The sequence below is a fragment of the Ursus americanus genome, chromosome X (genome assembly GCF_024610735.1).
Source record: "Ursus americanus isolate L20-20 chromosome X, mUrsAme1.1.p, whole genome shotgun sequence".
NCBI classification, from domain to species: domain Eukaryota; kingdom Metazoa; phylum Chordata; class Mammalia; order Carnivora; family Ursidae; genus Ursus; species Ursus americanus.
The window spans coordinates 34,952,822-35,097,000 of record NC_142164.1 but is presented as its reverse complement, the minus strand read 5'-3'; the positions used below and the strand labels follow the sequence as shown (position 1 = coordinate 35,097,000).

At 42.9% G+C, this 144,179-nt stretch overlaps 1 protein-coding gene across 4 annotated transcripts; it reads right to left on the bottom strand.

The window, feature by feature from the left end:
* Window positions 1-69,947: 69,947 nt before the first annotated feature.
* Window positions 69,948-131,693, bottom strand: AMOT (angiomotin). 4 transcript variants are annotated; one of them, XM_045776536.2, is made up of 14 exons: window positions 131,284-131,693; window positions 123,298-123,375; window positions 116,782-116,930; window positions 113,906-114,839; window positions 107,131-107,611; window positions 103,238-103,382; window positions 102,280-102,372; window positions 99,628-99,773; window positions 85,214-85,363; window positions 84,076-84,266; window positions 76,755-76,877; window positions 75,776-76,008; window positions 74,018-74,725; window positions 69,948-73,659 (listed from the first exon to the last, which is right to left on the bottom strand). In XM_045776536.2, exons 4-14 carry the CDS (start codon window positions 114,775-114,777, stop codon window positions 73,562-73,564), a joined length of 3,240 nt encoding a protein of 1,079 aa, XP_045632492.2. In that variant the 5' UTR covers window positions 114,778-114,839; window positions 116,782-116,930; window positions 123,298-123,375; window positions 131,284-131,693; the 3' UTR covers window positions 69,948-73,561. The 4 variants fall into 4 exon arrangements, with proteins under 4 accessions (XP_045632492.2, XP_087716102.1, XP_045632493.2 ...); XM_087859976.1 differs by lacking the exon at window positions 131,284-131,693 and adding an exon at window positions 131,202-131,224; XM_045776537.2 differs by lacking the exon at window positions 116,782-116,930.
* Window positions 131,694-144,179: the final 12,486 nt, after the last annotated feature.

Here is a 144,179-nt window from a genome sequence, read left to right as displayed (position 1 = left end):
AAAGAGCAGAGGGAGAGGGACAAACAGGCTTCACGCTGAGCACAGAGCTTGATGCAGGGCTCAATCCTAGGACCCTGAGATCATGACCCAAGGCTCAACCAAGAGTCAGACACTCAACTGAGCCACCCAGGTGTGTCTCTCTGGCTGCTTTTAAAATTCTCTATTTAACACTACTTTATGCTATTTTAATTACTATGTGTCTTGGTGTGGACTTCATTGCATTGATTTTGCTGGGTGATTTCTGTGCCTCCTAGATCTGGATTTCTGTTTCCCTCCCCAGATGCAGGAATTTTTCAGCTATCATTTCTTCAAATAAATTTTCTGCCCCCTTTTCTCTCTCTTCTCCTTCTGTGATCCCTACAATGTAAATTTTATTATACTTGATGGAGTTGTTGAGTTCCCTAAGTCTATTCTCATTTTGTACAATTTTTTTTCTCTCTCACCTGCTCAGCGTTATTACTTTCCATTACTCTGTTGTCCAGGTTGCTGGTTCATTCTTCTGATTCCCCTTTTCTTCTATTTATTCCATCTAGTGTATTTTTAATTTCATTTATTGTGTTCTTCACCTCTGATTGGTTCTTTTTTATCTCTTTCTTCTGGGTCTCACTGATGTCCTGCACTCTTTTCTCAAGTCCAGTGGGTATCTTTATGATCATTATTTCAAATTCTCTATTAGGCACATTACTTATCTCCATTTCACTTAGGTCTCTTGCTATAATTTTGTCCTGTTCTTTCATTTGGGACATATTCTTCTGACTCTTCAGTTTGTCTGACTCTCTGTGTGTTAGGAAAGTCAGTTACATCTCCTAGTCTTGAAAGTAGTGGCTTTATGAAGAAGAAGTCCTGTGGTGCCCTGCAGCACAATGTCCCCTGTTCATCGGGATGTGGCATTTTGTGGGTGTCTCCTATGTGTTTTGAGTGTGCCATGCTCTTGTGGCTGAGCCACTTTTTCCTTCAGCCCAGTCATCTGCAGTGTCTTTCTTTGTCTCTTTGTGGCAGTGTTTCATCCCTGTGGTATTAGTGGGCCAGTCTGGGGTCACCTTGGACTTGATTTAAGTCAGACCTGGCTTTTGCAAGATGCAATAACACCAAACTACAGGGCACTTTCTCTGTGTTGTCCCATGAGAAGCTTTCATTGGTGAGGAAGGCCTACAATTATACCAGCTGTCTGCCCCCAGCCCACTGTTACAGCCACAGTCTGACCGGTGTGTGGTTATCTTTCCCTCTCCCTGGGGCAGGAGTCTCTTTGGAGTGGTGCTGGCCCTTGTCAGGGCTGCTTGCACACTGGCGGGCTTGTGGTGCTGCTTCAGATGGGCTCTGGCCAAGAGCATATTGGAGGGGGTGGATCTGCGACATGCACCGGGGCAGGAGGATGCAGTGTTTGCATGGTTTGTGAACTAGTTCTCTGTGAGAGGCTACCTGCCACAGAAGCAAGGCTGGCCAGGTTGGAGGGTGTGGGCCTGCAAAGTACATAGGGGCAGAAGGTGTGGTGTTGGCAAGGTTTATGCTTGTTCACTCACTGCAAGAGGGGACCTGCAGCAACAGGACTGAGGCAGGACTGGCTGGAGGGGGTCAATCTGCCAAAGCACAGAAGGAGGTGGGTGGAGCAGTGGTGTTAGCATGTCAAGTAGTGAGTGCCAGTGTTGTGCTGGTTCCTGCAGGTGACCATGTGTTTATGCTGGGGGGAGGGGGTGGAGAAGGGAAATGGAGGCTGCCAGGTCTTTTGTTCATGGAGGAGTAGCCCAATGATCTCTGTCCCTCCAGGACATGCTCTGAGATGAGTAAACAATTCTCCCTCCTGTATGCCCCAGGTGTTGTTCAAACTACTGCTTTTATGCTGTATCTCTGCAGGCTGTTTTTTGTGCTATCCCTTTAAGGGCAAGGACTCAGTTTCCTATCATCCTCCCAAGCTCTCCCAGAGCCAAGCCCACAGATTTTTAAAATTCTGGGTTTTAAGTCCTGCTGGTGTAAGGACTCACAAAATTTGGTCCCTCTGGTTTTCAAAGCCAAATGTTATGGGAATTCATTTTCCCCATGCGGGCTTCCTGGTGTGATGGTCTGTTTCTTTCCCCTCTCTATGCCATAGGTCCCTCTCTCAAGGACTGTCTTGCAGGTCCATTTAGCTCCCATCCAGCCACTGCCTTCCTACCCTCTTCAATGTGGCTTTTTCTCTAACTTTAGTTGTGGAGGGTTTTTTGCCAGTGTTTGGGTCATTTTCTGGGTTATTTACACTAATGGGAGTGTTATCTAGTTTTATCCATGGGATGAGGTGAGCTTAGGTCCTCATACTCTGCCATCTTTCACCTTTACCAAAGGAAGAAAATACTGACATATGCTACATCATGAACGAATCTTGAAAACATTATGTTAAGTAAAATAAGCCAGACAAAAATGATCATATATTATATGATTTAATTTATATGAAATGTGCAGAATAGGTAAATTTATAGAGATTAAAAGTAGTTTAGTGATTGCTAGGGGCTCTGGGGAAGGGATGGGGAAGTAAATGCTTAATGGATACAGGGTTTCTTTTAGGGGTAATAAAAATACTCTGAAACTAGATAATGGTGAAGGTTTCACAACTCTGTGGTTATACTAAGAATAATTTGGGGTGCCTGGGTGGCTCAGTCGTTTAGCGTCTGCCTTCGGCTCAGGGCGTGATCCCGGCGTTCTGGGATTGAGCCCCATATCAGGCTCCTCCACTGGGAGCCTGCTTCTTCCTCTCCCACTCCCCCTGCTTGTGTTCCCTCTCTCTCTGGCTGTCTCTCTCTCTCTCTCTCTCTCTCTGTCAAATGAATAAATAAAATCTTTTTTTTAAAAAAGAATAATTTTAAATGGATGAATGAATATTATCTGAGTTATATCTCAATAAAGATATTATCCCAAAAAAGCATGCTAATGTTATCAGAGAATAGTAAGGGAAAGTGATAGAAGGGGCAGAGATGGAAATTGTCTAAGAATACCATCCTCTTAAGGCCCCATGCCAATCTAAGTCTCATAATGCTAAACATATACATGGAGCAGCTTCCTTGACCTCTTTGTGCTAGGCCAATGGCTTTTTCTTTCCTTTCAAAACTTAGCACTCTAAAAGCAAAGACCATAGAACCCTAGGGGAGAAAGACGATATTTGTCTCTGTATTGAGAGCAGAGGTAATCCAATTATTCTCCCTAGTCCTATTCAGGGTGGGAGCTTCCTCTCAACCCCCCACTAAACACTCCAGAGACATCAAATGAATCAAAGGAACAATGGAGAGAGGATATAATAAGCTTGTTCCAAGGACATGAAGGTTTAATGGATCCCTGCATGAGATCACAAGCTCTATCCTCCAAAACTATGGCCCAAGGATCACCTTGGCTAACATTAACTACATTTTATTAAATGATTACTCTGTGCCAGGCATTGTGCTAGGTGAGATTGAATTGGTTATCTCATTTGATCCACACAACAACCCAGTGAGGATTTTTCACATTTGTATCCCCAATTCTACAACTGATGAAAGTGAAGTACCTCTGTGTCAAAACCTTGTCAAAGGGGCGCCTGGGTGGCTCAGCTGGTCAACGGCTGACTCTTGATTTCAGCTAGGTCATGATCTCAGAGCTGTGTGATAGAGCCCCATGTTGGGCTTACACTCAGCATGGAGTCTGCTTGAGATTCTCTCTCTCCTTCTCCCTCTGCCCTACCCCTGCTCATTCTCTCTCTCTCTCTCTCAAATAAGTAAAATCTTAAAAAAAAAAAAAAAGAAAGAAAGAAACCTTGTCTAAGACTTCACAGATAATAGGAAGGCATACCCAAGTTCTGTCAATCTAAACTTCCTCTTAATCTCCACATCATACTATTCTGTCCCCTTGACTCCCATGAATGTTTCTCTTCTGTGGAGTTAAGAGAGGAAGTTCTGAGATCCTTGTAGAAGTTAGGGGTATAGTTTTATTATTATTATTATTATTTATTATTAATGTTATGTTAGTCACCATACAATACATCATTAGCTTTTGATGTAGTGTTCCATGATTCATTATTTGTGTATAACACCCAGTACTTCATGCAATACGTGCCCTCCTTAGTACCCATCACCGGGCTAGCCCATGCCCTCACACCCCTCCCCTCTAAAACCTCCAGTTTATTTCCCGGAGTCCATAGTCTCTCATGGTTCATCTCCCCCTCTGTTTTCCCACCCTTCATTTTTTCCCTTCCTTCTCTTAATGATCTTCCTGCTATTACTTATGTTCCATAAATAAGTGAAATCATATGATAGTCTTTCTCTGCTTGACTTATTTCACTTAGCATAATCTCCTCCAGTTCCATCCATGTTGATGAAAATGTTGGGTAATCCTCCTTTCTGATGGCTGAGTAATATTCCATTGTATATATGGACCACATCTTTATCCATTCGTCTATTGAAGGACATCTCGGCTCCTTCCATAGTTTGGCTATTGTGGACATTGCTGCTATGAACATTGAGGTGCACATGGCCCTTCTTTTCACTACATCTGTATCTTTGGGGTAAATACCCAGTAGTGTAATTGCTGGGTCATGGGGTAGCTCTATTTTTAACTTTTTGAGGAACCTCCACACTGTTTTCCAAAGTGGCTGTGCCAACTTGCATTCTCACCAACAGTGTAAGAGGGTTCTGGGGTATAGTTCTAAACTATATATTCTTCCGTGAATTTAGCGGGCTAAATAGACAAAACTTTGATTAATTAGGGATGTAGCTGGCTACCTTAAAGGAAATAGAGCATCATAAATGTTCTGGCTGTACACCTCCATAATGCTGCTTCTCTGACCCACCTGAGGTCTATGAGAAAAGAGAGGAAGAATGGGTTGGTCGTCAGAGTTCAAGCTTTTGTTTCTCTCATCATATGAAAACCTTTACTCTAGAATTATAGCCGAAAGGTGTCCTTAGCTAGCAATCATAGCTAACAAATACTAAGCACTTACCAAGTAGTAAGCACTGTGGTAAGTGCTTTTACATAGATTATCTCATTTGATCTTGACAACGACTCTGTGTAATAGTTACTATGTTGTCATCTTATTTTTGTAATTGGAAGAACTGAAACATGACTATAACAAACTTGTCCTAAATCTTTTAGCTCATAAAATTACTGAAGGCAATGGTCACTTTCAGTCAGATCTCGGATCCCTTGTTTCTCTAAAACTTTTTTTTCATTGTGGTAAAAAAAAAAAAACACGTAAAATTTAACACCTTAACCTTTTTTAAGTGTATAGTTTAGCAGTATTAATTATATGCAGATTAGTGTACAAAAGATCTCCAGAACTTTTTCATCTTGCAAAACTGAAGTTCTATGTCAATTAAACAAAAACTTCCCTTTCCTTCTCCTCCTAGCCCCTGTTAACCATCACTCTACTTTCTGTTCCTATGAATTTGATTAGTTTATATACCTTGTGTAAGTGGAATCATAGTATTTGTCTTTTTTGTGACTGGCTTATTTCACATGACATAATGTCTTCAAGGTTCATCCATGTTTTAGCATGTGATAGGATTTCCTTTTTCTTGTAGCTGAATAATATTCCACTTGTATGTATGTCTTAGTCTGTTCAGGCTGCTATGACAAAATACTATAGACTGGGTAGGTGAAACAACAGGAATTTATTTCTCATAGTTCTGGAGGCTCGGAAGTCTGAGATCAAAGTGCCTGGTGGTTCAGTCTCTGGTTAGGGCCTTCTTTCTGGTTCACAGACGGCCATCTTCTTGCTGTGTCCTCACACAGCAGAAAGGGCAAGGAAGTTCTTTAAGATCTCCTTTACAAGGGCACAAATCCCATTCATAATGGTTCCACCCTCATGATCTAATTACCTTCTAATGGCTCTACCTCTAAATACCATCACATTGGGAGTTAGTATTTAATATATGAATTTTTTAAAGATTTATTTATTTATTTATTTATTTGAGAGAGAGAGCGAGCAGGGGGATGGGCAGCAGGAGAGGGAGAAAAAGAGAGAATCTCCAGCAGACTTGCCACTCAGGGTGGAGCCTGACAAGGGGCTCAATCTCAAGACCCAGAGATCATAACCTGAGCCAAAATCAAGAGTTGGTTGCTTAACCAACTGAGCCACCCAGGTGCCTCAACATATGAATTGTGAGGGAACAGAAACATTCTGTCTGTAGCAATGTATATACCACATTTGTTTATCCATTTATCTGTCAATACACGTTTGGGTTGCTTACACCTCCTGGCTACAAATTGTGCTGTGAATATGGGTGTGGAAGACCCTGCTTTCAATTCTTTTGGACATATACCTAAAAGTGAGATTGTTAAATCATATGGGAGTTCTATTTTTAATTTTTTGAGGAAACCCCATAATGTTTTCTTAGTGGATTGGACCATTTTACAATCCCAACAGTGAGCAAGGGTTTATATTTCTCCACATCTTCACTAAAAATTGTTATTTTGTGTTTGTTTTTATTTTTATGGTAGTCATGCTAGTAAGTATGAATGTAATATCTCATTATGGTTTTATTTTAATTTCTTTGAAAATTAGATATGTTGAGCATCTTTTTATATGCTTGTTGGCCATTTGTATATCATCATTGGAGGAACATCATTCAGGTCTTTTGCCCATTTTTAATTGGGTTATTTGATTTTTTGTTGTTGAGTTGTAGGAGTTCATTATATATTATGGATATGTTGATTGTGTCCTTTGATGTACAAAAGTTGTTAAGCTTTATGTAGTCCCAATTGTCTATTTTTGTTTTTGTTGTTTGTGCTCTCAGTGCCATATCTGAAATATCACTGCCGTATCCAATGTCATGAAGATTTCCCCCTGTATTTTTTTCTAGGAGTTTTATAGTTTAGGGTCTTGTGTTTAGGTCTTTAATTCATTTTGAATTAATTTTTGTATATAGTGTAAGATAAGGGCCCAACTTCATTCTTTTGTATGTGGATATCCAGTTTTCCTAATACAATTTGTTGAAGAGTCTGTCCTTTCCCCATTGAGTGGTCTTGGCACCCTTCTCAAAAAAAAATTTCACCATACGCATGGTGGTTTATTTCTAGGCTCTTTGTTCTATTCCATTTGTCTATATGCCTGTCTTTATGTCAGTAACACACCGTTGTGATAGCTGTAACTTTGTAATGTTTTGAAATCAGGAAGTGTGAGGCCTCCAACTTTGTTCTTCTTTTTCAAAATTGTTATGGCTATTTGGGATCCCCTGAAATCCCATATGAATTTAGAATAATTTTTAATGCAAAAATAGAAAATTGGGACATCAAACTTAACAACTTTTGTACATCAAAGGACACATCAACATGCTGAAAAGGCAACCTATAGAATGGAAGAAAATATTTGCAAGTCCTATATCTAAGAAAGGGTTAATATCCATAATATATAATGAACTCCATTTTTGTAAAAAAAAAATTCTGTTGGGATTTTGAAAGATATTGCATCAAATCTGTAGGTTGCTTTGGGTAGTATGGACATCTCAACAATATTAAGTTTTCCAATCCATGAACACAGATATATTTCCATTTATTTTTGCCATTTTAAATTTCTTTTAGCAATGTCATGTTTTCAGTATATAGGTCTTTCACCTCTACAGTTAGGTTTATTCTTAAGCATTTTATTCATTTTGATACTAATGCAAATGGAATTGTTTTTTTAAATTTCCTTTTCAGATTGTTTGTTAGCATATAGAAATGCAACATATTTTTGCTTCTTGATTTTGTATCCTGAAACTTTGCTGGATTTGTTTATTAGTTTTGACAGCTTTTATGGAATCTTTATGGTTTTCTACATATAAGATCATTTCATCTGCAAACAGGAATAATTTTACTTCTTCTCTTCTGATTTAGATGTCTTTACTTTTTTATTGCTTAATTGCTGTGGCTAGGATTTTCAGTACTATGTCAGATAGGAGTGGTGAGAGTGGACATCCTTACTTTGTTCTTGATCTTAGAGGAAAAGCTTTCAGTTTTTCACCATTGAATATAACATTGGCAGTAAGCTTTTTGAATATGGATTTTATTATGTTGAGGTAGTTTACTTCTATTCCTAGGTTGTTGAGTGCTTTTATTTTAAAAGGGTGTTGATTTTTGTCAAATGCTTTTTCTTCATCCTTTGTAATGACCATGTGAGTTTTGTCCCTCATAATGCTAATGTGTCCTATTACATTTATTGATTTGTCTATGTTGAACCATCCTTATATTCCAGGAATATATTTCACTTGACTATGGTGTATAATCCTTTTAATATGCTGTTGAATTCAGTTTGCTGTCATTTTATTGAGAATTTTAGCATCAATATTCATCATTTTGTATCAGTGTATTCTGGCCTTATAGAATGAGCTTAGAAATGTTCCCTCCTCTTCAATTCTTTTTGGTGAGTTTCAGGAAGATTAATGTTAATTGGTTTTATTAAGATTTTATTTATTTATTTCAGAGAGAGAGAGAGAGCATGAGCGAGGGAGAGGCAGAGGGAGAGGAAGAAGCAAACTCCCTGTTGAGCAGGGAGCCTGATGCAGGGCTCAATCCCATGACCCTGGGATCATGACCTGAGCCAAAGGCAGATGCTTAACCAACTGAGCCACCCCAGTGCCCCGATATGAATTGTTTTTTAAACTTTTGGTAGAGTTTTGCAGTGAAGCCATCTGGTCCTAGGTTTTTCTTTGATAGGAAAGTTTTCATTAGTTTCCACATCCTTACTTGTTACTGGTATGTTAAAATTTTCTGCTTCATGATTCAGTCTTGATATAGTGTGTGTTTCTAGGAATTTACCCATTTCTTCTAGGTTCACCGATTTTTTGGTACATAATAGTTCAGATTATTCTCTTATAAGCCTTATTATTTCTTTGGCATCACTTATAATGTTCCCTCTTTCATTTCTGATTTTAGTTTTTGAATCTTCTCTGTTTCTTAATCTAGCCAAGGGTTTCCCAATTTTGTTGATATTTTCAAAAACAATCTCTTACTTTGTTGATTTTTTTTGTTATTTTTCTATTTTCTATTTCATTTACCTCTGTTCTAATCTTTATTATTTTCTTCTTTCTACTAGCTTTGGGTTTAATTTGTTCTTCTTTTTCTAATTTCTCGCTGTGTAAAATTATTTTGTTGATTTGAGATCATTTTTTTTTCTTTCTTTCTTTCTTTTTTTTTTACACACACAGGTCTCAAAACTTCCCTGCTTTCATTGCATCACATAAGTTTTGGTGCGTTGTTTCCATTTCATTTATCTCAAGGTATTTTCTAATTTCCCTGTGACTTATTCTTTGAGCCATTGGTTGTTTAAAAATGTGTTGTTTAATTTCTGCATATTTGTGGCTTTTCTAGTTTTCCTTTTGCTATTGATTCCTAGTGTCATTCTATTGTGATCAGAAAAGATACTTTGTATGATTTCAAGCTTCTTGGTTGTTAAGACCTATTTTGTAACCTAACATATGGTCTGCCTTGGAGAATGCTTCATGTGTACTTAAGAAGAATGTGTATTCTGGTATTGTTGGATAAAGTATTCTATATATGTCTATTAGGCCCAAATGGTCCGTGGTGTTGTTCAAGTCATCTATCTCCTTACTCATCTTCTGTCTGATTTTTCTATACATTTTTGAAAGTGGGGTATTGAAATCTCCTACTATTATTGTGTTGCTGCCTATTTCTACCCTAAATGCTGTCAAAGTTTGCTTCATTTGTTTAGGAGCTCTGAGATTGGTGCATAAATACTTATAACTACTTTATCTTCTTGGTGAACTGACCCTTTTTTCAGTATACAATGCCCTTCTTTGTCTCTTGTAACAGTTTTTGACTTAGAGTTTATTTTTTCAAATATTAGTGTAGCTATTCCTGCATCACAGTCCTTACATTTAGCTCTCAACATTGCGTGGCCTCAAGACCTTCAATGCTTCCCTCCTGTGAAGTGAGAGAGGGTGTCTTGAGTTCCTTCTAGAAGTTAGGCATATGCTATTAAGATATTTTATTTTTCCTGTAAATCCAGTGGACTAATGAGCAAGGTCTATGGTCATCCAAGAATGTAGCTGACCCCCTCAGAGAAGGTCTGTAGAATATCAGACACTTTTGCCTGCACATTCATGAGGCCGCTTCTTTAAATCCTCCCATTGCTCCTATGTAACCACCTCTGACCAATGAGTTGATGATTCAACAACTCAAGTCCTTTTCTAAGGGTCTCTGACACTGCTCCAAATGGAATGGAGCTTAAAGAACTCTCAACCTTTTAAACCTCCTTCATCTCGTCTTTTGCCAAGAGTGCTCTGTGACCTTAAAATCCAGACTTGGCTGTGGTTAAGGCTGAAGGAGGCCTTTGAAGTGTTTTCTGTGAAGTCAGAAAAGGGAAAGAATAAAATGAGGATTCATGCTAGATCTGTAATCAACATTTTTGCAAGTCAGGTCCTCTGAACTAACATAACACTCTGCTTTCAGAGTGAACCTTGTTGTCCATATCTGAGTGCTTGGGTTCCAAGGCTGCTCCTGGACCTTTCTATTGAGTGGGACCTTTCAAAGTAATCTCTGAGAGCAGTGCCTGTAGGGAAGACCACTCTCTAGCTGCTGGAGCTATGACTCTACCATTGGCACACATTCCCATTTTCATCTCCCCAAACCACAGCCAGCTTCAATTCTCACTGACTTCCATCCTTTGCAGAACAACATCTTCCTGTAAATGCAAATATTCAGGTTGTCCATAGCTGGCTTTGTGCCTGTGGCTCTTTGATAGAAATAAGGCTAATAATAGAGTTTTGTGTGAAAATAGAGAGCTGAATCACATCAAATAATCATGAGGCATTCTGCTGATTAATGGGCCAATTGTCCTGAAGGTCATATGGTCTGAGCTTGGATAGAAATCATTAAAATGTGGGTTGTTACTCAAAGCAACAGCTGCCTCTTCTGAGCTTCCATTTTGGCCCAGAATAAGAAATGACAATCAAATTTTTGACTCTAAAATGGACTGTACCTTTAACTGAGTTTGCATCAGTTTGTCTTCATGTTTCACAAAAGGGCAGCTAATCCTTGATGCCTATAACCTGATTTTCCCCTTTGTGGGATTCCCAAATGTCCCATGTCCAGGTGCTTTTTCTTACTCCAATTTCTATAAAAATTGGCTTTAAAATATACATCAAAGTATACAAAATGTAGAGTTCATACAACATGTAGGGTTTATTGAACCATTTGTGTATAAGCTCTTGATTTCCCCCCTGGTTTTTCTTACTATCATTTATTTTGTTTTCTTCCTTTGGGCAAGGGTAGGAAAAATGCTTTCCAGTATTTCCCCTACAGAATAAAGGAAGCCCTTAATAAAAACATTCTATCACTGAAAATAAACTATTGGTACACTTGCCACAAGGGACAAACAAAAGACATCATCAGGAAATGAAAACATATTGGTAGGTTTCAATGTGGTACCTTCCACTTTAGTGAGTTTTTACTGTTGTACAGTGAGTTTTTTTCTCAATTACTTTATTTTCCTTTTTTAGTGAGAGGAAGCTATTATTTTATTTTGATAGAGGATGACCACTTTGGCTTTGCTAAAGCAATCATTCAGGACAGATCAGAAAGGTTAAGAGACTTCCTTACCCCTGACTGCCCATTCTGGACCTGCTGCTCACCCTGTCCTTGGGTCTAACCAATGCACCCTCTAATAGGGAGTTGGCCTTACCAGGAGGCCTTCTGTGTCTTGACTTTTGACAATTTCTTGACTAACTTCTTCCATTTACCCCCTACGCCCACCCCCACATACACAGAAGAATCAATACTTCTGAGAGACTCCTCAGGCCTCACCATATAAGACACTCAAGCCATAAAGTTTTCTTTTACAGATCTGGCATCACACAAAGGACTGGAAGCCTTCATGTGTGTTCCCTGAAATCAATGCTTTTTTTTTTTTTTTTTAGTTTTGAAAATGTTTCTTTTCTTTCTTTTTTTTTTTTTTTCAAAAAATATCTCCTTTGTTTCATCGGTCAAGACTAACTCCTGTGGGTCCTAAGAACTTAAAGAGATTTTTACCAGTGTCTCTCTGCTCTTTAATCTTCAAGTAATAGCACACTCTATCCCCTGGGTCAGGCCAAAGGACTCTCCTTGGAGCAGACTTGGCACTCTTGGGCTTTGTAATTTAAAATATGAACAACTGGGAGAGCTCAATGTGGTAGACCTCCCTTTTCTCATTTCTTCCCTTTTTGCCAAAGGAATGGATTTCTTGTCTTTAAAACACAGAATAGTACCATGTAGTTAATTAGAGCAAATGTGTAGCAAGCATTAGAAAGATTTCTTCATGAAGGCCCAGAGATTGCCTCATGGACAACTGCATATTCTGGAGCCCTAAGTGTTTTAATCTGAGCATTCTTCTCCCTCTTGAACTTTTCCTTCATGTGTAGCTGATGGACCCTCAAAACTAGGAGTTTGCCTTTCCAGTAGGTTCTCTGCATTTTGACTTTTTTTTTTAAATTATTGACTGTAGGTCAGAACTTTGGCAGCCCTCTTGCCTTGCACCACCACAAAAGTCAGTATTCTCACTCCATTATCCACTTAAGCCTTAAAGTCTTATTCTAAATGTCCTGACACCACACAAAGGAATGGTGGCCTTCAGGAGTTACCTCACAAAGGTATACTACTAATAGTTACTGTGTTTTTCAAGTTATATAGTTCTTTTAACTTCTGTTTCAACAGCAGGACCTCAGTCATGTGGTTGGTCAAGGTGAAACCCTATTTGTCCTAAAAGTTTCTCCCTTGTCAATGTCTACCTGTTCTGTTACCTTTAAAAAACAGTGCATTGCTACCCCTTGTATCCAGCCTTCTGACTGTTTCTGGACACTACTTCTGTCTGGGCACACATGTGGCTGGAAAAGCAAGTCCTTGGTATTTAGTACGTAAGGAACCTTAAGGAACCATGGTCACAGCTTATCAGTTGAGATGCTGAGAAGAGGCATACCTGAGGCCCAGGCTGCAGGAAGAGTGCTTTGGAGGGCCAAGGCCAGTTTAATGTATCAGAGAGGAGGTAGTTGTGTACTTCAGTGGCAATTTGTACTGGCTTTCCTTCTCCACCAGCCCAAGATCTCAAAGGAAGTCTTAAGCCTGTATCAGAAGATGGAAAATCAGATCCCTTGCCTTGAGCACAGGCTGAGAAGAGCCTGAGAGGGAGGCCTGGAGGTTGCTAGGGCCACACTGATTGGTGAAGAAATCACCACCTCTTTGGCAGGGAAGTGACCAGGTTCCAAGTTGCTGGAAGAATGTGGCATGAGTGTGATCAGTCAGGAGAACTGATTTGGTACTGAGGGAAGGAAAAGACAATGAGGCTCATGACTTTTTCATATTGAGAAAAAAGACAATAAGACAGTCATAAAAGGTATCCTATGGACTTATTGGAGGAAGCACTCCACCCCCACCCCTCACCATTGGCTCCCTTTTCCCCTCTGATTGAGGGAAGCAGATACATAACAATCTTCTTGATTTTACTGATACAAATCAGGCCTAACTGATTTGGCAGAGTCTAACGTGGAATTGTGAGGAGGAATGATAGCTGAAAACAATCATCAGAGGAATGGAGCCCAGGAGGCGATTAAAAGGGGAAGACTACATCATGCTAGGAGATGCCATGTACTCCCCATCAGCCTGGTGTGGGAAATTTGGTTATGTTGACTGACACCCTGTTCCAACGCTTCCTAAATCGCTTGAGCCATAAATGCATGCCCTGGCACCTCACCATACCCAGGTTTGGTGCACTTCATGTATTATCTTTCTCAATGACATCTACTATTTTGTACAGCCTTTAAAAAAAACTTCTAGAGTATATTTTTAGATGCTTTCTTTTTTCTGTCCTTTGTATTTATTTTATATTGATTTCTGTTGTTTGTTTCTTTTCCTCTTTGCAATTTAAGTGGGTGCCCTTTAGGTGCTGTGGTTGCTCAGTGTGGTTCGCTGTGTAAGCTGACCTTATTCTGGGCAGCTTCTTCCTCATGGGTTTGCCTATTGCCAGCACCTTACCCTGAGCTTTGCCCTTTTTGAACAAAAACTAAAAATCAGTTTAGCCTCCAGAAATTATAATAGTCGATGAAAGAATCGATGACTGATAGGGCTGGGTATGGTAGTCTCCCATTTTTCTTGACTTTCATTTTAGTCTTATTTTCCTTTCTTGGTGAGAGGAAATAATTTGTATCTTTTAACGGAGGACAACACCTGGTAGTTAGCCAGAGAAAAAAACATGGGTACTTATTCTGCTCATTTTTTAATCAGAGCCCACTGTTCCCTTGACCTTGGGTCTAGTCAATGGCCCCTTAAGCAGGGAGCTTGCCTTCCCAAAAGGCCCTTTGCATTAGTCTTGGCATGTGTGTGTGCGCGCACGCGCACGCGCACACACACACACACACACACACACACACACACACAGTGTCCTCAAGAAATTTGTAAGTCTTTCACATGCATGTATATGAGGGCTGCATGTGACAGCCCTTAGGGTGTTTTCTCCTCCATGTGCAATGTGTAGCTGGTGGGGGGAGGTTCATTGCGTTTTTCATTGTAAATTCATTTTATTCCTTGTTGCCTTTTTAGAAATGTCCTCACTGGTATCTTCATTTTCTGTAATCTTTAAACAGCAGCACATGCTGTCATCTTCAGTGTGGCAAAACTGACCTTCCTCTATCTCAAGATCTTCCTACTCTTTCTCTTCTCAATACCTGGCTTTTACTGCAAGGTTTCCCCAAAAACATTAAAATAAAGTATCTTCAAAAAAACAAATATTCATTAAGATGCTGGTATAAATGACTGGCAAGTTTGACTGCCATAAATCCCAAACATTTTCCCCCTTGTTATGTTTGTTTTCTTTTAAAATGTGAGATTGCTTTTTTTTTTCCCCTTTAGCTTATTTATTTAAAGATATCCTCTAACAGCAGGGTATGTTGACTCTATGGGTTAAGCAGTGATGTCCCTTCCTTAGGAGGTATAAATGATTGGGATGGTGCCCTATGGTAGCCCTTCAATGGTAAAAGGATGGAATTCTCATCTTGTAAAACAAAAAATTAACTTTTCAGTTAACTAGAGAAAATAGGAAGCATTCGTCTTTCAGATGGCTTCAAATTTTGCATCCTTAAATGTTTTAATCTGAGAACATTGCTTCCCAAAACCATGAGTCAACCAATAGACCCTCTTAACTGGAAACCTATCTTTGCAGAAGGCTGTTAGCGTTTTAGTTTTCTATTCACAAAAAGTGAGCTTTTTGCCTTACTCCTTTCTTTGTCATCCCCACCTGCCTCTAGCTTCCCAAAGCCATTATAAATGACTGGGGGCTGCCTGTGGTATGTTAAAGCATTTTAAAAATTGATCTACTAGATTTGCTTTCCTTGGTAGACTTTCCATTTCTCTAGCATCACTTGACATCATGTGTTCACCCAGAGTAGAGACTCCTTAACCAATGTCTACCTGCGCTGCAATCTTTTAATAACTGCATTTCAGCCTTTGGGTCCAGCTGACTGACCTTCCTCTGGACAACCTCCTCAGTTTTTGGAGGAAGACTGAGGGAGCAAAATCCCAGGGCCTCAAGAGGAGGCCCTTTGGGTGCCTTTTGACCAAGAAGACCCACACCAGGACTGTCTCCAGGTGCCACACACATGCTAACGTTCAAGGCCAAGCCCGCAGCTGCCTCTGAACTGAAACAGACCTGGAGCCCCTCTGAGCCTTTAAGAGAGGTATGGCTGCTTTTGCTTGCATTCCTCAAATACGTAGTAACTCCTCATTAAGGATGAGCACATCAGACCCTTCTTGTGACCAGATCTGAGATGAAAGCCTACACAGGAGGGAGGTATCCTTCAAAAGGCAGCAGGACTTGCGTACCTGTCTTAAAGAAGCCCCATCTGGTTTGGAGAGCCACGTTGAATGTTAGTGGCCCCTGGCTACTAAGACACACATGCCCAAGAGTATGGCAGAGTCTGATACAGAGATAGATATATCAAGAGGACCAGTTCCCACAGGAAAGGCAGCCAAGGCAGTGTTGCTGAGATGTGTCTCTCAGGGACCTGGGAGCCCCACCTCTTTGACTAAGGAGGCCCACCTGTCCCATGGACCCAGGAGAGACAGGTGGGGGAATAGAAGTGAACTGATCCCTAACAGGTGTAGAAAAGGATGGTCCTTGGGGGAAGATGCACCTGGGCCATGAGAAGGGACAAAATAATAACACCTCATGTTAGGAGACCCCATAAGTTCCATGTCTGTGTGGCGGACACAGTTATGCTAGATGTGAAGGAAAACACAAACGCACTGGGGGGACAGGTTGTCTGGAACCAAGGTCTGCTCTGAGCAGGCCAGCGACCTTCATTCCTCCATTCAAAGGCCTGCTTCCCTTGCTCAAATTCTCACTCTCTGGTGCTGGGTCTGAATGAACTCAGCCTTCTTCTTAGGTTTATTTCAATGACAACAGTCTCCTTTTACTGGACAATTATACACTGTTCACCATTATACACTGCCTGCTAGGCACTGGAGTCAGACTGTTCATCCAGTTCCCAGGCAGAAAGTGTGTGGGCCACCAATTCTATACCGAGAAGAGGAAACAGTGAAATCAATTTGCCCCCACAAGTGTCTCTTGTTGTGTCCAAGGTAGAAGGTCCAGCCTTCGCACCTTGGGCTTCCTAATTACAAATACCCTGCTGCAAGAGAAAAAAAATAATCATTACGTCAGAGGAATAAATAAAACGTTCATCACATGAAGGTATAAATGAAGAGGAAGTTTTTCTATGACAGCTTGCCTGTTTTTCCTTCCTTTTATTGTGGCAGGAAGGATTTTCTATCTTTAATGAATAATGTCTTGTAGTTAGTTAAAACATGTATCTGTATGCATTGTCATTTTAGAGATTCCTTCCTACTGGCTGAATATTCTGCACCTTAATTTGTTTAATATGACTAATGATGTGAGTTTGGGCAAGTCACTGTCCCACCTAGTTTCCTCATCAGTGGAGATTCTAGATTGAAGAAGTAGCTTTTAAATTTTGCTGAGTATGACCTACATAAAAGAAATTGATTTTATGAGGAGACCAGATTTTTTGTGTACAGAAATAAACATTTTTTTTTCACTGACTAGTACCTACCACTACTTGTGGGCAAGGGACTCTGATAGTTTTTGTTCTATTTACTGTTTTAAAAAATGTTGCTTGTTGTAACACCTGAAACTGACTCTACAGTCCAGTAAGGATGGTGACTGGTAGTTTAAAGATCATGGAACTGGAGGGTCTTTAAGAATTTGTTTTTCTGTTCTAATGTTCTAAATAAAAATCAAAGCTGTGTATTGGGAACATGGCAAAACAAAATAACATTTATCCACAGTCTTAGTCCCACTGAGTCTTTCCCTTTGACCTTCCCCCACTTGTCAGTAGTTACAAAATAAAAATGAACTTTCTGCATCTCCAGGTATCAAGGTCTCCTAGACTCTGGTCCAGGCTTAATCCCCTAACCTGGACACACGACAGCAGGTAGCCCCAGGTACTTAGCATCTCTAAACCCCAGCACCCTCATCTGTAAAGGGAGGATATAATGCAGACTTTACAAGTTGCGATGAGGATAAATGAGATCCTAGTATGAAGGTGTCCACAAGGGCCATGACCTGTGGTCCCTTGGGCTGAATGTGATCTGCAGGTGTGATTTGTCATGCATTATGCACACCCTCCACTTTGCCACTGTCCCTACCATCTGTATTTGACTTGTGAGAATAACAAAGGATGCATACACAGAAGAAACTTGAAGGACATGCACTTTATTATGAATTAGAATTTTGGTTCTCACCTTCTCCTATAGGGACAAGGGTATATGTTTGCCTGGGCTCCTTTTACCTAAGCAGCCTACAATACAGCATTGATCCCTTAAACTCCACTTATGAAGCAACAGAAAGCCCCAGGTCACCTTGCTTCACTACTCTTATATTAGATAATCCAAGATATTTGAAGAGAACTAAATAGAGGCACTTTAACCTTTTTGACCTTTTTTTCTGTAAACCACCATGTACTCCATAGTTGGGTATTTTATCCTTAAGCATTCCATTTTTTTTTTGCCCTTAGTTCTTATTCATTAAGGGGGCAGCTATAGGAAAATGTTTAGGCCCTGAGACCCCCCCTTTTCTTCCAGGGGTTAGAGAATATAACTGGCATTTGTTCTAAACATTTTGTTTTCTTTCTTGACATCTTAGGGCTCAGTAAACAATCTGATGTTCAAACAGTGGTTTTGCTGTTCTTAACAAGGGAGATCGGTGGATTACCAAAATCCTGTAGGTACTTGGAAGCTACATTTATAGTCCTTGCTTTTGCTATATGTATCTTCCTGGAACCTGGAATATAAATCTCACAAGAACAGAAATGTTTGTCCTTTGTTCACAGATGGATCTCAAGAGGCCTGGCCCATAGTACGTGCTCGATAAATGTGTTGAAAGGATGACCTGGAAAATGAATAATTAAACCCTAGATTTGACTCAATTGGACTTTATTGAATGCATATGTTTCTATTATTTTATTGCCTCTAGAAGCCACAGGAAACGATTTACCTCAAGTCCAAAGTATACACTAGAAGATATCCTTTAATTCTGCTTCCTATTTTAAACATACATAGCTATGTTGTCCAGGCTTATCAGAGTGCTATGTTTAATGCGTGCAAGAAACACACACATTGCCAGTGATGTGCTACTTCAAAATTTAGTTTCTCTGTAAAATGTAAGACTACAAAGTCTACCCCTTTGTCAACTCAATCTTTTGTTTGAAATTTGAAGTTCTAACAAAATTAATCTCCCCAAAGGTGAATCAACTTAATCAAAATGCACAACTAGTTGATGAAAGAAAGTGAATACCTTCTAAAAAATGTATAAAAAAATGTCATCTTCTCCCATTTTCTATTCCATTGTCCCAGAGGGATGAGGGGTAGTAACATGTTGCAGTCTAGGGTAAACTCATGAGCCTTTTAAACCACCTCTGATGTTGAATTACTGTCATGCCAAATCTCTCACAATTCCACTTCAAAAGCTACAGCTAAACATTAGGAGATAGAAATGTTAGTCTATGCCTATACCCACAAAAGACAGAAAACACAATCATAACTAATGTGACCACAGCAATAGCTTAATTTAGGTACCTACTCTCCCACAGAAAACATTTCCCAGGCAAAAGCAATGTCCCCCATATCCAATACATATTTTATAATCTAGGCTTCTGTTACCAACATAGACCATAGAAAATTTTCAGGTGTGAGCTGGAATAAAAGAGAAAATGGTCAGATAGGAACACAAGAGAAGAACAAAGAACAAAGGAAAGGAATGCTCTTCTTATAGAGGAAAGCGGGGAGTTGGAAAGGGGCTGTTGTAAACAAAAAGTCCATTGGGGTAAACTGGGAGCTGGAAATACAGTGGCTTCTCATTGGCCAGGCTGTTGCTGGGGGAGGAAGAAATCTTCCTTTCTCCTGCTTGGATAGTAAAGCAGTATCCAGTTAGAAGGTAAGTCTCTTCCTATTGGTTCTGCTATTGACTGTGAGTGGTATGGCATTGGAGCTCCTTCTCTCAGCCTACCGACTCCATTCTAGTGAGGTTTCCTTTTATTAATTGTCACACAATTCATCTAGACTTTATTGAATATATTGTGAAATCATAGAGAAAAAATACAGTTGATCCAGCTGTCAGCTGTCAGGACCTCTATAGTTAAATGATTCCAACTGAAATTATCTCAGGTTTCTTTTTTATTAAGTTTGGATTTCCACAGGATTACAGCCCATCAATTTCCATTGTTCTGAGTCCAGCATCTGGGAATAAGCACAGTTGAAAAATTCTACCATCAGGGCCTTGGTTTTGTCCTGAGTGCTGTGACTATTATCACATGTGTGGCATCTGGATGTGTGTGGTTTCCCAGCTGAATGGTACCCAAAAGGCTCCCTTGAGACCTTGGGACTTTGCTCCTTCTGCCCTTGCACCAAAAACTGAGGAGGCTGTCCAATGGAGAATCAGTCAGCTGGGCCCAAGACCTACAAGGTACTTTCATTAAAATGCTATCGCACAAGTGGACATTGGTTAGGGAATCTCTGTCCTGGGTGACCACATGACTTCAGGTGGTGCTAGGAAAAAGAAAAGCCTACCCCCCCCAAAAAAAAGAAAGACAAAAGAAAAAAGAATTGTGATGGTCACCATACACTGGAAAAAATACACCTCTGTGAACTCTCTCCTCTCTGAGTGGTATTTCAGACACTCCTGTCTTCTTGCAAAATTTCAAAAATACACAGTATGCCACATAAACACAAACACCCCAGTCACTGGAGCTTGCCCATAAAGTCTGTCCCACACATTTCAAATCTTTTAATTCCCACATTCCCTATGAACTTCGTGCTTCAGAGCACCTGAAAGTTGACCTGAGGATTGTCTCTATCTAGTAACATGGCGCTCTAGTGAGCAAGGTAACCTGCTACTCTCCAAGCAGTCTATTGCCTGTGCTCTTCACAGTGCCAGGTTCCTGCCCCTCTTTACCTATCCTTACCAAGATATTAAAGTGTTTTTATCCCTGAGCTACAGGAGCTTACTTTCTCCCCTGGAATTCTATGCTAACATCTGACTTATTTACACTAACTGGTGACTACGTTCATAAGAGAAACTTAAGCACGTAACCTTGATTTGTCTTGTTAAGTGATAACTAAAATACCCCCTTATTTTACTTTCCTCCTTACCTCTGCCCAGCACTCCCTCGGGAATAGTCCCACAGTGCTATCCATTCTGGATCACATTAAGCATGCCTATATTTCAGGATGCTAGAAAGGGCCCCCTCCAGCCTTGGAAGAGTAGTGTTCCTAAGGCAACAGGTAAGAATTAAAGTACATGCACTTTTGCTATACTTAGGAGGAAGACTGACATTTATTGATGAAGATTTACAGACTTTTAAGCGGGACGTTTTTGTCACAGTTTCAGTTAAAAATCCCAAAGCTGAAGATAGTAAGAGTGAACTACCTCGACACACATACACATTCTTAAAAAAGCATCAAGCAGCTGCTAGACACCCACTCTAAGGCTTTCTAGCATATTTAAACTGCTCCTGTGAACCTCACCCCACCCCATCCCAGCTGAGCTACAGGGTAGAAGTATGTTGAATTAAATTAATTCATAGGGGCAGTGAATAGTGAGGCGATTGGGGGGTTTCCCACAGTCTGGATATTGCTCCGGGTAAGAGACAGTGGAAATGGAAAGAAAGAAGTACACAGGAAAAACAAAGGCTTGTACCCTGATTCTTGGCAGTGTGATAGTGAGGTCTCATGACTCCAGAAGGGAAATGGCTATGGGATGTGTGTCTAAGGACAAAAAGAAGCCTCATAGAATATACCAATGTCCCAAATGTGGAACAGAAGCAATAGAAAAATTACTTCATCCTGAGCAGGCATTGAACAGCAGCTCTCTGCTGGATCCCATGAGTCATCAGACAGGGATAGTAGCAACCAGGCAATGTGGCAACTTGTGTGAATGAATAGACAAGAACCAGATGGCTCCACCTTTCCCTCTTCCTAATGCCTTGATATTGGATAAGGTCTCACTTGAAGAAGCATCCATTACTTAAGCTGAGTATTTTATGAGGGTAGACTCTTAATAAGACAACAAACTTTTTACTGAGGGTAACGGGGTGAGGAAGAATACAGTAGGGCACGTTCTTATTCTTCTTATCAGGAGACTTGGTGGAACTAGGAAGGATATTATACTAGGATCTAAGAATTCTTCTGGGAAAGGATCCTATGGGAAGAACCAAGATGAACAAATTTGATTCAACAGAAATAGACCCGTGTTTGAAGACAGAAGGGAAGTAGACTTTAAGTATAACATGGGTGTAGATCAGAATGTATTTTTGGCCAGGCCTCAGAGACTTAAGTCTGAATCCCTTAGCAAGGAGGCTGCAGTAAACAGAGTAAATCTCCATAGGACATTGAAAGCCAAAGAATCAGCAGCATTGGTGCCAACAGCTTTGGCAGTAATAGAATGTACTATCTTTGAGGCAGTGTTAGTACTCTAAATGCAGGTATCTGCAGCATTGTCACAAGGAGGTATTCAGCATCAGTAATGTTGCCTTGGTCCAACAAAGAGTTTAGGCATTAGTGTTCCTGGTGAAGCCTCACTATCCTGAAGTCATCTGTGGAGAGTAGCGGCAAGAGACATCCTAATTGTAGATAGGGACAGAAATTGGCTGAGATCCTTTAGAAGGAGATTATTGCAAGGGCTGCAAGCTGGGTAAATTAGTCAAGAAGCTTATGTTCAGATCCTATTTGGCTGATGTCAGTGCATTCCAACCCCATTTCACTATCTTAGTCAAAGCTACTGACTGGACAATGGCAAGGAAGGGGGCCAAGAAAGAATGGATTTTGTAGTAACGGGCAGAAGGAGTGAGTGGTTAGAAGAATAAAACTACGAGATTCTCAAAGGTGACTACAGAATTCCTTCAGATTTATGAATGAGATTTGATGTTTATCTAGTTTCTCCCTCCCTCTTTCTCCATTCAAGACAAGACCATGTGGACACAAATATTTTTTCTGGGCTAACGTCAGTACTTGGCTCCTTACGTTGTCCCTGCTTAACAGGAACCTAGGAGAAAGTGGTAAAGGAAACCAACCAATCAATAAGCATCAACGGTGTCTGGTGTGACAAGAGGAACAGTGGGAAATTTAAAGTAGAGTAAAAAGGATTTGACCAACAGGGACATTTACCAATTCAATGAGAAAAAGAGCAATAAAACTATACTTTTTTAACATTACAATTTTGTAATGTTAAAATTTGTATTACCTTAAGCTTAGAGTAAACATAGAAAATACCCAGAAACTGAAGGATTCCCATTTCAGAAAGGAAGTCTGTAAACAAACATCAACTTTGCTCATTTTCTATGTGGGTGGTACCTTCATCTCCACAGGCCTCAATTTTAGCAGAAATCATGTTATTGAGACATCTGAAACCTGCCAACATGACCGGTAAAAAGGAGTTTCCAATTAAAGTGTCTTCACTCCCAGGAAGTTTTAATTGACATTATTACTGCATAACAGAAATCCAAGTGTAACTATTTTTATGGACTGGATGATGGCATACAGATATGTAATATATTTTTTCAAATCAAAAATTGGGGCAAATGGCTTATTACGATTTTCTTTTCTGATTTGGTAATGTATTACAAACATTCTTGCAAGTGAATAAGCATTAAATCACATTTAGGCATACATTTACGACTTCTTTATTTAAATAAAATAGTAAAAAATTGAAACTGTTCCAGAAATACCTGCATGTATTTTTTATTTACTTGTGCAATTAATATGTTGGTAACTATTTCAGCTATATTCAGCAGGCATCCTAAAATCCCTCAATTCCTTACCTTTCCCTGCTCTCTACCCTGTCACCATACCCAAACATCTGTTTTGTTTGTCTCTGCTGAGGTCTGCAATAAAAAGTTGGCTTCACTACAAGTGTATGCCATTTAATCTCCGTTCAGCGTTAATTACTGATTGACAATTCCTTATTCATCCCTATGTTGATGCCCCTCAAGCAGCTGTTCAAAATGATTTCACTTTTCATAGGCTCTCAATCCTCAAAGAAGAAAATCAAAGGAAGGGAACAACAATTTTGAAAAAATGTAATTCACGAAAATGTCCCTGAAATAGGATTTAAAGCTGCATATCAAAAAAAGAAATTGACCTAACCAAAGCAACCAACACAGAGATATATTCTAGTAAACTTACTAGACTTTAAGGGGAAAAATTCAGTAAAAGGACCAAAATCACTCATAAATGAGAGGAAACTAGATTATCATCAGACTATTACAACAAATTATTATGCCATCAGAAAATGGAATAGCATACTTAAAATACTCAAGGAAAGAACATGTGAACGAAAAATTTTATACCCAGGCTGATTTTCACATAAAAAGCCACAAACAAATTTGTCAGCATGTGAGAATTCAGGGACTGTTGTTTCCACAAGTCCCTCCTTATTTTGGAGAATGAGCTTCTAACAACCAAAACACCTGGAGAATTTCATCAGCCTAAAGACTGATAGCATCGATCATTAATAGCAGAAAAAGAGGCAACCAAGCACTACGTGCCTCCAAATAGAGCACACTACCACCTATGAAGCCAAAAGAAAAAAAATAAATAAACACAAATCTGATCCAGCCTGTAGAACAAGTTACTCATCTATAGGAAATTCAGGACAGAGCAACATATTAAATTACAACAGAGGATACCACCGAGCAAAATCAAGACTGTGGGAAACTCTAAGGACAAGGTGCCATTTCTTCAACAAATAAATTACAAAGACAAGCAGGATAGTCTCTAGATTAAAAGAGACATATGGGGAAGGGGAAAGCATAACTAAACTACTGCTTAGGAAGGAACATTTGAGTGATAAATTTATAAAGAAAATTAAAAATTCACTACCATAAAGGTCAGGACTGTGATTACATTTGAGGAGAAAGAAGGCTTTGCAATTAAGACAGATGGAGAACAAAATTCTTTAACCTACCCTGTGGTTATAAAGCTGTTCGCCTCATAAAAACTGATTAATCTATACATTCATTTTAAGAAGTTTCATTTATCTGTTAGATTTTACAATAAAAAAAGCATTTTTGGAAAACACTATATGTTCTTTTGTATAGGTTATCCTTCTATTTTATAACAGTGAGGCTTTAAGATCCAGCCCCCAATACACATAACTTTATATAGCAGGGCAAGCCTAGAATGGTCTAGTTGCTTAGGAAATATAGAACAACTCAGGGCTTATTCAGATTCCTGCAGTGAAAAAGTAGTAGTAATAGTAGTAGTAGTAGTAGTAGTAGTAGTAGAAGAAGAAGAAGAAGAAGAAGAAGAAGAAGAAGAAGAAGAAGAAGAAGAAGAAGAAGAAGAAGGAGAAGGAGAAGAAGAAGAAGAAGAAGAAGAAGAAGAAGAAGAAGAAGAAGAAGAAGAAGAAGAAGAAGAAGAAGATGGGGAGGAGGAGGAGGAAGGGGAGGAGGAGGAGGTGAAAAAGAAAGAAGGAGGGAGAGGGAGGGAGGGAAAGGGAAGGAGGGAGAGAGAAGGAGGGAGGGAGAGGAGAAAAACATCATAAAATACATTCCTCTGCTTTTGTCCATGAGAAGTATCATCACTTCCATTATTTCTATTGTAAGTGGTGTTTCCTCATGCTTTCAACAAAGTAATAGAGAATTGTTTAAAAGAACAGTTATGCGCAAAGACTTAGCCAAATGTTGGCAATTGATAGCATTGCCTACAGAAGACCAAGGCCAACAAAAGCCATACCTAGAAAACTCCTAATATTCTGCTGAAGTTGAAATTTCCCACTTTATAGTCGTACTTATACTGCCAGTTAACACCAGTGTTTATGGAAGATCAAAGCCAACACAATCAACAATGCTTTCTGGACATTTTGTAATATCTTACTAAACTTTAAGTTTGCACTGTAAGGGCTGTACTTTAAAGTTCAATCCAACCATATGAATAATGGAAGGAGAATTTACCTGGGAGCAAGATTCAGGCTAGCCCCAGCTATGCTCTAGATGAAATCACTTAAAACATTGAACCTGTCCCCTCACAGGATGAGCAATACCAAAATTTCCTTGAAACTGATTGATGAAACAGATTGATTTTGAGTAGTGCTATCTTTCTATGGAGTTAGAAAACAATGCTCAAAAGCTCTTCCCAACGAGTTCACTCTAGTTGAAAAATGCTTTAAGAAAAATGAGGTTAGGATATATTAGCACTTTAAGAAATATTTTAAATATAAGTTCTAGCTAAATACACAATCGCTGGTATTCTAAAGAGCGCTATTCCTGAGACTTTTTTTTCTAGCATAATTTTGGAAATACAAAGAGATATTTTTCGCTAAAGAGCTAGAAAAGCGTTGCCTGGCTATATAATGCAATACTCAACTAAGAATTTTGCAGAAATAAAAAAGAAGAAACACTTTAAACCATGATCCTGTTTCAGATAAATTTCCGAGCCAAATTTTTACCCTGATCTTAACCTCTGGAAATGATCATGTTTACACTCAAAATATGGCTAGCATTGCCATTGCTAGAAAAATACTGAATGTGAAAAATGCTTCCTGATGGGAAAAGTAATCTCTGGATTGAAAATGCTTGTTAATCATTAATTGGGATTATTAGTGCTCCAAACTCATCCTCCTACCACCATGAGAAAAGCCTAGAGTATAGCATGACTGAGCACATTCTGAATGCTGTCCTTTAGCACATTGCAACTGCCATGTCATAGGACCATGCTGCTCAGAACAATGACACAACTCCTAATCCCCTCCAAATACTCGCTAAAAGCTTTATAATAAAACTCAGTTTATATTTCTATATCTTACCCATGTAGAGAAAGGCTTCAGTTTTCAATTCCAATTCTGAACCTTCTGTGGCTGCTTTCAACTAGGAGTGGGAGTGGAGGGTTCGACAACTCACTGGCACTTCTCTCAAAAGTCCAGCAGTCCAGTCTCCAAGATCCCTGCTTCTATGTTGCTGACCTAGCAGATCGTGGCTGGCTGGCCACTATCTGCTCACATCTCTATCCACTTGAAGACCTGATCAATGATTCCTAACTACCTGGGATTCTCTGTCCTCTCCTCTTTGTGCCCGTGTTCATTTCCACTCTAAGATTTCTGACTGTTCATCCACAATCGGGATTCCCTGGCTGTGCAATTGCCCACTTTCCTTTCCACTAAGAAAGCAGATTTGCTTTCTATTTTAGTTGGAATTTCCTATCCATTTACAGATTTCTCATCTGCGGCCACTGTAGCCAGAGTTTCCTGCCCATGTTTGCTGTCCACTTTCTTTTCTACCATGACCGAGGACAACATTGCCACTATTCTAGAGTTCCCTGCCCACTCTGAGATAAGACTTCCACCACTTCTGTCTATCATACCTTGCCTCTACCATGTTCTGGTGTTTTCCTCTCACTAGGAGACTCTCTCATGCTCCTACGTATTTTTCTTCACCAAAATTGCACTTTGGGATAAAAACCAATGCCATTTACATCCATATAGTCTTTTCAATAAACAAGTGCATATAATTCAGCTTATCTAACCATGTATTTGGTGGTGACTTTTGTCCCCCTCTTTCTTCAGATAAGATTTACTTATATGCATCAGGCAAAACTAATAACTAATCCAGAAACAAACATCACTGCAATTAATTTGAGATGACACCTTTTCTCCTCCTTCTTCAAATCAGCATTTACTTATATTGATCAGGTCCCACGACTAACTTGCCCAGGATCCTAGATCATTGGAACCCTTTTTGGTATCCCCCTTCTCTTTCACGTAAGCATTTCCTTATAATGATTAGACAACACAAATAACTAGTCTAGAAACAAACATCACTTCATGTAATTTGGGGAGTGACTTTTTTCTTTCTCCCTCTTCAGAGAAGGGGTTACTTACATGGATTAGACCCCATGACTAATTCATCCAGAATCTGGTATCACTTGGATTGATTTTGGTGGTGACAGTTTGGCCCCTTCTCCTTCAAATAAGCATTTACTTCCGTGGACCAGACAACATAGTAGAGAAACAAACATTGCTGGATGTTATTTTGGCAACGACTTCTTTACCCCCTCTTCCTTCTGATAAGCATTTAGATAAATTCTCCAGACCCCACTACTATCTCAGCCAGCCTCAAACATCAGCGGAATTCATTCTAGTGTTCACCTAGAGCCTAAGATTTCCCCTGAGTTTTGTCAGCTTCTTTGCCCAGTCCCAAACTCAAGCCTTGCCCTTTTTCTAGTACCATTCCTTTTCTTTTTACTCTATTTAGCACTGTATGTCACTTTTCTTCCCCATAAGAGTAAAAGATTTTCCAACTTGGCATCTCTTAATTACTTGGCTATCTAGGTTAAGGAGTGTCTGAGGCTGACACACTCAAGCCCTGGAATTGTATATCCAGAGTCCATATTTAAATATATAAAGAGGGAGAAAGGAGGGGCAGAAGGAGATCAAGATAATACAAAGAAGCTGGTCCCATAATGTGACTTATAATCAGAAAGAGCTAAAAAGTGCCCGCTTTGATAAAAGAAAGGAAATCCACATAATAAAAGCAGTTGGTCCACTGTCTATTTAGAATCTTGAGAGTCATGATCATGTATGATGATCCATCTCCCTATCCAAAATAGCCTCTGCTAGGCTCTGTCTTTTATCACATAGCTCTTTCCCAGAAAGTTTTGTCCTCATTATTCCACCTTCAGAGAAACACCCAGGGGAGGGGGCTTAGTGCAGTGGTTCCTCAACCAAACATATCTGACCTCACAACCCACCATTTGCTTCTTCCAGAATGTAGTGTCTTCAGATCTCTGCCCTTGCAGAAATTCCTGGGGAAGGAATCCTACTCAGCTCTCCTTCAACCAATCATGTTCTGAGCCTGCCCATGATATTTTCCTCCACTAGCACTCACAAGCACTCCTGCTCAGTCTTTTCCTTGTTCCATAGTCCAACTTGTCTGGCCTCTCCTTCAGAGCCCTGGGCCCAGACAAGGCCCTGAAGGAAATTCTCTCAGGGGCTGTAGCAATGGCAACAGACAGCTGGTTTGGGGGGAGGGGCCTTGTGGATACTGTCTGCCCTGCTTCCAACATGCAGCCAGCCCTTCCCTCAGAACGCACATGTGGCTAGATATGCAGGTCCTGGGAAGTGGGCCATGGACACACCTCCTCAGGAAGAGCTGCTGAGAGGAGGCATGCCTGAAGCCTGAGCTCTAGTGACTTTCTTCAGCTTTTCCTCACTTCCCCATCAGTGCAGTTCAAGAGCTCTGCCCACTCATCCAGACCATACAATAGCTTCCTAAAACACTACCCTAATGAAATTTATAAATAATGATGAATGGTTTCATCCTCTTCCAGCAAAATAGTCCCATTCCCAATGTATACAGTGATGGTATTTTCATGAAGCAAAAAGTAGGGCATGTTTTATGGCATAAGGACTTAGTGCCAGTCAGAGATTTTGGAATTGAGGTTACCTTGGGCCAATCCAGGGCTTTTGCTTCCTGGGGTGTAGGTATAGACTAGTTTTTTTTGAAGGAACCTGAAGTCCACTTCACTAAACTGAACACAATTCAGTCATCTGGACTTTGTGGTCAATGCTGTGTGCTATCAGATCAGAACTTTTACCATTTCTTTCCTCAAAAGAATGGCAGAGATTGTTCCAGTTCCAAAATATTAGAATGGGCACAAGGTTCTCCTTAAATGTGAACATGTATAATAGCTGGATCTGTAGGGATTCTGATGGTTGAACAGTGTGGACACTAAGTAAACATGCTAAGAGTGATTATTGATAAGATGTAACTGTTCATATACCGCTGACTGACAATCAGTACATATTGCAAATATTTCCAAATAATGCCTTTTACAGGTACATTGGAATTGAGGTTACCTTGGGCCCACCCAGATGGGTGACAAGAGCTTTGAAGCAGTCATCAGAACCCCGGGCATTACCATTCACTATGTTGTTACCTTAAGCCAATATAAGTTGCTTGAAGCAGTTTACCTAAAAATCTTTGCCAACAATGGATCAGAGCCTGGACCTTTTCAGTTTTCAGGATCCAACAGAAACAAGAAAAGTAGCAATTTGGATCAATAAATTCTCGGTTCTATAGGCTTTCTTCAAGTCTAGGTGTACCTGGAAACTAGCAAAGGCATATCAAAGGAGGACTAACTCCTTTTTTTCTCCAGATGAAGAAAGATGTTGTGGTCTACACTGCTGTATTTGCTCAAATAAAAATGACCACTTTACTCAACAGACTCCAGAACAAGGTTCAGGCATTTCTCTCTTTCATCCAGAACCAGACATGTGCTGATAAATATGTAACAACTAGCTCTCTAGGTGGAAAGGGGTCTTGATTTGTAGCATCTACATATTTCTGTGGTATAAAAATCTCCAACTCTGGCCTATATCAAGTCACCAAGGTGATGTCACAATCATTGAATCAGTGAAGGAAGAGTTACACAGAATGAGCTCTGATAAAATGATGTGAGCCGGCTCCAGTTCTGTGACCAAAAATATAATCCATCCAGAAGAGAAGACCGAGTTAAAAGGATAAAGAGCAGAAGCTTCCAGTGGTGAAGGGCTATCAGAAAAAAATGGTGTTTATTCATTCTTTACTTCAATGGTGCACAAAACAAGTGAAACAGTCTATTGCAAGAAGATGAGCAATTGATATAGAACACAGAAATTAGAGCCAATATGGATCCAAATCCTGGTTCTGTCATTACCAACTTGGTCAGTTAATCTTATGAGACTTTAGAATCCTCATCTAGAATAACTCAATACGGTAGTGCATGTAGGGTTCTAAGAACCATATACGGCACACTCAATAAAATATTGGCTCTTATCAACATCATCATCAACACCATTATCTGCAGAGTTGGTATAACAACCAGCCTGCTTTCCTCAAAAAGGTATTACAGGGGCGCCTGTGTGGCTCAGTCGGTTAATCTCTGACTTTTGATTTCTGCTCAGGTCATGATCTCAGGGTCAGGAGATTAAGCCCCACGTCAGGCTCCACGCTGGGCATGAAGCCTGCTTAAGATTCTCCCCCCACTAAAAAATAGGTATTACAAACTGAAACATTGCATGTGAAAATAATTTGTAGTCTACAAACACTATTCCAATCATTCCGTGATGATTTGCTGACCTCAGAGACATAAGTAAACTAAAGGTACTCCTAAGGGAAATGCATGAGTTCTCCAGAAAGCTCTAAAAATAAGAGAGTCTCATTGTCTATGAAGGATCCTGTCATAGTCACAGTCACAGGCAAGTTCCTTAGACTTTGGAGATCATCTGACCCAACACCCTTGTTGTACTGATGTGAAAATAACTGCTGAAAGTTTAGGAAACTTAACTAAGAGGTAGCATCAGAATTAGGATTAGCATACGGGGCTTTTGACTCCATATTCTTACCACCAACGGCACGTCAATATTGGACCCTTTTGAGAAAGAAACTTCTTAAGAAAGGGAGTTGATTTGAGTCATACACTGTGCTAGGTTCTGGAGTGAGAACCCAGGGTGATCTGATTCCAGAGGTCGATTAGACTTGCTGGTTCTGCTGTCTAGAGAGCCAAAGAGGATAATAAATTTTTAAAAAATTAACCAACATCCTGAGATCAGAAACCAGTGGGAGTTTTGATACAGGTTATATGTTTAATTCAGTATCAGGTTTGGGATTTACTCTCATGATATTTTCACACAAGGTGGAAAAATTGAAGGTTTTGGGTTAATCTAAGTTCTCCTTCCAGTTATAGTAGAATTCTGGGGTCACTTTTTACCTATTCTTTTCAGGGGCAAGAAAAAAAAAACCTGGTCCACTGGGATCCAAAGTGTGATATTGTCCCAAAAGTGCTATCAATTCCCTGGGCTTCAATATCTTCAGCTCATTTGATTAGATAATTGTTTTCAGTCTGGAAAACATTTATCGAGTGCCTATAACATGGCAAATGTTGTGCTGGATGCTGGAGATACGATGAGGAAGCAGACAAGCCCCTATCTCTATTGACTTTAAGACTCTAACGGAGGAAACAGAGAGATAAAGTATGCTGCAAGTGTAATTATACTACAATTTGTGTAATAATAGCAATAATATGTATACAGTGCCATGGAAGAGAAAATGACTCATGGTAATAAGGAAGGCTTCAAACAGCAGGTGATATTTAAGCCAGGTCCCAAAGGATGAGGAAGAGCTTAATAGGTGAAGAGCTTAAGGTAGAGCACTCTAAGCAGGAGAAACAGCCTTCACAAAGGTAGAGAAGCATCAAAGTGCCTGGTGGGTTTTGGTAATATCAAGAAATTTGGAATGACCAGAAGTGAGTGTCTAATAATAGTAGCATCTAACATGTATTGACCATATCATATGGACCAGGAGCTGTTCCGGAATCAATATAAAAATACTGAAGATATACTTTGCTTTCTTTTAAATTTGATATGCATTTTATGTCTGCTTACATCTCAGTTCAAACCAGCCACGTCTCAGGTGCTCAGGAGCCACTTGTGACTAGAGACGGGTATATTGGACAGCTCAGCTCTAAGTGGCTCTCTTTGTTGTGTGGTAGTGTGTAGAGGGTTTTTGTTGTCATTGCTTTATTTTTCCTTCTGTTTCAACAATATCACAGTTCATATGGTCATCCAAGGTGATCCCCTGTAGATCCTGAAAACCCAGAGACTCCTTCAACCAACCTGTTCTGTAGTCTTCAAATTTACTACTCCTTGGTTCAGACCAACTCATCTTCCTCTGGACAGCTTTTGTATTGTTGGGCTTGTCCAGTAGCTAAGCGAATATGTATACCTGTACCTCAGCATAGACTAGATTTATAGCAGGAGATATGCATGGTGACTTACTCATCAGCACATAATGGGAGTTGAAACCATGAGAATGAGTGAGGTCAGCCAAGGAAATTATGCATATATGGCAGAATGAGAAGACGAGATGGCTGAGGAGCTCAGGAAATCACCCACACTGAAGAGGAGAGCAAATGATGAGAAATGGTCTAAAAGTTATAGGCAGGGGCGCCTGGGTGGCACAGCGGTTAAGCGTCTGCCTTCGGCTCAGGGCATAATCCTGGCGTTATGGGATTGAGCCCCACATCAGGCTCCTCTGCTATGAGCCTGCTTCTTCCTCTCCCACTCCCCCTGCTTGTGTTCCCTCTCTCGCTGGCTGTCTCTATCTCTGTCGAATAAATAAATAAAATCTTTTTTTAAAAAAATAAAAGTTATAGGCAGAGCCAGGGACAGAATGGTGTTTCAGCAGCAAAGGAAGGAGAACCTTTAAAGAAAGGAGTAAGCAACCGTATCAACCACTGGAGAGAGGTCACCATGATTAAGGAGCCTGTCAGCTCTACCACTATATGATTCCATGATCAGTTAACTAGTAGGTTTTCAAAGATAACAAAGTTCAATATCTAATGAAAAGAAAATAAACATGACAGTGCCTACATTAAATTGCCTTTATTTTCATTTTAGCTAAAAGCTCCCTCTTGTGTCCAGAATGGGGATTTCCTTGACAGCTCACAAAAAGGTTTTAAGAACAGCATCTGTTGGCTTATATTTATTTTCCTAATATTCTTCTATAATATTCACTTTTGCCGATCTATATGTATTAATGTTATAATCAAACAGAAACATTATGATAAAAAGAAAAAACAAGAGTGTTTTTCCTCTAGATTTAAAGCTGCATTGGAAGGAAAGTCATCATGTAAACACAAAAAATTCCATTGAGTGGTATGATTTTCTCAAAGATGTAGAGGTTTCATTGAAATTCAGTAACAGCTGGGCAAGACTGACATGTTTAACAATCAGCTCCGGTGAATCAGATCACTTTGGAGTTTGAAAACTATCTCTCTGGGCCCCAAAACTATCATGTCTCCAATAAAAGGAGAAAAGGAGGGGAAACCTCCCTTTTAGGGACCCAGGAGATCTGTAAGGCTCAAGAATCCAGACACAGGGAATAGAGTAGCAGGGGAAGGTGCCAGAAGCAGAGGTCCTAGCCTGGTTTGTTCCACTGGTGGATGTGCTAGGGAATTGAGGAAAAAGCACTGTCCTAGAAAGCTGGAGTCTCAGGGACTAACATCATGACTCTGCCTCTAAATGGCTCTGTGTGTGTGTGTGTGTGTGTGTGTGTGTGTGTGTGTGTGTGTGTGTGACTTTGAACTGGCCTTTCCTTTCCTGGACTGGACTTCAGATTCTTCTCTGATGGGACCTTTCCATTCCATGATCTAAGAGTCACACCTCGAGGGAGGCCAGATTATAAAGCAGGTGATGTTTCCCATCTTCCTCTCTCACCTGTTTTCAGGGCTGTTACCCCCATGAGAGTCCAAGGCCCGAGGACCCTCTATTTCAACACCTGTGCAAACCAGGAGCACCTTGGACCAACTTCCTCTCCACAGTATAGTTTACCTATTGGACGAGTTAGCAGTAGTTTGGCAGTGGTTACATTTGTAAGATGAACTGAGGGCTGCTGTGCAAGGACTAGAGCTTTTGCTGTATACCTTTTGTTAGGCTTGGATTGTTTACCATGTACACACTGTGTGGGTACAAGTGTGTGTTCTCGTGTGTGCATCAAGCCACACCCTGCTTTGTCTGTTAATTGGAATCTGGGTTCCTCATAGCCAAACACAGGTGAGAATAGTGGATTCCCGGTGAAAGATTACTGGCACCCCACAAGGACAGAAAAAACTATACAGCCCAGGAGTGTTGCACTGCTGCAGGGGGTGCTCCAATAGAAACTTCTTTCTTTTTTTAAGATTTTATTTATTTATTCGACAGAGAGAGACATAGCGAGAGAGGGAGCACAAGCAGGGGGAGTGGGAGAGGGAGAAGCAGGCTCCCAATGGAGCAGGAAGCCTGATGCGGGGCTCTATCCCACGACTCTAGGATCACTCCCTGAGCCGAAGGCAGATGCCTAATGACTGAGCCACCCAGGAGGCCCTCCAATAGAAACTTTTTAAGAAAGGGAGTTGCTATGAGTCAGACACTGTGCTAGGTCCTGGAATGAGAACCCAGGGCTATCTGATTCCAGTGCCTCTCCTCCCTCCATCATATCATATACTTTGCTTGACCCCACAATAGGGACTGGAGAAGCTGTAGCTCAAAGAAATAGTCTTCATTTAATGAGGTCCTGAGCAGAGAAGCGGGGACAGCCACATGAGCTAGGTGCGAAGCCTGAGGATAGTTGTTTAAGGGCTTTGCTCTTTTTCCTTTCCTTTCTTTTCACTCCATTCTCCTCTCTTGTTCTTTCCTTTCTTTACCTTGCCTTGCCTTTTCTTTTTGTACCAAAGTCTGCAAAAACACCTCCCTTCCTCTCATCTCCTGGAGACAGAGGTCAATAGAGTGGCAGCAGCGACAAGGACTTGGTGATGGTGTAGACTGATGTGTTGGGTGTGGTAGCTTTAGCCTGGCAAGGGATTAACAAGCTCACTTCGACTGATCAATGCAAGTCTTGCCTTGGATGAGAGCGTAGCTGATCGTGGAGCAGCAAAGAACAGCAGTTTTGTAGGGGAGGCTGGAAGGAGTAGGCTATTGGAACATTGACGAGAGCTGGTTTTTTTCTAAAACTCAAAACCGTACTAAAAAAAAAAGAAGTATGTAGGAAACAAAGGATTCTATCCTCTTCTCAGGAAAAAATCAAGGGTTACATTTGGATTGGATTGTTACTACTAGTCATTGGGAAGGAAATAGCTTTGTGGGATTTGGGACACATCTGGGTATTAACCGTTACAAGTACAAATCACACACAGAAAAGTAGTGCATGTCAGGGGCAATGCATGTTCTCTCCTCTCTGCTCTGTCTCCCCTTCCCTCCTCCTCCTCTTCCCTTTTTCTTTTTCTTCTTTCTGTTTCTCTCCTCTCTTTGTCTCCCTCTCTGTCTCTCCCCCTTCATCCCTCCCCCTTTTCTCTCTCCCTCTTCTCCTCCCCCTCCCCTTTCCTTTCCTTCACTTCCTTCTTCTTCTTCTCCCTGCCCCCTTTCTCTCCCTTTCTCTCTCTTTCTCTCTCTCTCTCTCTGTAACATAATCAGATCAGGGAGTATCTTCGGAGATTTATTACAATTATGTTGAAAGAAAGCAGACTAGTTTGGTTCTCTCCTATAAAACCCTACACACAGATGGCAACTCAGTACTCACCAGGGAGTTCTCTAACTTCCCTTCTCCCTTAGGAGGGAGAGGATGTAAGCAGCTAGTCAGGCCCGCCTGCTGAATGGAGGCCAAGTGTGGTGGAAATGACTGAGTGCTACTCCTGTGCTGTCGAACGGAGTTTGCCTTGAGAGCCAAACCCACTAAAATGGGGTCTGGAAGCTATCAGAGAAGAAATCTGATACATGTATGTTTTTACCCACAGTCGTCCATCACCAAGGATTTTTGCATTTGAGGCATGTTGCATAGACTCAGGCAAGCTGCTGTATATCAACTGTGATCAATTTTTAACATGCTGTAATAATCTAAAGGGAAACAGTCCTTGGAATCTACGTAACATTTTTTTGTTCTTTTACTAATTTGCCCTTCAGTGCCAAAAAAAATTAAAACTAAAACCTGAAAGGCAAGATTTTTTAAAAGGATTTTATTTATTTATTTTGGAGAGAGATACAGAGATGGAGAGCAGTCGGAGGGAAAGGGAGAGAGAGAATCTCAAGCAGACTCCATGCTGAGCACAGAGCCCAACACAGGGCTTGATCTCAGGACCCTGAGATCATGACCTGAACTGAAACCAAGAGTCGGATGCTTAACCGACTGAGCCACCCAGGTGCCCCTGCAAGGCAAGATTTAAATTGAGCCATCACTATTTCAGAAAGACCTAAATTACTTGCATGTTTGTCTGCAGCTGCAGGATAGAGTGCACAAATTTAGGTAAACAGTGAATTCAGGTAATGCCATTTGAATTGTGTTGGCCACCTACTATGTTCCTAAGCACTGTATTTGGTGCTGAGTCCTTCACATAGGCTAAAACTAAGAGGAGGAAACTCTTAACTGGGTCAAAAGGGATGTGACACTTCAGAGCATTTTAGGTCAATGAAACAAAGAAAATACATCCAATTTTCTGCTTAGAGAGGCTTTCAGGTAAGGAGCTCAGAAAACCTTATTGTGAACATTGTTGCTTTGCAACAATATCCAGGAAAAGGTACTGTATTCGAAGTTGAAAATATGCAGTCCTAAAGTTTGTTAATATCCTCAATTATATAGGCTACAAAACTTTTACAAAGTTCCAAGAAGGAGAGTTTGAGGTTACTATATTGGGGTTTCTTACTCAATCTCACAATCCCTAAAATATACAGTCCAGACAAGCACCAAACTTTCCTGGACCCTCTTCTCTGTCTTCCCCTCAAATAGTGATAGTCTTCCAAGTTTTTACCTTTGGCCCTCCTCTGTTCTCACTGTACATCTTCTCTCTAGGTGATCTCATCCTCTCTGGTGATTTTTACCATCATCCATCTGCCGATGCTTTCCAAATCTAAATCTTCCATCCTGACGTCTCCCTGGAGCTCTAGACTCATATACTGAAAAATGTCCAGTGAACATCTCCACTTGGATGCCTCCAAACCATCTGAAACTCAAGATGACCAAAACTAAACTCATCATTTTCTTCCAGATTCTATTCTCTATTCTTTATCTTGGTTGGTGAAACACAAGTTCACTTATCATTTAGACCATAAATCTGGGAATCCTCCTCAACTCTTTTCCCTTCAACCAGCATATCAAACCAGTCACCAAGTCCTGCCACCTTTATTCCCCCCCTCGTCACTCCCCTCCTCTCTGTCACTGCTGCCTGGCCTTAGTCAAGACCCTCATCATCTCATGTGTGAACTGTTACAGTAGTTTCCCACTAGATTTTCTGCTTCTGTTCTTGCCTCTTCTAATCTCACTGCCTCCTAACCCACCCTCCACTGTCAGTCTAATAGGTACATCAGTACATCTGGTAAACCCCTGGTTAAGTGATTTCAGTGACTCTCCTTCACCTACTAAATGAAGCCATACTCTGTGGCATGGCATAGAAAGTCCCCTAACCTTTGCCTTTGCCTTTATCCCTAGACCCATCTCCTACCACTCTCTTGCCCCTTACCCTCGATGATGCACTTTCTGCTACATCAATACTGAAGTATTTGTGATTCCTCCCACATTCCATGCTGTTGCATATCTCTGCATCTTTGCTTGTGTTATTCCTGCAACTAGAGTGACAACCCTATTCTGACCCTTTCTTTGCTTGGATAACTCTCTTCACCCCTCAAGACTTCATTCCAGAGGCCCTTCTTGTGAGAAGCCTTTCTGGAACCCCCTACCCCCAGAGCAATGTTCTTTCTCTGTGCTTCTCCAACACCCTATGTGTGTGTGTCTCACTGAATGTACCACATTCTATTGTAATTGTTGGTTTGCCTTTGATTTGGGGTCTGTCTTCTGCACTGTATTTTCAGCTCCTTGGGGTGAGAATAGAGGCTGCATTGCAGTTGGACTTATCTCGCCATTGGCATGGCTGCTATGTTAGTGCAAACCCTCACTGTTGCTGGCTTGAACTCTCTCCCTGTATGCAGTCTTTCCATGCCCTTGACGATTCTCTAGAAGGTAAAGTCCAAAATCCTTACTGTGGTCTACACAAACAGGTCTCGGCCAACCTCCAGGTCTATTTCCTGGCAATACGTACCCTGCTTGCATCTGTAGTCCAACTATGCTCAACTACCATGCATTTGCCTTTGCAAACTTTCACCCCTCTTGATGGACCACCCTAGATGTGTCACCCTCTGTGAAGCATTCCCCAGATATCCCTAGGCAGGATCGGACATGTCCATCTTTGTACTCCTATTGAACCTGTTATAGTACCTTCTATGCTCAATTAGAATCATCATTTCAACTTCTCTCAGCCTCAGTTTCCTCATCTGGAAAATGGAAGATTATTATAACTTTTACTTCAGAGAGTAGCTGTAATAAGTAAAGGAGACAGTGCGTGTAAAGCACATAGCAGAGATGCTGGCACATCGTAAGCACTGAATATGTCGTAGCTGACATCGGTTGAGCTCTCACCTGTGCCTGGTATTATACCTATATGAACTCATTTCATCGTCCTCATGAGGTACGTATAATTACCGCCTCCACATTCCAAATGAGGATACAGTGACTAAGAGGGGGAAATGACTTGCCCAAGGTCACATGGCTGGCGGGTTAGCGGGAAATCTAGTTGAATTCATGTGGCCTGGCACCGGGGCCATGCTCTTAACCATTATATATCTGAGTATACTTTTCTCATTCTGATTTCTCAGAGGAGAGGAACCCTTCTAGGAGAGGAACTACTTTCGCCTCCATCCAAAAGTTAGACCCACAATCTCTAACTCTTTGTGCTGTTTTCGCAAGAGGAAATGCAGATGCTGTTGGCCAGCCCTCAACTCTGCTTAGACACCCAGCACTTTGCCTCTGCTCCCTCACCCCCTACACTTCAGCCCCATTGCCCTAAAACATTTCTATGTGTTTTGCATCTCTAGGCCAGTCTCCAGCTGCTGGTTTGCTCCTTCACACTGCCTCAATGCCTTTAATACATTCCAGATCTACCTGAGGAGCCCGAGTGCACTTCAGGTGAATAGAATAGGGTTCTACACTGCATAAGGATTTCAATCAACGTTCATTAACTGTTTTATTGAGTATAGTTTTATACTGATTACAAACAGAACTGCAAATGCACCACACAGGCTGCTATTCTGATGCTATTCGATGGATACGTCCAGGCCACAATCTGGGATCTATATACACCAGCTAAATTCGACAAACATTGCCATCCATTTCAAAGATGTTAGAAGTTGGTATTGCTTAGCAGTCTCGGAAAAGGGAACAGCCTATAAAGTGAATGGCCAGCAGTAGCTCCAGAATTTCTATATGGGCATCTGCCCCCATATGTTTTCTACTGCTTATGTTCACATTCTCTGTTTATGTGAGAAGGGGGTTGGTGAGGCTGGGGAAGAGTAAGGGGTTTGCCTTGAAGGTGCATTTGTAGAGCAAGCAAGCACACTTTTTGCAAGCTTATTTGGAATAACTCGAGGATGACTAATATCCTCTTCCCCAAGCCAAATGACACTGTCACTGAGAATGGCTCGTGGTCACCTAGTGAGTCTTGGGTAAAAGACAGAAGTTTCCACTTCTCTGCTCCAATTGCCGGGTTCCTAAAAACTTAGTTCCACTATCCTTTCCAGACACTTACTAATTTGGGAGAAGATGGAAACCCTTTGCTGGTGAGAAATCCCAATTAGAGAGATAAGAGAGTCAAGCCAGGAAAGGAGGGAGTAGGGGAAAAGTGGGACAGGAGCCAGGAAGAAGGAAATCACACCCACACCAGAGTCAAGGCAAGGTTTGTAGTTCCCACTAAGAAACTGAGAAAGCTCAAAACAGGAAGAAAGAGGTGAGGTGCAATCCAAAAAGCAATCAGCTCACTGACATTTTATTTATTTTTACCTGGGGTAAAGGGGCGTGGGGGAGGGGATTGGGGCCCCCAGGCTGACCCAGCAGCTGCAGCTGCCTTAAAGGAAGAGGGTGTTGGAGGAGGGGGAGAGGGGACCAGAGCCGGGAGGGGGGTGGTGGGCCAAGACAGCCTGTTCCTTGCTCCCAACAGAGGCCCAGAGAATCTGAAGGAAAGAACCTGAGACTGTGTGAAGCCCAAGAGACTGAGGTATTTCCAAGGCCTGCAGAAAAGGAAGCTGCTCTCCAAGGACACGAAATTTATCCCTGTCCAGACCTGGAGACCCAGAGGAGACCTCCCTCCCCCACTGCCTTCAAACCGCTCTGTTCTGTTTGCCTGAACCATTTCAAGTACGGGTGAAGGCGATAGAGGTGCAGAGGGGAGGGAGAGAAACTATGCCAATAAAATACTCAAAATTAACTGAAAACAAGACTTTCCTGGGATTTTTCCCCCTGGTCTTAGAGCATCTGGTTTCATTTCTCTTTCCTGAAGGAAAAAAAAGAAAAGAAAAAGAGAAAACGGGTGGGGGTTGGTGACCATAGCACATGTGTTTTCAATGGAGTCCCTTTTAAACCATACACAGGCAGCTGGGAGCTGGAGCCCCTGAAGTGGAGCTTGTGTTGCTGCCAGAGCCAACAGCACCCCTGCCAGGTGGGGATTCAGGACTCAGTGGTCCTGAGGAAGTCATTTGGCTCTCGGTTCCATCTTCTACCTCACAGAATGGGTAGTGAGACTTCCAAAAGAAGTAACAGAAGAAAACATGGTGAAAAGCACAATAACAATAACACTAACATTTTCTAGAAGCTTCCTTGTGCTTGACCTGCATTTTCTCTTTTAATTCCCACAAAACTCAACGTAATTATTATTCTTATTGTCCCCCTTTATAGGTGAGAAAACTGGATTATACTGGGATCGACTTGTTAAGGTCAAACAGCCATTAATTAGAGGTATTTGAATCCCACTCTGACTGACTTCTAGAGCTTTTAAATACTGGATTATATAAGATAGGATTTGGGGTATTGTCACTAAATTGTCTACTTTAGCATTTCTATATTTTTTCTGGAGGAAATGTACAATTGGAATAGGACGTTCTTAACCAACTCTGAGAAATGAGGACTGGGATACTTCCGTCTGGAGAGTGGGAACTGAGAGAAGGGCATTTGATGCCACGACCCAAATTCTCAAGTTGTAACTGGAGCAAGTGACACCCCCCACCCCATCAGGCATTCTAGACTCAGTAATGTCTGAGCTGGTCAAGGAATACTTTCTTCAAGTACTGAAGTCCCCGACCTCTCTGTAATTGTTTTCTCATCTATAAAATGGGGCAATAATAGTACTTATCACATAAGATTTTGTGAGAATTAAGTGAAAAAAAATGCATGTAAAGCACAGGAAAGCTTCTAGAAAATGTTAGGGCTATTATTGTATATCTCCTGTCACTCAAGTGCACCATCCAGGAGCTACTTCCAACAGCACCCTCCAGATTGCATGGGGGAAGGAGCATATCCACTAGGTATGGAACTGTGGAAAGATCTCTGGAGCTAAGGACAAGATACCTAGGTCCTACCTCTAGCTTTGCTTCTCTCTCACAGTATAACCACGGGCAAGTCACTTGCCTGGCGGTATATGGGAGTTAATCACACTTTGTCCAGTCTGCCTCCCAGAGTTGTAGCCTAAAAGAGAGTGAGTCGTACAAATATAGAGTTCTATTGTTGGTTCCACAGGCCATGTAATGACTATGCCTTGTAATATCAAAGATTGGAAAAGCATTCTGAGAAAGTGAAAGCGGCCTTTTCACCAAGTGGCACTATTATTTTTTATTGGCACGTCACACCATTTTTTCAGGGAAGAGATGAGATTTCATCTTTGTCCACACCGAACGGGAACAGGACCCCCTTCACTTCCTAAATCTTAAACATATACACGGGTCGCTAGGAGAGGATATGCTGATCAGAGGCGGTCAGTGAAGGAGAATGTGACCAGCCAGGAAATCACCCTGGAGAGGAGAAAATACAACTCTCTTTTCTGGCTATGGCTTAGCAAGTAAAGATGAAAAGGGAGTCTGAGAAGTGGGAGACAAAATCCGATAAAGGAACAGAGAGGCAGGAGACAGAGCTGGGAGGCAGAGGGGAGGAAGGCAGGGTGAAGGACAGAGAACTGAAGCAATCCAGATGGGAGTCTTGGGTTTTAACACATCCAGCAGATGCTTGACCCTGGAGCAGACATGGAAGGGTGTATGGATTTTAATTTCCTCTGTGAAAAAAAAAATACAAAAGAAGCCTTTGGCTCACATGAAGATAGCTTGTGATTTCTTGAGTCACCGATGCTTGCCTGAGCACAGACACTAAAGGGTGTTTCTGCTGTGAATGGACTATACTCTTTCTCCAAGTCTTCCCCATTCCCTGAGCTTTCGGCCTCTCAGAAAGTACTGGAAGCATGGAGATGGGAGCAGAGGAGGAGAGAAGGATTCAGAACCGAGGTGAGCAGGATGAGGACGGGCTTCCTGGCCTCTACGATGGTTCCCCGAGTGGCCAAGGATGCCAGTATAGTATAGTCACTAGGGGCGTGGGCCCCAAAGTTAGCCAGAGCCGGGCTTGCATCCTGATTCTGCCACTCAGCAGATGTGTGTCCTTAAACTAGTTGCTTCCATCCTCTGCACCTCTGTTTTCTTACAGGTCGTGTAAATAGAATATACACTCTGTCTTTCGTGTAACCGTGAGGATTAAATGAGTTAGGACAAGTGAAAGGCCTGGCCCAGGGCCCGAAACGCATTTATAGGCACTCAACAAGTGTTTGACATTATTCGAATAATTTGGTACCACAACGGGTGCCACCTGAACCGAATTTTGCAGACATGTCTTGTCTCATTCAGCGTGATTACTAGAACCAGACTAGCCCATACCCGCCCTGCTCTTTCAAAGGCTTTCTCAAAATCCTGAAAAGGTTTTTCTTTTATCAGTCTCTCTCCCGCCTTAGTGCCCTCCCCAGCTCTCTCACGCTCTCTTGTGCTCTCAGCCTCTTTCCCCACACCCCTACTCCCCCGCCATCACCAAAGAAGCCCCCAATGCTCCAAACAGATATAAAGATGCGGCGGTACACAGGCCTCGCTTCATTTGAAGCTTGGTAGACTCGTCCAAAAGGGATGACAATATTGCTTTTGTTTCTCAGATACTAGAATCTCCCACAAATCCTTAAGTGGACATTCCAGCGCCTCTTCAATCCACTCCTAGCTACTTCAGCCCAGGCTCTCAGGAGTCCCAACAGTGCCACCTTTAAGGCCTCACTCACAATTCTGACACCTGCATCCTGGCTCCTATAGAAACGCTTTCCCTCTTCTCAATGTATGTGATGTTGAGAAAACTGCAGGATGAATGGGGAAGGCATAATCATAATGTTAATGGGACTTTAGACATGCAAATGTATGTTCTGAGCATGGGTGAGCTGAACAAAGTCGATGTGAGAGGCAGGAATGGACAAGTGCCATCAGAGCCCCAGATGTGCGATGCTGGGAAGAGAGGACCAAGAGATGATGAAAGGAAACACAGGGGTTATTTAGAAAAATGGGACATTTGAAGGACTCAATGAGAGGTGTGTAAATGGGCGGACAGCATGAGAAAGTAGGAGAAAGAAGTCTGAGTGTCTGCAAGGAGCACAGATCAGAGAATTCTTGAAAGCCAGGGAGCAGGAGAGGAGGAGCCTGGGTGGGAAACTGTCTGCAGCTGGGGGCTTTGTGCTCAAAGAGCTCCAGGACACGAGGCCATGGGAGCCTGTGTGATCACGCTGCCAGGTAGATTGAGAGCTGTTTCCACCTGGGACCCAATGACCCACCTAGAAACGAGGCCAAAAGGACCTTGCTTCCTGCAGATGAGTTAAGCTAGACTGTGACTCTGGACTTCTCTTAGCTCTCTATTTTTTGCACCTTGCATTTCTTCCCACTGCAGTAATGCATTTCAAATAGCTACCCAAAACTCCTGGCCAAGAACACCAGAAGAGGTCGAGAGGACACAGGGAGGGCCTGCTCTTGCATCTAGCTCACATCGGTATCCAAGCCCTGGTAAACTGTTCTTCTCTTAAGTGTTTTTCAGACTGTCCTCTGAGAGAATGCTCTGTCCTATGAAAACCAGACAAGCAAACAAAACAGAGTATTCTGTCACTAAAAATGAAACAAACTGAACTTGAAATGGTGGCCTTTCTCCCCAAATTCTTCAAGGAAAAGCAAAACGTTGATGGATAGAGTGTTCCCATAAATTCTGTGGACATCCTGCTTCCACAGGCCCATACTAGAACATAAAAGTTAGCGTCTGAACTGTCATGGAATTACACAGAAATTTTATGGTTCAAATATGAATATTTCATGATATTGCACAAGGAGTGCTGTGATTTCCAGTGCTGTGTCACTGTAACAGGTTTGAAAACGCCAGAATCAAGGACTGGGTCATAATCTTTATCCCGCATGACGATTTTCTCCCTTTCGTTTTTGCTCTGTTCCAGTTCATTCTCCATGCAGTGTCAAGAATGATCTTTCTCACATATCCACCAGATCATGTTATTTCCTGGCTTTAACCTCTTTCTTGGCTTCTCTTCTGCCTAAGACTAAAACACAGACTCCTGACCGTGGTCCGCAAGTCCTACGTGGGCTGACTCCTGCCCACCTCTCCAACTTCGTCTTGCCCCACTGTCCTCCTCGTTCGCAATATCCCGGCTCTTCTGGCTTTTTCAGTTCCTTAAATATGGCAAGCTGGAGTCCATCTCATTGTACTTGTTCATGCGGTTTCCTCTGCTTGGTTTATCACTGGGCCTACCTTCAGTGTGATCTCACGAGCCCTTACAAGCAAAGAGATGCACAAAAAAGGAAGTCAGAGAGATTGGAAGTGTGAGAAGGACTCGAGTGACCCTTGCTGGCTTGAAGATGGAGGGGGCCATGTGGAAAACACAAAAAGGAGAAGAACTCGGAAGTGGATTCTTTCCCAGAGTCTCCAATGTTTGCTTCCTCTGAGGCGCTTGTCATCGTTTTAGCTGTTTTATGTATTTGACTTTTTTTTAAACATAAGCCCCACAAGAACAAGGACTTCTGTTCATTGCTGTAGTTCCTGGAACACAGAAGAATGAATGGCACAGAGTGAGCATTCAATAAATATTTGTTGAATGAATAAATGAATATTTTTTAAAGATTTATTTATTTATTAGAGAGAGAGAGCACACGAGCTGGGGGAGCAGCAGAGGGAGAAGCAGACTCCCCGCTTAGCAGGAAGCCAGACGTGGGGCTTGATCCCAGGACCCCGGTATCATGACCTGAGCCAAAGGCAGCCGCTTAACTAACTTAGCCACCCAGGCGCCCCTGAATAAGTGACTATTTAGTAAGCACCTACTTTGTGCCAGGCACTATGTTCTGCACTGGATCTACCTTATTTCATTGCAACCTCACAATACCAACTCGAGGTAGGCACTATTATTTTCCCTATTTTAAAGATAGAGGATGCTCAGAGTGGTGACATACACGGTTCAAGATCACACGGCTCTTCAGTGATGTAGCCAGAATTCTAAGTCAGGTCTTTCTGGCTCCAAAGCCTATTCCTTCCATTGTGCCACACTGAGTCCCGAGTATTAACATTAAGGACTACACTCCGGCCCGATTAGAACTTCACAATGGGTAAATTTTTAAAAATGCACACATGCACGGGGGCATGAAACTTTGCATACATTGCAGGGGATTCAGAGACCCCATAAGCCTCAGGTTAATGTATATATTACCTGCATCGAAGAGTGCTCACGCTTTAATAGAGATTAGCTGGGTTGGAGCAGCGGCATCTCAAATGCCCTTCTAGTTTTTAGACGAGTGTTCCTGAAGATGGGGAGAAAAAACTTCAAGCCTCAAAAAATTTAAATGCCAATAGTAAGATGACAGGTATGATGGCAGCCAGTATTTTAGGGACGAGGCTCTCTCTAATATTCTCTACGACTGAAAAACCACCTTAAGTGCCCTATTGGTAAGACCCATGGGACCGTGGCAGTTTCTCTGGTGGAACCTAATATTCCAAGTATTTGTGAAGTCACCAGAAATTTAAGAAAAGTCTAAAGCAAATGGAGTAACAAAAGCTTCCCGCAGAGTTGTGAACTTTGAGGTAGGTCAGGATTCCTAACCACCCAGCTCCTGTGGTTCAGGGTCTGGGAGCTGTAACAGTTTCCCTTTCTTCAAAAGCTTCCACCCAGCCCTAGCTCTGAGGAGCTTTCCAATCCCCCTCTGAGCACTGTTTCATCGAAACCAAGTATTTATGTTCCCTCTCAGCTTTGTGTAACACTTGAAATTCCTTCCAGATAAACAATAGGACTGTGGCCAAGAAGGAGCCAAGAAAGAAGTGAGAGATAAGACCTCGAGGCTTGATTTATGAAGTTGAGTTTCTGAAAGCTGCTCGGATCCCTCAGTGGCCACACAGCAGCTGGCAGACCTGCCTCTTCCACGTGGCCGCTGCCCCGGCTCTGCTGAGGCTCTGCTGGTGCCCACAGCCTTGGAATGCTCCTCTCCCTTCCCCCATTTCTCCCATGCCCTTCCTCACAGTGACTCATTATGACAGCCACAGACTCCCAGGCTGGGCTCCCTGAGTGCAATTGAAACTCCTCCCGGACAGACAGCAAGGGGAGCTTGAGTACAACCAGTTCACAGGCCAGCCTTGCTCATTCTCCACAGATAGGGGCCACCCCCAAACCTGCGTTCTCTTAAGAGTCTGGATGCTTTCCAGCTCCATCCCCTTCACTGTGCTAAATGGCCTCCTCCCTGCTCCTCAGAGGCCCCCCCCCCCCGGCCCCGCCCCACAACCCCTCCCACCCCGGGGTTTCTGCTTCAAATTTGCAAGGGCATCACAGAGTGGTGAAGAGTCCAGGCTCTGGAGTCACACTGTCTAGGTTCCTATCCAGCTCCGCTACTGCTTGCTAGCTGGATTGTGTAGCCTGCAGCCAGGGACCCAACCTCTCTGGGCCTCTTTCCTCCTCTGGAGACTGTAGATAGGAATGACAGCCCTGAACTTGGCTGGGCTCATAGTTAGCACTCAGTGGACATTTTTTTCTTTTTACCTATTCTGGAAGGCAAGGGATTCTCTCATGTATCCATAGCACAAGTGGGTAGCTTACCTGCTGCGTTCAATGACATTATTATGTACCACCTAGAGTGATGTGTGATGGTTTTTAGCTGGGGACCATGCAGGGCCCCACTATGATAATAATAACAGATAGGACATCTTGAGCACTCACTATGTTTCGGAATCTGCCCTGTTAAATGCTTCTTTTTTTTTTAAGATTTTATTTATTTACTTGACAGAGAGAGAGACAGCCAGCGAGAGAGGGAACACAAGCAGGGGGAGTAGGAGAGGAAGAAGCAGGCTCATAGCGGAGGAGTCTGATGTGGGGCTCAATCCCATAACGCCGGAATCACGCCCTGAGCCGACGGCAGACGCTTAACGACTGAGCCACCCAGGCGCCCCATGCCCTGTTAAATGCTTCTAAAGTGCATTTTTTATTTTATACTCACTGGAAACCTAAGAGGTGGTTGCTGTTGTTGTCTTCACCTACCCCATCAAGGCACGGAGAGATTAAATAACTATGTCATGAAAAATCAAAGTAAGCTTTGCCTAAGGAGTAATTATCAGGGGCTGGGGCAAGAAAGAAATGCTCTAGGGAGGAGATAGAACTTTGATTTTGAATTCCATACCAGCATTTGGCTAAGCAGAAGGGAAGAGGAGGGGGAAATGCAAGCAGAGGAAACCATGGAAATGGGAGGTGAAAAGTGAGCCTAGTGTGCGTGGAGTAAAGGGCGTACACTGTCCTGACTGTTCCAGAGGTCAGCGATGGAGAAAGGCACTGATGCGAACTTTGCCCCATGGATGGAACAACTGAACCTTGTTAGTAGAATAGCACCACTCCGCACTCCAATCCCTCAGCAACTTTTGCTCTCCTGCCCTACTCTATCCACTTTAGATCATCGTGCTTTCTAGATCATCCCTCTGGGCTCCCCCCAAAATGGCCACGTGGTACACCCTCAGTTTCCAAGGCCACAAATCCCTCCTTGTTAGCACCCCACAGAGATTTGGCAAGGTGCATGGGCTGGGTCAGGAGTGAGGCTCCTGAGGTCTGAGCTTAAGTTGATCCATTCCCTGCCTTAGGATCCCAAAGCAATTTAAACCCAAGACAGAACCTTGCCACACCCGTAGACCTGTCCTCATTTAAATTTCTTGTTTCACTGCTGACCCTGACCCTTGGGTTTTGCTCCAAGTAGGGAGAGCCCTTTAAGAAAAATAACATTTATTTTTGTTACAAAAGCTTGGGAATCTCTCAGCCATGTCAGACCGTTGGTGGAATCCTATTGCAGCGTATGAAATCAGGAGAGAAGAGTTTAGGAGAGCTGAATTTCCAAAGAAGGACGTAGAGCTAAAACAATTTTTTCCAGGCTAGAAAGGGTTAATGGCAGCACAGTGTTTTATATTGCAAGCAAAATACCAATGGGAAAAAAAAAAGCCTTTCCCCTTCCTCCCTCCCTCCTTTCTTCTCTCCCTCCCTCTCTTCCTCTCCCTAAACCTCCCTCCCTCTCTCCCTTCCTTCCTTCCTTCCACCCTCTCTTCACCTTCAAAAATGAGGACATTGCAAACAGGAAGAAAAAAGTGTCCACCTTCCCATCACCCTCTTCCTACCCCCCCCCCAACTTGACAGTTGGAGGTCCAGGCTCTTTGAGTGATGAATCCCATCTTGACAGGAATGAGAGGCCAGGCAGTATGTGAGAATTCTATCTTCTCCCTGGAGCCTGAAATGCATGCCCAGCTGTTGCCATGGTAACTCACTGGTAATCAGGCTCCAATCCACACAAGCATGATGCTTCTCTAGTGACCACCCAGTTCCATAGCTTTTATGTTTGTTTCCTCTTTTCTGGACATCAATAACATGCTGGAGTCTTAGCAGATCACAGACTAGTCTGGGAAACAATCGTACCACCAGTAAACACAAAAGGAAGAAGAGGAGGCTAAAACTGGTCTGTGAGGTGGAAAATGGTTTTACTTGCGGAGTTGTGCAAGTTAGCAAGATGCTTCACTTCTCCTGATCTCACATTCACTTTCTAGTATATAACAGGGGTGGACTTTCTGATTTCCAAGGGCTCCTCTCTCCCACACATGATTCTGGGCATATCTTCAATGTGCACAGAAATGTCAGTGGTAACTGTTTCTAGAGCATCAACTGGGATCCTGAGAATTTTCAAAAGAGGCTATTTAATGAAAAGTCCGTGATGGGAGCCAGGAAAGGGGAATAAATGGGGGTAAGGGGTGGCTGGGAGCAAGAGACAAGCTGTAACTTCATACCCTCCAGTTTGGTGGGAAAACCCTCAGGGTCAAATATAAGTGGGAAATGGAGCCACCCTTCACTCTTCTGTCGTTTGCATCTTCTGGGGAGGTTGGTAGCCCTCACTTCACTCAGTCTCCCAAGTTCCCAGATTACAGGAGCTCATGCTCACTTTCTGGCCTCTATGTGGACCGCTTTCCCCATCCGAACTCCCTATCAGTTCTACCAACCAAATCCAATGTGTGTGCAGAGTCCAGTGTGAGCCCCTGCACCCTCACGCTAGCTCTCCGTAGCTCTCTTAGGCTACAGGGATCACTCATGCTTCTGAAGGTGTGTGGCTCTTGGGATGTGCACCTTGTAATTCACATCACAGATGACTCTCCCATTTTGGCTATTTTTATAATTGTAAATGCATTTCTTTTCAAAATTTACTTACTTTCATGTTAATCTTCAATATGGAGAGATACAAAGAAGGAAACAAAAATGAGCCATAATCTTCCCCCTCCCAACTCTGTTGGGGTTTTTTACATATTAAAGTCATAATACATGTAAAGGTGATAAAATTCAAACTATGGAAAGGTACCATATGAAAAGCAAAAGCCTTTCCCTGCCATCCCAAGTCCCTTTCTCAAAGATCACTATAAAATATTTCATGTGGTATCATCCAGAAAAGAAAAGAAAATAACATATACTGACATACATATGTGTATCCGTATCCAGGGCATAATTACTTATCCTAAACCCTTCAGGGCAGAAAATATGTTGGAATTCAACGTTTTGAAGATTTTAACATGGTGATGTAGTGCCTTCAGCAGGGTTCGGGACAGCAAAGACATAAATTAGACATGTTCAGTATTAATCAAACACATTAACATTTGTGGAGCAAAGTGAAAATTCACACTACTTGGGATAAATGAAGATTACAAAAAAGAATACAAAAAATACTTCAGTTAATACCAGGTTTTTCCCCAAATGAATATAGACCAAACTGGGGGGGGGGGTGTTCTGTTTTCAGAGCTTTTGGGATTAAAGAAAAGTAGATAAGGGATTGTCTTTATATTGATGTTCCCTTTCTCTCTCTCTCTCTCTCTCTCTCTCTCTCTCTCTCACACACACACACACACACACACACGTGTGTGCACACACAAAGAGGACACAGTACTATACCCGTACTATACACACGGTTCTACCCTTGCTTCCTTTTCCCCTGAAAAACGTATATTAGAGATCTTTTTGTATCAGCCCATACAGTTCTAACTTATTCTTTTCAAGGTTATCCCCCAACATTCCAATGTATGGCTACACCAATATTTACCTATTTACTTATTTATTTCTCGAGTCCCCTACTGGTGAACATTTGGGTAATTTCCAGGTTTTCACTGCGGTTTTCGTTAGTTTGTGTGTGTGGTTTGGCTTGTTTTACTATTACAAAAGTTGCACTGAATATTTCTTCATACTTCCTGGTGAACTTCAGCAAGTCTACCTGTAGGGGAAATTCTTACGAATAGAATTTGGTAACGTTTTATGTGTTTGGGTCTTGCTTTTTGGATAGACAGCAAGCTCCAAGGAACACAGTTTGTATCTTTAAATTCTTTGTACGCACCTGAGTTTTGACATACAGTAAGTGGTAGTAAATGTGAAATGACTAAAAATAATGAGGATTATGAAAAATATGAAGGTAATGAAAACCCTCATGAAGATCTTCATGTAAGTCGTAAAATAGGTAGCACAAATTTTGTCTGTTCTGTAGACAAAAAGATGTAGAAAGAGCTTAAAAATATCATAGCATTTGACCCTGTAGTTCCACTTCTAGCTGTATTTTTCCTGAACAAATAATTTTAAATGTAGAGATTTACAAATAAAAATATCAGTTGGAACAGTGTTCCTAATAGCAAGCCCTTTGAGAATGCCGAAATGCTCAACGCTGCTGGGGTGTAGTGTGCATGCTTGCAAGACTTTTTTATGATATGGAGAAAACTTTAAGATCAAGCGGTGGGGGGAAGCGAGCTAAAAATAATATATATAATTCTCACCTACATAGAGGTGTTTTAAAGGCGCTGGAAGAAAAGTGAACCAAAGCAGGAAGAGTGGCTGCATCTAGGTGGCGAGTAATAAGGAATGCTTTCATCTGCCATTTTACACTTTCCTGTACTACGCTTATTACATTTCCACGCTAGCTTTGTTGTTTTGATAATCGGGACCAAGATTTTTTTTTAAGTTAGCTAGAAGGAAAGTGTCATAGTCTATCTGAGCTGCTCTCACAAAATACCATAGTTTGGGTGGCTTATAAACAACAGAAATCTATTTCTCACAGTTCTGGAGGATGGAAAGTCCAAGATTAAGGCACCAGTAGATGTCAGTGTATGGTGAGGGCCTACTTCCCAGTTCATAGACGGCGCCTTCTCTCTGTGTCCTCACATAATGGAGAGGATGAGGGATCTCTCTGGGGCCTCTTTTATAAGTCATGAGTCCTATACATGAAGGCTCCACCGTCATGACCTAATCACCTCACAAAGGCTTCACCTCCTAATGCCATCATCTTGGGGGTTAGGATTTCAACATGTGAATTTGACATGGCGGGGCAGGGGGTGATACAAACATTCAGTCCATAGGAGAAAAGATTCTTATTTCCGTCTCCACAGAGAGGTAAGGAGACATCTTTTGGTACTTGCTCTACTTTCCCCCACCTGGTATCCTCGTGGATTCTGACAAGTTCCCCAGGATGCATTGCTGGTCATCAGGTGTGTTCTGTCATGTACCCATTTTATAAATTCCAGTCCAGATTGAACTACACTTTCCTCAGAAAGGCTTTTTATCCTCATCCTCGGCTCCAGACACAGCTACCGTTTGGACCCATTCTACTTCAGATCAGTCAGATTGGCTACTTGATCATTTTAACAGCTTTTTCATTCTCGGTACTGTCCCCATAAGAGTTGGCTTGTATATCTTTAAGACGCTTGCCTGTCTGAAGTCCCTTGAGACCTGGGGAATAGTCATACCATATATCAGAAGGACAAAATCCAAAGAGGTTAATGAGAGAGTCTGCCTAATATGGGTCACTATTTGGCACCAGCTCTCTTCCACCTGACTGGTCTCAGATGGGTATTTTTTTCTGAGTTCGTTATTCTTGCCTTGTCTTTGGAACTTGCGTAGAGGGTGGAGGCTGTTTTTAAAGCCAGATCTGAGTAGTATCCTACCTGTATCCAACCAAAGTTGTGTCCTCAAGCCAGTCTTGTCTTTATCTTAACCATAACCATATTTTTCCCAACTTATATGCATGATCATATGTCCTAACTGGGGAAAGGGAGCCTCTGACCTACATGCTACCTACCATGTTAAACAGATGGACTCTCTAGGCCTAGAATTGGCCAACTACAGCCTATCAGTCAAATCTGCTCAAGCAGCCTATTATGGGTGGTCTATGAGCTAAGAATGTTTTTAGTTTTTACATGTTTAAGAAATGAAAAGAATAATATTTCGTGACCATGAAAATGATATGAAATTCCAATTTTGGAGTCCGTATATAAAGTTTTATGCCAAACCCATTAGTTTACAAATATGTCCATGTCTGCTTTCACACTACAGTGCCAGAGTTGAGTAGTTGATACACAGACTGCATGCCCCACAAAGCCTATAGTATTTACTATCCGTGCCTTTACAGAACAAGTCTGCCAACCCCTGCTCTAGCGCATGCTCATCTATCAATTGCTAGTGTTCTCCCAGAGTCCTGGACTTGGAAAGTGCCAGGCTATTGACATAAATGAGTGAGCAGCCCGGATATAAAGCAATAGGGAAGGATGTGGCCAACTAAAGAGCACACGTCTATCTAAAGATGACAGCCATGACTTGTGCCCATTCATGGTGCAGGCTTAGCTTCGCCATATTTTCTTATTTTTCAAGAGAGGACAGAAATCCAGATTTTTATGTGAACTTTCCTGAGTTTTTATGTTGGCAAACACTGCTCAGGTCAAATAAATCATGTCTGCCAACTACCGGCTTACAACTCCTCCTCTGCAGCTTTTAACATGCGAGGAGCCAGCCCAGGTTGTACATCAGAGCCCCGCACTGCACCGTCTTTGCAAACCAAGGGTGCAAGCAAAGGACAGTTAAGCTCATTCTGATTGTCTGCTCTACTGCGGGTGCCACAGTGCTTGGGGGTATGGACTAGAAGTACCAATGAGGAGAGAAGCCCGTCAATTTCTTCTGCTGCCTTATCGATGTGACTTCTCTGGTGACCTTTCACACTAGAGACCACTCTCTTGAAACTCTCCACATTCGGGGATTTTTCTCTCCCCTCCCTAGCTTGTTTTACTCTTTGTTTCTCTGGCTTCTCTTCTGCTCTCATCTGTTTTCTCTCTTTGATAAAACTGGGGTTCTCTCTCTCCTATTGCCACTCTTTCAGGCACCTGGGTAGACACAGGGTCACAGAATTTGCCCTTGGCTCTGTTGTTCTTGCAACTTCCTCCAGATCCACCCAGAAAGTGATAGGCTCTAGAAGGAGATGGAAGCCCTACTTAGGCCTGTGACGTAAGCTATGTACACCAACCCAACTTTCCTAGAGAACCATGCACTGAGTTTTAAGCTTTTCTATTAAGTGATACTCTGTCCCTTATTTGGCTACTGTTCCTTACAAATATTTCCCTAGGGAACCTCATGAGGGCAAAAACCTGACTGGCAGTGAAGGATTTGAACTTGCCCAAGTACTGTGGACAAATGCTACCTAACTACTCATAAAATTTCACCCCAGATCCCAACAGAAATCTTCTCTCTTTGTTCCCTTCTTTCCTCTCTGCTCCATTCCAGGCTCCATTACTAACCACTCTTCTTGTGCCCACCGCTTAAATGCTGCTGTGAGCCAGCGTTCTTTCCCTGCCCCCTTTCTTTTTGCACTCTGTATACCTATCCTACACAATCTCAACTGATCCTTAAATACAACATACAGACTGATGATTCTAAAATCTTTATCTTCAATCTACATCTCTCCCCTGAGCTTCAGACCCATATATTCATCTGTCTACTGGTCATCTCATTTTGGATGTTCCAAAGGCACCTCAAACTCAACATGTCCCAAACTAAATCAACTGTCTCTACTCCTTCCCCTCAACCTTCTTCTCTTCCTGTGTACCCTTAATGCATTGACCCACTATTCCCCAAGACACCCAGGCCAGAAACCTGGGAGTCATCTTAAATTCCTCTCTCTATCCTCCCCTACCACATTCAATCACACACTACGTCCTATAAATGCCACCTCTTAATTATCTCTGACATCCATCCCTCCTCTCCATTCTCATTGCTTCTGGTTGCCCTAGTTCAGGCATTAATTATTACCTATTGAAAAAGGAAGAAAAAAAAAAACTATGGGAAGAAGGTGCCTCAAGTCTGTCCCCTTTCAATCCATCCACTAGTGTGCTGCCAGAGTGATGTTCTTCCAAATGCAAAGCTGGTCACGTCCCTTTCCTGCTTAAAACCTTTTATACCTCTGCAAAGGGTCAAGTCTAAATCCTTGTGCATGGCATGAGAGACTGTATACGATGTGACTTCTGTTTGGACACTCTTCATATACGCGCTGCCCCAGTTGTTTTGAGAACATGGCAGTCCTCAATTTCAAACACACCATGCTATTTCTGACCTTCACACCTTTGCCTGGAATACCCTTCTCCATGCCACCTCTACCCCTTTCAAATCTGATCTCACAGCTTATCAGAGCTTTGCTGGCTGACAAGCTAGCTAACATCTCATAGACACTCATACTGAAATGGCTGGTGGCTATTTCTTGTCAAAATAATGCTAGTTACAGCCAATACTTACATAGTGCTTATCACGTGACAGACGTTCTTCTAAGTATCTTCTTATTATTAATCCATTTAATCCTGATCACAGCTCTATGAGATAGCTACCACTAGCATCCTCATTTTATAAATGAAAGCAATGATTCAGGGTCACAACAGCTTGAAAATTGTAGAGCAAATTTAAACCCAGGCATTCCAGCTCCAGGGTGTATGCTCTTAACTCCAGGTCTCTTTTTGTTATGTTGCTTTAATTGTGTCACCACTTTGTGGAAGGCAGTATAGTATAGCAGTTAAGAATGTGGGCTCTAGGGGCGCCTGGGTGGCTCAGTAGGTTAAGCTCCTGCCTTCAGCTCGGTCATGGTCCTGGGGTCCTGGGATGGAGCCCTGTGTCAGGCTCTCTGCTCAATGGGGAATCTGCTTCTCCCTCTCCCTCTGCCTGCTGCCCCCCCTGCGTATGCTTGTTCTTTCCCTCTCTCTCTCCCTCTCTCTGTCAAATAAATAAATAAAGTCTTTAAAAAAAAAGAATGTGGGGTCTTCAGACAGAACTTATTTCAAATCAAGGCTTTTCCACTTGCTCACCGTGCAACCTTGAGCAACGAACTAACCTCTTTGATTCTCAGCTTCCTCTTTCTGAAATGAAGATAGTTGTTGTAAAGGTTAAGTGATAAAGTCATATATGTTAAATGCTTAGTACAGTACCTCATACATAGTAAGATTTTAATAAATGTTACAATTGTTGACTGTTCCAGTAAATAAAAACAATGATTCTCTGGTGGTGGAGATTTCAGGTATCAAAGGGAAGGGAATATAAGACAGTGGTTAAAAAAATGACTTGACAACTTAGGCAAGTTACTTAATCTCCCTGTGTCTCAGTTTCTTCATCTATAAAATAGGATAATAATAGTACTTATTTCTTAGGATTATTTCTTTTTTTTTTAAAGATTATTTATCTGGCAGAGAGAGAGAGCGAGCACAAGCAGGGGGAACAGGAGAGAGAGAAGCAGGCTCCCCACTGAGCAGGGAGCCCGACTCAGGGCTCGATCCCAGGACCCTGGGACCATGACCCGAGCCAAAGGTAGATGCTTCACTGACTGAGCAACCCAGGTGCCCCTCTTAGGATTATTTTGATGGTGAAATGAATTAATAGATGTAAAACATTTAGAATGGTGCCTGGTACTTAACAAGTACTATATAACTGTTGGGTCATGACAATGAATATATTTCTTTGAGGCTCTTGCCTCTTCCACCCATGTGTATGGTCCATTCTATATGCAATTTTATTTTGGTAACATTTGTGCCAGACAGCTACTGCTTCTTTTTATTTAATTATTAACGTCCTTAAAGGCAGATACTTAACTTCACTATGTCTCCAAAGCCAGCAGAGTATCTGCGACATGGTTCGATGAATGAATGAATAAATGAATGAATGGGTGTCAATCAAAACACAAACAAATACACAAAAGAACGAAAAATTTGGTTGAAGTTCTGGAGCTGTTATAACATCAGCAGGTAGGACCAATTTTTCTGACCAAACAGTAGAACAGAAAATTCTTCCTGCCCACTCTGGGGATTTATTAAATATTTACTAAATGGCACTGAAATAGCAATATGCATATGACATATTCCCATTCCATTTAGCTCAATGTGCCACTTCAGAGTTCTTCATTTGAAAAGAAGCATGGCAGATCATTCATTTGCCTTGAATATCAAGCGTCTGCATGAAAGAACTACCTTTTTTCAAACTATGGTGGCCTGAGGGTCTGGAACTGATCTAGCTGAGGAAAGCTGAGGTTGGCTTTTCTCCAGTTATGTCTCCCTCTTAATTTTGGAGACCCTCTAAAGGCAAGGGTTTTCAATCCTGACTGTGCATCAGAATAGTTTGGGAATTTATTAAATAGGTGGATACCCAGGTCTCATAACCAATCTACCAAACCATGTCCTCTGGGAGCAGATGCCAGGACCCTGGGTTTTGAGAAATCTGCCCCTATGACTCTAAAGCAGTGCCTTACAGATAGTCAAGATTGGCCAGTAGATGTCACTGAATCCTTCCTAGCCTACATCACCCACCTGTCCTGTTGTCCTAAACTTTACACGCTTACTGAGAAAACTGTCTCTAGCAAGTAGCTCTGACCATATATATCTCAGAGTCATCCATAGCTCAGGTCACGCAGACCATGAGAGAGAACCAGGGCCCTGTCATACAGAGCATCTGGAAACCAAATGTTTCCCTGGGCAACTTGGTGAAGTAAACTTGGGGCAGCCTGTACAGGAAGCAGTCCTCAGCCTGTGGGGGTTTTTTGTTCCATCTTGATGCATTGACTGCTAAGGTGATAGAGTCTGAGAGAGAACTGTTGGCTCTGGATGCCTGGAAATAAATAGATCTGTTAAATGGAGCACAGCATCAGAAGCAGTAATAGCAATACTTAAAAAAACAAAACAAAGGAAAAAGAAAAAGAAAAATAGTTTAATTTCTACATGGACTTCAATTTTGAATTTACTTACAGTTTTACAGAAACAGGAAAAAAACCCTAGCAGAAGAAGGTACAGAAATAATCCCATCTGCCACAGAATGCCTCTACAGAACTTGACCACTAAAAAAAGAAACAGACTGTTTCTTGCTTCTGCAACTCGGCTTCTCATGGTTCAGTCGAGCCAGCCTTACTACAGAAGGTTTCAGCAATTTGCTCAGAAATGCGGCTTTAGTTTAAGACACAAATGACCCCCTGCTGGAGAACAGTTGTTGATTCCACAAATCTACCACTGACTTTCAGTGATCCTTGTCTGGGAATATAGGCACCACTCATTCACACACCACATACCACTGCTCCCCATGTTTAGGGACCTCAAATCAGAGTGGAGTTTCTGTTCCTCTTGATTTGTAGTCTTTTCCTCCACTGCTTCTGTGTACAAGTCTGCATGTGCCCGAAGTGTGAGGCAAAGTGTCTTAGTCAGCTCGGGCTGCCATGACAAATGCTGTGAACTGGCTGGCTTAAAGGACAGATATTTATTTTCTCACGTTCTGGAGGTTGGAAAGTCCAAGATCAAGGTCTGGCAGGGTTTGGCTTCTGGTGAGAGCTCTCATCCTGGCTTGCAGACAGCCACCTTTCTCTGTGTGTTCACGTGGCCGTTCCTCGTGGCTTGCTCCTAGAGTGAAAGAGACATCTCTCTCCCTCTTCTTATAAAACCACAAATCCCATCAGGTTAGGACTCCACCCTTATGACTTCATCCTACCACAATTACTTCCTTTTAGCCCCATCTCCAAGTACAGTCACAATGGAAGTGAGGGCTTCACCATATGAATTCTGGGGGGCCACAATTCAGTCAATAACAAGAAGGCAACGTAGGAAGACAGAAAACAAGACACTTAGCCCAGCTTGCAAACAGCTTCTGGAAAGACCAACCCAGGAAAAAGAAGCACGGCACAGACAAAGGAAACAGCTCCCAAAGGGCCAGTTGGTCAGCACCGCGTAACTCCCATCCTCCACCCCCACACCCACCCTGTTTCCATCTCCAATGGTTGGATGTGTATGCTCCGCCAAGGAGCGCCTGCTTTAACCCACATTTCAACAGGTACCTCGGACAGTAGATTTATGCTCCCTACAGCTCAATTTTCCTCCCTCCAAGGACAAGGAGTAAGGGAAGTTGAATAATCAGCAGAATAAGTAATAATAATGAATACTAGCTATGTAGCCCAAGAGCAAAGACATGGAATGCTTGTACAGTGGTGATTACAGTTGCATCTGTAGAGCAGGGCTTGCTTTGACTAAGGGCATTTTAGTCCATTACCCCATTTGGTCCTCAAAGTAAACCAGGAGTTACTGTTCCCGTTTGACAGATGAGGATAGAGATACAAATGAGCTATTGACAGTGCCCAAGATCACAAACCAGGCTACTGGTGGAGTCAATACGGAAGTCTTAAGGAATGTCAGTGGTCATCAATAAAGTAATAGGGACACACTGGCTCCCTGAGCACCAGAGGGGCTGTTACGTAGACAGCACCACACATTTAGTACTGAAGTCCTCTCCTATTATTTCACATACATTTATCCAGTCTCCTTAGATTGCGGGCTTCTCAAAATCAGGGACTTAGGTTTTTATGTCACTGAATTGCCCATAAGGTCTAGCACAGGGCTGGGTCAACAGGATGAACTCACTAAAAATACTTTAATGTTGGTATAGTACTTCACAGCATGCAAAGTGCTTTCACATATGTTATTTTATTCCATTTTTATGGCAACGACCAGAATAGCATTTTAGGAAAGGTCATGTTGTCTCCTCATCCTCGTGATGCTTATTTTCATTCTGTTACAGTGCACTCATTTTATGAAACATTAATTGAGAACATGCCATTATTTTTATCATTAATAACTAACATTGATTGAACACCTACTACGTAGCAGGCATTGAGCCAGGCATCGTGCCAAATGCTGAGAATACAAACATAAATCCTATGTGTCTTTGCCCTGAAGGAGTCTTGTGAATAATTACGCAGTTTGATGAATGCTTGTTAAGTGATCATTTGGCCCCTGGACTGTACTGTTCGAATGATGAGGATCTAATCATCTTCTAAGCAGCTCATTCCATTTTCAGATAGTATTGATAGAAAGCTTTTCCTCACCTTGCATAAATCTTCCTCACTTCTGCTGCCACTCCTCCCTCCTAGACCTAGCCCTTGGGGCACAGAATGTAAATCTTCCTTTTCACTTGACAACCCTTCAAGTATTCAAAGGCAACTATGCTCATCAGCCACCCCCTCTTCAGCTTCCCTGACTCGGCCTCTGCCTGTCCCATCTTCCCACAGCTCGGCCTACTGATCTACCCCAAGAACTGAGCCCAGCCCATTTCCAGAGCAAATGAAGCTTAAGGTAGGAGGTGCTCAAGTGGCTACTCTCAGCCTCCTCCGTTCCAAATTTCAATCACTGCCCACCCCCTCCTCCCGCATTAGGGCACTCTCCTTGTTCTCTTAGTTCCTTTGCCTATGAAGACATGTCTAGCAAAAAGTTGCTGTGGTCAAGGTCAAAGAGATTGCTGCCTGTGTTCTCCTCTAGGATTTTGATGGATTCCTGTCTCACATTTAGTTCTTTCACCTATTTTGAGTCTATTTTTCTGTATGGTGTAAGAAAACCGTCCAGTTTCATTCTTCTGCATGTGGCTGTCCAATTTTCCCAACACCATTTGTTGAAGAGACTGTCTTTTTTCCATTGGATATCTTTCCTGCTTTGTTAAAGATTAGTTGATCACAGAGTTGAGGGTCCGTTTCTGGGTTCTCTATTCTGTTCTATCGATCTATGTGTCTGGTTTTGTGCCAGTACCACGCTGTCTTGGTGATCACAACTTTGTAGTAATAGAGCTTGAAGTCCGGAATCGTGATGCCACCAGCTTTGATTTTATTTTTCAACATTCCTTTGGTTATTCGGGTTCTTTTCTAGCTCCATACAAATTTTAGGATTATTTGTTTCAGCTCTGTGACAAATGTTGATAGTATTTTGATAAGGATTCCATTGAATGTGTGGACTGCTCTGGATAACATACTTACTCTATCTTGGAAACCCAAAAGACTCCACCTTGAAATTGCTAGAACTCATGTAAGAATTGAGCAAAGTGGCAGGATATGAAATTGATGCACAGAAATCAGTTGCATTTCTATACACTGACAATGAGACAGAAGAAAGAGAAATTAAGGAATTGATCCCATTTACAATTGTACCAGAAACCAGAAGATACCTAGGAATAAACCTAACCAAAGAGGAAAAGGATCTGTACTCTGAAAACTATAGAATACTTATGAAAGAAATTGAGAGCGACACAAAGAAATGGGAAAACATTCCATACTCATGGATTAGAAGAACAAACATTGTTAAAATATGTAGAATACTTCTGAAGGGAACAAGAAACTGGCCAAGGGCAAATACAGAAGTTCCCAGCTGAAATTGGAGCCTCTGAATGTGTAGTGGCACCAATTTATTCATCTCTCTCCAGACACCATAATAGCTTAGATACAGGAGTGGTGAATGTAGTTTGCTGGATTGAAAAAAAAGTTAGTGAGCGGTTACTTTTTTTTTTTTTTAAGTAAGCTTCACACTCAACACCGGACGGAGGGCAAGATAGGTTCAGACTCACGACCTTGAGATCAGGAGTCAAATGCCCAACCAACTGAGCCACCGAGGCACCCCAGTGAGCACCTACTTTTTAATCAGGCACTATTCTAGGCTCTAAGGATATAATAATGAGCAAAAATAGGGTCATTTACAATATCAAAATAGTGCATGTAAGCATTTTCCCATTCACTCCCTGGGAAATCATGCAAAAGTAACAAGGAGAACAAAAGAAACCTTACAAGCTTCATCTACTGACTAAGACAGATATATGCAGACTCAAAACTAAAATTGCAGCTTCCAAAAGTATCCAAGATAAGAGAGGAATGGGAAGAAGGGTTGGGAGGTAAAGAACTGAGTGTAGCAAGGGTATAGCAGATCTTAGGAAGCTTCAACAAAAATATACTTCCTGTAAGTGACTGGTACATCCTGAGTTGTAAAAGCTATGTCCCTAGTTTGCAGCAACAGGTTCAGGCACTGGGATGAGTAGAGCAGGCCTAAATGTCTTCTTGAACTAGGTTTGACTCAGAGAGACTGATGACGTGGGCCAAGCCAAAGAACCACACATAGGAGCCACATTTGCAGTTAAAATATCTACCTCTCTGCCTGCAGGGGATAGAGCTTTTGCATAGTGAAGCATGGAAGGCTACTCTGGCCCATTTTCCATAGCTGGAATCTTCTGCAAACAGCCGAGACCTGATAAGTCAAATCATTCAAGGATGGGTAATAAAAAAGGAACTGACACAGTATTGACAAAACGATACTGTGTTTTAGAAAGTGGAAAAGCACAGCAAAAACAAAACACCATAAAAAATTATACCACTGAGTAGACGAAAATTGTATGCAAATGTTCCTCCATAAAGTTAAATAAATAGTGAGGTAGCCAGCTCGCTGACAATACAAAGCAGATATGAAGAAATTGGAAGAGATGGTAATACAACAGAAGGTTAAATTAGCAGAACTCAGTGGGATGATCATATTCTGGGTATATTTTGAAGGTGGAACTGATGAGATTCGCTGATGGATTGGATATGGGATGTGAATTGTATGGGCCATTCCAATTCCGTGGGAGGGTCTCTGCTGTGATTGTTAACTCTGTGTGCCAACCTCACTAGGCTATGGTGCTCAGTTGTTTGGTAAATACCACTGGAGGTGTTGCTATGAAGATATTTTTTAGATGCAGTTACCATTTAAATCAGTAGACTGTACAAAGGAGATTAACCTTCCTGATATGGGTGGGTCCCATCCAATTAGTTGAATGTCTTAACAGCAAAGACTGAGGTTTCCCAGAGTAAAAGCAATTCTGCCTCAATATTTCAGACTTGCCAGTCTCTCTCTCTCTCTCTTTCTCTCTCCATCTCCATATACATATATGTATACTGTTGTCATTTCTCTGGAGAACCCCAATATAACTGCTGTCTCTTTCCACTCTGATTTCCATCCATTACATTCTCTCTCATCTTTGAGATCTAACAAAGGGAAAGTTAAGTTGGAGATAAATTTAGTTTGTGTTCAGTGACATGTATTTATGTGGTTTGCAGTCAGTCCTGTGTATAGATATATCATTGCTAAACCATTCTGGTAAAAGAGTAGCTTCTAGAAATACCCCACCTGCTCATTCTGCTGACTTATCCAGCATGGTAATATGAATGTGTCTTATGGTCCTTGACACTGAAAATATGTGGGTACTGAGGTAAGGTTTGAAATGTATGGATCCAGAATACAATCCATGGAAAATGCCATCTATCATCTGATTTGCAAAACGGGTTTCAAAGTATTCAGTTCTCACTAATGTATAAAGACAGAGGAAGTTTTCTTCTATTAGAAATATTCTCAACAATGTAGTGTCTACAGCTATGCACAGTACTTTTATTCATTCTGTGACGGGAATTGCATACAATATGATTTATCAGAATTCTTATGTTTGTAGAGTACAAATCTGGGTCAGTTCTACAAGCATCAGTTCTACTTCAATTGTGTAAAGTTGCATGCATTAGCTTTCCAAGTATCGATAATAGCAATACATTTTCATCAACCATGCTAGTGCAAAGACTAAATTATCTTCCTATTCTCTTGATAAAAAATGATAATATAGGGGCGCCTGGGTGGCTCAGTCATTAAGCGTCTGCCCTTGGCTCAGGGCCTGATCCCAGGGTCCTGGGATCGAGCTCTGCATCTGGCTCCCTGCTCTGCTGGGAGCCTGCTTCTTCCTCTCCCACTCCCCCTGCTTGTGTTCCCTCTCTCGCTGGCTGTCTCTCTCACTCTGTCAAATGAATGAATAAAATCTTTAAAAAAAAAAAGGAAATGATAATATAAAACCATTATCACATGAAGAAGCAAACAAAAAATATGAGGCCAAAAGTACGGGAAAATAGTACTATGGAGGTGTGTTGGGCAGTTAATAAAAAATAGTGTTGATATCACCTCACGCCTGTCAGATTGGTGAATATCCACAACACAAGAAACAACAGGTATTGGCGATGATGTGGAGAAAGAAGAATCCTCTTGCACTGTTGGTGAGAGTGCAAACTGGCACAGCCACTCTGGAAAACAGTATGGAGTGTCCTCAAAAAGTTAAAACTAGAACTACCCTATGATCTGGCAGTTGCACTACTAAGTATTTAATCAAAGGATACAAAAATACCAATTCAAAGGGATACATGCAGCCCAATGTTCATAGCAGCATTATCTACAGCAGCCAAACTATGGAAACAGCCCAAGGGTCCAATGACTGATGAATGGATAAAGATGTATTATATATAATGGAATATTACTCAGCCATAAAAAGGGATGAAATCTTGCCATCTGCAATGACATGCATGGAGCTAGAGAGTATTATGCTAAGCAAAATAATTCAGTCAGAGAAAGACAAATACCATGTGATTTCACTTAAATGTGGAATTTAAGAAACAAAACAAACAATCACGGGGGAAAGAGAGACAAACCAAAAAACAAACTCTTAACTCTAGGGAACAAACTGATGGTTACCAGAGGGGAGGTGGGTGGGGGGATGGGTGATATAGGTGATGGGGATCAAGGACGGCACTTGTTGTGATGATCACTGGATGTTGTATGGAAGTGTTGAATCACGGAATTCTACACTTGAAACTAATACTACACTCTGTTAACTAACTGGAATTTAAATAAACACTTTCAAAAAATGTGTTATTTTTCTTATTTATTATCATGTTTGTGATATTTGTCAGCTTTTAAAAATTAAAATTAGCTGTGATTTCTCATTCTAAATTAATACTTTAGTATCTAGTGTATGCATAACTTTTTAAGGTCCTTTTTTATTAAGAGGGGCTTCCAAATTGTCTAAACTTCAAGAATCACAAGATGTGGATCTCCCTCTGGGCATGAGAGAAAGAAAAGAGTCTAAAAAAAATACATGCTTTTAATTTTCGGATCTTTTAACTTTGGTTGTTGGGAAGAATACATATTTTTTTTAGATTTTTTATTTATTCATTTGAGAGAGAGAGATAGTGAGAGAGAGCACAAGCAAGGGGGAGGGGCAGAGGGAGAAGCAGACTCCCTGCTGGGCAGGAAGCCTGATGCAGGGCTTGATCCCAGGACCCCGAGATCATGACCTGAACTGAAGGCAGTCCCTTAACTGACTGAGCCACCCAGGCACCCCAGAAGAATACATATTTTGTGTGTTTGTTGCACAACTAGTTTCCAACACCTAATGGGTTACAAAAAAAGTTATTTCCCTTTCCCCTTTCCCTAGTTCCACCCAATCCCATGGGTGTAATGGCAGCTCAGCGACAGTCATCGTTTTCTTGACCATCTACTGCAACGTGACACGTGCCTTGATTATTTCCCTTCTACCCTCCCTTGTTTGCACCACCCAGTCCCCTATACCTGAAAAATGCAAATTAGCATTGACTCGTGGCTTGAAAGAAATATAAACTATCCTGCTTTCCTCCTGTTTTGATCTCAGATTTTCCTGGGAAATTTATTCTTGTGGACATGTCTTCTTTGGAAAATGACAGGCCTAGTAGGAGAACGGAGTAGGTATAGCCAAGACCGAATGAAATGTGAAGCATGGTCACAACAAGTGGGGACAAAAATTGAAGCTTGATGAATAGATCTTAGGCCTGTAGAATATTTTCAGTATCTTCAGATTTTAAATGTCTTTTATCTGTGCCGCATAGCCAATTTTGGATGCATGTGAAAGAATTTATGACCTCAGAGGTAGTATTTAGTCTCATGGAATCAAGGAATGTAAGAGCCAGAAGGGACATTAGAGATCATAATCCTGTGACCTCATATTACAGAACTGTCACTGGGGCTAAATGAGCTGGCCAAGATGATAAATATGGTTGTGGTTGTTTCAAAGACTATAAACCATGTAAACCAATAACAAAAGTAACCAACAACATGTCTTGTTTGATCAGAGCAGTAAATCCACCCACTTAAGAGTCACATCTGGGGAGAAAAGACAGCCATTTTGCCATCAGTACTAAGGGTGAATGAAGAAAATAAAATGGCTGCTTATTAAAGTAAGGGTATGTGTGATAGCTAATGTCCAAACTGGATTTATTCATTTAACTATGTGCAGTTGGGTGTCAATTACATAGCAGGGGGACTGAAGAAGGGAAGGGAACTAAGATAAATGCCAAGAAATTCTCAGCCAGTGTTTGTCCAAGTGTGTATTCTCAGGACAAGCTATGTTAAAATCTCCTAGGAAGCTCGTTACAATGAAATTCCAGGGACTTACCCTGGAACGACAGGGCAAACTGCTCTGGGGGGAAGACCATGGGGTGTGCAGTGAATAAATACAGATTCCAATACAGACGGTTTGGAGATGACTTTAAGAAGTACTGTTTTAGGTTAACATCAGAGAAAATAATGACATCATAGCAGTAGTGTCCTGTAAGCATGAGAACAGAAGATACTCAGAACAAAACATGATGATCATCTTGCTGGAATAAGAGTCCAGGATATTTGGGTTTTAGTTTCAAATTCACCAACAGTAATACTTTGGGTTAGTTGATTTACTTCTTGTGGTCCCATTTTATTCACTTTTCAATGGGAAGCTTTTAAAAGATTTTAAGCAGGGGAATGACATATGAATTATATTTGCTGCTGAATAAATATAAATACAAGTATAAATATAAATATTTGTTGCTGAATAAATATAGTAAAGTAGTAGAACAAAAAAGGATGTGGCAAATAAGTTAGTACGCTAGCGAAATAGGCTAGGCAAGGGGTGCCTGGGTAGCTCAGTCTATTAAGTGTCTGCCTTCAGCTCGGGTAATGATCCAAGAGTCCTGGGATCGAGCCCCACATTGAGCTCCCTGCTTCTCCCTCTGCTCCTCCCCAGCTCATTCTCTCTCTCTTAAATAAATGAATCAATCTTTTAAAAAAAGGAAAAGACATAGACCAGGTGAAAGATAACAGTAGCTTAAAATAGGCTGTTGACTGTAATTGGATAGTGGATGGATTTTCTTCATTTTGCTAGGATTAATGATGGTTTTGACATCAGCTATGAGGAAGACGGAGGTGTCAAGGATGACCCATGAGGTTCTGGTTTGCAATGAATGGTTGAGATTTTAAGGGCTATGTACAATTTGAGGGTTCAGGTGATTGAGCATGAAGTCCAGATTAAGTAGGTTGGGGCTAAAAGCTTAGGAAGAAATGGGCACATCAAAGGATTTCAGGTCTCTTACAAGTCAAAGGGCAGAGAGACTCTGAGTAGGAGAACTGGGAGGATGGGAGCCTGTGGACAGAGAGTGGGGCACTGGTGTATGTGATTTCCATGGTGGATCCATTCTACTTGATGACCAGGTCTGGGTTAGCCATGAGCACAGCAGGCTGAAGGGGAGTGGATATGGAGGTCAGCAGAGTTGGAAAGGACAGTGAGCTCATAGGCCAGGATGCTGATTGGGTAGTTTGGGCCTGGAGAGGACAACTGTGTCTTAAGGGCCAAAATCATCAGTGAGCTTGGGATGGTGACCAAATCAGTAGATGATGATAAATAAGGAGCAGGTGGATGACAGGGACTTTAAAGAAGCTGGAGTTTTTTATATGACTGGAGGAGAAATAATAGTGTAGAACTTGCACTGGGGAGCCTTTAAAGAAAATATATTCCTCTTCAATATTCCAATTGTGGGAGAATGAACCCCTCCATTTTTGACAAAGTAGGTTTTGGTTTAAGGCAGGAGTTGTGAGAGCAAACAGAGATGCTTCATTAGTGGCAAAGCACAAACGTGCTATTGTCTTATTTGGTTATGTATTTTGGTTCCAGGAGTAGCACTTTACACTTTTCATTATTAAAAATTTCACTTTTAAGCATACTGAAATACTTATGGATGCAATGTTATGATGTCTGGGATGTGCTTCAAAATAATACAGGGCTGATGGGCAAGGGTGATAAATGAAGCAAGATTTACCATGCATTGATAATGCTGAGGCCCAGTAATGGACACATGGAGGCACCTTGTCCTATTCCGTTTTGTGTATGTTTGAATTTTTCTTTAATAAAAAGTTACAGAAACCTCATCCTTATAGATTTGGCCCATTGTTTTTGACTGGCACTTTTTTTTAAAAGATTTTATTTATTTGAGAGAGAGAGCACCAGCAGGGCAGAGAGGAGCAGAGGGAGAGGAAGAAGCAGGCTCCCTGCTGAGCAGGGAGTCTGAAGCGGGGCTCCATCCCAGGACCCTGGGATCATGACCTGAGCCGGAAGCAGATGCTTAACTGACTGAGCCACCCAGGTGCCCCCTGACTGGCAGTTTTATGTTCTCATTTTATGAAGCTCTCTTATTCCCTCTCTAGGAGATCCACAAGGACAGATACTTATCCCCATTTTACTGATATACCTCTCTGATTCTGTTAAGGGACTCACCCAAAGGTAAATATCTGTTTAGCTGTAGACTTAGGACTAGAACTCCCATGTTATTTCGACCACTGGACCCTAATCAAGGGAGCTTGTAAGTTACCATTAAAAGGTGTTAAAATTCGGAGTCATTCTCTCAGGTGTTTGATCTTGGAAACAGTGGTCTTCATTTGATTGCAGGTTCAACAAAGTGACATTGCCTTTGCACCTGCTAGTCCGTCTGCATGGAATGTTCGTCCCCATCCCCTAGTTCACCAGGTTAATGCCAATACAGCCTTCAAAGCTCAACTTAGTCCTTCCCGCCCCCCATACACACAGTGCCATCCCCCGCAATCATTCTGTCCTTTGCGCTAGTCCTGAATCTTGTTCAAACGTTTTTCATTTCATATGCCACAGCAAATTGTATACGTATGTATGGGCGTACATATGGGTCCTTTTCTCTAGTAAATTAGAGCCATGGACTATTGTTTTTTTAACTTTGGGGCCTTTTACATAATGGCAACGTCTAACACGTAGTTATTCAACAACTCACACATGCCTGAAACCATTGGTAGAGGCATTCAGCAAACAAAAAAAAACCATGGGAGCCTAAATATATACCCTGGATTTGGCTAGCTCGTGCATCTGAGGAGTATTTGTGAAGTGGTATGAAATTTTGGTGTCGTTTTCTTCTTGGAAACTAAGTCCTGTCCCCCAGGGGTTTTCATTCAAGTATCAGGGTGATTGCCAAGCAATGTAGAAAGTATTCTAAAACTAAATCACACACTTTTATCCTCCCATAAAAACCTCCCTGCAGGAGAAGGAGGTGAAGAAGGTGGGAAGCAGCAGGTGTTTTTGGTGTTTTTTTTTTTCTGCAACTGTGTAACTCATAGAGACTGTGAATAGCTTCACCGCAGGGGAGGCCCACAGCAAGGGGAGATGAAGTACCCACACAGATGATCAGATCGGTTATAATACCAGCTAATGTCTACACAGCTCCTACAGAGCAATCTCAGTCACTTTTGAAGGAACACTGTTTTTCTTCCCGCAAATGACTGCTCATTAAGAACTGGGCACAACATACTTCTGAGAGAAATGCTTCACAGAGCTTTGTCAGGTGTGGTTGAGGGCACCTGGGTGGCTCAGCCGGTTAAGCATGTGCCTTCAGCTGGGGTCATGATCCCAGGATTCTGGGATCGGCCCCACAGCGGGCTCCCTGCTCAGTGGGGAGCCTGCTTCTCCCTCTCTCTAACAAATAAAAAAAAAAATCTTAAAAAAAGGTGTGGTTGACTTAACACCATTTTCATCCCAAAAAAGAGGAGTGGGCTTTCGCCCCTACAGTTGCCAAAGCACTCATGATAAATATGGAGGGAATGTAGTCCGACTTCATTGTAACAAATCGAATTTAGAGTTTAATGAATTCTCTAGCCTCTTCCCTTCAATTTTGCAACACCCATCCAGCCAATTTCGCTGTAAAAAGGGTCATTTCAAAGTCCGTGGGGGCTCTTACACTTCCCAGTCAGGGTGGGACCCAGTGGTCAACAGGAGGTGCGGGGAGGGTAGTGTAAAGGTAGCTTTAACATTTTCGGTGAAAAAAGCTAACTTGTTTGCGGTTTTGATTTGCTTTTAATAACAAGCTCCCTCAACCAAAACTGATGAATTGGCATAAGAACAAGGGTACAAAAGAAACATCAAGGGGGCCTTCCAAATTGCTAACTAAAGGATGAATTCTCGGCTTTGGGTGGCCATCATTTTATCCCTCGGAAACAGGAGATAAAAAGATGCAAAGCTTTTAATACAGGCTGCCTGAATATAGAAAGGAACCGATTAGAGCATGTGGCCTGTGGTGTTGTCTTAAAACTTTATAATCACATTCCATACTTTAAGCAAATGTAAATTCTGTTGCACGCTGCCCTTGAAAGGCAATTTCACTGCATACTAAATTCGAAGTAATCACTGATACAGCGTAAATAAAGCCTCTGTTGGGTAAACACCAAAGCATTTTCCACGCCGCACTGCATTTTAAAATAGCTAACTTTATTGTCAGTGAAAAGATAGGCACAAAGTGGATTCAAACCTGCATAACTTTATTGGAAATAGCTGAGTCGATTACAGAATGGGGTCTCAATCATTACGGTGCCACATACATTTTAAACCGAAGGTGCTTCTCTAGCCATCTGCCAACCCCAGCTATCCATTTTATAAACACATGCCATTAATCACAAGGGAGGCCAGAAGGAGGTCTGATGACTCCATGTAACCCATCGTTGCTACTGGAAAAAAATAAACAAACTCCCGACACTTGTCCTACTGATGATGAATGACACTTGGGAGATCTCTTTCCAAGGATCATGGCGGGCTGAAATTGATGGCAATTAGCCCATAGCTGATGCCTTCCTTTGAAAATATGTTCATTTGAAGTAACACATTCCATATGTGAAGCGAGCAATTGAGATAACAGGAGATTGTATGGCTAGCAGACATGAGAATATCATTTATAAAAGTTAGTCCATATGTATATACTTTAAGCTGCCGCATTGTAAGTGTCTAGGCTGTTCACAAAAAGTAGTTTGCACAGTCAGTTTGTTCATTTTCCAATTGTTGTACCCACCCAACTGCGTAACAAGAGAACACCTGGTGTTTCCTACGGCAGATGATGACAGATGTTTCAGGTTTCTGCTATCCTGTTATCCTGAAGCTCGAAAGCAGCATGGAAAATAAATCCTTCATTGAAACAACAATCCAGATACATGATTTTAAAAGAACATTCAAGCTACTTTTATGTAATAAAAAAATCGTTAATAGGAGTTTTATATCAAGTAAAGTTTGTTCTAATGAAGTTCCTCTGTACATGGGACGTTGGGGTACAACTGACTTAAAAGGTCCCCAGAGACCACCAGGCGGTACACGTTAAGACAACAAGGTCACCCTTCTGTCCTGAGGTGCCGGTAAAATGCATAGATAAGTGGGAGTCCAGAAAGATCCCCCAAATGTTACATATCCACATAATTGTGGAAAGGTGACTAACTTGACGCTTCTCCCATAAACCTGAAATTTTAAAAGGACACCTATTAGAGATTTTCTGAGAAGGCTGAATCTACCTTCTTCGTAAACATAATACACTGACATGGACTTCTTCCATCTCTTAGATGTACGATATTACTTTAGCAAATTACCTGGGGGTAAAAGTGAGCCAAAAAGGACCGACTCTGGTGTGAGGGGCAGAGATGCGGTGGAGAGTTCAAGGTAGCACTCAGCCAAGAACTTCCTCCTTTCTCAGAAACAGTCTAAAGAGATGGCTGCCACACAGTGTGGAATGTATGACACTTGTCACCTTACAGAATGTGATAACTCATGGCTCCCAGAGCTAGCAAAAATTCTGGCAATGTGTTATCACCACAAAAGGAGTAGATGAAAGGTTTAAATTTATGTGGATTTATATATTTGGCTAGAAAGTAGCAGTCCCAGAGTTTGCTACCTGTGGCTTCTACTAGTTGAGGACTTTCCCCCTCATGACTAAAGGGTAGTATGAACGAGGATTAACACAACTACGCTTTTAATTTCTATTTGGGGTTCACTTGACGACCGAGGACTAATGCGTAGGATGATCACTTCATTACTGAAATGTCAAGACTGGCTGAAAAACCACATCGCTCTCCTTCTTGTCTCTCCCTCTGCCCCACAAAATGATTCCTCTGGAAGAGAATTAGGAATGGCGCAAAAATACCGTTAAATATGCCGCCATTCCTGTGGTCACAGAGGAACCCTGTTAGATGATCTTAGGCAGCCAATCCCATAGCAAGAGAAGAAGTGAGGTCGATTTCTTCGGGGCGGGGGTGGGGGGGAGTTTCATGTGACTCAGTGTTGAAATGAGGACCAGGACAGGGAAGACCTTGCAAAAGGCACTGCAGGGGAGGCAAGGTAGGAATTCAAAAGCCTGGACAAACTATTCAAGCCAGGGACGTTTTACAAAACACGTATGCCCTGGTCCATGAAGATGCCTTTCCTTAAAATGAGGCTTGCTGTAGACAAGGGTTTCCCGAAAGAAGCATGGTAATTCGGCAAAATGGAAAAGCTGTGTTGTGTGATCTTGAAAAAGTCAGGTAACCTCTCCAGGTCTCAGATGCCTCATCACTAAACTGAGGGGGTGGGGCTCTACTGCTACAGTTCCTTCCAGCCACTATGCCTCACGACATAATATATCAGGCCTACTCTTCTATTAATCTGGCTTCTAACTAACACATCCCCAAACTTCTACCCCCACCCTTACCTAACACCCCCCACTCCCCTCACCCTCCCATACCCCTGAAAACTGATCTTAATGACACTGTCTGCAGATTTGTCACCTTAATGAAGGGCAGAGAGGTGACACAGAGCAGGGACCCGTGGCAAAAAGCAGCACTTTTGTGTCCCTGGGGGCAGCCCCATGGCAAAGCTTGGAGCCATGGCCTCCTTGGTCCCTGTCCACATGCGCATTTCCTGCTGCTCTCCAAAGGCATTCCGAGATGGAGTCACTGGCAGTGAGAAGGGATGGCTAAGGTGATACATCTGCAGCCTGCCCCTTCCCCGGCTGCAGCATAGTACTTTGGGCTTCTGATGCTATTCCCTTGGAGGTGATAGTCAACAAGAGGCCTTTTAAGACGTATGCTAAGAATTGGGGTAAACAAAAGGAGTTCTTTCAAAGTAGTCACCAGAAATTCAAAGCATTCGGCCCATCACCGAAAATGCTTCCTTGTTTTGCCAACGATTAGAAATCTGAGACTGGTGACACAGCCAGTGAGTTTGTGCTGGAGAAGGAATAAACACTAAGTAGATTGGTCTCAGGAAAGTCAAGCGAGCTGTGTTCATGGCCACACACAGCACCTCATGCAACTCTCCATCAAGGCCTCTGATGGTCTAACTCCCTAAGAGAGAGGAAGTTGTACATCACACAGCTAATTTACTCTCCTAGCATCTGAAAGCAATATATTAATTATCCAAATGCATAAATTACTCCAGAGTATATATATGAATGTATGAACCTCCACGAGGGAACCAAAAGAATCCACTTCCAAAGCACCACTGAAATGAAGATAAACACAATCTCCTAGCACAGGGCAGCTGGGAAATTGGGAGGGAAAATTAGCTCCAGCACCCTTCCACCCCCCAATAACCCCTGTCTTTTCTCCAGCTTACACAGCTCCCAAAACTATTCCCTTTCATGAGCCCAAGACGAGAGCTCTCTCTCTGGACGCTGTCTAGATGGCAAGTATACAAAACAGCACGCGTGCAAATTCTCTCCGGCTTCCCACTTCTGACTACATGTTACACACTGTCTTCCAAACGTACTGTGCTCTTCGATAAAAATGATCTGGAATATGGAAATGCTAAATAAAATTATGCACGTTGAAAACATTCATGTATATCCAGCTATTAACAGTCCAAGTATTTGTATAAATCCAAACAATCAACTTTAGAGCACATTCTGATTAATCGGTCTTTAGAGGTACTCTCTAAGTGTGTACCAGAATAGACTGGAGTTTGAATGGTATTACATAAGTACTACATCATTTCAATAAAAAGTCCCTTTAAAAAAACATCCCCCCCAACCCTTGTCCTCACCCTCAAAATAAGAACAAACAAAAGGGAAAAATGATTAAAAGCACTTTCGCTGATAAACCGCAGCTCTCGAATACGCTGTTTAGATGAGATATTCCACCATCTCCGCGTCAGGCTCTTGTCCCAGGATCTGAATGGGAGCTTTTCTTTCCAGAGTACTGGAGTGGAAGACAGGGCCATCTAAATGGAAACGGGGTTAAAAAGCATGTAAGGATAACGTAAAGATGCATATTATTAGAAACAGACAGCTTGGGAGCCATAAAGCCAATGGCGAAGTGAGACTTGCCCACCACCCCCTTCCCTTGTTCGCCTTGAGCCTTTACTTCTACTGGAAGAATGGCCTTGGCTCATCCCGGTTCCCATCCTGGTGTCCCAAGGAGTCATTTACAGACTCTGCACTTCTGTCTTCTGACGGACGCCCTTTAGCACATGAACAACTCTGGCCAAATGACCAACAGTGTCTATACAGCAAGGTGCCAACAAACAACCTGTAATTGAGGGCAGAACCCAAAGCTGTCCTGGTAGGGAGAATCATTACCTGTCTTATCTGGATTGCAGGTCAAACTTGGTATAGACAAACGACGTGACCCAGCACCGGTAGCTGCACTTGCAGAAGCCTCAACCGGAGCCAGAGCTGGAGCTGGAGCTGGAGCTGGAGGAGCAGCCGCAGCCGGAGCTGGAGTTGGTGCTTGAGTCTGAGCCGGAGCAGAAGCCTGAGACGCTGTCGGAGCCGGAACCGGAACCGGAGCCGGAGCTGGAACCGGAGCCGGAGCAGCTGGAGCAACCTGAACAGCAGCAGTGGGAGCAACAACAGCAGCAGCAGCAACAGCAGAGGCAGCGGCTGGAATCTGAGCAGCAGTAGCTGGAGAAATAGCAGCAGCGAGAGCAGCAGCAGCAGTTGCCGGAGACGGGGCGGCGGCGGCGGCAGCGGCAGCTGGAGCGGTGGCGGCAGCCACGGCAACTGGAGCAGCGGCTACCATGGTGGTGGTGTTGGTGGCAGCGGCGGCAGTGTTGGTGGCAGCGTTGGCAGTGATGGCGGCAGCAGTGGCGGCAGCAGCGGCTGGCGCGGGAACAGAGATTGGAGCGACAGCTGCGGTTTTGTTCGGTTCGGTTCCGCGTTCCGTTTGGGTGCTGCAGTCTCGGCTGCCTGTCTTGGAGTGAGCCGAGAGCAGGGGAGTGGAGGGCGGCACCGGCGACGGTGTGGAAGGGACAGACTCAGCACGGTAGTCCCCACCCAGGAGAATACCTAGAGGGAACGAGGGAAAGAGGTCAGAGAAGTACAGGCTCTTCAAATGCACACGTCTGGTTGCCTCTTCTTCCCTGAAGGAGGTTCAGGAGAAGGGCCTCCAGAGAACCCACGAATCAGTTTGGCGGGCACATCGCTCCTGGTCCTTGTCCTCCACCCCAGCACAAGGTATGAAACCTTGAAGTGTCCTGCGAATCTGTTTTGATTTATCTTTCCAATGGCGCCTGATTTCCAACAAGCTTTCAGAATGCTTCTACTCAGTTCCACTGATCACCAACATCATCCACTACCAGACGGCTGGAAAGGATTGGGGGAAGAAGTCTGTGGTCACGGATGACTGTGATAATAACTGTGTGATCTCAGGTTCTAATCATGACCGTGGTCCCCAGAACGCCTCCTCTACCCAAAGGACGCTGCAAGTGTCAGAGGACCAAGAAAGGTATTAGAAGCAACAAAAAGACCTAAAATTAAAATACAAAGCAGGCTTTCTCAGGCTCTAAAAATGTGCCTAGTGGAATCTACGATATTTCGGGGGTTTTGATTAGAGGGGAAGGAATGGACAGGAATGGAATGAAAAAGTACATTCAGTTCTCATCTCAGAACAGTCTGGTAACAAAAAGCTGCCACCGGGCTCCATTTAGCTCAACTAGAACTCTGAGTCCTCCTATTCTATGGGAGGAAAGAACAGAGAAAATCTGGAAGTTTCAAATTTTGACTGATGTGAAGGTTATATGGGCTTTGGACAAAGACAACGGTCTCACATGGCAAGGCAAGATCTGAGAATTTTTTAAAGGAAACTGAAGTTGTCTTCCTTCCCACCCAAACAGAACTCAGAATTCTTATCTTCTAAGGCCTCGGCTTCAACCAGTGTTCTCTCAGTGAGACATCAGAGTGTGGAGGAGCTCATCTCAGGAGGACAGAAACCCAACCTGGTATATTGTTCTCTCGAGATTCTGGACCATCACTCCCTTTCTTGCTGAATGGGCACATATCTAAGTCGGGGCTCTCTTTAAATGAGTCACTTTAATCTTCTTTATTTACTGTCATTACCTAGGCTCCCCTTCCAGCTCTTGTCATCCCGCTTCTCCTCCATGATGGGGGTGCCAGTCAGGGTAGAAGAGTGTGAGAGCAAGCCCGACCCTGCGTTGGAAATGGACATCAGAGACTTTGCGGGTCGCATGGATGACAGCTGCTCTGTCTTACTTGGCTCCTTCCGGGAACGCTGCTGGAGTACTTTGATCATGGCATCCTTCTCAATAATCTGGGCATGGAGGGTCTTAATCCTAGGAGCCAAAGACAGAGAACATATAAAAACGCTGTTTCCACCTCCATGTTCTGGTCTCACTGCCTGCATGGACTTGAGCTTCCAGTATCTTTTCGACTTAGGAGTGGTTTAGTTATTTCTGGGGTGTAAAGCAAGGGACGGTGTGCTCCGTTTCCTAAAAGACCTTTCTTCACACCCAAATGAGTATAGCAGAGCATCTGGGAGTTATTGCTTAAACCTCAGGAGGCCAAAGTCAGGTCATGGTGGAAAAGAAGGCTGTATATGAGAGAGTACACTGATGTAATGGGTGCCGTAGTGAGGTATCTGAGCCAATGGAACGATGTATTTAGTGAGAAGATAAGAACTATGAATGGGCCACAATTTCAGCTAATAAGTAAATGATCATGCGTTTATAAGAAGTATCTCAAGTACCTCAAGTTGGAATGGATATTCTTTTACTGTGCACTCTGCTGTATCACAGGGTTGAAGTCCAATGCTAGAAAGAATACCCCAGGGTGCAAATACCAGCAATACTGTTCTGGCAGAGGGAAGACGGAAAGCAATTACCAAGGCCAATGGGGAAAGCAAGGTAAAGGTCATTGCATTTCAAATCCCAAGTAACAGGTTGGCAGGGGTGCAGGGGTTAGGGGAGGCTGCATTATCAGGTTTCCCGGTTGTGAATGAAGATGCCTGCCCTTTCCTTCTGACCTATCTGGTCTCGATACCTTCTTCTCAGATCTACCACGGTCCAGATCGATATTTTACCTGCCCTCCATGTCAAGGCAGCGCTTGTTGGCCATCAAGATTTCTTCCTCCTCTTTCTGGATGCGAGCTTCCAGGGCCGTGTCATAGCTGGTGTTGGGAGAGTGGCTGATGACTGTTGTGTCCCTGGGAAGGAAGATGGCAGTGACGATGATGACAAGGCAGCAAAACCGGCAAATCCTATCATCTCCGTCCCAAGTCAAAGGTATTGCTGGAAAGCAGTAAGCTACAAACTCATTAGGAATGGTTGGTTTCTGGATGACTAACTGAAAAGAACCTCCAAGATGGGAAGGTTCAGCTTTCAGAGCTAGAAGAGGTTTTCGGCATGAGTACAGCCGCAAGAGTCAGTGAGGGATTCTATGAGAGGTTCACAGGCTTGCCTTGAGAACTAGACAGACAGCCTCCCAAAGCCTTTTGGCAGAGTCCCTTCAAGGTTTTCGATCTTGGCCAGGTAACAGGAAGATATTTATATTTCCACTTTGCATTATTATTTATATTACACATAAGATAGTACCGATTTCCACTTTATTCTCATGACAGTTATAAATGGGAAAAGGCTAGACTTTGCCGAAAGACAGAGAATGTACTAGACAGCTATTGCTACAGATGTATAACAACAACCACACCGAATGCTAGAAACAAACTATAGACACATCAACAGCAAAGGTCACATAGAGCATGTGAGCCGAGTGAGAAGTAGGGCCTTTGAGTCAGTGCTACTTAATTCCTATCTGACCTATATCAGAAACATTCTAGTGCCAAATCAAGGAGTCTCTCCCCCAACTATAAGACTGTTGTCTTGCCAGAGTCCCAATTGCACGAGGCACCATCCTGTTTCATTTGAAAGTGTCTCAGACCTTTAACTCAAAGACTAATTAATAAGGAGGAAAGTGTGTGTGTGTGAGAGAGAGAGAAAGAGAGAGAAGAAGGAAAAGAAGGAAAGGAGGAAGAAGAGGAGGAGATGCTGCTGGTGAGAGGGTTTAGCCCATGGTCGAGGCTGACATCTAAATAGCACAAGTCAAAGATACATGGGAATCCTATATCGTCCTGATAAATGAGGTCATGCATCTTTCTTTAGTTCATTTAGAACTACTGGTAGAAAAAAGAGGGAAGGGAATGAAGCAAACTGGATCTTCTTTGAATTACTTGGGGGGAAAAAAGGGATTAGGAAGAATATTGATGTAATTATATGGGTCTTCAAGGAAAGCCGACAATAGACCCAGAAAACAATGAACTGGCACAGCTTCATTATACTTCCTATGAGAACGAGGATCTGTGGGAGAATTTTGTGCTGGCGGCTAGCTGTGTTCTCTTAGCTTAGAGACTGTGACCAGTGCAGATGGGAAGGAAGGGGCAGGAGAGTGAAGAGGCAGAAAGTTGGTATTAAAGTCAGGGAATCTGGGTGAGTTTCTACAAAACTACTGTTTCCCCAAATGCTTGCACTTTATATGCAAGGCTGAAACAATGTATTTGAGTGGTGAAATAATTGGGAGAGCAAGAAGGACAAGGACTACAGTGGTTCGCATCAATTGCTAAATTCGAAATATTTTAGCATCTCAGAATTCCACACTTGCTCTGGTGAGTTCACCTGCTTACAGTCCTACTAGGAATGGCTCTTGTGTTGCAAAGTATCCAAGGGGGAAATGACACTGTGTAATGCGGAGAGCACAGGCTCTGCCTACAGGCCACACCAGGGTCAAATCCCACTTTCCCAAGTACTCTGCCACTAACAAATTCTACGAACTCAGGAAGTCAGTTAACTTTTCCAAAGCTCAGTCTCCTCATATGCTAGATAGAAATCATAATTATACCTCTGTCTTGTGGCATTTGTGGGGGGCGAAGTCAAACTATGCACATTAAAGATACAGTGCCAGGCATAGTAAAAAAAACATTCAAAAAGTTACTTATTATCCAAGAGAGAAAAGTATGTAGATAGAAGGAGAGTAACATACAAGAGGGGATGACTTTAAAGAATTGCAGCTCCGGGATTATACCGTGGAAGCAATTCCTGCAGTGCACAGTTCCAATGTGATGGCTGCTTCAGAGGCAGGCCTCTCTAAAGAGTTCATGGTGTCTATGGACACTGGGGACATGAGCATATGGTTTGTCACTGGGGGAGCCAGTGCTGGCTTCCTGCCACTTTCGTTGCATAAAAGACCATTTCGGGGACTCAAAGCCCTGCCAGCTAATTGATATGGACACTGTGAGCTCCTCAGGAATGGAGCCTGAAAATGTGGGGCACTTAGTGAATTCCTACAGAGCTGCCAGGACGGCCTTCAACATCAATCTTCCTTCTGGAAGACTGGGGCTACTAAGCCAATGGGTCAGGCAAAAAGCAAGCAAGCACAGTGTTAGAAGGAGCAACCTGACCTAACTTGCGATACTCTGAGACGATCCTTAGGTACATCTGGAGTGAGCTGCCGGCTTGAAAACACCACCTGTATACTCCAAAAGGCAGATCCCTGGATTTGACATCCTACATCTAAATTCTTAAGTAAAGGAGTTTCTGGTGACTGTCCCCCTCCGGTCATCTCTCTCCTTCCTTTTTCTGATGAAATTATCCCCATCACATTGCTTACTTTGCTTTCTTGAATGTCACCCATGATTTCCTCATTAAAACATCTAGTGTTTTAAACTTTTAAACTTCCAATCCATCTTTTCCTATCGGTCGCATCCTTTTGTTTATTTCATATGTGAACTCGACCACGAGTGGAGCACTGTGTTTGAAGTTACTGTGATGCTAAAAAGTGGCTAGACATGCATAAGACTAGTCCCTGACTGTAAGAGACTTGCAAGGCGAGGAAAAAAAAAAGGCAAATAATTAATTATTACAGAAGGGAGTTTGAACTTTACTCCAATAGGCACTGAAAATCATTAGAGCTTTTTGTGGGGAGTGAAATGATCCAAGCTGTGCTTTAGAAAGATCACATTATCTCTGGCTGAAATGTGATGGGGGGTTAGGGGGGAATACACTGGACATGGGCAAACCAGTCAGAAAGGTTATTGTAATGATCCCAGCCAGAGATACTGAAATCATGAACCAATGCAACAGCAGGGGGAATGGAACAGGCCATAGGAGGCAGAACTGCTACAACTTGGAGACTGTTTAAATGTGGCTCTTAGAGGGAAGAATGAATGAGAACTTTGTTTTTTCTAATTCAAATGACTAGAAAAGATGGCATACCGCTCATTTTCTGTAATAGGAAAGTAAGGAAAGATCTTTGGGAAAGCATTATAATGGGCTTGATTTTAGTTACATCGGAGTTAACATGTCTTATGAATTGCCATATGACAATAGCCAACAAGTTGTTGACAATTCTAACTTGACTCTAAGGGATGTCAGACTTACTATCTGAGGTTGTAACAGAGAAGAGGATAACTAAGAAAGAAGGCAGAATGAGGAGAAAGCCAAGGACGGAAAGTGAGGAAAGCCTACAAGGAAGGAATAGGTAGGCATGTATAATGTGTTGTGAGCGGCTTCTACCTCCTGGTTTCCCCTTCCTTCCTTCTTTCCCAGATTTATGTCACCCAAAATAAAAACAAAACACTGCATATTTGGAGATGGTTAACAACCTAATTCAGGAAATGCACACTTGTAAATTATATGGCTGATCAGGTTTGTTATCTTTATCCTTTTGCTGCTCTTCAGAAATAAATTCACCATTTGTGAGCTTCAATCTGCATTTCCAAATCTGTTCCTCTGCGATGGACTACTCAGTAATAATTTCCCTCATCTATATTAAGCAACTAGAGAATCTCTAGGAGCACAACAATACAGAGTTATAATATGGGCCATATTATTGTGATTATTTATAGTATTTTTAAGTGACTAAATAATAAGTGTGAAATAGTAACCCTTGAACAGTTCATAATCCCTATTTCACCATCTTGAAATCATCAGATCTGGGAAGCAGCACAGGATAGTGGCAAAGGTGTCATAATGTCATTTTCACTCCCAGTTCTTCTTCTTAGTAACTGTGTGTGATCTTGGACAAATTACTTAACCTGCCTGTGCTTCACTTTCCTCATCTGTACAATAGATAATACTACTTATCTCAAAGAATTATTGTGAGGATAAGCAATAATTGTAAAGTACTTAGGAGAGTACCTTACATAGAAAACACTGCATGTGATTTCTTGCATTGACCACTTTCCCTTTAACAAGTGGTGCTTCATAGAATCGAAGTGCTAACAGGGATATAAATTGAACACCTAATAGTTTTTCTCACCTGAGAAAAGACGGTTGTCTATTATATTCAAATCTGTATTTTATTATTCACAATGGCCAAAAAGGGAAACAATCCAAATATCCATCATCAAGTGAAGGGATGAGCAACTGTGGGATGACCCAAATTATGGAACACTACTCAGCAATGAAAAGGAAGAAACTACTGATACATGTACCAGCTTGTATGACTCTCAAAATAATGAGGCCAGATGAAAGAAATCAAACACAAAGAGTATATACTATATGAATTCTTTTTTACAACATTCTAGGAAAGGCAAAATTATAATGACAAGAAAACCAGATTAATTGTTGTCTGGGGTCAGGTGGGGGAGGAAGGGATCAAGTTGAGGGGGCACAAGAGCACTTTAGAATGTGTCCTCCATCTTGATTGTGGCGATGGCTCCATTAGTATACACACCTGCCGATGTTCATCAAACCATACACTTGAAATAGGTGTTTTCTTATTATGTAAATAATTCCTTAATTGAAAAAATTCTACAACTACCATTGATACCACCCAAGCGACATCTCCTAAATGTGCAAACTGTTTTCTCCCTATAAGCTATTACACTGGGAATATATTAAGTTCGAGATATTAGCAGGAATACACAAGAACCAAGTGGGTCACTAAAATGTGGCACTACATTTAGGGATTTAAGTTATAGAGTTAGAAATCACTTCCCTCTCTTTCATTTCTTCTTTTCTCCTTCCTTCCTTTTTACTTTTCTCTCCTTTCTTACTCAAAAGCATTTTCAGCACATTCCATCTGCAGCCAATACTCTAGGCTCTTAAAAATTATTTAGAAAGAAAATGAAATGTAAAGCTTTTACCACAGAAAGGGGAAGGAGCAGAATCTTGGTCAAATTTTTGGGTTTAGAGGAGGCAGAATGAAACCACTGGACAGAAAAGGAATGGCAAGAGATGTTGGAAGGGAAGGTGGAAGAGCTCACAGGTTCTGAAATAAAGTTTTCTGAATGCTACCTTCCAAATCTGAAATCTCATTGAGAAAGGAGGAAAAGGAAACCAGTCTCCATGGCCAAGCATAAGAGGCATTATCTTTGAAAAAAATAGTATAATCCTAGAAATAAAAGGTCTGGAGGAATAACCTAGTCCAATTCTCTCATTTTGCAGGAATTTGGACACAATCTCTCAATTTCTCCTGTGGGTTGGATTAATAGGCATGCAAAAAGTATACAGTCCAGAAACAGGAAGTCTGCCTGAGGAACTAACGTAAGGCATTTCTACTAGGTGGAAACTGGCTGCTTTTTATCATATGAAATGATAAGAATGCACACTTTACTGAAAACAGTGATTGCATGGAAACTTTCTACCTGGTGATTGAAGCGAATTTGACGTAAATTGAATCTACCTTACAGAAGACAACAGATTCTGGAAAGAAATCTGTCTGAAAAGGGGTTCCCCCGATATTCAAAACTTTCCAGGGAGGAAGGAAGGGGGGGGTTGTTTCTTTATACAAGGACCACCGGGGACAATCTCCTAGCTTTCCTGCCTTTCCTGACCTGAAGTCTATTCTGGGGTCGGTTTTGGCAGCAAAGCTCTCAGCACTGAGAACCCTGACTGTCCATTTTCTCACACTGCACACACTCATGAGCAGTATCTGTCTCAGTTTCTGCACAAAGATGACAGGAATCATCCTGCATCTCCTTTGCAGTATTAGGGTTGCCTGAATAACCTTTGTTAAATAAGCACAGGTCACAGGTGTTTTCTTGGGAGGTAGCAGCTAAAATGACACTTAACTGTGCTTCTAATTTGCCTACAAACTTCCCGAGCCTCTTCGAGCGCAGCTGGGGCTTCCTTGCGCTCGGTTACTGCCCTGGCATGTATGGAGCACACCATTTGCAGAAAACAAAAGACAGGTAAGCTTAAGCCCATGAGGACCTCAAAATCGGGGCAGAGGCGATTCCAATCCATTAAAGTATAGTTTATAGAGGATACTGGAAGAAGGGCAGAGTGTGTTAGAGAAATGTAAGATGTCTTCCTGGAGAATTGGGAGTAGGTTTGCAAGCCACCAGCTCAGCTCTTCAGCACTGCCCTCCCTCTGATTTGGCATGAGAAGGAATCACAGATAAATGTATCCACCACCCCCTCCACACAGCACACACATCCCAGCCTAAACTCTGGCAAGCATTTCCAGATTCCTCCAGCTCACCACATTTAGGAGAACATTAAAAACAGCACCGTGGTTTTTAATAACTTTCTGGGTAGAGACTCTATGGGTGCAATGTGCTCTGGCCTCCCTCAGATACCCAACTGCAGACCCAGGCTCTGTCCGTCTCTCCGACAACCAAGGCCATCTCCTGATTCAAATTTAGTTTTTGTTGTTGTTTCTTTCTTTCTTTTCCAACTCACAATTCTGAACAGCGGCAAGATAGCCAGACAAGGTAAGAGCACTGTTTCCTCCAAAGACCAATATTTAATGTTTCCATGTGAAAGGGGGAAATGTCAGAGGCAAATAAAATAAAATAAATCCTCCTGCTGCTTTCTCTCCCTGACCAAATGGAATGTGACCATTTCCATGTGATGCATTCATGGACGCAGAGAATGTGGCCTTCAAATATAGACCTGCTCAAAGGGCAGGGATGGATCCATGTTGAGCATGGCCTTTGGCATACCTGGGGTGAGCCAGAGCTATTAAATGGCGGCCGCCACTTCTGAGTGACATTTAATTTCTGAGTGGCATTTCGCTGGCGAGGCCTCCACTCCAGTCCCAGGAGCTAAACAAAGAAAGAAAGCTACACATGTGGCTGTGAGAAACCGTGGCTCTGGCGAAAGAGGCGCACTAATGTTCGCTTGATCCCACCTGAAATTTTTCTGGTTCCCAAGGAAAGCCGAGCTAGGATTTCTGGTAAGTTCATAAGTTAATGTTAATTTTCAAATTCCTGACCCTCTGCCCTCACAGTCCCTGCTTCACCAGATGAAGGAAAACACACTTAAGCAGAGATTGGGGGGGGGGTGTTACAGGAAAAACAAGAAAAACACTGAAAAATCTTTTCATCAGTCACCTTTCTCTTCCAACCGCCCCCCCCCCCGGCCCCAGCCGTTCAAGCAGTGTGACTCTGGCAGCCGGCTCCTTACCTCTGAGCAGCTACGGTCGCGGCAGCATCTAGAGCAAAATGTCTCATCACGTTCTCCTCCAAATACTTCTGCTCCCACTTAGTCATATCGGCTTCCAGGGCCAGGATCCTCTCCTCCTTCTCACGAAGGAGCTCCATTAACGCCGTGGCATTGTATTCGGAAACATTGGTGGGCTGAGAGTTGCCCTGGCGCTGGTTGGGGAGATGTGGAGACCCCTCAAGTTAGTGACAGAACCGTGGTGGCCGAGTCCCACTGGAAGAGCCCGCATTCTTGGAGAGGATTACTGTCCCAGCCACTTCAGTTTGGATTCTGATCCAGAAGCAAGGGAAATTCAGATTTCCTCCTAAGGCAACGGGACTCTCTACCTTGGGCTCGAATAGGAGACTCCTTTGATCAGGAGAGAAGCTTGCCATATCCAACTGTCATGCTGCTCAGGAAGTGGATCGGTGGTTGAAATAATCACTATCCCTGCCTGCCACAACAGAAATGGACATTAAAAATCTAAGATTTGGGCCCTACCTTGCCCCTGGCTTGTTGTATGGCCTTAAGTGAGTCATGCAACCTTTTCCGAGTCTTGATTTTCTCCCATCTAAAAATGAGGAGGGGTAAGGGGCACGTGGGTGGCTCAGGCAGTTAAGTGTCTGCCTTCGGCTCAGGTCATGATCTCAGGGTCCTGGGATCTAGCCCCGCATCCAGCTCTCTGCTCAGCGGGGAGCCTACTTCTCCTTCTTCCTCTGCCTGCCACTCCCCCTGATTGTGCATGCTCTCTCTATCAAATAGACCTTTAAGAAAATTAAATAAATAAATAAAAATGAGGAGGAGCATGGCCAGAAGATTCTAAAGACCACATCCAATTCTAAAATGTCTAGGAGTCTATTTGCACAGCATCTTCACTTCTTACAGGGTCTACTGTTATCTGAAGATAAAAGGCGCAAGATAATCGGCATTAAGGATTTTGCTGGGACAGGAAGCAAAGGACGCCAACTTCGTCTTTACCATTAGGAGGCAGTCTGGAAGTAAGGTCGGGTGGGACAAAAAACTGAACGAGGAGCAAAAGTGTGGTTTTTCTCTTCACGTCAGACACCAAATGAAACACAACCAACCAGGCATGATCTCATTTTCTTTAAGTTCTCTATACCTGCTGAATCCTGAGGGACTCCAGTTCCCTCTCCAGCCGTGTCCGCAGACGATGCTCCAACTGCTCGCGTTTTTCACATGCCGCCTGGAGCTGTACGAGGGCTTGCTGCATCTTCTCCACCTTATCTACATACACCTGCTTCTTTTTCAGCTGAAATTCCAGGGTGGGAAAGGTGCAATGCGGGAACAAAAGAGAACAATGGGGTCAGTGATGGCGCTCCCAAATCCAGCCTTGTGTTTAGATCTCTTTCTGTCCAGGTCCAAAAAAAGAATGAATGGCAAGAAGGTCCTTCGTGATGAGTGGTATGCTGCCTTGTATTTAGCATACAGAGAATGTGATGAGGAAGAGGAATTAGCAGCTCCCTTTTATTTTTGCTTCTTTCCCCATCTCTCTGTCTTCCACAGACCTAGTTCCATCAATAGAGCCTGTCTTAGATGGCAAGCTTTTAAAATTATTAAAATAATAATCCTGATGGGAAGGTTCTCACCTCTGCTCCTCTTCTCTCTACACTGGAATACTCTGGGGGCAGCAATGTCTTACTTTGGTCATTACAGTAGAGAAATTCTAAAAAAATAAAATGGGGGGCTCTCCAGGGAGAAAACCTTAATTTGGTATGGAAAGGAAACCCATCCACCCCACCCCCCTCTTATAGGTGTCTCCTCTCCAAGTGACAGAGAACGGGTGCTGAAGGTACAAGGAAGCCAGAATTGTCTTTTTGAAGTCTGTGGTCCTTGTAATTATCCAATATGGTCACCGCTGCTCTCTTGGACAGTTTCTCCTTCTCAAAAGTGAAGCTACCATACAATGGTTTAAGAGTTTTTAATCTCCTCATTGACTAGCACTGCCCTACTAGATATTTATTAAAAGAACACAGGTTAATTGCAATTTCTGCCTCAGTCATGAGCCTGAGTTGATAACAGTGGGCCATAATGTCTCAATTTTATTCTGGGACCCTTAAAGATATCTAAAGACTTCAACTAATGAATCGAACCTAAGACTAAATGAGTCAAACATGATTCTTCCTCTTTCCAAGCCTATGAACTATAACTAAAAGCAAAGGGGGAAGCAGGTTAGGACTAAGAAATTGCGTTCTTTGTACCCTTGTAATTCATAAGCTAAATCCTGGCTCCATTGGAATGGAGGGATGAGGAGGATCTCAGGGCTCTTTACAGAAGGCATATACCTCGTCAACACTTAAGAAGACAGCGTAAGTGCAGCCTTCCCAGCTTGTTAGTCAATGAGGAGGTTCTGCTTTTCATCATATTGGCGGGGTGCCTCTCTTGCTAATAAAATCAACCCATGGACTCTTTCTCAAGCAGAAATTCCTCCAAGCTAGTCACATCTGTCATTATCATTTTCATGGAAGCTGAGGATAAGGATACTTTCACTATTAAGATCCAAATCAAAATATTATTGATAGCCTTGTCAAAAGGAAATTGAAGAATTCAGCTCAACTCTAACTTTTCAACAAACTTCCAAGCCCTTGAGCTACCTAGGCAGATCGTTGCAACGTTAGAAGTTACCTACCCTTCCAGCCTTGCCCACCCCCATTTAGCTGGGGCCAAGCCAGCAGGACCAACCCAACTCCCCCATTGTAGAAACCAGGTAACTTCATAATGGTAATGAGTCCAAATCACTGCTGTCTAGAATGTCCAGTCAGACAGCAAAATCATGTGCTGAACTGTCCTTGTCTTACATCTGCCTTCTCCCCAAATCAGAATTGCTAAACTTTATCTAGGTTGCAAAAAACCTAGCTTATATTTTCCTACCAGACGTGTGGTATGCTTTGCCTAAGTGACTGAGGAAAGAAAACTTGAAAAATTTTTTTCCTATACTTTCTTGACATTTCATTTCATTCCAAGACCTAGTTCAATTAAGCCTTGTAAACCAGTTGAGGTGAGTTGGAAGTCTACACATTTTTATCCACTAGACCTTTCCCTAGGAAATAAAACAAACAATAATCACCATTCTTTCTCTTTCTCTCAGTAAGCTTAACACTTTTCTTTCCTGGGATGGGTGACTATTTGTAACTGCACTGACTAGGACAATGAAGACTGTTAGGCCATGGATGTCTCTGCCTTCCTATTTGCTAAGCTTTGAATAATTGGAGAGCAGGGAATATTCTCTATCTTCACCTTTTGGGTTCTATAATCCTCATGAGCTATTTAAAGTTGAATGCATTTATTTGTGAATCACTCTGAAAATCCTAAGGGAGTAGTGCAATGTTAATGCAGAGGATTTTAACTATAATTACTCAGGCTTACAGCAGTTATACTTAAAGGCAATTAAAGTGAGCATGCAGTTCTTGTCTTGATGGTAAAGTACTCTGGTGTAAGCTCAGAGAACTGAAAAAGAAGCAGTCGAGGGCCAGGTGGATATCTCCACGTCCTCCTTTTCTTGAGAAAGGAAACCTTAATATCTTAGCAAAAGCATCTCCAGTGGTAGGAGTCACTGAGCCAACCCTGTGGAAGGGAAAAGCAACAAAGGCCCAGGGACTTTGCTGAGTTGGATGAAGAGAGGCATGCAGGTGAGACAATATCTACAAAGAAGGCCAAGAAAAATCCAATTACACTTTGTCACTGGGATGATTATACATAAGGTACCAGGACCACTGCTGCTGGCATAATTCTCCTCCTCCGTCTTTTACAAGAAGAATGGGGACAGCTCACCCATAAATACCAGGGTCACCTAGCAAATGCTTAATCTCTAGATAACTTATGATAAAAAAGGACAACTCTAGGATGCTACCAATGCGAGACCCTACAGATGAAATCAACAAGTCAGCTATATTCTATGTTATGTACTCTATGTTTTCTAGATCTCTTATTTATTTATTTATTTATTTATTTATTTATTTATTTATTTAAGGGGGGGGCAAAAGGGGAGGGAAAGAGAGAACGTTAAATAGGATCTATGCCTAGCGAGAAGCCCAACACAGGGCTCTATCTCACAACCCTGAGACCATGACCTGAGCCAAAATCAACAGTCAGACGCTCAACTGACTGAGCCACCCAGGCGCCCCTAGATCTCATCTATATTTAGAAAAGAACAAAGGTCTGTATGGTTTATTAATTCCTCTACTATCATTATATGCTTAACTTTTACCTTCCTCATGATAAATCCCTTTTTCTTTTCTGCCTCTCCTCTGTACACTTATCTGCTGTACTAAGCTCATCAAATGTTAGATCAGTAATTAGGACTTTCTGGGGCCCCAACTTCACCTTCCAGTGTCAATGTCAGTGGTTCCTTCTTAGGTAAAGAGAGAGGCCACATGATGAAATGGTTATGGTTATGAGCTTTGGCCTCAGACTGTCTGAGTTCAAATCCTAATTCTCCCACTCACTAGGTATGCAACCTTAGGTAAGACACTTAATCTCTCTGAGCTTCCATTTATTCATTCATCAACAACATGGAGATGATGATGCTATATACCTCTATAAGGATCAAATGAGGTAACACATGAAGTGCTTAGTAGACGACCAGTACAAAAAGTACTTAGAGTTGTTCTTTTTTAAAGAAAAAGTTAATGCCAAATCACACAGGCTCTAATCCTTTCAACTTTGAACATTCATGCCAGATAGCCTTGATATGGTTTTCATTATTTCAGTAACTCTCATTATCACATCAGTGTCTAAGACAAACCAAATAACAGACAAATAACAACAAAGAGAGAAACAGATTGATAAACACAGAGAATAAACTGGTGGTTGCCAAAGGGGAGAGGAGTGAGAGAATGGGAAAAAGGGATGAAGGGGATTAAGAGGTACAAACTTCCAGTTATAAAATATGTAAGTCATGGGGATGAAAAGCACAGCATAAAGAATGTAGCCAATAATATTGTAATACACTTATCATGGTGAGCATTTTATCATGTAAATAATTGTTGAATCACTGTGTTGTACACCTCCAGCTAATATTATATGTCAACTATACTTAAAGATTAAAAAAAACCTTAAAGACATTAAAAACACAGCCATTTCCTCCTAGGAAGACATATAAAGCTAAGCCTCGGGACACTTGGGTGGCTCAGTCAGTTAGCATCCAACTGTTGATTTCAGCTGGGGTCATAATCTCAGGGTCGTGAGATCGAGCCCCACGTTGGGCTCCACACTGGGCGCAGAGCATGATTAAGACTCTCTCTCTCCCTCTGCCCCCCCCCCAAAAAAAAACAACTAAGTCTCAAAAACTTCATATGACAGAGCTTCAGGTATCTTTACAGGACAAGGCCAATCACTGGCGGTACAATTAGAAGCAAGCACTAAGTGGCTGCAAGGATGCCATATTTTCTCCAAATGACCTGATTTTAGGGTCACCTCTACTTTATGAGAAATAAATATTTTACTTATGGTCAAAGGTACTGTTTAAGACGCCATAGGCGAGCTCATTTCCCACCACACCACGCACGTACACACACAATCAGATATTTCTATTTGACAGCAAAATAAAAGGAAAGGAACAAAGTGGCAATCAGGAGACTTGGATTCTAGTCTTAGCTCTGCTATTAATGGTAATATGCTTCCCTGTTTTCGGCCTCCGAGTCCCCATTTGTAAAAAATGAGGAGGGTTTTAGGAGTCAGCCAAGCAAACTGGTCAGTGGCAGGCCGAGTCCATCCATCCCCATCCATGTACATACTGGCTATAGATGCCTTTTGGCTAGAATGGCAGAGCTGAGCAGGCCTATGGTCTACAAAGCTGAAACTATTTACTATCTGGGCCTTTGTAGATAAAATGCCAGACCCTGGAGTGATTTTCAAACTGTTCTGTGGAGTCCTTCAGAGGCCACTATGGTAGGTAAGTTGTATCAGACTATTTCTCTTTCATGTGTTTTACATGTTAGGGTTCTACGTAAAACTTCATTTCCAAAAAAAGATTACTACATATATACCATATTACCTCACTCCGTCATCTTTCATATTTAACTCTTCAGCATGGTTAAATAATTTAAGGTACCTAGGACCCCATGGCATTTCACATCTCATTGCCTTTGGGTATGGCATTCTCTCTCTTAGGAGAGACCACTGACCAGTAGGTTTCAAGAAGCAAAAAAAAAAAAAAAAAAAAAAAAAAAGCTAGATAGATGGTCTCAGATGGTCTCTGATAGTCTTTCAAATTTTCACAGGTATTTTATGGATCTGCTCTTTCCCTTTTCAACTTCAACACTGAACAATAACTAAGAAAAGAGGCAAAACAAAATCCTAGAATTCTGTATGGGCACATTCTTGGAGGTAAAAACAAAATGGAAGTTGTGCCTTAGTTTGTGTGTATGTACATACAAAAGACAGAACATATAATGTGTGTACTCGCCACAGGATCCTAGATGATTTGTTTTTCTATGTCTTCAGTATTTATGGAAGTGAATGTTCATTTGAAAAGTTTCTAAAGCCAAGGTAGTGGCTCAGGTCTAGAGACAAGTACCCATGCACCTCTAGGAGAAGCCAAGTAAATCCATCATTTAAACCAAATTCTCTCTGGATATTCAGTGAATTGGGGAAATCATTCCATCCATTCAAATTTTCTTACCAAAGGCCAATTTTCAAAAACTTGTCAAAGTTCCCCTTCCCTTGCTTTCTTTAATTCTATGTTCTCCTAAGGTGGGTCCTTAAATCACTCTTACTTTCTGTCTTGATATCTTAGACCCACCTTCCCTTCCAACCCCATCCCTACCTCTCACTATACCACAAAGCTCTTATCTATGATAGTGTTTTCTTTTGCCTCTATGCCAATGGTTCTTAACTGGGGGCTATTTCTCCCCCAGGGATCATGCAGCAACGTGTGGAGACATTTTTGGTTGTTACAGCTAGGGGTAGTTTGCTACTGGCTTCTAGTAGGTAGAAACCAGGTATACTGCTAAACATCCCACAGTGCCCAAGACAGCCTCTATTACTACCAGTGAAGAATTATCTGGCCTCAAATGCCAGTAATATTGAGGTCGAGAATCCTTGTTCTACACTTCAGCACTACTGGAGATCTCATTCAGGCCACACTTTCAACAAGTGCTTATATTCACATTTTAATGTTATCATACTCTCTTTAGTCACAGACCTCTAGCTGAGTGCAAGATTTCTCAACTCTGACACTTAATGTGTCCCAGACTGCTTTCATCTTTCCCCCAAAGGCTATCCTTTTATAGTTCAGTCATTATCATCACTTACTCTATTTTTCCAGTCTCAAAATCTTGAAATTATTGTTCTCCCCTCTTTCCTCTGTCCACCATACCCAATCTCTCACTGTTTATTTCTATGTGTTAATTCTAACATATCTCATATTCTTTTGTTTCCTTATATTTTCATGGCCTACATAGTTTTTTTTTAAGATTTATTTATTTACTTTAGAGCGAGACAGAGAGCACTAGTGGGAGGGGCAGAGGGAGAGAGAATCTCAAGCAGACTCTGTGCTGAGGGTGGAGCCCAATGTTGGGCTTGATCCTATGACCCTGAGACTATCACCCAAGCCGAAACCAAGAGTCAGACAATCAACCAACTGTGCCACTCAGGCGCCCCTTTGGCCTACTCAGTTTTAAGTCCTAATTTCACAACTAAGTTATTACAATAATAACCTAACAGATCTCCTTACAGAGGGAGTTGCCCTCCCCCATCTACACATAAACACATGCACACACAGACACACGCACGCACAGTCAGTTCATCCCGTATACAGTGGCTATAACAGACTTCTTCAAGTAGTACATTATGGCACTGCTTTATTTAAAAACAAAGCAGTCTACTGCTAGCATATCCATTCCAGTAGTATTGATTAGGTACCTACTATATCCAAGGCACCTTTATACCTCCTCTCTCACTTCTTTAGGCCGGAGATATCTCATCCATATCTCAAGATACTTGACGCTTTTCATTTCATCTCCAGCCTGCTATCACACTGTCCCCTGTCCAGTCTAGACATGGCTCTTAAAAATGGTTTTATCAAAATGTTCCTGCCTCCTACTGCCTTAAAATTCAACCAGGCTTACCTTGCAAATAATCAACCTTTGTATTAGTCTGATCATTCCCCTTTCTTTCTTTTCCTTTTTTCTTTCTTTTTCTTTTTTCTTTTTTTTTTCTTTCTTTCTTTCTCTCTTTCTTTCTTTCTTTCTCTCTTTCTTTCTTTCTTTCCATGTTTTTCATCTCTCCTCACCATATCACTAAACTGCCTAGTTTTTCCTTTATTAATCTTACCTGATCCTGATTGCTGCTTTTCTCAAAAGCCTCTCATAATGTGTACTCTGTTATGTGTCATTGTAAAAGATTTTGTTCATGTGTGGATTCATTCATTCATTCATTCAACAGATATTTACTGAATGCTTATCATATGTCAGGCCCTATTCTACATCTGAGAGCAGTAGTGATGTAATGGGAAGCAAGACAAAGTCCTTGCCCCATTGGACAGCAGTATCCCATAAGCCCCGTAAGGGCAGGGACCTTCTACTCCTTTGCATCTCTCTGAGGTTCTAGTTCTAGTTCATTGTTCACTACCCTCTTGGTGCCCAGTTAATATTAATCAGCTGTCAAATAGCAGAATACAAATGAGCATAGCATAGCTTAGCTATAACACTACAAATATACCAACAATAAACACACTCATTCATCAATGTATTTACTTTGTCTGGCAAGTCAAGGGTTTCCAGTCATTCTGATTCAGAGATAAATTTTTAAAGGGAAATCATAAAGTAGGAAGAGCAGCAGAAAGGCAATCCAATGAAGAATAGGGCAAATACTCTCGAGCTCAATCAATCATATTTTTCCATTGCCCTTCTGCAATAATTTGAACCCATTCCCAAGCATTTGGCAGATCTCTTAACCCCCTTCTGACTCAGGAAAATCTGATCCCTGCAAATGAATACCACGTGATGGCATCCCTTCCCTCCCTCCAACAACTGTGGACGTCTTTCACATTTATTTTTTTTTAAAGATGGCTATATGCAAAATTACTTCTCGGGCCCCTAAAGCTACCCATTTATCACAGCCATTTGCAAGGAAGTCATTTAATCATTGGCCTTTTTCATGCATGCACTGGTGGACAAAGCATAGGGTAGGATATTTTGGAGTTAAAAGACCTGGGTTTTGTCCTGGATTTATCACTAACTGTATCATCTGTTTGCACTCTAATTTCCTAATCTCTTAAAAGAAGACAAAACTTGCAAGGTTCATGGTGGGAGATACAATAATAGATTTGGAAATGTTTTTGAAAACTTAAAAAAAAAAACACGTAGGGGGTAGGGATGAATAGGCAGAACACATAATTTTTAGGGAGTGAAAATACTCTATATGATACCATAATGGTAGATACATGTCATTATACATTTATCCAAGCCCACAGAGGGTAAAACACTAAGACTGAACCCTAATATAAACTATGGACTTCGGATCACTGATGTGTGAACATAGGTTCATCAGTTCATCAGTTGTAACAAATTTGACCTCTCTGGTGGGGGGTGTTGATAATGGCGGAGGCTGTGCAGGTGCGGAAGCAGGGGGTAGATGGAAAATCTCTGTACTTTCCCTTCTATTTTCCTGGGAACCTAAAACTGCTCTGAAAAAGTGAAGTCTTAACAAATAAGAAAAAAATATAGAGATGGATAGGTAGAGCAGTAGGCTATTATTATTGGCTGGATGAACACCATCATATGCATACACTTCACTGGCTACAAGACACTAAAACTAGTTATACAGAACTAAGTTCAGTGCCATCGAGGACATCCTTCATCATGTTTGATTTTCATCTTCCATTCCATTGCCCCAATTCCACTGACTGTGTCACAGATGTCACAGTTTAAGTGTACTTTCTTTGCTCCACTCCTTTGTACAACTAGTTCATATGCTGCTCCATGACCATTTGGTGATTTCTGTGTGATCTGAGTTAGCCTTACTCAGGAGCCCCTGGCTCCAAGTAAGAGTTCCCTCTGAAGCAATTTGGTAACACTACCCTGGTATTAGCAAGCTGCCTCTGTCCATTGCCAAGAGGCTGTGGTCCACTGGTGGATATTAAAAGAACTGAAGAGTAGAAGCCACCTCTAGAAACTTGCTACCAAGAGAACGGAATTCATTCTAAGGAGGCTAAAGAAATTATACAAGGCCTCCAATTTGGGAATTTAAAAAGTGAAAATCATAGGAAAAACTGAGAAAATCAAGCTCTGGGAGGTCACTCCATCTCTACTTGGGGTGGGGACATAATTTAACATATTGGGTGGAGGAACACCTACTTCAAAAAAAAAAAAATGCTGCCAGGGCGCCTCAGTGGCTCAGTGGGTTAAGCATCCGACTCTTGATTTCAGGTCAGGTCATGATCTCAGGGTCATGAGACTGAGCCCTCCATCGGGCTCCGTGCTGGGCGTGAAGCCTGCTTAAGATTCTTTCTCTCTCTCTACTCCCCCTCAGATCTCTCTCTCTCTAAAAAAAATGCTGCCATAAATATGGGAAATGTCATCCTTAGATGAAATGCCCTTCAAATAAGCCAATAATCCATCAGCAGAACACCCTGGAAGATTCCTGGGTAGATAACATACTTTATCTGAATTCTTATCAACATTTGAAATGCACACGTAATTAGTGCCCTCAGATCTCCCATCCACATTTATAATCCATCATAAGGACTGTGTGAGTTTTACCTACTCACACAATATGCTATTGTTTGGAGACAATTTTGGATGAGACAAAAATATCTATGCCTAGCACATCTTCCTCTAATACTGGGAAAGGAGACTAGTTATGGTAGTATGTGGATAAGCATGATAGCAGAAAACTGTCCATCTCCAAAACCAAAATGACAAATCAAGTAGTGGCAAGGAAATTACAAATAAGAAAAAAATATCAGCCACAAAAGAATAATGGTGGAAATGGAAGGAAACCATATGAATTTTGTTTTGAAGAATTGAGCGGAGTGGCGAAAGGACACTGGAAAATGCACTGCGACCAAGAGTTATCACTGTGATGTCTAAATCATCACCAGCCACTGCAGTTCAGAAAAGGTTAGCACTTGGGCCCCTTTTCCCTGAATCTCTGTGGCCGTCATTTTAGCCTAAAGCCAAAGAACGAGGCTCACTGGCTTTTTTTGCCAGCCCTCCCACATTCTGTGCTTTCCCTTCCAGGGCACTCTGCTCAGTAAGCAGCCCACCTGCAGCATCTTCCCTCTTTGATCTTGCCAGGGCCTTTTTCCCACCATTCCTGAAACAATTACCCAAGCAGCGGCTTAGCTCTGGATCATCATAAGACAGTAGCCAGCCAGAAGCCTGGGCTGCCTTGAGCCTTGTCAGTGGATATGCCAGGCATCTGTCGAAACTCTCCATTGAGGTCAAATTAGTGGTAGTTGGGGGGAGGTGTTGGGGGAGGTCCCTTTGCATGGGAGAATTCCACGGTTGCTGTGGGACACAGAGTTCTTTTGACTTGGAGTTTAATGAGCCTCCACTTCAATACAACCTACGTGTCCCAAAAGATAAGGGCAAGGATGGAAAGGCACCATTTACCTTGGCTGCTACTTGCTGCATAGGCTGCAGATTGGTGGCAAGATCTGGATGGTAATGTATCACCAAAAAACCAGGTGTCTCCTTTAGTAAAATTACTAGCCCCTTCCAGCAAGATACCTCCCCAGATGTCAACAGAGCAGGGTCCATCAGAGAATCTCTGCTAAGCTTGGAAGAGGAAGTTGTGATTGAAGGAGAAGGTTCTCTGTAAGCCTGAGGCACATTTCTGTATAGAGCTTAGAGCACAGTGAAGAGTATCATGGGGAAGAGACTTAATGGGATTAGAAAAATGAAATGAATTTTAGGAAGAGCATCTAAATGAGGACTTTGTACAGAGAAAGACATAAATACATGCAAGGGTCCTCGGACCACTAAACTAGTCATAATCTTTCCCTGGTCATCTTCTTTTTAATTGAGATATATTTGACATATAACATTATATCAGTTTCAGGTATACAACATAATAGCTCCATATATGTATTGACCCGACATTGCACTTAGTAGGCAAAGAAAATACTCCCTAGACCAACGACTTAATTTGGGGAAGTTTCCCTAAATCTCATTTGCTAAGTAGACTACAGAGGTTTCCCTTGATAGAACTTCTAAGCAAAACTCATGGTACCATTTGTAAGCATAACTAAATTCTCTGTTTATACGAGGCATAGCAAATGTCTGACATAGCCCTCTGTCTTCAAAAATGATTTTATGTGAGCTATCTCCAACAGATAGAGGACTACATTTTCGATTCATGAATACCCTTCTTGATTTAGAGATGTTCACTAATTTTGCGAACATTGAAGACTCCTTACTAGATTAGTTTCAGAGCTACCTTCCGTAATGTTCCATACCTAAAAATTTTACCCCAGATAGAAGAAGCCTAATGGGGGTTGAGTCGCAGCAGATGAGCAAAACTTCAGTAACCAATTCCTGTATTTGAGACTAAGGAAAAGGAATGTTTTCCTTTGAATATTATAAAGGAGATAAGGCAAATACCACCCAGGAGCAATCCCAGGTCTGACAGGCTGCTTAAGGCAGAAAAGAAAATAAAAATCAGTGGATTTTTCCTGAGACATGGTTTTAAGCCCCTACATGTGCTAGAGGTGACCAGGCTTGAGAGTCCGGAAGACATTCCCTGAACTCTGCCTTTGCGATTCCATTGGATAGAAGTCTCCCAGCCCGCTCTCTCCATCAAATGTTCCACCTTCTTTAGCAACGACAACTCAAATTTCCCAACAACTAGACTTTGAGCAAAAGTACAAGTTGGACAAGGACTAAAAAATTAACAATAATCGATGAGCTCATTTAAGATATCTGGCCACGAGATGCCATGATTGAATCCTAGCCCAATTTTCAGAAGTTCTTTAAATTGTAAATCTATGTGTTTCAAGGGCAGGGCCCTGGAAAATGACAAAAAATCTCTGGAACGAATGCCCAGAAAAGCCTCAGAAGCCAGAAATATATTTCAGGCAACTGTTGCAGTGAGGGCTGCCCAGTGGGAACTACAAATTAACATCCTCTCCTTAGATGTATATTGTATATTATTTTCATGATTAACAACCAGTTACCACTGAGCCCTAGGACACAGCAAACCAAGATGGTTGTGGGTCTTTGTTCCCACTTATCTCCTACTGGATGGGCACACTTCCTGGAGGGGCCACAGGGCTGTGTATACACCCCAATCTCAAATCACTCTGGACAAGCTTCTCATAGTCTTGTTGAAAAAGAGGGGCTCAGCGGGTGAAGCATTTTTTGGTAAATGAAAAGATGCAGGGGTTACTAAATCAGAACAAGCGCCCACATTTTCTCTTTGGGAATGGAACCAAAGGATGATTCAGACAGGGAGACGAGCAGCAAGGTCTAGGGAATGAAGAGTCACGAGATTCCAGTTTTATTCCTGGCTTTACCCAAGACTTGCCATGTGACCACCAGCAAGCTACTTCTCAGCCAGTCTCCCAGTTTTCCCTTCTCTAAAAGAATACAGTCTTATCCTTGTCCTGTAATTTATCCTGTGATCTCCTCACAAAAAGGGGAAGTAAAAGCATAGATGAGGTGTAGCAAAAGGTTAAAGGGTATGCTCCTTAGGTCTGAATACCAGAATTATACAAGTATTCCTGATGTTCAATAAAGCACCCTAGCAGTATTTCTGATGTAGACAGCTGATGAAGCAGGACATTAGCCGGATTTTATGCAACCTGAAGTTTAATGATTAAGCAAATCAGGTCAAGGACATCATAGGTTAGGTGACATTACCTTCTGGAAATGTATGAACCCACAACCCACAAGCATTTTTTTTTAAAGATTTATTTGTTTGAGAGAGAGCAAGCAGGGGGAGGGGCAGAGGGAGAGGGAGATGGAGTGAATCTCAAGCAGACTCCCTGCTGAGCACTGAGCCCACACAGAGCTCCATCTCACAACCCCTGAGATCATGACCTGAGCCGAAATCAGGAGTCAGACACTTAACCGACTGAGCCACCCAGGTGCCCCTCCAACAAGCATTTTAATCCCCACCCCAAAAAGCAAAGCGTATCTGTAAGTCAGGAGATCTCTAGGAACTAGAATCATTCTTACTGAGGAAGAAGAAGCAGGCAATGAATGAAGGTAGGAAAGACAGCTCATACGTAAAAGAGCCACAATGCTGAGGGCTTGGTCACTAAACACTTAGTTTTTGTTTTTGTTTTTTTTTTGGTCCCAAGTTTATAAAGCTTCTAATTTGTTGCAGTGGAGGCTATTTTTTCTCTTAAAACAATTCAAATTTTGGAACAGTTAGTGAGATGTGAAATTTTCTTCACCAAGTTACACTTTGGCTTCAGTTTTTGCTGGAACACACCCATTCCCTGAAGTACAAAACATCGACGAGTTAGTAGTACTTCAATACAATGACAACTGACATGCAAGATTAATTAATGACAGGCCAGCAGCAATATTCCCTCTATTTCACATGAACACAGCTCAGTGTTGCAATCAAGTAACATCTACATCAAGCCTAATCAGATACATATTTATCATATGCTTAGTAGTTTGGGGGCCCCTGTATTTGTCAAAGAAAAACTCCATCCTTGCACACAAAGCAACTGAAAATTTCACCCCACCACGTACCTACATTCCACAACCTAGCCAGGAAGAGCCAGGGCACAGCTCCTGGCCTGCCACAAACTGTAAACTGTCCCTGGGTCCCATCCTGTTCAAGACTGCTTCTATTTCAAAACCAATCTGCAAAATAAATCCTAGGACAAGGGGCATAGCCACCAAAATTCATTTATCTTAATGTTATTTTTGTTTTTTACCTAAGGGGACCAACTTCCCATTGAGTATGTGGAGACAAGAACCATTTTGATGTTAAGATCCTTGGAGTACTTTAAAATATCGGGAATCATCTTTTAGCCCTTCTTAAAAAAAAAAAGCCTTAAAGCCCTATAAGGGCAGGAATTAAAAAGTATAGATCTATCACAGGTTTAAGGCAGGGCTAGGTCCATAGTGAGAACGTGAAGGGGGGTGGTTAGTTTATTATATGAATGAGCAAATGGAAATTGCTCCTTGACCTTGGAGATTTTCTATTTTGGAGCCAAAGGAAGGAACTTGCAGAGAAGAGAAAAGAAATCAAAGTCCACTCACATCAGCACAGCTATAACTAGAAGTAGCAGATGGCGGGGCGCCTGGGTGGCTCAGTCAGTTAAGTGTTCGAGTCATGATTTTGGCTCGGGCTGTGAGATGGATCCCAGAGTCAGGCTGCATGCTTCGCGGGGAGCCTGCTTGGGATTCTCTCTCTCCCTCTGCCCCTCCCTCTGCTTGTGTTCTCTCTCACATGTGGTCTCAAATAAATAAATAAATCCTTAGGAAAAAAAAAGAAGTAGCAGATGGTACCTTCTTATTGGGGGATTGAGTCCCCAGTGCCCCTGATCCCTTGATTTCCCTGCTCTTCCCCACCTCAGGCTCATACGCTACTTAAGGAACCTACACATACCTCTTCTTCCAGCTTGACCACCTTGGCCTGGGCATTACTCAGGGCCTGGTCTCGGATTTCAATGTGTCGTCGTTGGTCCTCATTGGTAGAACGGGCAGTGGCCAGCTCGGCCTCCAGCTTCTCCTTCTCCCTCTGGCTTTCCTTATCTATCAAGACATGAATTATCATTACTGCCATTCTGGAGCTGACTCAAAACCTTACCTGAGCAAAGCTGACAGTCATACCCATTCCTAAACATTGTCTAACACACAGCTAGAAAAACCAGCATACGCAAGATCTGGACTCTCCCACGGGCTCTACCACCAACTTCCTATGTAAATTCAGAAAAGTCACTTAACAATGGTTGTTGTGCAGAAGCCAGGTGAAAAGAGATGTAAAGAATGTGATGAAAAGCACGATGCAAAGAATACACACACATCAGAAGAACAGGTAGGCTTGTCTCTTCAATTTTATTTCCTCAAGTGGTCTTGTATTAGCAAAAGAGCCACTGAGCCCCCCAGAGTTTTCCCTATTATCTCATGACAGCATATTAAATCAATCTAAAAATGGTATTTCACAGAATGTATAAAACTCCAAATCCCACTCTTTACTAACATTTTCCAACTGAAATAAGTCCAGGATTGCATTGTAGGTGCAGAAGACCAAGACATGTGTAGTCATCCCCTCCACCTTTCTACATCCCTCCCCTTTTAACTAGGACAGACCTCATACCAGCAACTCAAAGGAGCAGTTTTGATTCTCATTTGGAGGTAGAGTGCCCTTCCTCTGGAGACCATGATTCCTAAGTTTGTAAGAAGAACTTTAATAGGGCAGCCTCGCCTTCCTTCCCACTCTGATGTTACATATCTATTCAGCTGTACCTTGGAAAGAAATGAGCATCTGTTGAATACTTATTGCCTACCAAGTATTGTACTGACTTAGTCCTCAGAAGGACTCCCCTGCAAGGAAAAGTGTTACTCTCTTCTCCATTTTGTATATGAAAAGACAGAAACCCAGAGGGCTTGAGTAACTTGTACAAGGTCTCACAATTAGTGAATGAGTACATAGTGGAGCCCATACTTAAGGCCAGGCTGTTCTAAACTCCTTCTAACCAGACTGCCTTCTCCCAGGGTTGCGTTGGTTTGGCCTCTCGAGGGTAAGTGGAGCACATTCCCCAGGGAGGCTTTTCAAGAGGGCTTTCTTGCCTCTTGCCACAGTTCCAACCATGCAGTACCCTGTCGATGTCCAGAGGCAAAAAGAACTAAGAGGCCACAAGTCATGCTCTCTTCTCTGCTTGCTAAGTGGAGTCCATTTTTCCCTCCTAGAACCATGTGACAGCCTTTCCCCCCCGCTGTTAATACAGTTTTTATCTACTAAGTTCCCACATTTTATAAACCAGTAGCAGAGCTCCGAGGACCCCTGAAACACCATCGCCACACAGGGAGGAGGAGTCTGAACCAGAATATCTGGGGCAAGAATCCATACATTTTCTCTTTTGTTTTGTTTTGTTTTGTCCTGGGACGCCACCACCTTCTCCACCAGGGAACCAGCATCCAGGGTCACCGTGACCCCACAAAAGCAACTCCACAACAATTTACCCCAGGTACTGATGACACCGGAAAAACTGCATTCTTCCTCTGAGACATACTGACAAAGGAACAGGAGGCTCAGGGAAATGAGGAAGAAAAAAAAGCCCCACTTCTGAGGCCAGCGCACAACAGAGCAACCCAGGGAGGGAGGGGGATATTGTAAGTGAAGATCAAAGGAACTGGAAGCTGCATGGAATGACGTGAAAGGGTCATGTGGAGGCTCAGCAAAGATGGGACCTTACAAGTCTCCACCGTGCGCTACTCCAGCTGGGAGCCGCAGGGAGGGAGGCTGGGGGTAGGCGACACCAATTAGGGGCATCTGTAGAAGTGAGGGTAGTTCATCTGTTTCCCCCCATGGGCTCAATCCACTGCAGAGTTTTTATTGCCGGTTTTATTGTGGCAATTGGAAAGAATGAGGCATTGTCTAGCTGGGTGGAGCCTATTAGGGACCGATAAAGAAGAGGATTAGTCCATTGTCACGGTCCTCGGAGTATTTCCAGACAAAGGAAACACTATTATGAGGAAGACATAGTTCTGCCCTCCCCCACATCCTCCAACTCCCTGACCAGAGTCAGTGGCTTGGGCCAGAGCAGTGGTCCTCCTCTAGCTCCCCTTGCCCTCGGCCAGCGTGGAATGACATCATATAACACAGGGTGTTTAACTAAGGGAGCCGCAGGTGCAGATTAGCTATTCCAAACGCTAATCATTGATCCCGCATATTAATCCCATCTCTACCACAGCCAGCCCATGGAGCCTTCAACAATAAATCCCTCCAACATTAAGAGAACCCATGTTCACTAAGGTCCTTTTCAGCTAGCCGTGACAAAAGCAGGGATTTCGAGGGGCTTCTCTGGTTTAAGGCAGAAGGAGCCATGTTGATGTGACTAAATGTGGCAAGCAGCCTTCTTGGCCTAGAAGGAAAAAAGAAGAAGAATCCCAACTTCATGCTTGAACAGGAAAAAGAATCCCTAGATGGCATTCGCTCTGTCCTGGCTGTTCTAGAAGGATAAGCAGAACTGTGTAACCTTTTTATACCTCTGGCTCCCAACCACACAATACTTGCTGCCGGAGCTTTCAGACTTACTTTTTGCAAAGAGCTGAGAGATGGTTTTTCTAGTATCCTCTGATCCCTCATATTCCTTCTCCGCAAGCTGCTTGTTGGCAGTCTCTAGACGCTCTGTGGAATTCAGAGACAATCAACAGGGCCTGATACACAAACTTCCAAGCACATGGTGTTCACCCTCTAAATACTGATCTTGGGCAAAACAACCCTGCTTCTTCTTGTTACTCAGGAATAGGTGACATAGATGCAGATTTATGAATGTGGAGCCCCAAACAAAACTAAACCATGACTGGGAAGGAGGAGGTGAGCACTTAACACTTTCACCCCTCCCTGACAAAACCTAAGTGCAGAATTCTCAATTCCGATGAAGGAATCTATCCCGGGATATATGACATCTTTCATTTGCCAGGAAAAAGAGCATCAAAGTTACTATGAAGTCTTTAAAATCATGTAACATCAAAGCTAGAAGGGGACCCTGGGTAGTGTCTAGTTCAGTTGTCTCATTTTATCAGTAAGACAACCTAAATCCAAAGACAGAAAGTAACATCCCCAAGGTCATCAGTTTTGAAGGTGTTGAAGGTGGTCATTTCTCACCATCTTCCAGTATTATCGTACTAAGGTAAAAATAAAAGGAGGCAGTCCCAGAAACAATGGAGGGCATCACTATTTCAAGCTTGTACAGCCAAAAGACAGACCTCTGCAAAATCTAAAAAGGAGAGAGGCAGCATGGACTGGGGGCAGGCCAGGTGGGTCCAGGAGTCCCGGGAGGATACTGTCTAATTAACACATCAGCTCATCCCACTTTGATGAAGCAAGCTTGGGACCAAGTTCTGTTGCAGTCCCCAAAACTTAGCCTGGTCTACGTCCTGCAATTTATTGGTCATACTAGTGGGCTGGACAAGCCTTGAGAGCCTCAATGTATACTCCTCAGCCCTTCCCTTCGCCATCTTGGCCAATGCTTCAGAAGTGAGTCCCTCACCTCTCAGATCCCTGTTGAAGTCATGCATCCTTCGAATTTCACCCTCAAGCTTGTTTCTCATGGCTTTCTCCAGGGCCTCTCTTTTGGAAGATGATTTTACAAGGTTCTCATACGCCTCTGAGACACGCTGGATTTCTGTCTCCACCTGATTAAAAAGAAAAAAAGGAAAGATAGTGGGGATGGTAGGAGCTTAATGGGATAGATGGTCTGGAAGCATATATGCAAATCCTTAATGACAGCTTCTCCCAGGGCTTTACAGGTGGCTAGGAGGCCAGCATAACACAGTCAGATAAAAAAAGTTTCCCAGAAGGATTTCTTGGAAAAAAAAAAAAAAAGACTTATTTATTTATTTATTTATTTGAGAGAGAAATCTAGGGTGCATTCTCAGGGTCAGGGGAGGGGCAGAGGGAGAGGGAGAGTAAATCTCAAGGAGACTCTGCACTGAGCATGGAGCCCTACATGGGGCTCAATCCCAGAACCCTGAGATCACGACCTGAGCCGAAACCAAGAGTCGGACGCTTAATCGACTAAGCCACCCAGGCGTCCGCCAGAAGGATTTCTAAAGTCAACCTTCAGCTCAGCAACTAAGTCACAGGGTCATGAGATTCCCTCAGATTAAAAAAAAAAAAAAACAGTTTCTGCCTTCAGAGAAGGTGGTAGGAGAAAATAAATTTTCATAAGTACAGTTATAAATGTCATTTCTGGGTAAGAATTTTCTTAATTTTGAAAATACTATTAAATAATGTGTATAGTATGTAGAGAACATTATTTCACGGTGTCCAAAGGGCTTTCACATGTCGATTTCTATTTGCCCTGCTATCCACCTTCACAAGGACACCTCTCCCCATCTTAGCAGAGAGACAAGTGAAATGGACCTTTCCGAGATCAAGTTAGCGGCAGAGGTGAACCCTAAAAACTCTAAGTCTCAGCCTTACGCAGTAGTTCAGTTAACTGGACCAAATATTTGCGGAGCTCTTTAAAATATCCGTGGGGTATGTAAGTATGAATGAGGACATTATTGTTTCCCTTCAAGGAGCTTTCAATCTAATCAAATAAAAGAATCAAGAGAAGGATGCCTTATTCAGAACAGTAGAAGTAAGTGCTACAAAAGTGCAGGGGAGGAAAAGTTTATTCCTGGTTCAGGTGAGGGGAGAGGAGACCAATTTCAGGCAGGAGGTGGCATTTTGGGTTAGATCCTAAAAGCTAGGTCAGATTTCAATGAGCAGAGGTGAGGGGAAGGGTATTCTATTCTGAGTGAGCAAATGCATTCCCAGAATGACCAGTAGTCTCATTTGGCTGGACACTGTGGGGTACACAGAGGGAAGCTGGTGAGATCTGGCTGTAAAGACAGACTGGAATCAGATCATAAAAGGGCTTTAATGCCAGGTATTTGGACTTTATCCCTAGTCAGTGGGAAACCAGTACAGATTTTCGAACAGAAATTCACGATCAGAGTTATGTTTTATGACACCACTACAAATCTTGTAAAATGGGGGGAAAAAAAACCATATACACAAAATCTCAAAGAGAAAGGGTCTTGCCCCAAATCAGCCCGAATCTGGAAGAAACTAAGAAATCAGACTCCAGAGTATTTCTGTAACCAGTACAGCTTCATTGCACATGAAATAACCACAGAGATATTTACATATAATTTGTATAAGATAAATAAACCCTGCGGCCTATTAAGCAATTTGCAAATTAAATCTGACTCCTGCAACCATTCTGCATTCCTTCTCAGTTTCCCACTATCCTCCTTAACAAAGCTCAGGGTACTTCATGGGGAGAAATATCAGGCCCCCAGTGGGAGACTGGGGTTATCAAACAACTCAGATGCCACCTGCCCCAGCTCCAAAATTATGCCCGAGGCAGGACTGCCTACAAACAAATGAGGCTTACACCACAGAAAAGAGCAGACTCCAGAGTGTTTTTCTCCTTGCAGATGGCACCAAGATAGCAGCACAGAAGGTGAAAACTGGTGGTGAATGGCATTTAGAGACAAGATCTGCAAGGCCTAGGCCTGATAAAGCTTTTGCATGAAATTCAAGTGCGGGGCACAGAAAATAAACATTTCCATTTGAAAGAGTAGCCTTGGTATTTAGTCTGCACTGGGCAGCCTTTAGAGGGCAAGGCTTTCCAGTTCCCCACAGAATGCCACACCTGGAAGGCAGGCCCTTTACTCATGTTGTTCAGAGTACTATTTCGAGATCCGGTACCCATTTTTCTCTCCCCCCCCCGTGTAGATAATGTACCCCCCAAATGGGCAAGTTGTACAACAGGACCTTCCAGGAAAAGAAGTCACAGAAGGGCAGACTTACTGGTTTGGTTGGGGGATGATGGGGGCAAGGAAGAGGGAGGTGGTGGTGGGTTTCTGTCTTGTTATTCCCCTCATGAGTCTCGGGCCTTCGTGTTTTTTCTAGCACCAGCTGCTATCTACCATACTCTTCCCACTTCCCTTTTCCTCTTCTCCCCCACTTAGGCCTCTACTCCACCGCAGCATTGGCACTTAATTACGCCACGAATACTATTCTGCTCCTCTTCCCTGTCACCCAACTTCCCAATTACTGCATCAAAGATGGGGCTGAGGCCACCCTGAATAGAGAGTTTGGGGAGGGGTGTCAACAGTTAAACCCAATCAGCCAAACTGGGCCAGTCTGCTTTTAGTGCGTGAGTAGGATTAATTTGTTGCATCGATGTGATTGGGGGGGGGGGTGTATAGTTAAACAAGAGGAGACAGAAAATAGAAAATTGGGGGCAAAGGCAGTGAGAAACAGTTCTCACAAACCCCATCCAGATTTTGGAACACGGTGAGGGGGGTATTTTTGTTACATAAGAAGACTCAGCTGACAGTAAGCCCTCCTCTACTTTAGGACCCAGATCTGGTGTTTACAAATTCTCAGTTTCATTCAGGCCCCTGAAATTTCCACTCCCGCGTGTCTCCTAAGGACAGAGTTGCTGAACAAAACCGGGCAATGTCCCCTATCTCCCACACCTTCACCCTCACCTCCCCGAACAGTTCACATTGTCGGGAGATCAAACCACATGAGCTCCACAATGACAAAAGCTGCAAAGAGGCTGCCAAAGGTATAACCCTATTCACCCATAGCCACTGGAAGCCAAGAGCTAAGGTTCCTAACTCAGGGCACTCAAGAGCTAAAGTCCCAGCTGGAGGAGACAGGAGGGGCCCAGGGAAGAATGTGAACTCGGTGGGACATCCACTCCTATTTCTACTTCCTCAGCCTAGGGCTGTCACCTGTCACCCAGCTGTGGTGCTAAGCCCCTCCTGCCCCCCACACACACCCCAGAAAGACAGCAGATGTTGAATGTGAGCTGCAGGGAAAAAACAAAGCAAAAAGGAGGCAAAGGAAGAGGTGTTGAAAAAGAGTTACTATGAGAACTCCCACTTGGAAAAGTGTTCTAAGCCCTTTCAGAACAAGGCAGGGCAGGATCTAACTTCAGCGGTGAGCTTTTTGTGGGAATTGTGGTTTTACATTTAAGATCCAAATTCAGTTATTCAGGACAATATCATCAAGACAAAAGGTCTTTAGGCTGGCAGAACCTTCACCTATACAGGCATTGTCAGTGTTCTTGACCTTAGGAAGAAGTTTCTCGGCCTTCTGGAATCTGAAAACAATCAATTAAGTTTTCATTAGGGCTATGGTAGCTGGGAAAACTGGACAAATATGTTCTTTTCTCCCCACATAAATGTAAAATGTGACTCCTCCTAGAAAGGCAGGCAGAAGGCTTTTTCCAAAGTTTGATCCACACCTAACCTTCAGATTCGAGAATCCAAAAGACCCGCACGTAAGTCACGCAGGCACTGAGTGGAGACTTACATCGCTGTGAAATATGTAAGACTGAAAGAAGACTCTGCTACCCCAAAACAGAGGCCTCACCTTCTGCAGTCTCGCCACCTTCTCGTAGCATCCTTCCAATTCCTGCCGCAAGTTCCGGTTCTCATCTGACAGGATCTCAACCATCTGCTGGGCTCTGGAAACAATGGCAAACGGGTCCGCTGGCATTGGCTGATAGGAAGCGGAGGACTGCTGAGCCCGAGGCATAGCTGAATAGGCTTCTCCCGGCTGCTGCTGGTGGTGGTGGTTGTGGTGCTGCTGCTGCGGCTGACTCAGGCCGGGCTGAGGAAGCCGGTAATGATCGCTCTGGTGAGCCGGGGTCGGGAGGAAATGCTGCTGAGGCCTAGGCAGGTGAGCTGAGTGGTCTCCTTGGTTTGGGACCAAGGGGTGTTGAGCAGGAGACAATCTTGTGGCTGGCGGAGACTGCAGCAAGGACAAGGAACCCCCAGACGTGAGGGAAGAAGTAGGACTGTGAGGTCGTGAGCTCCGGGCCGACAGTGGCAATGAGATGTCCTGCGCCGGCCTGGAAAACATGGTTTACACGCTCAGGTTAAGCTTTCTCCCATGGCACTAGGGGAGAAGGGCATGAGAAAGTGAGATGAGGGGGCTTCTGGTGCCCCCCACCCTCGAAGAGACTTGCAAAACGAGCAGCAGGTAGGGTCAGACTCGGGAATCTCTGCAAAGAGCTCTGTGGCCCTTTCCAGGCCTGACCTATGAGCGCCTGACAGAGGTGTGATCCCATAGAGGGCGGAACCAGGGGACCTCCAGGGTCATTTGGTGAAAATCTAAGTGACGTACACCTGTGCTCTTGTTGCTCAAATGTAAGCATTTTAAATGAGTCCTCCAGAAGGTAATTTTTGCATCATTATTTTAAACGAAACCTTTGCTGACATCCTATATGTAGTCAGCACATGTAAAGAGTCAAATTCAGAAAATGTGTTCCACTTGCCCACAAGGAAATGGCAAACTGCAGTCAAAATCAGTCCTCTTCTCCCTATTGGCAACTCTCTTTCATAATTCATATTTTCACAAAAAATTACTTGAGGGTGTGTAGATCCTTATTACATTAGACACACCAAATAATTATTGTCAATTACAGTTAATAATTGAATGAGGCTTATAAGCAGCAATGATACCAAGATTTGGAGGGGATTACAGGCAACACTGTCATACTATTTTTGATGAACTGAATCACAAAATGTAAGGACTGGAAAAGTCTTCAAGAAATAATTTAATCCACTCTGTCACTGGACAGACAGGGAAACTGAAGCCCAAGAGAGAAGAAGCAATCCGTCAAATATTAGAGAGACTTATTGGTAGTGCCAGGCTAGAACCTCTATGTCCAAATTCCCTTTTTCTGCTCCTTCCACTACCGTAATACATTGACTTCCACGCAATGATATTCAGACCCCCGATCGATTTCTTATAGAAAGTTCCAGAAAGAGAACTTCGATACATTGTTCAATGTTGCTCTCCCATTTTTGCACCTACTACCAGACTGTTAGCCATTAAGGGAAAAAAGGACAGTATGTAAACAGATCACTTCCACCATCTTCACTACCAGCAAGAATATCTGTAAGTATACACTGAAGACAAAAAGCCTGTTCATCCCCCAGCCCATGCCCAACTAACCTCATATACTCCCACATCCTGTGGATGCTTGTCCTACAGTTGATATTTCTCCATCCAGGGAAGACAGATGGCTAAGAGCATGGGATTTGGATCCCAACAGAATTTGGAGACCTTTTCTACTGCCTACTGGCTGTGTAACCTTGCTCATGTTACTTAATCTGCATGAGCCTGTTTTGTTCCTGAGGTCATAAATGAATTACAAAAATACTGGGCTCTTCTCATTTTTGAGCTCGACAGGAATTACAAAGAGTCTCTTATCTACCTCCCAGTGAGATAGCTTGACCTTGTTAGGGATTTTACTTATGGGATATCCATTTAATCTTTGCACTAAATTGCATAAAATTCATGGTGGAACTGGGACAAATCACTAGGAGCAATTAACTTTTAACTGGCATTCCAGATGCTAAAGCACATCCCTCCCACATTTCCGTCATCATTACTGTTCACGTATCTATTCCTACAAGAGATCCTCACTGTCAGGGCTTTTTTATGGCTGCAAAGTCATTCCAAACACTTGCTAATGGATACCCAATAACCCAGATGCTTGCCAGAGCCCTCAAATCTGCTCAAGCCCTGGGCTCTGTACCTCAGCCCCATCGATGCCTCCGTAGTACTGGCGTTCTTCCAATTCCATACATACGGCACTATCAATAATTGCTGAATACTGAAGAGGGATTGCGACCTATTTGTGGACAGAAGAATTTACATGGTACCCATTATTATACCTGCAAAGTTGCTACCGTATATTACCTTTCTTAGGAAATGCTCAAAACACTCATCCAATCAAAAGCCTGGGAGCTATTTACTAATTCGTTTGGGGAAGAGTCTTTCCGCATTTTCTGTACTGTGGATCTTCAGTTTCCTTAGGGGTAAAATGGACTCTGCTCTCCTTCCTCTTTGAGTAAGAGCTATTATAATTTTTATATATCCCTAGAGTTAAAATATTATGTTCTGGGATTTGTTAGGGCTTTTGGATCTCCTGGGCAGGAGAGAGAGGCTTAAATTTCATGTTCTCCAATCCAGCTCTCAAAATTTAAGGGAAAAACGACCAAATTAATCTTCATCCTTCTTGCCAGGATTTGAAAACCCCGGACCTGGGAGGTGTTCTCTTTTTAAAGACTGAACGCCCAGTTCTGAAATGGGCTTCCTCCCCCCAGCTCCTCTGGGCCCCATCAGCAGTCCAGGCCTCTCTCTCAAACAGACCGGCCACTGGCCTCCCTCCTGCCTGGAGGCTGAAAGGCCCTTCAATGCCCTAGACAGTACACGGCCTCCCAGGGGCCTCCGGAAGGAGGAGACCACAATGTCTCTGGAAAGAGGTCTCTCGAGTCAGATACGCCCAGGACAGCAGTGGCTCTGGCCATGACTCTGGGCTCTACTTAGAGATAATGGAGACAAGGTAGCTGCCCCTCTCGGACTCCCCAGGCTGGAAAAGGAAGCAGACTTCAGCACACCATGATGTTGGGAAAACCAAGGCAGTCCCTCGCTGGCAGGTTTGCAAACATGAAGCAAGGCTTGGGCAGTCACAAAAGGAGAGAAAGCCCTCCAGCCAACGAACTCCATCTGGGCTCCAGCATCCACCCACCACAAAAAAAGCAGGACTGTATTAACACTCCTGTAAAGTTCCCCCTGAGAGGAGGGGACTGAGGCATGACAGAGATGGGGAAAAGGTGGGGCGCAGGGGGGGGGGGTGGCTTGCGGATGTCAGAGGAAGCAAAAGTATATTCAAGATGAAATAATAAGAGTAATATTAAGGCCAGTAATAATACAGGTGGCAGCTGGGCAAGCGGCACACTCCCCAAGTGCTTCCACTGCACAGCAGTGTGAATCGCTTCCCGCTGACATATTAACCAGGAACAACAAGTTGCCAGCGGACAATAGAATCACATGATCCCGTGAAGCCCTGACCTGCCTCCCTGCCCCTTCCCTCCCTTCATCCAGCTCCTTCCCAAGACAACCTGGGCCCCTGGGGCTCCTTGGACAAGGGGAGGACACGGCATACATGCAGGGCAGAAACCAATGACCAAAATCAGCATCTTTCCCCAAAGCCAGGGGAACTCCCTCCCCAAGATGGCTTGTGAGGACACAAAGGGAAAGCAAAAGCCTGTCCATCGAGCTGACACAGTGCCTTCCATCCTGCCACCTCACTGGGAGCCCCAGCCCTCCTCAGTCATACACCCCCATCCCTTCCCCACACACCCACACACCACACTCCTGGCCCACACGTGTGCAAACCCACACATGTACACTCTCACCAGAGCAGGTGCCACCAACAGCCTGGAACCCAATTTATTCTCCCCACAGAAACTGCCTTTCCCCGGCTCTGTGACGGTGTATCTGTGAATCCTGGAGAGGGCTGCAAATTCTTGATTGTTTCTCTTGCACAACCAGCTCTGCTCTGAACTACAGAGTTAGGTCACCCTTAGATTCCACTAAACAAGGATTTCAAGAAACCTCAGAACTGGGCATAATTTCAACAACTGAAAGGAGGTGGCTGCTTTACAAACAGAAAGGTTTTAATTTTTAAAAGCAGTTGATAAATGTGTAAACCCCAGATGCAGAAAAGGCTCAGCACTTAGAAAGACAAAGATGAAGACATTTTTTAATTCTTCAGATGGCTTGGCCTTGTTTCCCATCTGGAGTTCTGGCCATTTGGGATATTTATTTTTCAAGTGGGGAGGAGGGCATAGGGAAGATGAAGTAATAAAAAAATTGTTTATAACATTTTGTTAATTCTAATAGCCAATCTCTAGCCTTTCACTGCACCCCTAAAAGCAAACAAAGGTTTTCTGAAGAGCAATTTGTTCAAAGACCTTGCTGTGCATCTTGACCTGTAATTTATGGATTAAGAACTAAGAATTTCGCCGTCTAATTGGTGCTAACAGCAGTTACTTGGAAAGGTACTCACAGTGTCTAGCAAGTCGGTTCAAGGAAATAAAGGAGGAAAAATTGTCACCTAAAAGCAGCCCATTTCTGGAAAGTGGTTCAACTACCTCCCCTTGCCAGTAATTTGTCAATAGGTGCCACTCCCTCACCCCAGGCCCTGAAGCAATCTTATTGCCAGAATTTGTCTGATGCAGACCCAGACTTCACACAGACCATCTCCCGATGAGGACCGTTTGAGGTTTGATTATTCACGGAGCCTACCAAGTACCCTGTTCCTCTCCCATGGGGGGGGGGAACTATAGAGCTAACCTGTGTATTAAAATTCCTCTCAAGAGAGGGGAATCAGCATGGGCTCTACTGCTTCTGGGGATAGGGAGAGAGCTCCACAGATCACATAGGAGAGAAGGGAAACTACAAGTATCTTCCTGTAAAATATATGCAGCTAAATTTCTCTGGTGGTTTAATCAGTATGGGAAGAAAAAAAATCCCTCTTTGGGCTCCTTATTATTTATTTAGGCAGATCAAAGGGCTTTTCCATCTAGCTTCAAACACTGTGGGAGTCATTTCAGATCGCAAACAATACTGGTGAATGAGTTCTGAAAATAGCTTTCCTGGGAAGGCGGGCCTTGTGCTAAGCGGGGCTTTGGATTCTGCTCCACACCCCAGCCAACATACTCCCCTCCCACAAGGCAACAGACGTCAGCCCATCCACAGAAGGGACAGAGTCCCACAGACTCTTCTATGCTGATGGGAAGAGCAAAACAAAAATCCCCAGCTTCATTGACATTTTGCTGCCTTGGATGGGTTTCCACTAAGCTAAGCAGTCCAAGTGACCAACCCCTCCCTCGGTCTTCCGTTTCATTGGGCAGATGGGAATCGGGTTCTTGCTCTTATTTAAACCGGAAGGGCCCTGTCCGTTACCCCATATCCTGTTCTAAGCCACTTATCAGAACTTAGGCTCCTGCCCTTTGGGAGCTGCACAGAAGAGGTTGAAAAAGTTTAGGAAATCAACCTGGGTTAAGGGGAAAAAAATCCTCAACTGGCCAAGTTATGGGTGGAGCCCAAAGTGAATTGCTGCTGGCTATAAAACAGGACCTGGAGGGGGGGAAAAAAAACAACGAAATACCAGGAAATGCCAGGTGCATTCTCTTAGCTTCACCCTACTCCACCCCCTGACTGCCTTCTTTCCTGAGTCACCCAATGAACTTCATGCCAAGCGGTTCTTGCCCAGATAAGTGAGAAGGAGACAGGAGGCGAAGAGTTAGACATCAAAGAGATCACAGGCCTCATCTGGGAAAAGGCCCCCCTAGGTCCAGGGACTTCAAACTTCACGGTCCCCCATAAAACTGCCATTGTTGTTGGTCATGGTCAAAACCTTCCCCTCTGCTCCATATGCTGAATTCCTACTGATGAGAGACATGGCCCCAACAGAAACAATAGGAACAAAAAACAGAACCATGGCATCATAAGGTCCGGTTGATACAGCGATGGGACAACGGGCCTCTGAATAATACAAAAGTACATTTAGGAATAACTGGACAATATGAAATAGTCCTCCTGAACTAATGACACGTGGTAAAGAAGTCGTGGGGATATTATTCTTTCTGCATTTTAGCATCTGATCAAAAGTTCTATGTGACATGACGTGAGTTTAACTTAGATGTTCAAAAACGTGACAGGCAACTAACAAACACTCTACGGAAGAAAGACGAAGCAGTCCAGAGTTCATGAACTGTAAGGATGTCCAAGGCAAGCGACATTCTGAACCTGCACATATCCAGTTCCCCCTGCAGTAATATCTAGGTGTTTGTTTAGTGTCCGAAAGAATCATAGGAATTCTGCAGAATGATTCTTTCCTAAAAAGAAGTGATGAGAGTTCTGTGGAGGGGAGTAACTGAAAGTGATAGGCTATTCCAGATTAAAGTCCAGGATAATTTACTTCTGCTCCTCAAGGAAGGGCTTAATAACTCACAAGAAGAGGAACACTGACCCTTCCTTCACAATCCCAGGAGACAGGACAGCGTGTAGCTGTAGAAATCAAGACTTGCGGTCCTGTTCATCCACTAGGCAGTTGGGGCCATGCTCAACCTAGAAAGTCAAGGGAATGTTAATACAGCACTAATTATGGCCGAAGAGGCTAGAAATTCAGGTTGGCAGGAAATTTACTAAGCTAGGGGCCAGCCATGCATTGCAGAGTTTGTTATACCAAACACCTGCCCATTCCTTCCCTTCAGATTCCCAACACACAGCAGAAGCTGGTTGGGAATGAGGCCAGGAAATGACAGAAAGGGAACTCTCTTACCTGGCTGCTCCATACTCAGGGGGATGCTGATACCTCATCAGTTGCCCCTCTGTTCTCCCTGGCTGGTTCAGACGATGCTCACTATAGAAGTGCCCTGGCTCTTGGGGCTTGCACACTACAGACTGGGGTGGCATGCCCTTGAAGGGATACTCTGGTGGGGGGCCTCGGTGTTCCATGCCTTTCAGGCTATGCTGGCTGGGAGGTGGCCCCTGGGCCTTGTAGAATTCACTGGAACTTGTGGGAGTCTTGTAGAGGTCACTGGGTTGTGGTGGGGAGAGGGGAGTGCTGGTAACAGGTGGATGGGCCTTAACTCCACTGGTGGCCAGTGACATCTGCATTAGTCGTTCACTCAAGGAGCGGACATGTCCTTGCTTAAGGTCTCTGAGTCCCTCATCCTGGTGCATCTTCCCAGGATTGAGCCGCTGAACCGATGGGCGTCCCTCGGTCCTCATCTTCTGGTTGGTGACTCCAGTGACATAGAAGGCAGCTCCAACACTGGCATGCTGTTGGCCCCGAAAGTACTGGGACTGGACCTTGGCTTCTTCATAGGTTGGGAGTTCTTCGTTATTCTGTATTCTAGGGGAAAGCTGCTTCTCCATGATGATGTTTTCTGCCTGGATTTCCTGCCCCTGGGGTTCTTGTCGAGCAGCATGAGCCACAAGCTGTTGGTGGTGGTCCTGGGGACTCAACACATCATTCTGAGGGCCTGGGTTCCCACTGCTACTGGGGAAAGGAGGGCCATTCCCTGTGGCTTGCTGGTGTATGGCAAGCAGGTTGCGATTCTCATTAGGATTGCCATAGCGAAGCTGCTCTTGTAGCAGACGCTGCAACACTGTGGTTCCTCCACTTGGCTGTTCTTCAGAATTTCTCATCTCTATTGCTGGTGGTGCCTTGTGAAGAGAGAGAGAAATTGGGCACCTGGGCTGCCCTTGACCTGGGAAGGGGAAACAGGAAGCTTAACACCCAGTTGATGGATAAATCATTCCTCTAAAGGGGAAGAAAATGGGTACTTGGGGGTGAGGATTCCACTCCAGAGATAAAGAGAGAATTGAATCTAGAATTAATAGGTTAATTGTTGGTGACTCCTGGCTCTAACATTGATATGATGAGGAACTTGGGGGCATAAGAGCTCAGTGTTTCCTCTTTTGCTTTTAGCATGGGTTAAATATCCAATCTTGACTAAACTTCTAAGAGAACTGGGGAGACCTGGAGCAGTCAGGTAGGGTGACTAGAGAGGGCAATTTTCCTAGGTCCTTACTGAGAAGGTTCATCTCTCCGTATTCTTTTTAAATGAAAAATCCAACTCTTACAGCCGTAGCACTTGGGGCAGGCCAGTAGGGAGAATTTACCCCATAGGCAGGATCTCTAAAGCAGGTCATCATGTGAAGGGAGCTACAAGATGCCAAATAATAAGTAAAATAAATAAGAGGTGAAGAGAGCTTGGCTTGCACTGAGTAGAAATGATCCCCGCTTGATGCAAATCATTTTCTCTGATCTCATAAAACTCTGAAACATAGCTTTTTAAAAAAAAATCATTTTTGTATTGTCCATTTGGATTCTCCTTGGCTTAATAAGAGAAGGGCTTGCGATAACTGCTATTGACAAAGTTTCTCTTTCAGCCATCCAGGAATAGTAATTGAGATTTTTTTTTTTTTTTTTTTTTTGCTGCTGTTGTTGGCTAGGAGAAGCTTAAATGGGAAACCCTCTTTCATTTGAAGTGTGCCTCTGACAGCATTTAGAAATTGAAAAATAAAAAAGGTCTCCTAGAAAGGGTACGATTACCGTATCCCTCCCCCTCCACCACCACCACTAATTCTTCTTAAGGAAGAAATACGGGTTGAGTGAAACGGGTATTGGTAGTAAGACACCTCAAGATTCAAATTTTAATCATGATCGTGGATTTACAGGGTAACCTAAACAACTGATTCCCCTTTTCTTATCTTCTATTTTCCCACCTGAGAAACTAGTAGTAGGTGACCTCTGTCTCTCTCTGTCTCTCTCTCTCTCTGCATGGTATGGTACACACAAATTCATCAGAAGCTCATAAAATCTTTAGACAGAATCTGTCATGTGAAGTACTGCAATTCAATAATGTTCAGTAATGAAAGTTTTACTCTAAGGATCTTTAGTAGTGTGGAAGCATGGGCATGATGTCACAGAAAAAGTCACAGTAAAGGTCAACCTAACCAACCTTGGGTTCTTAGATGAGAACTCTGGAATCCTGGCTCCCAGGCTCTGATTTCTATGATATTAAACAGCCTCCAATCTCTCTGGAAACATGATCCCTTTCCTTTAGTCATGCAGGGAATGACCAGAAGATGTGTATGGTAGATAGAAAAAGGTCATCTTCTCTTATTTTTTGTACTTCTTGAATGATTACTGCTACCTGGTTTCCAATAGTTCTAAGGAGCAGTTTGACCCCATAGTAACCTTCCAAAGGCCCTTTTTAAATGCCATTCATCATATTCTCTGGGGGAAGGGTGCACCAAAAGGCCGAGCAGCCTGCCCTTTCCCTTCCTCCCAGTGACCATCTGGGACTCCTGTATGTAAACTGTCAGACTGGCATTTTCTGATAGGCTGACAAGCATAACATGGAAATCTCTTTTGGTGCCTTTAAACTGGGAAGACAACTACCAAGCTACCCTTCCTCTCTCAAAAAAATGGAAACGGGAGCATGTATGATTGAAACAAAATCACTTGCAAACCCATCCTACAAGGCAGGGAAACCCAGACACTGAGCGGCCCCGGACCCTGAGAGTACACCACCCCCTCCCAGTCCACACCCGCCCCACCCTGCACGCACACCAGCTCACATGCACACACAGGCGCGCGCGCGCACACACACACACACACACACACACACAGATGGTCCATACCTATTTCTGCTTTCTTTTAGGCTTAAAGCCTTGATCAGGATAGGGAATTCTTGCTTATGAGGAGCTCCAGAAACCGCAACGGCAGATTCCCTCTCCCCTAACACTCAGGTTCAGGGTAAGCGCCGCCAAGAGTCCAACCACTGGTCACTCTGAAATGTTCAGGAGGGGGAGGGAGGGAGAAATAAAAACGTCGTTTCTATTTTGCCACCAATGGCCAACAGTTCACCAAACCAGTCCTTCCAAGGGAATGACTTCTCCTCCCGTGTGTTTGCCTTTTATATGAGTGGCAGAATCCATTTCCATTAGGACAAAAAGAAACCTCACTACCAGCAGCTGTGTTCAGGAGGTCAGCCAATTTGCAGAGGATGAAAATGTTCAGGTCTGGGTCTGGAAAAGATTGCTCTGTTCTAGCCTCACAGCCCCCAAAAGCTGCTGCTTCCACTCTGAGCTGGAATGGTGGATGATGACAAAAGACATAACCAACGTCACCTGTAGGGTGCAACCTTTAAACTGCTGTCAGTATCAGGGCACAGGAGTGAGGCTCACTGCCCCACATCCCAGGAGGGAAGGCAATCATCAGAAGGCAGGTTTCTAATTTAAAAAATAAGGGGGGAGGGATACTCTGTGAAGCTCCCCATTTAACTGCCACAGCCTCAGATGGGCAGAGGAAAACCAAAACTTCTTTTCCACCAAGTCATTAAGTACTTATTGCATGCTGGCTATTCCAGACTTTCACCAGCCTCATGCTAGACAGGAGGAAGGATACAAAAGACACACCACATCTGGTTCCTGCCCTCACAGAGCTTACAATCTGATCGCTGGCCCATCCATTCTTCCTGGAGTAGCGAAGGTGATTGCTCTTCTCCACACACAGCAGCAACTCTTCTCCAAGGACAAGATGCCTCCCTCCACCTGCTTTCTCAGCACTTCCACGGCCCCTGCATCTCCCCAGAAGTAAACTCCTAGACTCACATTATAAAGGCTAGATACAAATGCCCACCAGCTATGGATCTGCGGTAGTCCTCATTTCTATTTACTGCGTTGGCCCTCTGACAAGCCCTGCAGGGCCAACCAAAACGGTTATGAAACTGAGGAGTTGGTGTTTAGGTGAGATGCACATGATCCACATTCCTATTTTCTGTCCCAGCCTAGCCATGACTCACTCATATCACTTAAAAGAAAGGCTTTAACCCACATCAGAAATGCCATTTGAAGAGCAAGGCAATGCAAAGGAAGCGCACAAGCGTCTCTGTATTTTGGGAGACTGTCCAAAACATCCAAGTTAAAAAAAAATCCACAAAACCACACAGTGATTAATTTAACATTATTTCCTTGCAGTGTTGCCAAAAATAAAGTGAAGAGATACAGAGTGAGCAAACACGGAAATTTGTCTTTCAATCTTGTTTTGGCCCAACACAGAATCACAATCAAAAGCAAAATCATCTCCAATCTGCAAGGTAATTATTTTAGGGTGCCTTCCCTAATTTCAAAGCAGAGGAACAACTTCTAGTTGGAATCAAAGCAGGACTATTAACAGAGTGTGGTAAATAACCACCATGCTTCTATTGTGTGATTCTGAACAAAACAGTTGTCTTTTCTTTTTTTTTCAACCAAAACATGCAGAAAACAGCCTGAGGCCTTTAAACTTGAGCCCCTGGCGAGAAAGCACCATACAATTATTTTCCAGGACGATTTCGATTCTTCATGCCGATTTTGACTGGCTTGCTCCTCATACCTAGCTTCTCACAAAGAAAACTTTCCTTGTCCAAAATCTTACTCTCTTCCCTTCATTTTGTCCCCTCTCATCCATATCCTTTTCAAAACCCAAATCATTTTATGTCAACCGGACACAGATTGACCCTCCCCACCACCCCGCCCCCTGGCCTTTTTTGTTTCTGTCTAAAAGAGGAAAAGAAATCAGCCTAAGAAAAAAGCTTAGCTGATTCCTCTCCAGTGTACTGACTTTTTTTTGCTTCAAGAACTTATGTTCGTCTACACGTTAAGAGTCACATAAGAAGGAAAACACTACTCCATGTATTTGTTAGAGAAAGGAAGGGCAAAGATTCCTTGTCTCATGCACAAGAACGAAAATAGTATGATCTCTGCAACCTTCAATCTGCCCGCAGCTTTAATCACGCCACTGCCAGGGTTCTGACGTCATCTTCAATCAATAAAATAACCTTGTTTCTCCTGGACAAACAGACTGTCCCCGAGGATATTTGATACGGGAAGAAAGGTTTTCCCATGATTCTCTCTTTAAAAATACAATTTGAATCTATATATTCAATTCTTCTGTAACAACAACAGGGCAGCAAGGCCAAGCTAAATTCTTACTGTATCTGCAGTCATTGGCCTCTCCCAGTATACCTCAGTAAAATCCAGTTCTGGTTGAACCAAAACACATGAGTGAGAGCCCAGATGTTTCTCAAGCCACGTACCAGAAAAATCAGCATTACAAGGTGCCATGGCAGACCAAATTCCTACCCTTCAAATACATTTTGAAATATGCCTGTAAGATCTTCTTCATCTTGGAACCTAAGTCTAGGAAACCTGTTTCTCTGCTAAATCTTAGTCAACTTGTTCCATACAATTTTACTTTGAGCTAAATGGAAAGGAGCCAGTTCAGAGTTTCCCCTGTGTCTATACATCTACGTGCATATATTTGTGCAGAAAACACACACACACACACACACACACGCACACACGCAAAACCTCCCACACAAAGAGAGAGGCAAAATAGCCCTCTGGATTCTCTTGTGTCCTCTCAGGTTGGTTCAGGCTTTGGCCTGAAGTGTCCTAGAGAACACCTTGCCCAACAGTCTGGAGACCCAGGATACTAATTCACTTCCTCTGGGAGGTAAGAAATAATAATCCCTTTGCAGGTTATCTCTAACCTTTCAATGTGTGATGGGCAAACACTATAAACGCCATGGTTAAGAGCCTGGGCCTAGATTCACACTGCTTAGAGTTCAAAGCCTGGATCCATGGCTTATTAGCTGGCCTCATACATTTCTTTTGACCTCCTTAAATCTCATTTCATCAGTTCTCATAACTCACAGTGCTGTTATAGAGATTAAGGGACGTAATTCATGTAAAGTCCTAAGCACAGAGCCTGGCACAAAGTAAAGGCTCAATAAAATCTATTAATATTATTATTTCAAAGAGGCCTTTTTTCTAGAAGACTACAGCAATTTTATGAATTAAGGTTTTCTTTAATACCTTTATTTGCAACTCAGTCTTTGTGCAGGGATTCTCAGATCAGTGAAGGCCAGAACTAGAAATATTCTAAGGAGACCATCTAGTGGTCCCACCCCCTCTTTCTGTGTATGAAGGTACCAGGGCTTAACAAGGGTCAGAGCCAGAGCCAGAACGTAGTTTTTATGACTCCAGGGCAACAGTCCTTCCATTATAATATATTATCTAGCATATTAGCTTGTACATAGAAGATGCTTAATAAACATTTATTGAATTGAATTGACTCTGGTTTTAAGAGACCATAAACCTGGCTCAATGCTACCACCAATTTTCCAATTTCATCAGAAGTCAACTGTTAACAGCAGGTGGAAAAATTCAAAGAGGTAGAGAGAGATGTGTGTAGCTAGAAGCATGGCAGAAGGACCTTGCAAAATCTTTCTTCTTTAGGCCAAGATTTGAAGGTGGGTCGGACAGTACCCTCCACTGATCAATGTCTCCAGGCCCATATTCTTGGTCCTGCCAACATCAAACCAACTTGGAACTTGCCCTTACATAAGTCCAACGCTAGGAAAAGGCTTTGAGTCGGTCCCAACTCTTTGCTTCTAGCTCTACCTTTATCTAGATTATGTTGGAAGATTATTTTAAGAACCACAGCAAGGCCTTGGCATTTTCAAATCTTACTGACAATCAGTGTCAGGTATCTGTTTCTGAGATGGTTAAGTTAAAGATGTGGCCAACTGGATCCCAGTGTTACTTTTCTGTACTCTAAAGCCACTAACTTGAACACGTTAATAGGCAACAAAGGTGATTAACCCCGAAGTGTACATGAGCAGCACCATATTGAGTAACAAGAAGAGTCCTGTTGCCACCACCACACCATCTCCCTCCACACACACCCATTCCAAGGGAGGAAGAGGGCACATCATGACATCCCATCTCTCCTGACATCAGAAAAAGGATAAGCAGTCCATGAAATCAGACTGAGTATCAACTGAGAAAAGTTTAGGAATATATTTAGAAGCTGCCTGCTTTACTAATTTCCTATCTTCGATGCTATACTACTCACTTTTATTTTTGTTTCTACTTTTACAAGTAATATAAACACAACATGCAGATATTTATAACAAAGAGGAAAAAAATCGCTCAAGCTCCCAGCACCTCAACCTAAACATTGTTACCAATATAGAATATTTCCTTTAGTTGTTTCTATGTGTATTTGTGTTTTTACAAAGCCATGAAATATTGATGTACGTATAATTGGATCCTACATTTCACTTTCTCATAAGCACTTTCTCCATGGTATAGACTATGGTGTAGACTTAATAACAACATTGCAATGACTGTGTAACAGTCCGTGACAGGTGTGTATCAAGATTCTCCCATTATTAAGATGTATAAATTCCTTTCAGTTTTGTGCTAGTCTAAATAATGTTACAAAAACATCTTTAAGACTTAGCCTTTTTTCAATATTTTGGATTGTTTCCTAATGATAGAATCCCACAAGTGAAATTAATAGGTCAAGGTGCATGAATGTTTTTGGACAGCCCACTAAAAAAATAAAAGTAGCAAAACACCAAAGCCCCATGAAATCTCTCCTTCATTTAATGAAGAGTTCGCCTCTTCCATTTTTCCACCAGGGCAGAGCAGGACTCCTGGGAGGGAAAGAAGCCAAGAGAAGCAGTGTAGTATCCCAGCGACTTGCGAAATGGCAGAGTGGAATGTGGGCTCCCCTGTGAATCCAGCTTGCATGCACTTGCCCCAAATTGCCGCCCGGCCAAGAAGCTAATTAGTAAAAGCATCAGGTGGGTGAGAACAGGTTCATGGCCTGTAATGGCTTATATCATGTTTCATTTTTGCCCTTGGAAAGATCTGACAGTCAGCTTGAAGACATTCAGTTCTAGTGACCCAGCCTGCTACATTCTGAGAATCAAATCTGTTAGTTTTCAGACACCAATCTTCACTCGATCTTAAAGGGTATCTTTTCTGTATAGAGCTAAGCATACATGACCAACGAGCCTGCGTGTGTACCTCTATTTTCGGCCACGGTTCAGGTGGCACATTTGAGGTCAGCCCTGTTTAATATTATATGACTAAGTGGCACCTGTCTGAAATGGTCAATGTGTTATAGACAGAGGTTTATTTGCAGACCCAACCGTAAAAGTCATCCAGTCCTAAGCAGAGAAGGCAACAGGCCAGAGATGCCCTGGCTTAGCAAGAGCAGACACGACAGGCATTTCTTTCCTGGGCTGCTTAGTCAGAGCTCTAAGAAGAGGCCAGGTTCACTTTCCACCTTCCCCTTGGAGGTTTTTCTCTAATCCTCCTCCATCTTCCCTCCACCCACAACTCTGCTCGATATGGAAAATTAATTCTCTCTCCTTGGTGTTGCCACTGGACTTTGTACACAACTCGATTGCAAGACTGTCACACACACGATGTAGTTTCCACACACATTTATTCAGCGTTTGCTGTAGCCAGACACTGTCTAGGCCCTAGGGTGGATAGAAAAGAGAAATAAACCAGATCCCAGTCCTCAAGAAACTCCCACTTATGCAGAGGGGGCACAATCCAACGGGAAGCTCTGGCAAACAGAGGACCCGCCAAAAACTCTGGGCCACCTCTTTTCCTCTTCCCAGAGGAAAAGACCAAGGAGCTGAATAGGAGACATCTGATAACCAACTTGATGTTGGGGAAGTTGGAAAGGGAGGAGCTGAAGATTGGATGAGATAGATTTTCAGGAGTCATTAGCATACGGATAACAGGAAAGGTCAAAGAGTGGGCTAGAACATGCAGGGCGGGAGCGGAACAGAACCAAGGATGAAACTAACCACAGACTCCCAAAAGAAACCATCATTCAAGGGTCAGGTACTTTGCAAATGTGGTAGTGAGAGAGAAATTTCTTTATTTACCCCATTGCTTCGCCCTGCCCCCCATACCTTCAATCTAGATGTTGGAATACATGCTCCAGGGACAGAAATCCGCAGTTACAATGCAGAGAGGGAGAGAGACAGAGAGAGAGAAAGGGAGGGAGAGAGAGAGAGAAAAGAAGTTGATTTGGTCTTCTAAGCTTCTAAGTACCAAGGCAGAAATCACTGTAATAGGTTGAGCCACAAATGGAAGATCTTCGAGATCATGGTCTGGGTGCATGATTTCCCTCTGTATCCTTCCCAACACCTACAATCTTAACTGGTACATGAAGTACCCAGAAGAACTACATATTGCATATTGAGTAAATCACAACTTCCCAAAGACTTTGCTGGAGGCAACAGAAAGAGAAGACAAGATATGAAAGACACAGAATAGCAAGAACAATCATTCTGTTACCTTTAGTTTTTCAGCTTTTCTTCTAAGGAGACAAAACCTCTTTCACTTCTGTTATCTTATTTGTCCTTCTCAGCCACTCTGTGAGGAAATAAAGGCAGACGTGATTGATCCCGTTTTACAACTGGAGAACCTTTACGCTCAGAACAGACAGCTAATCATAACTCATTTGACCAAGGTTTCACCGTGGCTTGCTGGTGAGGCCAGGATCAGCACCCAGGTCTGGTGACTTCCTGCCCTCTGCAGGGTTACTAGCACAAACCTCTATGGACCCGACTCTCCATTTTTTTAAGAGGACAGTGCATAAAAGAAACTCATTAGGAAAGTGAAATTCTCTCAGGATTCTACCAGTATCTTGAGCAAGCCAGTGTGCTGCACCCGTAAGAAAAAACCTAAGATGTTTTCCCGTATGGACGCTGGAACGGTGAGATGTCATTTGCAGTGATGCTGCACTAACATAATTGGGAGTTCCCTGCTCTGTGTACCCCTTTTGAAGGGAGCCCCATTCACCTTCAGTCTGGTTTTTGTGTTTGAGCGGGGCTCAGGTGCTGACTGCAGGTGTGGCACCCAGCAGGTGCATGGACGGGAGCCAGAGTTTCATATCTTCATACCAAAGGGCCTGAGTCACTCCCCAAAGGCAGCCCCTCCTCCTCACACTGACTTGCAAGCCCCGGGAACCAGTCTTGACCGAGCTGCCGTTGCAAAACTAAATCTAGACTCTGCGTTCCCAGGAAGGCCTAGGGTAAAATCAGTTAAGGTGCAAATCTTATAACCCAGCCAACTTTCCCACTCTCTGAAACTAGTGTAGGCATATGCTGCAGGCATGTACAGAATGACTGTTCCCTACTAGCTATGGAGCAAAGGAGGACCACAGCAGGCCCATATTATGTATTTAGCTACAGAGTACTCATTCTATTGCAAATGGCCCTGAAACTTCATGCGCAAGCATTCATTCCTCTAAAAAACACAAAGTACAGTAGAAGGAATGCACTAGGAATCCTGGACTCTGGTTCCCATCATGACCAGTCTCCTCCAGGCTGCCAAGAGACAACCACTTAGACTAGTCACAAAAAGTACCAGGTCAAAAAAGTCATCACATTGCCCTCATGGAAGCCCAACCAAGAGCCGGGGACAGACAGAATGCTCTTTGGGGATAGAGGGGGGTCATCCAAATTTCCTTAGCTACAAAAATTGTTTGCTTTTAAAAAAAACAATTTGCCCCCCCAAAGACATACACACACACACACACACACACACACACACACACACACAAGCAAAGAGAAACTGATTGCAGGAAAAAAAAACCCAAATGTTACCTTATTAAAATGGCTTATTGTCATTCATCATATTTCTCCAATTCATATGAAAAACTCAAATTAATGAGCTTTGGTTTACAGCCGGTGATCCCAAAAGTAACACTGGTTACTAAACTGAAATGTGATCACTGTATATAAACAGAGTGAAACAAAAATCTGAACTGAAAACCGAAATGTAATAAAGAGGAAATTAGACTTCTTCAAAATAGGCTATCTAAATAATTTTCCCCATCTGTGATTTTTATCTGAGTTTGCTGTCACATGGAAAGAAATGCCATTAATTCAGTGCAAATCCTCCCCCTTGAAAACAACCAAAATGAGTAAGTGATGTACTAATTAGCTTCCTAAAGGGGAAGGTTTTAATTGAACTAGTCTATAACAACCTTCATCAAAGTTTCCAGGGCAACTTCATAAAAGGATGTCAAACCTGGCCCATATTTTTATCCCCTTAAAAATAATTCTCAATGCACAGAAACACAGAAAGCTTATTTCTTTTCAATGCTGTTAACACTCAGGCCACTACATTTTCTGATGTCAGCAATCCCCTTCCCACAAATATTCCAAGTATGCACCACCGTCATTCTCCTTTCAATTATGTGGTTTCTCTGCTCCTTTACTGATTGAGTCCAGGCCTCTCGGATAATGAGAAGCATGTGCAGGGAAAATATGCTCTTAAAAAACACATACATCAGTTTCATCTGCATTATGGGGGGAGAGATCATTTGTCCATATCAAAAGGATCAAAATGTGAAGTTTGCTATGGGATATATAAAGGAAAAAAAGATCGGCACCAATGCTTAAAGTTGGGGGGCAGTTATGGTGATCTGAAGCAACACCAATAAGAATAAGGGAGACCCCCCAAAATCCACCCTTTCTAGCTTGGCCACATGTATATTTAATGTTATCTTAATGTTGCTTTGGGGGGTATTTGAGTTCTGACATACACATGGAAATGAGCCACGAATTGTACAGCAAGCATAAATATTCCATCATTAATAAAAACCAGCTGTGTATAAAACACTACAATGGCTGGGTTTCAGTTACTGGCTATCATCAGTATATGTCACAAGCAAATATTACTTAAAACTTTCTCCCTTAAAACACACACACACATTCACACACACAGACACTCGCAGAAATTTGTTGTACTCTTTTTAATCTTTTGGAAGAGCTTTGAAGAACTCATTGATCTCTATGGCACAATTCAACTAATGTCTCTTTTCGAAGTGATTTTTCATCACCCTGGAAGATGCTAGAGTCCTCTTATTAGAACTTCAGCTTACCACATAGAATGAAAATGTTTAATTGTTTTTTAAGAGCCAAGAAGGTCAATAATACAAATGTTGGGATGATCAGTTATAGTCAGTAAGGCAATGGGGCACCAAAGGGTACTATAGGTTATAAGAGAGCAAAGCTCATTAAAAGCAAACACCTGCTCAGGACCTTATAATAAACCTGCTCTGCCATCGTGCAAACACCTTTCATCCAATGACCTCGAAGCATGTGTCCAATATGAAGCATGCCTAAACACCTCTGTGAAGTATTAATATCCCTGCTTCCCAGAAGGGTAACTGAAGCTCAGAGCAGCTAATTCATTTACGCTCGGTCACATGGCAAGTCAAAGAGGGCTGGGCACAGAAACCCAGATCCTGGCTTCAAGTCATGCAGTCTAACAATATTTCATGGAGGTGGGGCAATAATGAAAGTAACTTTACAAACGTCAAGGGCAGCCTGTAGAGTTTAAAAAAAAAAAAGTAGATTTTCAAAAACTATCTTCGGAGGTATTAGCAAATATATCCATTTGCATTTTCCCCATGAATACATATCATAAAACATGCACTTAACTTGGAGCTTTCTAAGGACTAAAAACCCATACTTCACTTTCTTATTCTGGTTAAAGAAATTTAATCTAATTTATGATGAGCCACTGATTTCCAGGAATGAATTCATCCAAAATGGAGATCATACGTATATTATACTTTCTCTTTATCAAAGGAAAATTAAAGGACAGTGTAACTGAGCTTCCACTGTACAGTGAAGGCCTCAAATGAAGAACCCATTCCGTGTGGGTCATCTTGCCACACCTACATCTCTTTAATTGTCTCAAATCCTTAGTTTCCTTATTATTTTTTAGTCTAATTTCAACATATTATTTTCAAAGCCATGAAACAAAACATTTGTGCCTTCCCGCTTTTCCTTTCTCATTAGGGAAATTTTATAGTCTACCCAAACTTGTACTTTCTTGACGGGATTTCATGATACAGTGATTTAAGAATCCATTGCTAATGGTTCAGACAAAGTAAACAGTGGAACCTAGGTTTCTTTTTGCTTAAATAGAATGGAGGAGGGGGAACAGGAGGTCAAGGGAGTGGAATGAACAGCCTTGCTAGATACAGGAACACCCCTAAATCACAGAAAGGATTAGGGAATACTTATTAAATCTAAAGGCTAATTAAATATTAGTCTCTCTCAGCATTCGAGGAACAGACATACATGATTCTTCATGTGTACTCAGTCGGGTTCTCACTTCATTCTTCCCCACTGGTTTACAAAGCTAAGTCTTAGGTGAGCATTTATTTAAAAGAAACTTTGTAAATTTCTGTGACCCCCTCCCAACTATGTAAAATGCATGCTCAGTACAGAAACAAAGACTTGAAAGGAACTAGGAAAAATGAAACCGGGTGATCTGTTAGGACTACCGGGATTCTTGATGAAGTTCTGGGCAGGATCCTAGCTTTTAAATTTTATATGTTGTTAAAACACAAAACACAATGCATTTATATTGATATACCCTTTTAGGCTTTTTTTTCCACATCCAGATGACTACATGATTGTATTTCTAACAACTGTTGCACCTCATTCTAGTAGGAATCATTCACATTCACATCACAAGTAGAGGTCTAGGAAGGGAACCATAAACTTTTGAGGACTGGTTCTCAAAATCACCCTGTCCAACTTCTTACAATTTACAGACGAGAGCCTGCCAACGGTGGTAAACTAAGTTAGAGGTGGGCCTAGAGCCCAGGTCCCATTCACCAATAGGCTCACTAGGAAAGCTTATTGTAGATTCTTAGATTAAAAATGGCATTAGTTGTTGGTATTTACCAGAAACAAATTTTCTGGATCCTAGGATTATACAAATACAAGAACTAGAATTAAATTTTCTTACCTATGAGGGGTAGACAGTCCCATCCTTTGACTTATCAAAATCTGTGAAGTCTGATTTCTTTCCAAAAAGTCATACTAGCTCCCTTCTACAAGTGGTAGTAGGCTGAAGCTAAACGTGGCCAGCATTATTACAAGCCAGAATGATTTAGACCATTAACTCCATCCCATATAACAAAAAGATTTCAAAGGCCAAATAATGGCCTCACTTAATTCAAGCTATAATCATTACAACAAAATTCTAATGTCTTTCTTTATACAATAAATGTGTTTCTGAGAAGGCCCAGTTATAGTGAATTTTTATGTATCAAGTCATAGCTCAAAGGCGCGAACTAGGAAAGCTAGTTCTTTCAAAGAAACCTGTAGTGGATTCTTTTATAAAGCAAATGACCTCTTATTTTCCTTCTTTTTCCTTTTTTTTAAAGTTCAGATTTTGTGTGTTGTGTGTGGAAGGGGCAACTTCCCTCCTTTCTCTGAGTTAAAAGGGGTCAGAAGCCCACCGTGGAGGAGAGCAGTGCAGGATGGGCAGCCTGTTTTAATGCCCCCTTAGTTCCTGGGACCAAATCTAACCTTTGACTTGGGGGTGGGACCCTAGATTTTGGACCAAAGTCCACAAAAGGCAGCAAGGAATGAAGAAGTAAGCAAGACTAAAGACAACACGTCATAGAAAACCACCAACAAAAATTCCTGGGGACAGGAAATCAATGGAGCACAATTCTGAACAAATTGGTTTAGTCCCAAGCTAATTAACTTGTCAAGCAGATCTCCAAACCCACTGAATCCATGGGCGAAAGAGGTGATGTAATAGGAGACTGGGGAACATTTACCCATTTACTATCCTAAAAGGCTCAGCCACGACCACACACACCTCTCTCCACCCCTTTCAGTGGGTTTTAGCTGCACTTAATGGGTGCAAAGGACAATTTCTTCCAGACAGTCACTAAGAATAGACTGTTCTCATGCATTCCAAATGCTCAGTCTCCATGGAAGAGGCTACCTGGTCACAAGCATTTCCCAAGAGGGAATATATCCTCTACTTCTCCTCACTGGTAACATCCCCTCCACCCCAACAAAACAAAACAAAACAAAACAACTTCTAACCATCCTGAGAACTTTGGGGGAGCTTTTTGGGGGGAAAGGAAAAGAAACCTTAAGAAGGGAGTAGAAGAGTGTGAGAAACTCCTCATCTCCAAATGGAAAAAAAGGCCTTAAAAAGCTGGATCAAAGGAAGAAAGGGGGATGGGGGAGACAGACTGCTTAATTACAAAGACACCCTTTTAAAGAAGGCACAGGCCCTGGGAGAGGGCTCTTAGGAGAGGCACAGAAGCAGATGTACCCACTTAGAATTCTGGCACTCAATGGGACCTCAAGGTCATAGCATCCATCCCTCTGTGTTCTGAATAGACTGTTCTTAAGGGCATTCTAGAAAGAGTTTCATTAGCTCTTTACAAAACTTCAGAAAAAGCAATTCTACAAAATGCCTTGGGTATGCATCTGTCTAATAATTCCTACTTCACAAACCAGAAATGAGGTTTCAATTTCCAAATCCAAATTTGTATTGAGTATGAATTTTTTTTTAAGATTTTATTTATTTATTCGACAGAGATAGAGACAGCCAGCGAGAGAGGGAACACAAGCAGGGGGAGTGGGAGAGGAAGAAGCAGGCTCACAGCAGAGGAGCCTGATGTGGGGCTCGATCCCACAACGCCGGGATCACGCCCTGAGCCGAAGGCAGACGCTTAACCGCTGTGCCACCCAGGCACCCCTGAGTATGAATTTTAAAATTTCCTTCTAAAATCTTTTAAATAGGTAAGCAGATCCACAACTTTCACATAAAAGTTACTCTACATACAAGCATGGTGGGAGGTTTACTGCATATCTAGACTATGAAGTTAGAAAAAGCACTTTCAATTTTATGGAGCCACAGAGTTTTCCAAAGAAAGAAGTATCTTAAAATGAAGTATGATGTATTGCCAGAAAGTGTCTGTAAATGACACCGGATAAACCCATACAGAATAACTGGAACCTGAGTTATCATCTGTAAATAGATGCAACTACTCTACAACCACCTGGCTATTAAAATGTCCCAGGCCAATTATAAAATGTAGTTTGGTCAGGCCAACTTTTCCCTCCCAGCTGATCTGAAAGACGATAGCCTTTAAAATTGTCACCCTGTACCGTTCCTTCTCTCCCTTCCTGCTTTCCTTTCCCCCGTTAAAATCAACCAACACAACTATTTAAAATGTAAGTAAATAATTTGTTCCCAAATAAGCAACGGGTTGGTGACATCTTGGCAACAGGTCTTCGAATACCACCACTCTTCTCACTTTGCCATGCTCACCCAGTTGGAGATAGGTGGGAAATGGGTGAAAATTTATCCTGCATCCAAAATGGTATTGCAAAGTATTCTTAGCTACTAAATGAGGGTGCTGAAAGGTCTAACCGAGAAGGCTTCACAAAGGCTGGCCCGAGAAAGGGCTTTTCACAAAACCTAGTTCAAGGAGACTTAAATAACCTTAGCCCTCCATTATTGAAGATTATGGTGACTAATTATCTTCCTCTGTGAATAGAAGAGGGTTATATTAAAAAAAAGTTTTAAACGCCTCCCAACTTCTAGTCTTAACGTGGGGGTGGGGAACGGGGGAAGGTAGGAGAACTACATTAGACATAACTCTACAATTCTTTCTTAAATACATGCTAGAGATTGAAAATGCTGTTTCTCACAAACGTCCCCTTTCCTCTCTCACTTAATTGTATCTAGTCCCTTGCTGCAAATTATTATTATACTACTATTAGTGGCAATTTACCAGACTACAAAGGCTGTCACTCTCCCTCTCACTTTTCCTTTTCTTTGTTTGCGTGTATGGATACATCCATCTTGCTGTTGAAGCACCAGTGTACAGTGACCCAGGCTTGGGACCCTCAGGACACCTGCATGATCCCGCAAAACTGGTTACTAACATCTATAAAGCATATACTGGGCAATCCCGTCCTCACCACCACACACATACACACACACATATATACCGAAAGGAACGTAGCATTGTAGATTACTCCCAGACTTTAAGACTTCAAGAATTCACAGCCCCTGGGGGAGGGCAGTGTGAGCCCCCACCCTAACTCTAAGCAGGACGAACGCATCTAGCAATCTGAGATGAGTGCAGACATTCCTTCTGAGGTAAACGTAGACCTGAAGTTCCCTCACTCCTTTTGTGTTTAATTACCTAGAGACCTACAAGGACCACAGGAGGCAAGGAAGTAAAAGTACCATCAAGTAGTGGTACCCACTAGCATCTCCGTAGGACGGGAAAGGAGCGCGCACACTCTTTAACCGATTTAAGTTGCTGCTCATCCCGGAAAACTCACGGCCAGCTGCAAAGAAAGTAGAACACACGGGCATCCCCACACGCATCTAGATCGACTCACTCACGCCGAGGGCACGATCAAGTTCATGCCACCATGGATTCCTGCCCCAGTTCCCCGCGAAAAGTAACCATGCGTCTCCTACCCCTGAAGGCACCGAAGACAAGGTGACGACTCTCTGCTCGCTCAAGTGGCTTCAGCCCCGGGCCGGAGGCCAGGGATGGGCAGGGGGAAGCCCCGACTCCCGGCTGCTCCGCTCCTCGCCGCTCCGTCCGGGCTCTTCTTGGTGGCAGTGGACAGGCAGGATACCGGGCCGGAGGGTGGAGCAGCGGATGGTCGGAGGCAAGACAGGCTGGAGGTGGGGGTGGAGGGGGCGGTGAGAATTCAGAGAAGATGAGGCGAAAGAGAGCGGAGATGGAGGAATAAATCAGGGGGTCTACCAGCTTGGGCAGCCAGAAAGCTCCTCGGAAGGAAGGGGCGTGACTGCAATGAAGGCAGCTCCTGGGCAGAGGATGGGAGGTAGGGGAGGGGGACGAAGGGGTGGCTTTTCTTCTTGCGGTGAGCGGCTAGGACCGCCCCGGAGCGGGGGGTGGACTAGAGAGTGGGGCGGAGTAGAGGGCGGGGAATGGAGGGAGGGAGCCGGCCCGGACCCTGGGGGGAGGAGGGGGGCGGAAGAGAGGCGGGGCCAGGGGGCGGGGAAGTTTCAAACAATTGAACCGCGGGGTCTAGCCACTTTGGCAAAAGCGGGGGGTCCTAGCTCTTGTCCTCCCGCTAACGGGTCTTAACGCGCTTACTGCAGTCCTGAGAGGCTCTGCAAGCACTGGCTGGGAGGAAGGAAAGGACTCTGCAAAGACTACAATAATAATCCACGACACCAGCGGAGCGGAGGCGCGTGGGAGAGCCCGTGCAGCTCCCCGCCCCACCGCGGGAGGAAGAAACACAAATAATAGAAATGCTGAAAAGCAGCTTCTCGCAAAGCCTGCTCAAAATAATGCAGGAAGGAGCAGTGCTCCTTCGTTTTCCTTCCCCTCTTGCTTCCTATTACCAGCAAGCCCCCACCCAGGTCGCAGCTCTGCGCGACACCCTTCTTTCTTCCTCCGCTCCCCCTAGCCTCCCCCTTCCCACCCCACCCCCGCGTCCCCGCCCCCCTTCCCTTTGGCGGGCCGCGCGGGGGGGGCGGAGCTCCGCGGAGTCTCCGCCTCTTGGGCGGGCTGGGAGGGCTGGCCTGGGCGGAGCAGGCCGCGAAGAGTATGTCCCACCCAGCAGTCTTTTGCTGCTACCGATTGGCGAATCCCGGCCCAGGATTCGCTCGCGATTGGTCACTTGCGTCGTCGATCCGACCTTTTTGTCCCACCCGCTCTCAAAATTAATAAAACTGAACAAGAGACTATTGTCTAGCTCTCCGTTCTCCCCCAGCTACTGCTGAGAAGAGAAAGAAGAGACGCTTGGTTTCTCAGTCTCCTGAGAGAGTGCGACACTGTGTCGGCTGGCTCGCGTACACCTTTGTGGCACTGTCCGGCCCTCTGGGAATAGGTAACTTTTCTTCCCCCTCAGTTCATTAGGCCAGGAGGGGGAAGAAGTACGTGAGGTGTCAGTGTGGTGTTCATGTTTCCCGGCTGCGAAAAAAAGATACTGCCTGAAAACACAGGGTTGAGAACAGCATCCTGGGACACTGAAAATCTACCATTTTACATCTGGGAAACAAAAGCACAAGGAAACAGTGTAGGGATAGCAGAATAACACGGAATTCGGAACTAAAGGAAGAACTCATTTTGGACTGTAGCACTTACCAGCTGGTTGTGCGATTTCTGTTGAGTCGCTTAACTTCTCTGAGCCTTGATCTTTCTATCTGTAAATAAAGGCTGTAAGACGTTCCCTATTAACTACACTGATACATGAAAATAAAATGAATTGTGTGTGAAAACTCTGTAAACCACAGAGCACTGCACACACGTATGTCTTCCTCCTTGCGTATGTCCCATGGTGGAGAGTCTTGCATGTGACCAGGAATCAAATATTCCGCTCCTCTGTTTTAAGCATCTACATCCAAGGTGTGTAGGTTTTGTGGCTTTATTTTTTCAAGTCAACTCTTTTCCTACAGTTTTGAGGGTGGATATGAAGTCAGATCCCTGCGGTTAGAATAATAAATTATCCCTTTTCTAACCAGGGTGGGTGAGATTTCTCTTTTAAACAGTTCTGAAGTGGCGCCACGACCTACATCTATTGTGGTGCTGGTACTGAAAGAGGAAATCATGCTGTGTATCTCTGAAGTGAACTTGAGAAAACAAACATGAGGGAACACTTACTATGGAAATCACCATTCTCCACAGATCCATATTTCCTAGAAAACGTTGCAAGGTGGAAATAAGTCTAATTGTAAAGGTCTTGACAATGCAGAGCTATTAGAATGAACTCATGCCAATAAAAAAGTGACATCCAATTCAAGACCCCCGAAAAGGACCCTTCTGAGAGCCCATGGATCAAGGCACGCAAGAGGAAATGTGCTCAAAGGAAACACTATCTCACTGTGAACTGGGTCCCAGAATATAATGGGGTCCAGGAAGACTAATAGGCTGGTGGCATGCTCTGGGGTAGCCTGGATGTGCAGGGTGCTCTGCTAGGACTGCTCAAAGATTCAGAAACAGGAACACAGCAAAGTAGATTCTTGGTGTGATTCAGGTTATGGGCAAGGTGGAGTTATTTGGGTGATTTTTAACGGGGAAGGTAAGATTTTGAGTGTTCAAGACATGGGCACCTGGCTTGTGAGGCAAGGGAAGATTATTCCAGCCCTTTTGGAGAGGTGGACAGCAGAGCTAGATTGGGTGGGTATATGCTGCCAATTACTACTGATCACAATGGCAACAAGATACTCGTTAAAATGAACAATGCTGGTAAAATGGAAAAACTAACATATGCACATGGTAAAATCAAAACTGTACTGAAAGGAGTAAAAAGTTCCTCTCTGCCACTGTTCTCATAGTCCCTTTTTCCCCTTCTCTCGCTGCTTGTGTACAATCTCAAAATATATTATTTACATATAGATGTTCCATTTTTGCCCCTTATAAGTGGGATCATCAATCACAGCACACCCTGCACTTCCTTACTCAGCAATGTCTCTTACTGGTCTTCCATCTCGGGATAACTTCCTTTACTTCATTCTTTTTCATGATAGCTCACTGTTCCATTGCACAAATGTGCCAAAATTCCTTTATGCATCCCCCTATTGAGAAGCCACTGAGACTAGTTCCCATCTTTTGCCATTACAGAAAACGCTGGGAAGCAAATCATAGTAGCAAAGGCATGGTGGCTCTTGTCGGCTGTCTGTCCCCAGCTTTGAAGTTGCCCTCAAAAGACTTTTCTAGCCTGTCTTCCCTACAACTACTGGGGCCTTCATGCAATGGAAACCCCTAAAAACTTAAATCCTTTAATACCCCCTCCTCAGATCCTGCCTGGGGCATTGCTCTTCTTCTCCAAATGTGAATTTTGATGGAGTAGAGTGAGTAAGAGCTCTGAATTTAATGGTGGATTCAGGCTGTGCGTGAGTCACTTCTTAGGCCTGTGGCAAACAACAGGTTTTTTGGTACCTAGGCTTGGCCCAGGTCTTCAAGCGTCTTAGGTGTTCCTTCTCTCCCGCCACGCAAGACTTCCTTTTGTTTTTACCCTGAAAACCCTTCAGTTTGTTTAAACTGGGCTTGAATTTAAAGTTATGCTTTGCCAGCTCTACTTAAAAGGAAGGGGGAGGGGGAGGCCAACATCAACAAACATTGATCAAGCTGCTATTATGGACAGGACTGAAAAAACAAAGAGGGATGAGACTTGGCTCCTGCCTTCAAGGCTGTATACAGAAAAAGACAACTAACAAGCGTATGCTAAGTGCTAAATGAATGGGATTGACAGTAAAAGCTGTGGAAGTTGAGAGCAGGGAGCGAAAACTAGTTCCAGAGAGTGAGTTTATACAGCAAAGTATGCCACACACATTTAACTAATCCCCAGAGCATCCCTGTGTCTTCATATCCTGACTATAAAATATGGAGAGGCCTCTGGGGGCTACCAGGAGAATTAACCACTAACTGTAAAACACCTGTGTAAAGACACTGGGTTGCCTAAGTACATTAAGACCCTGTGTATATTAATAATGGATATAATGATCATTTTAAGCTTATAAGTAAAGAGCCTCTGCACCAAACCACCTGTCCTGTTTGGCCTTTTTTTCTCTAATAAAATGCAACTACTCCTTTAACATGCAATAAAAATCAGTGTCTGTGCTCCTTAAGGAAAAAAAAGGCAACTTAAAAAATCAGTTTCTCCCTTAAAAAAAACCATTATGCTAAGTGAAAGAAGCCAGACACAAAGGGACAAATGTACTATTCCACTTATGTGAGGTGCCTAGAATAGGCAAATTCATAGAGACAGAAAGTAGCATAGTGGTGATCAGGGCCTGAAGGGAGGGTGGAATGGGGACTTACTGTTTAATGCCCACAGTTTCTGTTTGGGATGATGAAAAAGTTCTGGAAATAGATCGTGGTGATGGTTGTACAACATTTGGAATGTATTTAATGCCACTGAATCGTATGCTTAAAAATGGTTAAAACGGTAAATTTTATTTTACATGCATTTTACTGCAATAAAAAATGTTTTTAAAGGTAGCAACCCTCAGGCTAGGTGTCAGGAGACAAGACTGATGAGGCTACCTTCTTCTTGGAAGCAAAGGGGGCATGTAAAGGGGGCAGCTTGGTTAACACCATGGGAAATGTAGGCCCAATGGGCCCAGGACTTCTGAAAGAGAAACCAGAAGTGAAATGTTTTAAAATTTCCTGGTTTTTAACTTTGGCCATTAAGAAATGTTCTAATTTTTGAAAATCTGCCCTTTGCATGCAATATTTTGCCCAGCGTACAGAAAAAGTAGGAAGGAGAACGTGGCTTGTAATCTATTCCTCAATCCCTGGCTAGGTTCTTCTAGAGGGAAAGACCACAAAACCATAGTGCTTTGTATTGAGTGGCATTCTCCTCCACCCACCAAGTCAACTGGGAGTGTGAAATGAGCACATCTTCCTCTAATTGCCTGGTGAACAACTAAATCATTTAAATGCATTTAGAAACAAAAGCAGAGGCAAGCACGTACACCAGGGAAAATAAATCCTAAGGATTTATGGCTCCGCATAACTCTCCCCTCCCCCTCCAAAAAAGCACCCTCCAAAATATATCAGCCAAACACTGAAAAGCAGCCTTCTTGAGGACGTCTCCTAAACTCACTCCTATTTATTCGCAAGGATACTAGCCCTGCACATGCAGAAGGCAGCTGATCAGAATAGGGCAGCTTTATCTGAACAGGAAAGGAACAAAGGGACACATACGCAATATAAACTCTTCCTTTTGGATCCCTCCCCCCTCACCTTTTGCAAGCGTATAAACACACACACACACACACACACACACACACACACACACGCACGCGCATCCACACAAACGGTCCAGACCCAGGAAGTTTGAAGCCTGATCCATGTGTGGAAAACAGCAATGTGGGAATTCAGGAAACAACACCACGACTGTGCTCCAAGGCCAAGACCTGCTCCAGCATCTGGGAGCCAAGTTACTCCTGGGGTACTTGTGGGCCCCAGCATTTTGGAAGTAAATCGGCTGTAGAAAAATAAAGCTGCCTGCAAGACTATTCCCCAAGCACTTCCTAGGGTCCTGTTTGAGTAACCTGGGTTCGCCTCTTTATGATTTATGCAGGGCTTCACTTCAGCTTAACTAAATACCATATCTTCTTCAGCAGCTTGAGTTTCTGGAAAGGCCCAGGCCATCCATACTCCTCAGTAGGGTTTGTTCACAAAGCCCTAGGTTAGCTGGAGCAAGAGGGAGGTGGCAAGACCTAGGAACACACATCAAAGTCTGCCCTCAAAAAGGTAGGTGGTGGGATGAGAGAAAGAATATGATTTAGTCAATGATAAAAAACAAATCACTGAAAGAAAGTCAGAGGGAAATCAAATTCCTGAGCCCGTAAGCTCTTTAACTGTACAGAGTTAGCAGGATTTAAAGGAAGTCCGTCCTCTGACAGTACCCTTTGCAAATAAACTCTTGATTGATTCGGCTCTCTTTCTGTTTCTGTAGTTGCCGGAGTGTCTGAGAGCTGTTATCCCAGTTGGAGGAGAAGAAGCCTGGGACAGGAGTAGAGATTTATCTTCCCTGGCACAGTGCCCCACTTCAGGAACTACAGGAAGAAGGTAGGTCAATGCCATTCCGGTGTGATTTAAGGCAGGCCCACCCTGCCGTCCCCGATCAGCCTTCCTTCCCAGTCTGCCATGGTCCTGTGAGATTCACACAGGAAAGACCCTTGTTAAAGTGCAAATATGTAACCAGGGAAGGGTTAAATATTAAGCCATCTTTGGTGTGCTCTGATGGAAAGGGTATAGACTTTTTGGAGTCACTAGAGCCTGGATTCCGGTCACAGCTCTAGTACTTACCAATGAGGTAAATAGCTTAACCACTCTGGGCCATGGTTCCTTCATGTGTAAATGGGGGATAATAATTTTTCCACCACAAGGAGTTGCTGTGAGGATTAAATGAAATAACACATTTAGGATTATCTATCATGATGCCTGGCATTTAGTAGCAAGTTAACACAGTTTATATCCTCATGCCCCTCCATTCAATCTTAGGGATTCCCAGGGGGTAAGACAACAGGTTTGCTTAGTGGCCTGCAGGGCTTAAGGCCCTCATAATCACTCTTCTCTAGGAACCCTGCTCAGAAGGGCAGTGTGGTACCAAGTATAAGGGCTTTAGCACCAAAGGGACCTAGTGTCATAATCTTTGTTCTGTTGCTCATTAGCTGTGTGACTTTGGGTGCATTGGGATCCTATTTCCTCATTCGTAAAGTAGGAGTAATAATAGCACCTATTTCAAAAGGTGGTGGTGAAGATCAAATAAGTATTAGCTGATATTGTTATTTGCAATGGTTTGTACAATGTGTTGACTAGTTTACTTTTTATACGAACCAGTTTCTAATCTAAACCAGTGGATGGTTTTAGCAAGTGTGTTGAAAATCCTTAAGCAATGATAGCTATGTGTTCCTGGCTTCCTGGCCTTGGCTAAGGAATTTGGGGGTGATGCTGGAGCAGCTGTGGACATCTCAGTTCCAGGCTGTTGGCCCTCCTCCCCCAAGATTTTCAGCATTTTGGCAGGATGTGAGCACAAAGGGACTCCTGGGAGGGGCTGCAAGAGATCCTGGGATAATACAACATTCTTACTGTGGAGCGTGGGCCTGGGGCACTCAGACCTCCAGCTCTTTAAATCCTGCATTTTTTCGCTCCCCTAGAACTCTTCTTTGCATGTTATTCTACCTGCCAATGACACTGAACACACCTCCCTTCACTCTACTCTCTTCCCACTCTTCCCCTTGCTAACCGAACCTTATTCATGAGCCCTCAACTCAAATATCACTTCTTCAGGGAAATATTCCCTGAGCCGTCACCTCTATCCCCAGTCCCCTGTTTATCTTTAAACATTGGTGTGAATTAGGTATTCTCTGTGATAAACTATATCAGAAGTGGTTTAAACATAAAAATAATATTTAAATTATTCGATAGGTGAATTATTTAACTTTGTCTCCCAATCTAGAAAATTATTGGTCCAGGATGAAGCTTCGGGCTTATCCTGTAGTTTTGTGTACACCCTGGAGCTCTCTTGCCTACCCCCTTAGTGATGTTCATGCGCTGGCCCGAGTTAGTTGTTTTTTAGACTTATCCCTGCTCTAGGTGGGGATGTTGAACTAGATGGTGTTTGGGGTTCCTTGCAACTCTCTCCTGCTGTCATTGTCAGAGTGCTGACAAGTTTTCTTAATGCTGTATCAGAAGTGTCATCCACATCCTCCTTCCTCCCAGGGCCTTGATCTTGGTGTATAATGGGGAGTTTTGAAGAGTGGTGTGGAAATGTGGGTGTGAACTGTTTCAGCAGAAGGTGGGATGTTTATTTGGTGCCCAGCAAATGAATGCTTCACGATCAGAAGAAAGGCAGTGCAGGCATGAGTGCTGGAGAGTAGATGAATTAGAAAGGCATCAGTGGGGGCGCCTGGGTGGCATACCGGTTGGGCGTCTGCCTTCGGCTCAGGGCGTGATCCCGGTGTTCTGGGATCGAGCCCCACATCAGGCTCCTCTGCTATGAGCCTGCTTCTTCCTCTCCCACTCCCCCTGCTTGTGTTCCCTCTCTCGCTGGCTGTCTCTATCTCTGTTAAATAAATAAATAAAATCTAAAAAAAAAAAAAGAAAGAAAAGAAAGGCATCAGTGCCTTTGATGGCAAGAAGATGGTTCCAGATGACTTTATGGATGGTGTCACTTCCTATGCCCCCATCACAACCGTAAACCAGAAATAGATTTTACCAAAAGGCAGCCTAGTGTAGTGGAAGAAACAAAGAGATTTTCATTCAGATAGAACTGGGTTAAGATCCCCACATTCAATTGGTTATGTGACCTTGGATAAATCACTTGACCTCTCAAGTCTCAATTTTATAATCTATTGGCCATGTATTGAGGATCCACTATGTTTTCAACACTGTTCTAAGCACTTGGGATGCACTGGTAAACAAAACAGGCAAATGCCTGCCCTTATGAAGATTACATGTTTAAGGGATGTGGGAATGGTGGGTAGACCTTTAAATCTGTGAAGATTCATGATGTTGTCCACACAGTCCTGGAACATGGTGAGTACTCAAAAAATAGTAGCTATTATTATTTAACAAAGCAGTCACCATCTGTGAAACCAGGTAATTTCTACACAAGTGTAAATTTCTATACAAAGAATTGTCAAAAAGAAACGAAGAAAACTCAGGTGAAGCCAAGTAATTTCTATGTAAGAGACAATAGATGGCTTGAACAAAGTACTTGAGATTCTTGCAATATGGTAATAGCAGGAGGCTTGTATGAGTTTTTCCGTCCTAAGTGGCAATATTTTTTCTACTATGGTTTCCTCAGCAGCAGTTCCATTTGTGGCAAAATTTAGCCCAGGGTGGCCCTAAGCAGTAGGTTGAACCTTCATTTGGATAAACTTTCCTCTTTCACTACCTCCAGGCGATCAAAGAGCGTAAATCTGGGATTATAACATTACCCTACAAGCGCTCCAGTCATGCTCCTCCTGCGGTGATATCACCAATCAAAAAAGTTCGGTGTTCCAGCCTTTGAGTCCCATAGCCTCCTTTCTAGAAGCATAGTGTCAGAAGGGGGAAAAGAAGGGAATACTGCTCATAGGTTTTCGTGGTTCATAGTTTCTAGCTTGATAAAAAATTGCAGTTTTTACCTTGTTATAGAACAATAGAGCCACGACTTAAGTTTCACAATTTATGTAGTTCATTTCATGAGGTGTCATGTTTCACGTACTATTACATTTCCAGCATTACTGCTCCCCTCCCGCACGGGAGTGGGACAGGCGTTGGGTCAGGTTGTTAGGGAAGCATGGTGCACTGTGGACTTCCTCCCCCCTTCCCTAAGCTTCAGGTCTCATCGTAGTTCCTCTCTCTATTAGATTACTTATAACATTGTTTTGTAGCTATTTATTCCTTGGATTCCCAACTAGACTTTCGGTTCCCTTGAGGTCACGAACAGTGTCTTTTTCGCTGCTATATTCCCAACACCTAGCATTCATAACCCTTTTCAATTCCCCCATCCTACTTTGTGTTTAAATCCAAAATCAAAGCTATTTTTTTCAGCATCTGTGACCAACCGAGCAGGTAAAATCATTGCTCTAGTGGTATCCCGCTGCCCCAGGTGAAAACCTTGGGAAAGCCTATCTTTGTGGCTCAACATTTTAAAAAACTCATCTCCCTGTTTCCTTGGAATGCAGACTCTGGCTTCAGAACTGTTGCCATTTAAAAGCCTTTATAGGGGCCCCTGGGGGGCTCAGTGGGTGGAGCGTCAGACTCGGTTTCAGCTCAGGTCATGATCTTAGTGTCCTGCGATCAAGCCCGGAGCCAGCGGGAGTCTACCTGAGCTTCTCCCTCTCCCTCTCCTCCTGCCCCCCCCACCAGCTTTTGCGTGCCTGCGCATGCCCTCTCTCTTACTCTCTAAAATAAATAAATTTTTAAGGGCCTTTTCAATTCCCAGCCTTCGGAAAGCCTTACATTTCTTCACAACTATATCATCCTCACCTTCTAATTGTTCATTTCCATCCTACCCTCTCCAGCTCCCGAGTGGGTCACCTCTCCCAGGGATGTGCTTCTTGGCCAGCTGTTTCCCACCTTGGTGTTTTCTCACTAAGAACATGGTCAGTAGTGTAAAAGTAAGCATTGCTTTTGGAATCTTGAGAGATTTGAGTGCGGCGCTGTTGCTCAAAAGCTGTGCAAAATTGGGCAAGGAGCTCAATCCTTCTGAGCCTCAGTTTCATTATCTTGTAAAACTTGGGAAAATAATCTGTGTCCCATTTTAGGCTCACACTGGCTTGTGAGCTTCCGATCAAACAATGGTTGTGAAAACACCTTGGAAAATGAAATATATGCTTATTTTTAGGACACCTGTGGTAAATGTGGTTACCACCCACACGAACCCTCTCTCTTCCCAATTAGGCACTGAGCATTTACTCAGTCCTCAACACTCTAGCCCTGGGCTATAACTGGGTGGGGGAAGCATTGTTCTTCCTATCTTCCTGACAAGTTGATCTCAGCTTAAGACTTGTTGCCCTCGGGTCTTTTCAGTCAGCATTTGGGGGGAGCCCCTCCCTTGGTTTCTCAAAAGCATGTTTGTCAGGTGTACTTTAGATACTCTGTAGTTTCTACCTTCTGGCCTGCTTTGTGCTCCCTAGTGAAAAGTGGTTCCTGTGGGGGAAGGGGAAAGGGAACATTTCTAACCTCTTCCTCTCTTGCACCAGAACTCCCAGTGTCCCCAGACTCCAATTTTTCAGGCATAATTTCTTTACATCCATCAGGGTGTACCCTGTAAGGTATTTTAGACTTATCCCAGGCAGGTAAGTTACATTTTGCAGAAATTTCACTTATTCCCAAAGTGCAGTCTCAGCTGCTTGGTAATTACAAAGCCCAGGACTTCTCCCTGCCTTTGTGGTCAAACAACACCCTCAGCGTTTGCCTCTCCTTGACCCCAGCTTCCAGACTGCGTTTGGGTCTGTTCTGAAAGCTCCTGGGGGAGTTCCCCAGCTTTAATTTGGCCAGATGCTCAGTGTCCTGCTCAAATCACACTCACTGATTTTTTTCCCCCACTTTGAATAGCTTTTGCACAGACCCTTAGGTTCACTCAAACCTGCTCCCCACCTCCAGCGAGCACTCAGCGCTGAGAGTACCTTGCTGTATTTGCTGGCCGAGGATCTCTGATTAGAACGTCTCTCTAATCAGGGTTTTAGTCTCTTCCTCATTCAAAATCCTCTTCACGTTTACCCTAGAGGGTTTCCACTGCCGATTCTGCAGTTAATCTTACCACAAGAAAATAATTTTTCAAATTGAAATCTAATTGAAATTTACACATGTGCCATCTTTTAGAGCAAAGGTGGACAAACTGCTGCTACAATTTTTTTTTTAAAACATCTTTAAAGGGTCGTTAAAAGAAACTAAGAAGAATGTGCCACCGAGACTATAGGTTTGTAGCTTGTAAAGCCTAAAACATTTACTATCTGGCCCTTTATAGAAAACGTTTGCTGACTCCCAGAGTTTCTCTTGATATCCAAAAACAGTGTGAAGCAGTTTGACCTTATCACCTTCTCTCCCAAGGTTACAGGAAATTTCTGACTTATTTATTGCCACATTTTACCATCTCATCGATCTCTTCCATTCAGTTTCTAGTCTAGCCATGAACAGCTTAAAGGGGTTCTGTTCTACCTCCTGAACTCACCTTTCGTTTCTTTCCCAGCGAATAAACTAACTTCCTTCTGTGAGACCAGCTTCTTGCTCCCTCCCCTCCTGCCTCTAGTTAATGTCCCTTTGGCTTTGGTGGACACTTTGGAAAGCGAGAGCTCCTTGCTCATTTTCACAGAATCTTAGAAAAATGCCGAGGTAATTTGAAGACGGAGCAGATGTTAAATATAGGGAGATTTTTGTGGAGAACTAAAACCATGGAGACACTTAAAATCCCCCTGCAAATGAAGACTAACTCTGTTTCACCCACAAGGTGATTTATTTCCTTAGCTCTTTGGAAGAAGGCAGGATCAGTTTACTAGGGCTCAGCTTACTCAGCAGAAGGGCTAATCTCCTCTGTTAAAATGTATTTTCTGCCGAATTTAATCTACTCTCATTGGTTTTCCTTGTGCTCTACCTTCATAGTTAAAGGGTGGGCCACACCTAAAGCATGTTGCCAGACTCAAACAAAGAACATCAGCAGCTACTCCTAACACAAATACTTACTGAAAAACTATTACCTACCTACCATGTGTTTGGTGCCATGTGGGTACAAAGAAGTCTAAACTTGGTATTCAGCCTCCAAAACCTCCAGTGTAGCTGGAGAGACAAAACGCTAAAATAACAATGCAAGGGGTTCTCTGATACGATTCAGATGAGTGAATAGCCACAATTTTAAATAGTCTCTCCTTGATTGTCCCAGAGCACACATGTATTTGCCAAATTGTCATTTGATCCTGAATATATAGTTGCTGTAACCATGCTCATTGTAATAGGGAAGAGAAGGGAGAGAGCGGAATGAACTTCGATTGGCAAAGAAGGTACACAGTGTGTGTTCAATGAAGAGTCAATGTAGGTAGAGAAGCTAGTAGAGGGTATTCCAAGGTCATGGAATAATAGCATTAGCAAGGGTTTACAATCTGAAAATCTCTGCTTTTTCAGTACAAGTGAGTAGACAGTTTGTGTAGAGGCTAGGAAAGGGTTAGTTCAGCTATGTAAGGTAGGACCAGAATTTTGAGGAACTTGAGTGCTAACTAGAACAGTTGGGAATTGTTCTTTTGGAGGTTTGAGGGACTGATGAAAGTGGTGTTTTGTGAAGAGTAACCTGGGGTATACAGAATGGTTTGAAGGGTGTACCAACTGGAGGCCAGGAAAACTTTACAAAGCATTAAGACCAAAGAAGGCCAAAACCAAGAGCATACAACCTCTTCCTCAT

Excerpts from the sequence above, each read along its gene's own strand:
- AMOT (XM_045776536.2), bottom strand. The coding sequence starts at position 114,777 with ATGAGAAATTCTGAAGAACAGCCAAGTGGAGGAACCACAGTGTTGCAG. Across the intron at positions 76,009-76,754 it reads TGCCTTGACATGGAGGGCAG|GATTAAGACCCTCCATGCCC; the intron begins GTAAAATATCGA and ends TTTGGCTCCTAG. Across the intron at positions 73,660-74,017 it reads CTGCAATCCAGATAAGACAG|ATGGCCCTGTCTTCCACTCC; the intron begins GTAATGATTCTC and ends GTTTCCATTTAG.